We start from the raw sequence: 140,420 nt of genomic DNA, 5'->3' as shown, positions 1-140,420 counted from the left end.
TCTTTTTGTTCCCAGAGTTCCGAGGAGAGCCGGCCACGTGCTCGTTTGCATGCCCCGCCCAGCCATCCTCTGGTCTCTGAGCTGCAGAGGGCTGACGGATCTGCAGACGCCCGCTGTTCTGCCTGGTTCATCTTCTCGGTCTTTCAGACACAGAATTGACAGCACCCACCGCAAGACACCCACCCCCCGCAGCCCCCACACGGCCCCTCTTTGATCTAGTCCATTCGGCATAGCGTCTGGCCCTGAGCAGAGATCCGGACCGCGGGAAGGGGACCTGTGCCCTCCCCGAGTGTGGCCCCGGGGAAGACACGTTCTGATCTGCTCAAGGGGTGGACGGAGCCTTGGGAGATGGGACCTTGCAATTTCATTCAGCTCCTTTGCTAGAACTACCGCTCTGGGAGGTGTTTCCTCCCCGCGCCCCACTTCGTTCCTTCCCTTCCTGGTTCGTCTTGTTTTCACAGGGATTCTCCGGCCTAGGGAGCCCTGACTGACCTGCAGTTTTCCGTAATCGTCCTGGTAATCGTCCTGCCTCTGCCTGGCCCATCAGCCGCGTTCCTTCTAAAAGTAGAATAACCTCTAGGCGGTGGTGGCCCGTGACTTGAATCCCAGCACTTGGTAGGTAGGGGCAGGCAGATCTCTGTGGTTTTAAGGCCAGCCTGGTCTACAAAGCAAGTCCAGGACAGTCAGGGCTGTTACACAGAGAAACCCTTGTCTCAAAACAAATAATACACAAAGTCGAATAAACCGGGCTGTAGTGGAGCATGTCTTTAATCCCACCCCTGTCTCTGGGGAGACAGAGGCAGGTGAATCTCCTGAGTTCCAAGCTAATCTGATCTGAAGGAATCAGCCCCCTTAAGGACCCCCATTAAGGCCAAAGTCTGGGAAAATGTACAAGTCAGCCTACTCAGTCCTCCGTTAAAGACCCCCATTAAGGCCAAAGCATGTAAATTTCTAGAGGGTCCAGCTTGAATGAAGGACAGATCACTGTGTTTGTGTGGCAGGGACAGGAAAAACCTTGAAGAATCCAACTTGACTCAAGGTCTCAGTCTGTGCTCAGCGTCCAGCTGGACTCAAGGACAACCAGCTGTGATTAAAATTTCCACTACCCCTCCCCAACTAAAAAAGTTCCTAAACATCCCCTGTGACTGCTTCAACCAATCTTTTCCATAGGTTAACTTGCCTGTCCATCCATTATCCAAGCACCAAACGCCAAGGCTTCTAACTCCCTGCTTGCAGCTTTTCTGCCCAAATGCCAACCAATCACATACTATAAAACTTATTCTGTTTCTCGGGGTCTGCAGCTTGAAAGAGCTGGACAGATCCCATCGCGATGGCTCAATAAATTCCTATTCCTATGCATTTGCGTCGACAACGGACTCCGTCTCTTAGTGGGGACTCCGGGAATAGACTAGAGATCTTTCTGGAGGTCTCAGTCTTACAGATCAACAGAGTGAGTTCTTTTGTTTGTTTTTGTTTGAGACAGGGTTTCTCTGTGTAGCCTTGGCTGTCCTAGATTCGCTTTGTAGACCAGGCTGGCCTCGAACTCACAGCGATCCACCTGCCTCTGCCTCCGGAGTGCTGGGATTAAAGGCGTGCACCACCTTGCTGGGCCTCAGAGTGAGTTCTTTAACAGCCAAGGCTACACGGAAAAAAACTGTTTCCAAAAGCCAGTAAACAGGGCTGGAGAAATGGCTCAGAGGTTAAGAGCACTGCCAGCTTTTCCAAAGGTCCTGAATTCAATTCCCAACAGCCACATGGTGGCTCACAACCATCTGTAATGAGCTCTGGTACCCTCTTCTGGTGTGCAGGCGTATATACAGTTGAAGCACTGTGTACATAGTAAAATAAGTCTTCAAGAAAGAAAGAAAACTATGCAGTATAAACAGCACTCTGGGGCTGAGGGTGAGGCTCATGCATGTAAGTGCCAGCATCCGGGAGGCAGAGGCAGGCAGGACCTATATAACGAGTTTGAAGCCAGGGTGTACTATATGCTGAATTCTAGGCCTGCCTGGGTGTGTACCACCAAGCTCACCCTTAAGTGAGCATCATGGCACACACTTGTGAACTGCGAGAACTCCACTCCACAAGGCCAGCACTCTCGGCCTGCCTGTGTTCTGCAGTGAAATGTGTGGCTACGGTAAAGGCCAAGGAGCACGAGATAAGGGCAGGTTTTGGGTTTCTCGCTAGAACAGATGCAGCAGCAAGTTTTCTAGTGTTAAATTGAATTAACGTACCCCACACATACTTTCCCTTTGACCTTCATACTCAACATGAGAGTGCCCACCTCCACATACCACACATACAGAGTAATAAAACTTAAAAAACAAAACAAAACAAAACAAAAAAGCCGGGCATGGTGGTGCACACCTTGAATCCCAGCACTTGGAAGGCAGAGGCAGGTGGATCTCTGTGAGTTCAAAGCCAGCCTGGTCTACAAAAGCAAGTCCAGGACTATTATACAGAGAAACCTTGTCTCTTAAAAACAAAACAAAACAACAACAAAACCAAGACAAGAACCTAGGAAAGTTGGCTCACACCTTTAAATCTAAGCAGTGAGGAGGCAAGAGGCAGGAGGATCTCTCGGATGCACAGGGCATCCTGAGCTATATAGGGAGTTCTGGGCTAGGCTGTGATACATTCCGAGCGACTCAAAACAACAGATACAACAAACAAGCAAAACCCAACATGTGTTGGCACGAAAGGTGGCTCTCATACTGGGCTGGGAGAAATACAAGCGAGCCCAGCCACTATGGAAATCAGTATTGAGGTTTTACTCGAATTAACTCCAGCTCTTCCACATTGTCCTGCTATACCGGGCAATTACACAAAGGACTCCCAAGTCAACACATCACAGCGACACCTACACATTTGTGCTTGTTACACGCCACACACAACAGGTAAGTTATGGATCGGTCCTCAGTGTCCAAAACCAGGAATGGATGAAGACAACGCGCTGGACCTACCGTGCAACTATTTTCAATCGTAACCAACAAGTCAGTTGTTTGCAGCAGAATGGATTCGGATAACCACATTAAGTGAATTAAGCCGAGAAAAAAAGAAAGTGAATTAAGCCACTCAGATAAATATTTTCTCTCTCTTCCTAGGCTTCATATAAATACACATATATGCAAGACACGGCAGAAAACCAGTGGGGATAGAGATGAGAAAAGGGAGGGTAGGGAAGTATGAGGTAGAATGTATATTAAACATGCAATGAATACATACATGCACAATACATAAATACGTATTAGGGCAGTGGTTCTCAACCTTCCTAATGCTGTGACCTTTTAATACAGTTCCTCATGTTGTAGCGAACCCCTCAACTGTAAAATTATTTTCGTTGTTACTTTATAATTGTAATTTTGTTAGTTATGAATCATAAAGCAAATATCTGATATGCAGGAGGGTCTAGGCCACCCCTGGGAAAGGGTCATTTGACCCTCTAGGGTCATGAGGTACAGGTTGAAAACCACTGTACCAGGGAGCTCTGGGTATGGAGCTGGTTGTGGAACAACTTTTCCTGTGGAGATGAAATACACAAGTCCTCTCATCCCAGGGAGGGAACCCACAAAAGGCCAAAGTATGGAGATCACCAAAATCCAACTTGGTGACCCATGAGTTTCCTTGGGGTTACTTACGGGAGCAGAAATGTCTCGAAGACAGTTACATGACCAAGGCCACCTCATCCTGGGGAACAGCTCCCAAAGCTGGGAGACTGGAGCACACCATGCGCCTGCAGGCAACTAACTCACCAGGTTGAAGAATGAACTCCACAGAGATCTAAACATCTCTCAGGCAGAGCTAGCTGTTCTAAAACAGAGTCAAGAGTCCTCCTCTGAGAAGCTTGTCGAAAGCTCAGCTTCGCTTTGTCTGAGACGCTCTGCCTTTATTTATTTACTCTAGCAGGGATGTGGTCTCGGGAATCTGGTCACTTTCAGGGACTTCCTGAAGCTCTTTTGAGGTGTTTACCATCCTGTTTAAGGTGCTTCCTGCGAGAGTAATGTTTTAATCTTGCAGGAAACTTATAAAACAGTGGTGTATTTGTGTAATCCCAGCACTGGGGAGGTAGAGGCAGAAAAATTGTGAATTTGGGGGGCAACACAGAAAGCTTTCAGGATTGGGGAGTTTAAGTCTACAAAAGGAAATGGTCTTTAAAGGGGGGGAGTAACTGAATATTCATTTAAGATTTTTATGGGTCTGGGGTGGTTCAGAAATTCACCAGTCTGACCACAAATATAGTTGAACAAAGAAGAGGCTTTTATTCAGATAATGGCACCAGGGCTACACCTGGGATTCAGGATTCCCAAATGTAGCACCGAGCCACAGGAGTCAGGGGTTTATAAAGGCAAAGAACATAAAGTTACATACATCCTGTTTTGAAACAGATGTTTCCCAGGTGTCCTGGTGGGCTTTTGGTTGGTTGGTTGGTTGGTTTTTCCAGACAGAGTTTCTCTGTATATAGCCTAGGCTGTCTTGGACTCCCTTTGTAGAGCAGGCTGACCTCGAACTCATGACATCTCCTCACCTCTGCTTCCCAAGTGCTGGATTAAAGGTGTGCACCACCAAGCCAGCTTTGTTGGTTTTTTTGTTTTGTTTTGTTTTGTTTGAATTTTCGAGACAGGGTTTCTCTGTGTAGCCTTGGCTGTCCTCGACTCACTCTGTAGACCAGAATGCTGGGAGTAAAGGCTTTTGTTGGTTGTTTTTTAAGACAGAGTTTCTCTATGTAGCCCTGGCTGTCCTAAAACTAGCTCTGTAGTTTGAGGCTGGCCTCAACTCAGAGATGCCCCCGGCCTCTCAAGTGCTAGGACTAAAGGTGTGCGCCACCACCATCTGGCACAAAAACAACCCTTAACAGCCGTTAACACTTGGAAGTCCAATTTTTCTTTATGGTTCTCTTTAAGTACAGTAATATAACACTTTTTCTTTTTTTTTTGGTTTTTTGAGACAGGGTTTCTGTGTGTAGTCTTGACTGTCCTGGACTCACTTTGTAGACCAGGCTGGCCTCAAACTCACAGTGATCATCCTGCTTCAGCCTCCCAAGTGCTGGGATTAAAGGCTTCCTTCAGGTTTTCGCTCTACATAACTAGACAAAGCTTCTAACAATTTCTGAGAAAAACACAAGTTATGGACCGCTCACGGGCAGGGCAGCTAATCAGCTTATAGAACAAAATGATTAGCTACTATGTTTCTATTACCTCATGGCCTTGGTAAGGAACACAGCTGGCAGCCGGAGCTGGTGGCACACGCCTTCAATCCCAGCACTCGGGAGGCAGGGACAGATGGGGATCACTGTGAGTTCGAGGCCAGCCTGGTCTACAAAAGCAAGTTTAGTACAGCCAAGGCTACACAGAGAAACCTTGTTTCAAAAAACCAAAAAAAAAGAAGAAGAAGAAGAAGAAGAAGAAGAAGAAGAAGAAGAAGAAGAAGAAGAAGAAGAAGAAGAAGAAGAAGAAGAAGAAGAAGAAGAAGAAGAAGAAGAAGAACACAGCTGGCCCAATCTAATCCAATTGAGCCTGGGTGTTCATTTCCGGGACCACCCTCTAGAGGAGCAGGGTGATACTAGCATGCCAGAGTAAAAGCACTCTTTGTTTTGCATACTGTCTTAGAGTCTTTCTTCAGCAGATTACTGGGATCCTAACAGTTGTCTTTTTGTTTTTGTTTTTGTTTTTTTGAGACAAAGTTTTTCTTGTAGACCAGGCTGACCTCTAACTCACAGTGGTCCGCCTGCCTCTGCCTCCCAAGTGCTGGGATTAAAGGTGTACGCCACCACTCTTGGCAGTAATTGTAAACCTTAAAACATAAAGTTAGCCATCAACATAATAACATTAGTCATCATGAGGCCCCCAAGAGAGCCTGTTTCCAAACAGTGTGCGTGTGTTGGGGTATGGGGGTTTGCTAGGCAGTGCTGGAAAGATGGTGCCATGGTTAAGAACAGTTCCTGCTGAGGTCTGGAGAGATGGCTCAGAGGTTAAGAGCAGTGACTGCTCTTCTTAGACGTCCTGAGTTCAATTCCCAGCAACGACATGGTGGCTCACAACCATCTATAATGAGATCTGGTGCCCTCTTCTGGCCTGCAGTTGTACATGCAGGCAGAGCACTGTATTCATAATAAATAATTAAATAAAAAAAAAGAAAAAAAAGGAACATTTCCTGCTATGTCCTAATGACCAGAGTGGTCAGCCCGCTCACAACTCCTCTAGATCTAGCTAAGGGGATCTGATGCTGTCTTCTAGCCCCTGGACACAGACTAGTACAACATTCTTAGAAAGCAGCGTTGTGGTTTTGTTGTTGTTGTTGTTGTTTTGGGTTTCGGTTTGTCTGCTTGCCACATGCATGCCATAGTGCTTACAGAAGCGTTGGGGTTGGTCTGGTGATACATGTTCTGAAGCTGCCGTGACAAGCACCTTCTCATGTCCACCTGGCCTTGTGTGTAACCTTTGCTCTACCTATTTAAAGTTGACTGGTAAACAAAAATGGCTTACACGCCGGGTGATGGTGGGTCACACCTTTAATCCCAGCACTTGGGAGGCAGAAGCAGGTGGATCTCTTCAAGTTCGAGGCCAGCCTGGTCTACAAAGTGAGTTCCAGGACAGCCAGGGCTACATACACAGAGAAACCCTGTCTCGGAAAAAAAACAAAAACAAAACAAGCAAACAACACCACAACAAAAAACAAACAAACAGCCAGGCGTGGTGGCGCACGCCTTTAATCCCAGCACCCAGGAGGCAGAGGCTGGTGGATCGCTGTGAGTTCGAGGCCAGCCTGGTCTACAAATTTGAGTCTAGGACAGCCAAGGCTACACAGAGAGACCCTGTCTCAAAAAACCAAAAACAAACAAACAAACAAAATGGCCTACACCTAGGCAGGGCAGAAATGAGGTAGGTGAGGCTACTGTTCTCAGGCTTTGGGGAGAGAAGGATCTTGGGAAGGAAGCAGAGCCACAGAGATGAGTTGGTGTGAGAAGTGCATGGCCGGGTCAGCGTGGATGGAGGAAGGCAGCCCAGATGAAGAACGTTAGCAAGTATTTTAGGATTACGGACGGGAAGTAGCCCAGACAGGAATGATTAAACCAGACGGCCTGGGGTGGGGGCTGGGAAGTGATAACCACAGGTTAGAGGGTTAATTCTGTCCAGTTCCAGGTAAAATGAGGCGATTCTAAAATACAACAGGTGTCTGTGTCTTTTATTGATTGACAGCTGGTTAAATAATACAGCCATAATAATTATATTTTTTAATATAAACATTATTTTAGACATATTTTTTTATTTACTTACTACAACACAGAAGTGGTGAGCCTCCTTGTGGGTGCTAAGACTCAAACCCGGGTCCTTTGCAAGAACAAGCGCTCTAACCACTGATCCAACTCTCCAGCCTGTAAGGAGCACCTTGAAGCCATTGGAGCCCCAGCTTAGCAGTCATCCCGCTAAGCTGGCTCCTTCTTCCGAGTTCCAGCTGAAACAACAACCTTTGCTTCTATGACCTGACTCGCTCCCTAGGAGGAGAGCAAGTGTTTCAAATGGCTGTTTATCTCCAGCCTGACCTACGGCAGCGGCAGCGACGGTAGGGCAGAGCGCTGTTCTGACTTCCCTATAGCATTGGAAGCACTTTTGGGAGCTGAGTCAGCTAGTACAGCACATTATGGGGTGGCACAGCCAACGGATCTGATGCAGGGTACAGCTCCCCAGAGGAACTACTATCCTGGATTACTGTCGTGAACTTCTTAGACGGGGCAAACACCCGAGAGAGAATAGTGGATCCAAGATGCTCGAAAAGCTGGGTGGTGGCCGGGCGTGGTGGCGCACGCCTTTAATCCTAGTACTTGGGAGACAGAGGCAGGTGGATCTCTGTGAGTTGGAGGCCAGACTGGTCTACAAAGGGAGTCTAGGACAGCCAAGGCTACACAGAGAAACCCTGTCTCTAAAACTAAACAAAATACCAAATACCAAGGGTCAATTGTCACACCCCCAGGTTTGGAGAGCATCCGGAAACAATCCTATGCCCATCCTGGGAGTACTAACTGGGCCAGTTGCAGAACAGTAGCTACATAATGAAGCTCAGATCCTTGGGGCCCACAGGAAGAAGGTGGATCGAGACAGCACCCCATGAGTGGACAAGTGGACTGTGAACCTTACAGATGCTCCCTCAAGCTGGCCAGGGGGGGCCAAACCACACACTGTTTCCAACAGGACACCTTTGTCAGTCAGCCTTTATGATTCTGGGACACAGTTCCATTCTGGATGGGGGAACTTTTTCCCACAGGGAAAAGTAACAAGGCTCAAGCCAACCTTTAGACCTCTTGCACGGTGCCCTCCTACATAGCCAGGCAAGATCTGGGCCTCACATGGGGGGCAGGGGTTGGTGGTTCAGGGATGGCAGCAGCCCATTGACTGCAAACACAGAGCTTCCCAGGCAAGTCAGGTGACAGGGCCTAGGACAGTCAGAACGGCTAGGGCAGCTCTTGCAGCCTCAGCTCTTCCTCTTCCAAGCTGAAATCGGAGAGACACTCTTCCTCCCTTTGGCTGGGCTGATTCCAAGGAAAGCAGCTGACCTGCAAGATGAAGGAAGGATGGCCCATCAGGGAGGATGCCTGGAGCAGGAATCTCCCACCCATCTTGGGGTCACAGGCCTAGTCATGCTTTCGACAAACTCCAAACAAGGGGACAGAGGCCAGGGCAGGGAGTTCCAGGATAAGGCCCCCGCCCCAAATGGCCTGAGCTTCAAAGCACTTCCAAGTCTGCACTTCCTTAAGAATGTTTGCTGGGGACTGGAGAAATGGCTCAGAGGTTAAGGGCACTGGCTGCTCTTCCAGAGGTCCTGAGTTCAATTCCCAGCAACCACATGGTGGCTCACAACCATCTATAATGAGATCCGGTGCCCTCTTCTGGCCTGCAGGTGTACATGTAGGCAGAGCACTGTCTCTGTAATAATAAATACATAAATCTTTAAAAAAAAAAAAAAAAAAAAAAAAAGAATGCTTGCCGCACAGTGCATCGTCTCGATCTTGCTGGCTGCTTCTGTCTTGGCTATGCCAGCTACGGAAGGCTCGGGCTCTAGTCACCACGTACCTGGACTAAATTCTGCAGTTCCTCTTCGCTTCTGGCAGCTATGGTCTCCTCACTGGGTCTATACTCCACTGCGATCTTGCCACTTTCTAAGAGGAAGAGCATAAATTCAGAGCTGTTCTCATTCTCAAACTTGCCATGGCCAACATTCACACCCAACGAGCACTTCTAGTGTCTGTTTTGTTTGTTCAGTTGGTTTTTGAGACAGGGTTTCTCTTTCTACTCACTTTGTAGATCAGGCCAGCCTCACAGCGATTCGCCTGCCTCTGCCTCTCGAGTGCTGGGATTAAAGGTGTGCGCCCCCATACCCCGTCTTTTGCACTTGTAGTTTCTAAAAGCTAAAGGGGAGCATGTCTCTGGAACATCCCATGCTGTAGGGATGGCTCAGAGGTTAAGAGCACTGTCTGCTCTTCCAGAGGTCCTGAGTTCAATTCCCAGCAACCACATGGTGGTGGCTCACAACCATCTTTAGTGTGATCTGGTGCCTTCTTCTGGTGTGTGGGAGTACATTCCGGCAGAGCACTGTATACATAACAAATATTTTATAAATAAATCTTTTTTAAAAAAGATTTATTTATAAAAAGATTTATTTATTTATTATGTATACAGATCTCATTAGAGATGGTTCTGAGCCAACATGCGGTTGCTGGCAATTGAACTCATGACCTTTGGAAGAGCAGTCAGTGCTCTTTACCTCTGAGCCATCTCTCCAGGCCAATAAATAAATCTTAAGGGGGGAAGAAAGCCAGACGTGGTGGTGGTTTAGGCAGTTAATCCCAGCACACTGGAGGCAGAGGCAGGCAGCTCTCTGTGAGTTGGAGGCTAGCCTGGTCTACAAAGTGAGTCTAGGACAGCCAAGGCTGGCTACACAGAGAAACCCTGTCTTGAAAAAACAAACAAAAAGCACAAGCAAGGTCAAGGTCAGGAATGGTGGTGCACCCAGGAGACACAGGCAGGAGGATCTCCATGGATTAGAGGCCAGCCTGGTCTACACAGGAAGACCCTATCTAAAAAAAAGAAAAGGAGAAAGAAAAAAGAAAGGAAGGAAGAAAAACAAAACCAAGTAATTCAGTTCAAACAACTTTGGTATCTTAGGCCACTGGCCAGCATGATTAAAAAGCTTTCTGCTCACTGAGATTCAAGCACTCAGGATGATCAAGAAAAGGCTCATAAGCTGGGCCTGGTGGGGCACCTCTTTAACTCCAGCACTCAGGGAGGCAGAGGCAGAGGCCTTCAAGGACAGCCAAGGCTACACAGAGAAACCCTGTCTTGAAAAACAAAACAAAAGAAAGGAAGAAAGAAAGAAAGAAAGGGCTCACCTAGCACCACAATAGAGAGCTTCTGGAAGGCGTCCGACAAAGCCCCCTGGATGGCAAGCTTCTGAGCTGTCTTCCTCCTCGTAAGAAATGATGACTGTCCTAGGTCCAACCAAACAGATGGATTTCAAATACCTGAATAGGCGCTGCTGAGAGGCTCAGGGTTTGCTGTAGAAGCTCGGATACAGTGCCCATGTGACAGCTGGGAGTCACCCATGCACCAGCAGCAGTGAGTTGGGCCAGAAGATGTAAGAAATAGATAAATATGGATTTCCTAGGCCCACCCTAGCTCTGAATAGTGACTTGGAGACTTCTTATATATGTTTACAATAGCTTTAGGCACTGTAGCTGGGCAATTAGTCGGTTATTCTAACTGGATAACACTGGTCAACATAGCGGGGTTGTCATCTTCTAGCTGGCCAGAAAGAAAGACAAAGTCCAGGCCCAGGGAGAAACCCTGCCCCAAATGAATAGATTAGAACAAAAGAGGAGAACACCCAGCACCCTCTTCTGGCTTCTGGGCTGGAGCCCGTAGGCCCATGTCCTGTGTATGCACACACGTCTGCATTTACTACACCCAAATACCCCATACACACAAAATGAAAAAAAAAAATAAGTAAATACAGGTGCTGCACCTCACCTAGGCAGCACAGTCGAGCAGGCTCTATTGGCATGGGCAAGGATGAGGCAGAGGCAGGCGGATCTCTGTGAGTTCGAGGCCAGCCTGGTGCACAAACAGAGTCCAGACCAACCAAGGCTACACAGAGAAACTTGTCTCGTAAAGCCAAAAAAGAAAAGAAAATACATTTATGATTCATATTCAGATCAGTATTTAAGCAACTAAAGGAATGCACAGCACAAAGCGCTGGCCGAACAGCCCTGTTGAAGGTACATCCTGGTTGGGTCCATTATTATTTTACAGGCCCAGTGTATTCACGGGATTCAGACAAGGAACAGGCACGAGTCTCATATCACTGGCCAATTAGAAACTGAAAAGCAGAAGTTATGTTCCCTGCTCAGGGCTGGAGTCACAGTGAGCAAGGTAGGGTGATGAAGCAAGGTGGGTGACAGAGCCAGGTGGGTGATGGGAGCTCATGATGGACGTTATCCATGCAGTAGCCTCAGGAGCCGGCCCCCCACCCTACCACCTGCACCCTTGCCTCTGACTTGGACCCCTCATGCTGAGGACCATGGAGTCTAGGGGAAAAAAAAACCCTCAAAATCAATTGGCGTACCTTTTCACATTGGCCTTTTTATCTGCTTAAGCCATTCCATTAGCAGGCAAAGGATTGAGTGTCTGTCTATACAAGAGTTTATGGCAATGTTCAGAAAACAATAAATGACGTGTCCGTATCTGTGTATCTGTTCCTCTGTGTCCACAGGAGAGGCATAGATCCTACTAGGTCTGTAGTCACAGGTGTTTCAGCCACCTGATTGAGTGCCAGGAATAGAATTCAGTATGTGCTCTTATGCATGGAACCGTTTCTTCTGTCCTAGAGCTGGACTTTGCTGAGAAAAGTCAAGATTAAGATAAAGAACTATGGGGCCGGAGAGATGGCTCAGAGGTTAAGAGCACCATCTGTTCTTCCCAAGGTCCTGAGTTCGATTCCCAGCAACCACATGGTGGCTCATAACCACCTGTAATGAGATCTGGTGCCTTCTTATGGTGGGCAGGCACATGTGTGGGCAGAAAACTGTATAAATAATAAATAAACCTTAAAAAAAAGAAAGAAAAGAAGGGCCGGGCGTGGTGGCGCACGCCTTTAATCCCAGCACTTGGGAGGCAGAGGCAGGTGGATCGCTGTGAGTTCGAGGCCAGCCTGGTCTACAAAGCGAGTCCAGGACAGCCAAGGCTACACAGAGAAACCCTGTCTCAAAAAAAAACAAAAAAATAAATAAATAAATAAAAATAAAGAACTCTGATCAATAAGTTCAACATGGAACAAGTCCTTAACCATAAACTAGAGACACATGGTTTCCTGCCCCCCCTGCTCCTCAGGGCAGAAGGGCTGTTCTGTTGTGGACGTAAAGGGTTTGTCAGGCATGTGCTTAAAGTGAAGATCTCTCTTGGAAGGCATAAAAATTCTGCCTACAGCCTGGTGTGGTGGCACACACCTGTAATCCTGGCACTCAAGGAGGCAGAGCAGATGGATCTCTGTGAGTTCGAGGCCAGCCTAGCCTACACATGAGTCTAGGTCAGCCAGGGATACACAGAGAAACCTTGTCTCAAAAAACCAAAAATAGCCGGGCGTGGTGGCACACGCCTTTAATCCCAGCACTTGGGAGGCAGAAGTGGGCGGATCGCTGTGAGTTCGAGGCCAGCCTGGTCTACAGAGTCCAGGACAACCAAGGCTAACACAGAGAGACCCTGTCTCAAACCCCCCCCCAAAAAAACCCCAAAAATATCAGGAGACAGAGGCAGGTGGATTGATGTGAGTTTGAGGCCAGCCTGGTCTACAAAGCAAGTCCAGGATAGCCAAGGCTACACAGAGAAACCCTGCCTCGAAAAACAAAACAAAACAAAACAAAACAAAATAAAATAAAATAAAAATAAAACTCTGCCTAAGACTTCAGTAGTTTAGCAATGAAAGGGCCTGGCTAGTAGCTGACAAAGAGTGGAGAGAAGGAAAGACAGACAGACAGACAGAGACAGACAGTGACATATCCGTTCCTGCCGCCCTCCCTGTGCTGAGCACAGACCTTCCTCCAGCTGGTGCAGAGGCTCCTCAGCGATGGCCACTCCAGGGCTCCTGCACCCATAGGAAGGCAGCACCACCTCTACGGCACAGAAAAACTGGAGGTCACGCTTCTGCACAGGCGCTGAGAGAGCAGCATCCTCAGGTGGTCCAGAGAGCTCCTGCAGCTGGGGTGTGGGGCGGGAGTGGGGCACGCAGGAGCAGGGCGGGAAAGAGGGTTGGATTCAAGTCCTTCTAGGATTTCCTCATCTCTGAGACCCAAACCGGAGGCTTCACCCTGTAGGCAAATTCTCCGCCACTCAGCCCCATCCCCAGCTCACCTAAGATTTCAATGGAGAAACACAAACCCTAAACCCCACATCACAGCTAACAGCTGAGCAGGCTACAGCTTCAGAAGCTAGTGAGATTAGCAGAGGAATGCTGCTGAGGGAAGCCAGTCCTACTCAACATACAGACAGGGGACGAACTACAGATGAGTATCCCTAACTCTCAGGGCTAGACCAGCTCAGACACCTCCCCACTTACCCTCAGCCTCGCTGACCCCCCTGACATGTGCTCCCCACAGCCCCGTCCAATCCTCCCTGAAATCTAGGGTAATAATGTGGAAGGGAGAGTGTGGTTGGTCAAAGGATGCACAGGGTTTACCTTGATGATCCTTTTTGACCATCCATTGAAGCCAAAGTAGTAATTTGCCAGGTCCTGGCATCGGGAGCTGTTTAGAGCAAAGGCCTGATGTCTCAGCGCCCTGTGTCTGGTGCCGAGACGAACCTGCAGTCCACAGAAATAGGAGGGGGTGGGGGGGGGAGGGGGAGGAGACAGAAGGGTTGGTAAAGGACTTGTTGAGCATGCACGGAAATTTAAATCCAATTCCAGGACAGGACAAACAGAACATGGAGACACAAGCCTGTCATCCCAGCAGTCAGGTTGAGGCAGGTAAATCAGAAGTTCAAGGTCATCCTTTTCTGATCATAGCAAGTACAAGGCCAACCTGGGCTACCTAAGGCCCAGAAACTGAAAGAAAGTGCTGGAGTATAGCACACCTAGGTGTTACCTGGGACAAATCTAAGACAAATACTTCTCAAGTGCCTTGACATTTCCTTGATCTTAATGTATAACATAGGCAGAACATATGTGTGCCCAGCAAAGCAAGCTATGTTAATTAACCTAATATGGAGCGTGGTGATGCACGCCTTTAGTCCCAGCACTCTGGAGGCAGAGTCAGGCAGGATCACTGTGAGTTCAAGGCCAGCCTGGTCTACGAAAGTGAGTCCAGGACAACCAAGGCTACACAGAAAAACCCTGCCTTAAAAATTAAAAAACAACAACAAAAAAAAGGGGATCGAATTCTCCGATTCGATTAAGGTTCAGTGGAGGGGAAAAGCAATATGGACAAGAGTAGGCAGAGGAGTCAGCAGCAAATAGGCCGATCAAAAGGGGTCAATCAGGAATTCTTTCAAAAGAATTCCAGGATTCTTTCAAAAGAACAGGTGGTGGGCTTAAGATACGTAGTGAGATGTGAGATGTCATCCTGAGGCTCTGAGGAAGTTAAACGGGCTTGTTGTTAATATGGAATGGAGTCTACAGTGTATTAAAGGGTGCTTTCCCACTTCTGGGACCTGAAGGAAGTTCTAGATAGGGTATTTTATGACGACAACAATAAGGCATCCTTTATGTTACAACTAGCAGTTTGCCAAATGCACACATTTTAGATCCAAATAAAATAGAAAATGCTTATGAATATTTCTTAAATTTAAAGGCAATCTGGGCAGGGTGGCGCACACCTTTAATCCCAGCACTCGGGAGACAGAGACAGTGGATCTCTGAGTTCGAGGCCAGCCTGGTCTACAAAGCTAGTCCAGGACAGCCAAGGCTACACAGAAAAACCCTGTCTCGGAAAAAAAAATTAAAGTACAGGCAACATAATATGACATGGGATTTTCATTAGGACACTTGGGTTTGAGCACAGTTACTATCGTGATGAACCTTGTATCATCTAACCATCCCGAGTTTGAGTCCCTTCTTCTGGGAAAGCCTGGAGCCAGAGGACCAGTGAAAAGGCATCGGGAAGCACTGTGTGAACCAGAGAGCCACACTAACGCGAGCTGAACTCGGCACTTTACCCCGGATCCTGCATTTGCACCCACCTTCACCGGCGATGTCTGAAACAGTGGCTTTCCGTCGCATGCCTTTTGGGCTCTCTGCGCGTCCCTGGATGAGTAAAACTTGATGATGGCGTAGAAACCAGGGCGGGCTACTGCGGCGTTGGGGAAGACTCGGACCGAATACAGAAGGCCAAACTGGGAGAAGACTGTGAACAGAGAATGCTGTGGGAAGCCCACGACGTGAGCGCCGATTCCCCAGTCCCCGCCCTTCTCCACTCCGAGAAGCCCTCCCTGTAGCATCAGGGTCTTCCTCTGAGGAGGGGACAAGTGCGGGTGGCAAAGGGCGCCCCATGGCTCACTGACTGCCGGAGTCCTCTAGACCCGTGTCCCCTCCCTCAGCGCGGGCCTGCGCCTCCCGGTCCCCACCCCAGACCCCCGTTAGGGCCCTCACAACCCCTCACACTTAAGGCTTCAGCTGAAGGACCGGCGCTCAGCTCCCACACCAACAAAACTTTGTCACTCTGGGTGGGAACTACGAAGGAGATCAATTCCGCCATGGTAAAGCCACTGCGCCTGCGCAAACAGTACCGCGAACTTCAAATCCTTCGCACACACGGGGCGGGGCCAGATAAGTGAGGGGCGGAGCCCAACCTCCCAAAACGTCCTTACATTTATCCTTAAACCGTAGTCTTGCTCCAGTTCTCAATCTATAGACTGCTAAGTGAGTTTACGTGATAGGAGCGACTTTTAAAACCGGACAGTACAGTACTGCGTCCAAGCCGGGCGCGGTGGCGCACGCTGTAATCCCAGCGGTGGGGGAAGCAGAGTCAGGCAAATATTCTGTGAGTGCGAGGCCAACCTGGTCTACAAAGCGAGCCAACGCTACACCGAGGAACTCTGCTAATAAATCGTGCGTCCTCGTGATAACTCACAAAACCATCTCTTCCACTCAATTCTTGTTCTGGTTTTGTTTTTGTTTGTTTTTCGACACAAGGTTTCTCTCTAGTCGTGTCTGTCCTAGATTCGCTTTGCACACTAGCCTGGCCTCGATGTCTTCCGAGTGTCATGGTAAGAAATGTTCATTAACAAATTCTTCTTTTAAACCGCGTTGTTCCCCGAGGGGGTGCACCGTTCCTGGAGGTACTGCAATACCAGGTCGATGCGTGGAGTGGACGGAGCAAGCTCCTATTCCAACTCCGACTTCCAAAAATCCATTTAATATATTGTCCTCGGATAGAGGACGTATCAGATATTAAACTGATAAGAACAGATACTACACTTGATCTTAGCCAAAAGGCCGAGAAGCGATAACCCGACGCTCGCACACGCCCGCAACTACGACCAACGCACCCACATTCAAATCACGGTCACAAACTCTCACAGGCCCCCGAACGCGTGTCTGACGCCGACTCTCCTGCCTTAGCCTTTCCACCGCTTTCACGCCAGAGAAAGCCTGTGGGTTCAACCGGGCTGAGAATATGTTTGTTTCTCTTTTTGTTCCCAGAGTTCCATGAAGACCCGGTCACGTACCCATTTGCATGCCCCGCCCAAGCGCGCCGGATGCCCCAGCACCGTCAGCTTTCTCCGCCTCTGTGCTGTTTGGCACAATCTGAGCGCTGAGGGACCTACTGACGTCTCTCCGTGGTTCGGCAAGGTTCTTCGCCAGCTTTCAGACAAAGAATTGACTACACCATCACAAGAGGTCCTTGAGTAAAGGGGCCTTTCGATTTCAAGCTTATATTAGATACATATATCACTGTTGTTGTTGTTGTTGTTGTTGTTGTTGTGAGGCAGGGCCATCTCATTTCGTAGGTAGGGAAAGGACCCAGGTTGGATTCCCAAGCACCTACATGGAGGCTCACAACCCTCTGTAACCTCAGCTCCAGGGGAACCAAGAGGCACACACGTGGCGCACATATATGAACGCAGGAAAAATTCATTCACGTTAAGTCTTTTAAAAATATATTTCTTTAAAAAAAGGCTCAGGAAGTAAAAGCTTCGGAGACACACAGCATTCACAAGACCCCCTTCCCTCAGCCTACATTGTAACAGTAACGAGTAGCAATTACAGGGCAGAGGAGACGCCCCATGCGAGCCCAGATGCATCTGAGTTCCAAGAAAGCAGATGCCATGCCCTGGGCTTTTTTGGAGATGCAGCTGCCTTTGAGTCAGCCATGTTTGTTGTTGTTGTTGTTAGCCATGTTTTGGTGTTTTTTGTTTTTTTGTTTTTTGTTTTTGTTTGTTTGGTTTTGGTTTTTTGAGACAGGGTTTCCCTGTGTAGCCTTGTTGTCCTGGACTCTCTTTGTAGACCACGCAGACCTAGACCTCACAGAGAATGCCTGCCTCCCGAGTACTGGGGTTCATCCGTGTTCTTCTAAGTACCTATGTTGCTCTAAGGACCCGAGTAAACTCACTGGCTCACCAAGCTAGACTCGGGTGGAATCCTCTTGTTAGTGTGTCAGTAGGGCCTTTCCTAGGGTGAAAAAGAGCTTTGTTCACATCTCCCCAGACGAGGTCACACCCTACTCTCAACACCCCGGCCGTCTCTCCAGCCCAGAAAGGAATCAGCGCCCAAGAGGCCTTGTGAGCCAGGGGATTAGATCCAGGGCCCAAACGGGCCAGCCTCCCTGGAGAAGGTGAAAGTAAGGGAAAGATGGGGGTTCAGGGGAGGCTAGCTGACCAAGTACGACCTCATTGGAACCCTCAGACTAGCCCCAGGATGGACAGGTATATGTGGGGGTGACCAGGCTTGGATCCTGTGGGTAGCAGTGTAGTGGGTAAGAGGTGATCAGATTCAGGGTGTGCTGCGATAGCAGAGCCGCCCAAACTTGCCAACATGGGAGCTATGGGTCTAGAGACTGAGAAGCAGAGGGAGGGCACCGCCAAGAGTTCTGGCCAAAGCTCCTCAAGGACACAGGTGCCATATGATGGATTGGAGAGTCTCAGATTTTCAGAGAGGCGTGTGCCCTGTTCTGAGATCAGCTTGTGAGTCAGAAGCTAGAGCCAGGTGTCAGACAGGGATGGCCAAATGACAGCTAAAAGCAGTTGCAGGCACCGTGCTGGGCTGAGAACTGCCTGCAGAAGTGGGGACAATTTTTTTTCCCTATTAGTTGGCAGTAGGGATTGAAGGCAAGGCCTTGCACATTCTAGGCAAGTGCTCTACCCTGAAGATCCTTCAGCCGTTTTCATTTAAGACGGAGGGTTTCTCTTGGCTGTCCTGGACTCGCTTTGTAGACCAGGCTGCCTTCAAACTCAGAACTCACTGAGGTCCGCTTGATTCTGCCTCCCCAAGGGCTGGGATTACAGGCATGCGCCACTGGGCCTGGCTCTTCAGCCCTTTAAAAATATTTAGCGATGATGCCTTGCCTAGTGCCCAGGCCTTGAACTTGGGATCTTCCTGCCTCAACTTCTGAAGTGCCTTGGAATTACACTCCTGAGTCACTGTGCCCTTCTGGGAACCTCTGACAACTTGTTAAGTTGTAGCCAGAGACCGTCAAGGCCCCACCTGCAGAGAAGCCAGTTTGGTTTCAGGATGCCTTAGTGAGGCTCTGTCAGGAGTGGCTTTGGATGTGGGCTTGCGGCAGGTGCTTTGAGGAGTACTGACAGACGCTCTTTAAATAGGGTGCTCATGGGAAGTGGGGTGTTTAAGTCCCTGCAAGTGTCTGATTGGAAGACAGGACTTTCATGTAGAGAGCAAAGTGGCAGCGCTCACAGGCATCACCAACAGGACAACTTGGTGAATGCCAGAATGTAGGGGGCCCTGCGCGGGCATGCTGTCCTTCACAAGATCGCTTAAGGCCGTGCACTCAGAGTTTGTACTGAGGGTGCCTTTCCACTGGTCACGTCTGCTGTTCTTTCCCCTATATCCTGTTGAGATGTATCCAATGTTTTTGCAGAACCCAAACACCTGCTTCCCTCGCTCCTCCCCCCTGCCTTCCGCCCCTCCTTCTGCAACTGTGGATACTGTTGCTCTGCCGCACAGTAGTGGAGACTTGATTGGAATCCCGTCTTGTGTTTATTTCTCGAGTCTCTTGTCCCGTCCATTCCCACTCCCCCTTCCAGGTCCTCCTGGTGACTGACCTGCGGCCCAGGTCACTAGAACAGCAGCATCTGCAAATGCAAGACACGTAAGGAGAGCTTTTCCTGCATTCCCTCTGACAGGATCTCACTGGATCCTGGAGCTTGCTATGTAGCCCAGGCTGGTCTGGAATTCACAGAGAGCCTACTGGCTCTGTCTGTGCTGCAATTAATGGCCTTGTCCCATCACACTCTGCTTTCAGTAAAAATCCTTGTTACCAAATTAAACAACACACACACACACACACACACACACACACACACACACACACACACGGAAAAGGGAGAGTAATGGGCTCACCTGAAAGTATGTGAAACCAAGTTGGTCGCAGTCTACCAGCCTGGCCTACAAAGCAAACTCCAGGACAGCAAGGATTACATAAGACCCTGTTTGAAAAACCAAAGAGGCCAGGCGTGGTGGCGCACGCCTTTAATCCCAGCACTCGGGAGGCAGAGGCAGGCGGATCACTGTGAGTTCGAGGCCAGCCTGGTCTACAAAGCGAGTCCAGGACAGCCAGGGATACACAGAGAAACCCTGTCTCAAAAAACAAAACAAAACAAAAAGAAAAACCAAAGAAATGATCTGAGCTAGCCACAGTGGCGCCCTTCAGCCATACCATCCAAAACATCAAGTTGTCCTTCTAGATGGTGAACAGAAGACTAAAAAGACTGGTTTCTCTCTCTTTTTTTTTTTCTTTTCTTTTCTTTATTTTTTATTTTTTGGTTTTTATTTTGTTTGTTTGTTTGTTTGTTTTGAGACAGGGTTTCTCTGTGTAGCGTTGGCTGCCCTTGAACTCACAGGGATTCATCTGCCTCTGCCTCCCAAGTGCTGGGATTAACAGTGTGCGCCACCACACCTGGCTTTGTTTTTTTAAGACCGGTTTTCTCAGTGTAACAGCTTTGGCTATCCTAGAACTCTCAAAAAGACCATTTTCTTACTCTGTTTTTGTCCAACACAAAAAATATAGAAGACAATTTGGCACAAACCTTTAATCCCAGTCCTCAGGAGGCTGTGACAGGCCTGGGCTACATAGCAAGTTCTAGGCTAGCCAGGTCTACATAGTGAGACCTTGTCTTAAAAAAAACAAAAAACAAAAAACAAAGCGGGTCATGGTGGTGCACACCTTTAATCCCAGCACTCGGGAGGCAGAGGCAGGCGGATCGCTGTGAGTTCGAGGCCAGCCCTGGTCTACAAAGTGAGTCTAGGACAGCCAAGGCTACACAGAGAAACCCTGTCTCAAACCCCCCCCCCCGAAAAAAGGAGTTCAAGTTCACCCTTTGCTACATCAAAAGTTGGAGATTGCCAGGAGACCCTGCTGCAAGATAAAAAGCACTGATGTGTAAGCAGTCTACACTGACATCATGGGGGGGGGGGCGGTTTCCTGAGGGCCAGTGGGAGTTAACATGGCAAGGGTTGGAGGGGATTCTGGAGTAGGAGCCAGAGGGGAGGCTGAGGTTGGCAGTAGGGGTTGGGAGAGGCAGCGGGCACAGGGGAGGCAGGAGGGGAAAAGATGAGAAGGGGGAGTTAATGAGAGTTTTATGTTCTTGAAAAAACCCAATTATATTACGTGAACGTTCTTGTTTTAGTCCTAGGTGTGGGGTATGCCGGCTGCTTCAGTTGTTAACTATGATTGTCTCCTACACTAGCAGGAACGTGATCTTTGCCAGTTGCGGACAATTTAATTCTGAGAGGAGAAGGAGGAGGAAGAGGAGGAGGAGGCGGCAGCTGCTGCTCCTGGTTGCTGTTGTTGCGGTTTGAGAAGTTGGAGATGTCCTGATTTCAAAGATTGGACTTGGTCCCAAGGAACCCGATGACCCTAATCAGCAGGAAGCAGTGTAAAGGACCTACGCCCCCTCTCCCCTTCTGTCTCTCCTCCCTTGGTGCTAGGGAGTTGGAAGGAATTGGGGTGGAGAAGGGTGGTAGCTATAAGAACCCAAATAAAATAGATTAAAATAAAATATATGCCTGCTGGGTGTGGTGGCGCACACCTTTAATCCCGGCACTCGGGAGGCAGAGACAAGAAGATCTCTGTGAGTTCGAGGCCAGCCTGGTCTACAAAGGGAGTCCAGGACAGCCAAGGCTAACACAGAGAGACCCTGTCTTGAAAAAAACAGAACAGAACAAAACAAAAAAATCGAGTCCAGGATAGTCAGGACTGTTACATAGAGAAACCCTGTCTCGAAAAACCTTTAAAAAAAAAAAAAAAGGCCTACATGGGAGTTTAGTTTTGACAGTTTCTCTGAGAAGCTTTCCTCCCCATAAACACTGGCTCAGCGATTTGAAAACATTTCCCAGAATTCAAGCAGCCAGTTCCTCTCTTCTGTCTCCGTCTTTTTATTTTTATTTGAAAGATCTTTTCCTTCCAGGGGAGTGGGGTTGGGGGAGGGGAGGTAAAAAGGAAAATGGGAAGAGAAGTGAGAGGCTCTTCCATCAATCTTCCTCACTGGGCAAAACAGGAAATGAGTTCTTTTTTTGCACTTCCTCTTCTCTCATTTTCCTTTTTATTCTACCAAGATAAACATGACTGTGAAGATGAATGTCCAAGCTGGGTTTAGTGCTACAGATTTGTAACTCAACTACTTGGGATGAGGCCAGTCTGGCAGCTTAGTGAGAATGTAAGACCCCCCAAAGGGTGACCCTCACTCAAGCCTCGGGATAGCACACACCCAAAGACACACAAATGACCGTCTTGCTGCAAACACATGAGGCAGTTTATTGGCGGAGCTCCGGTTTGACACGTATCTCATGCAGGAGACAGAGGGGTCGACCCAGAAGCCCAGGAGCTTAGGGTTTATATGGGTGCGGGCGGGGGGGGGGGGGGGGGAGCGGGAAGTTTTGGTGCGCGACCACACACGATTGGTTGTTTCAAACATTTGAACATCAGCAAATTGCGGAGGCAGATCTGGGGTAAGGTCAGACTTAATCACACGGGAACAGTCCTTGGTTCCTGTTTTTCTCGGAACCCAAGGGTAGATGTTTATCTGAGCTAACGACACATCTGGTTAAACTCAAACCTGGAACATGGTGTGTGGGCCTCAAGGGGGAATTAGGCAAACACCATAAGATCGGATGAGGGGTCTTGGCTCATTACTCACTCGACCATGTCTGGTACCTGCTTCTCTCAGGAATTTGTCCTCGTGTATCCTCCCTATCTTTTACGGCCAGCCGGTCTCTGGAACACTCAATAGGCCTTTGTCTCCTAGCTCTGCATTCTTTGTGACTTATCATCTGGGACCTTGGGCTAGCATACCTGCTGACCTGCACTTTTAATGAGTCAGAGAGCTGAGAGCTCTGCTGTTCTGGTTGTTTTAATGGTAATTAAAATTTTTCTCTTTCAAGAACCTATCCCAAACTAAAACAAACAATCAATCAAACAAATAAATAAATAAAAAAGACTAGGGACACATGCCAGTGGTAGCTTAACTAGCATTCGAAGCCATTAAATCCTATTATCACTTTTTGTTTTGTTTTTGTTTTTTGAGACAGGGTGTCTATATATAGCCTTGGCTATCCTGGAACTCTCTCTGTAGACCAGCCTGGCCTTGTCACAGAGATTCTCTTGCCTCAGCCTCTTTAGTGCTGGGATTGTGGGTGTTTTTTGTTTTTTTTCTTTTTTTAAAAATTTATTATTTATTATGTATACAGTGCTCTGCCTGCTTGTACCCCTGCAGGCCAGAAGAGGGCATCAGATCACACTGAAGATGATTGTGAGCCACTGTGTGGTTGCTGGGAATTGAACTCGGGACCTATTGGAAGAACAGACAATGCTCTTAGCCACTGAGCCATCTCTGCAGACCCCTGTTCTTTTGTTTTTCAAGACAGGGTTTCTCTGTGTAATCTTGGCTGTCCTAGACTCACTTTGTAGACCAGGCTGGTCTCGAACTCACAGCGATCCACCTGCCTCTGCCTCCCAAGTGCTGGGACTAAAGGCATAAGCCACCACTGCCCGGCTGGGGTTGTGGGTGTTAAGAGAAGGGAATGTCACCTTTTTACTGAAAGGAAAAGAGCCAATAAGTCAAGGCACCGCTCCTGTCACACATCAGAGCGGGACAAGCTCTTCCAGCTTTTCACAGCTGAGTGTCCCACTTAGAAGGCGGCCGTTTTCCAAGCACAGCAGCATCCTTTACAGGACAGGCTCGGAGACGCTGAGCGGCTTGCTCAAGTTCCCTCACTTAGTAGGTGACTAAACTTGCATCTGACTCTGAAACTCAAGCGGATTCCACTCTAGACAGCTAGAATTGACAGGCTGCCCAACCCCCACCCCTCCACAGTGAAGCTGTTAGGGGTTTGCATTTCCTTTCATCTGGACTCAATGCAAACAGTTACTGGAAGAACAGTGAGAGAGAGGGGAGATGGAAGTGTGTGTGTGTGTGTGTGTGTGTGTGTGTGTATGTGTGTGTGTGTGTTGGGGTGGGGAGTACTTCCACTCAGCTTGTGAGGAGGGAAAGGGCAGCAGAGTCAGGTGCTACTGCCAGAAGCCTTTTGGCAAGTCTCTTGGGAGACGCTAGAAGAGAAAGCTGCTTAAGTTTTATCGCCAAATTGTCTCTAGGGTCCACTGAGACCCCGGGCTGAGGAGGGACTGTATCTTTTTCCTCCTCAGGACTCTGGAGGACTTACAGGCACTCCCATGAGCCTTGGGAAGCATGACCTCAACCTCCAACACTCTTGGGGGTGGTGGGTCAGTTGCCTGGGCAGTGGCCACATTGTGAGGTGGTCCGGGTCACAGGTGGTGTGGTTGTGGTGGGTGCGGTGGCATCATCCTGGGCTCTTCCTGCCCTCACACCCCACTGAGGATTCTGTCATCACACCATCATGGGTAGTGCCTACCACTGGGAGGCTCGGCGTCGGCAGATGGCTTTGGAACGGAGGAAGGGGCTGATGGAACAGAAGGAACTAGAACAGGTGCACCAGATGGCCTTGGTCCATCAGGGTACTTCATGGGAGGGGGGCAACAGTGAGTGGGGGAAGGGTGACAGACTCCCTAGGAAGTGAACTGCTAGCTGGTGAGTGCTGTTTGCTGGGGTAGGAGGTGAGCTAGCTCCTTCCTCCTGCGGTGGAGATGTGGATTATGCCCAGAGGATGTCTGTTAGAAGAGAGAGGCACACACTTTTTTCTTTTTTCTTTCTTTTTTTTTTTTTTGAGACGAAGTTTCTCTGTGTAGCCTTGGCTGTCTTGGACTCTTGTAAACCAAGCTGACTTCGAACTCACAGAGAGGCAGCCAGGCACGGCGGCGCCCTTCTGCCTGTAATCCCAGCACTCAAGAAACAGAGGCAGGAGGATCTCTGTGAGTTCAAGGCCAGCCTGGGCTACACAGAGGAACACTGTCTCGAAAAACCAAAAAAAAAAAAAAAAAAAAGAAAAAAAGAAAAAAGAAAGAAACTTGAGCTCCCTGCTCTCACTAAGCACATTGCAAGGGTTCAGGAGCGCACAGACTGGGGGCCAACAACAATGTCACACAGCATAGCTTTCAGGCCATGTACACTACTTTCAACTAGTCACTAGGAGGCTGAGGTGGGAGAATCTTTTGAGGCACAGAAGCGTCTGAAGAGTGTGACCCGGAAGCTGTCAGCCTCTCCTCTAGAGTATGGCAGAGAAGGTGGGCATTGCCATAGGCTATCAGCAGATAACACCTGAGCCTTGTAAAGTCTGGAACGGGGAACCACAAAATGGCTTCCTAGTGGAGAGTCTTCAGGGTAGGCCCAGTCTGTTCCTAGTAGATAGGGCCACTTCCTGGATATGAGCTGAGCGTGGGAGCTCAGGCATTCAAACCACACCTTGGCTACTGTGTCAGAGAATGGAAACAGCCTAGGCCCTAGCTCCAGCTTCCTAACTCCAGGGGACAGAGACACTTCTGGCAGCCTGCACTTCTTCTCTCTTGCCATCCCCCTTGCTCCACCCCGCCAGAGTTTGTCTTGCAGATGAGTGACTAGGTGAGGAGAGAGGATGTCACTTGCTGGGGTTTCTTGCTAGGCGGTAAAAAAGCAGGAAGAGAAGAAACAGCATTTTGAGACAACGTCTAAGCCACACCAGGATTCAAAACGGCCACCACCTGCACAGCCACAGGAGCAGGCGCAGCCGCAGGAGCAGGCACAGGCACAGGCACAGGCACAGCCGAAGCTGCCACAGCAGCCACAGCCACCTGGGCCAAAGCCACAAAAAGAACAAGACCCTCCCACACAGAGCACCTTCAAGGGTGGCCCCCAGAAGGCCACCCAAAGGCAAGGACCCCAGACTACACCAGCCGGGACCCAACAAGATGAACAGCAATCCTGCAGAACTCGTGGACCCCCAATCCTTCCGAGTCAAGGTGAGTGTGACACCTGGGAAGGGAGGTGGCGAGGGGAGACCCTTGTTCCCGTTTGGGCCCTGAAGTTCAGATGTTCTGTTGGCCCCTATCCTGTCCAAGCCTTCCCAGAACCCATGGCCTCTAACAGCCTAAGTGGCCTCCTGGATGGCTTTGCTCCAATCTAGGGCAGCAGAGAAGCTTCCGAATAGAGTAACAGGGAAGGCGGCAGCCTCTTTCTAGGGTGTGGCGGGGAAGGTGGGGAAGTAAAGTCTGGGACAGGGAGCCACAGGACAGCTCCCAAGTGGAGCATCTTCAGGTAGGTTCAGTCTGTGCCCTAGACCCAGAAAGGGCCTAGGCCCCCCATCCCCCCACCCCCGGCCACCCTCGCAACTGCTGGATGAGTGATTTGTGCTTTCTCTCATCAGGTGTCCAGACGGCAAGCCAGCCATCTAAATACACCCGACTCACGGTGAGAGGCAAAGGGGCCCTGGCTACATTGTGGCCCAGCTCGTGGAGGCCGAGGAGAAATTCTTAGCAGGGGGCCAGGGAGAGGACTGGCATCATTTCAAAGTCACTTTTGGGCTTTGTTTTGAAATTATTTTTGTGGGGCTGGGGACTGGACCTAGGGTCGTGTGCATGTTAGTCAAGAGCTCTACCCCGAGTCAGTGTTCTCATCTCTTCCACCCTCCTTTATAAATGTTTTTACTTGAGAGAGACACACACAGAGACAGAGACAGAGACAGAGAGCGCTGGGCGGGAAGGCAGGACCCTGTTTCCCAAGCTCTGTACCCCAGGCAAGCCTTGAACTTTGTCATCTTCCACTTCAGGCTGCCAAGTAGCTGAGATTATAGCCTTGAGCCACCAGAGCCAAACTACCAGCTGCTGATTCTTAATCAGAATATAAAGCCGGCAGGAGTGGGGGACATGGGGGACAGGCACCAAGGGCGAGGAGGATACCTGTGCACCTCCTCAGCCACTTCAGACCAAGGAGCAGCTGCTCTGCTTTCCTTCACTTCCATTCCTCAGAGGCTTAACACAATGTTCTGAAAGCAGCATACTCAGAAACAACTAACCTGTTTTGCTTCCTGTCTTTTTTTTTTTTAGTCGACCAATTACATCCAGCAATGGTGATCCAGAGATGGACTCCAAGACCCAACGATACCGATACCACAAACCAAAACCCAAAATGCAAAACCCCCAAAAACAAAACAAAAAATCCAACAAAACCAACCAACCAACCAAAAAACCTGACAGCAACCACACTTTCTTTCCAGTCAGCAACCTTTCTAGAAGGCTAGTTGGGATTAAAATCTGATTCCGGGAAAGCACCAGGAGAGAGACTGGGTCAGTTTAATGAGCACGGGATGATGGAGGGAGGGGGAAAGGACCCACAGTGGAGGTAGAGGATGGATGACAGAAGGTGAACCTGTGCTGTTTGAGGCCCAGCCCAGGGAGAATGTGGTCTTGAGCCATCACCCACTCCAAGCTTGCACCTCCCACAAGTATTATTACCACTGTTCCTCATCCAGCAGCTGACAGACGCCTCAGCTTGTTAAGGACCATTACTAGAACTGAGCTCACGCTTACTGAGATAGGGCTCGAGAAGGGAGGGGCTGCCATGCTTTTAGAACAGCAGTAGAAAAGCGGGGGTGTGGGGGTGTGGAGAGAGCACAGGTAGGGATGTTTGAGCCTTATACAATTCTGGCACTGTACTTGGTATGAGCTGTTAAACGGGTTATCCAGGATGGGGGTGAGAAAATTCAGAAAAAGAGTCAAAAAAGAGAGAATTTAGAAAATTGGGCCATGGTGCCACATGCTTGCAATGCCAGCACTAGAGAGGAGGTGGAGTTAGGTAGATACTCTGAAACTTGTTTTTTGTTTTGTTTTGTTTAAGGATAGTGCCTTTAATTCTAGCCCTGGGAAGGTAGAGACAGGCAGATCTCTGTGAGTTTGAGGCCAGCCTGGCCTACAAAGGGAGTCCAGGACAGCCAGGACTCCAAGAGAAACCCTGTCTTGAAAAAACAAAAAGCCAAAAGTTTAGTACCTAAAGAAGGTTGTGCTCTGATCCCCACGTGCGTGTGCACATGCATGCACACGCAAAATCAAATGGTTTGTGAGATGAGCACTAGCACCCTCACTTTTCTCCTTTTTCTTCAGCGCTGCTAAATACAGTTTATTTTTATTTATTTATTTATTTTTTAAAAGATTTATTTATTTATTATTGCCTGTATGTACACCTGCAGGCCAGAAGAGGGCATCAGATCACATTATAGATGGTTGTGAGCCACCATGTGGTTGCTGGGAATTGAACTCAGGACCTCTGGAGGAGCAATCAGTGCCCTTAACCTCTGAGCCATCTCTCCAGCCCTAAATACAGTTTATTGATAGACATCTTTTACATTTGGTGGTTTATACCCCTGAGTCCTGAGCTTGACCTCCCTGGGTCTCTGTTTTGTTGGTACACCTTATCCCTGGCTACTGAGGAGGCTACTGGCAACAACAGACTTCCTTCCTCTCCTTGTAGCCCCAGGCTAGTCATACAGTTCTGCTACCATTATTTCTTCGCATCCTTCTTACTTCAAATTCAGTTTTCCCCACCATGACACCTGTGTTTGCCCCTCTACCTTGTCGGAAGGGCAAAGACTAGCTTCGGCGAGCATCCTCGCTCCCCTGCAATACAGACACCATCTCTACTTGGAGTCCAGTGGGGACCTGGGAAGTTACCTGGGGTTTGGCTTCGGAGCAGTGACAGGCAAGGAAAGAAGTTCTGGCGAATCTGTCACTCTTCATAGTCAAAGGCCAGGGGACGACAGAGGCCCCCGGGGAACAGAGATGCAGAGTCTCCCCGGGAGCCCCACAGCTTTGGCCTGGTATCAACAGCATCATGCCCTACAGACTTTCCTGACACTGCCACTGGGCCTAGTCTACTGTCTGACCTACCTACCTCTGTCCACTCACATGGGCTCTGGATTGTGGGCCTTGAAACTTTGCTTTAATAAATACCTCTTCAGATGACTCTGCCTTTCATCTAGGCCAGATGGCCATCACCATCACTGTCACGTGACCAAAAGCAGATAGCACAGGAGAACATTTATAGTACTTAAAAAGCCAAGTCAGATCTTCCTCAACACATACCATGGGTAAGATCCATCAGAAGTGAGTCCCGGGTTCTGAGGAGGCAGGGGTCTATGACATTGTCATAGAAGCTCCACGTCCTAAGGGGGTCAGGGAAAGGCGCGGCAAAGCAGGACTTTTCCCTCAGCAAAGTCATTATGGTCCTTCCTTGTTCTCCACGGAGTTGAGCTGCAGAGCAGCTGGTAGGTGCCTGGCGTACAGGGGCAGCTGACAGGTCAGGCTGGGCAAGGGAGCTGCAGGTGGGGCGCTGACATGTTTTCCCTGCAGTCCACGTATTCGAAGCTCTCAAAGGGCAGCTGCTGTGGGTGGCTCAGGTAGGAGCAGGTCAGAGACCCCCTGGAGAGGAAGTAGGGCTTGTTGCAAAGTCTGGGAGGGAGGGGACAAGCTTTGGCTGTTTCTACTTGTGTGAGGCTGGCTCCCTAGGCCCTCCCTCCCACTTCTTTCTGCTCCCTGCTCTGTCAGGGCACTGTGTGTCCATCCCGTGTTCTGGAAGCTCCAGACAGGGCTCATAAGCATGGCAAGGTTGGGACCAGGCACCAGACTTACTATTCTCTGGAGCTAAAAAAAGACTCATGATGCCAGTTACCACAAACTCTTTCTCTACCTCATGAAATGCAACTGAGGTGAGCCTGAACCAGGAGGGGGGGGCGGTCAGGAGTTCCACACCAGACTTTTTTTTTTTTTTTTTTTTTTTTTTTTTTTTTTTTTTTTTGGTTTTTCGAGACAGGGTCTCTCTGTGTTAGCCTTGGCTGTCCTGGACTCACTTTGTAGACCAGGCTGGCCTCGAACTCACAGCGATCCACCCGCCTCTGCCTCCCGAGTGCTGGGATTAAAGGCGTGCGCCACCACGCCCGGCTCTCCACACCAGACTTACTGGATATTCAAAAGAATATGATGGACTCTGACTTTCAGCAACGTACAGATTTTGCTGAGGGAGAGAGAGAGAAAAAAAAAAAAGAACAAGTGAGCTTTGTTTCACAGAGAGCAATGGTCAGGAAACGCAAAGAGATTTACAAGTCACAATTCAACATGGTTTTCTTGCTTCCCCATCAGGGGCTTCCAAGATACCACTCTGTTTTTTTTTTTTTTTTTAAAGATTTTTTATTTATTATGTATACAGTGCTCTGCCTGCATGTGGACCTGCAGGCCAGAAGAGGGCATCAGATCACATCATATATGGTTGTGAGTCACCATGTGGTTGCTGGGAATTGAACTCAGGACCTTTGGAAGAACAGCCAGTGCTCTTAACCTCTGAGCCATCTCTCCAGCCCCAAGATGCCACTCTTTAGTGTTTTGTTTTTGTTTTGTTTTGTTTGTTTTTGTTTTTCGAGACAGGGTTTCTCTGTGTAGCCTTGTCTGTCCTAGGCCCACTTTGTAGACCAGGCTGGCCCTGAACTCACAGCGATCCACCTGCCTCTGCCTCCCACCGCCCTGGTCAGGATGCCACTCCTACTTAACCCTTTATCCTCTAAGATGAGCCTGGCCATCTGGCCACCCATGTTCTTGGCCCATGTACACACACACATCGGCCTCTCCCACGGCAGAAAATTATTATTCCGTGGAGAGTCAGAGTCCAAGTCACATAAAGATTAACAAAATTCCACCCCATTATTCTAATCTAGGTCCAAACAGGAAGAGGCTGTGGACTTTTACCCTTGCATATTGCAGTCCTAGTCACAAGGGGCAGTCCTGAGTATGAAGCAATCAAGAAACCAGGAATCAGAAAAATACATTTCAGGGCCAGGTGGTGGCAGTGCACATGCCTTTAATCCCAGCACTCAGGAGGCAGAGGCAGGTGTATGTGAGTTTGAGGCCAGCCTGATCTTCAGAGTGAGTTCCAGGACAGCCAAGGCTACACAAAGAAACGCTGTCTAGAAGAACCAAAAATAAATAAATAAATAAATAAATAAATAAATAAATAAATAAATAACTTGCTGGGAGGTGGTGGCATGTACCTTTAATCCCAGTACTAAGGAAGCCGAGGCAGGTGGTTCTCTGTGAGTTCCAGGACAGCCAGGGCTCCACAGAGAAACCCTGTCTAGAAAAATAAAAGCAAAACCAAACACAACATTTAGTGCGTGGTTAGGCACACTGGAGTCATGGCGTATGTGTGGGTGTCAAAAGGACAACTTGTGGGAGTAGGGTTCTCTTTCTCTTCCTCCCACACAAGACTGGAAGATCAGACTGAGGTCATGGTGGCAAATGCCTTCAGCTCACCAGCCCCTCAGTGGCTATTAACTAGGAGAGAAGAGAACAAAGGGTACTCACTAAGTGTTTTCATCCAAAATCCTGCTGGCAACTTCATAAGGCATCTGTCAGTCAGAGAGGGGCACGTGATTAGCCGCACCTCAGGCTGTCCTCTCTCCATTACCTCATCCATCCACACACCTGTAAGCAGGGCTGGCCAGGGACAGGGAAGTTACCTGCTCACTGGCCAAAGGGCCGATGTGCAGGTGGAGGCTGCTTTTAACCTGGCCTACCACAGACGTCAGGTGGAGCACCTCGGCCGTGAGCTGTGTGACCGTGACAGGATAGAAGTTGCTGTTGGAGATGTTCAACATGTTCTGGAGATGACGGCAAGGGGAAGACATGGTGAGGGCGGCTCCCCTTCAGAGGGAAGAAGGCAAGCAGCTGCAGAAAGAAGCCTAGCTCTTTGGCCCGAGTCTCATCCTACCCATTTGAACCTCAGGTACAAAGGACTCTGAAGGCTCCTAATGACAAAGGTCACCTTTAACACATGACATTAAGCCTGGGTCCTGTAATGCACCCCCGACTGTCCCAGTTACTGTGGAGACTGAGAGGGATCACTTGAACCCAGGAACTTAAGACCAACTTTGAGTAACAAAATGAGAGCCTATCAATCAATCAAAGTTAGCTGGCTCAGTATCTAGTTTTTCTTACTCTTTTTTGGTTTTCAAGACTGAGTTTCTCTCTACAAAGCGAGTCCAGGACAGCCAAGGCTATACAGAGACACAAACAAACAAACAAACAAACAAAAAGACTGAGTTTCTCTGTGTAGTCCTGACTGTCCTGGAAGTCACTCTGTAGACCAGGCTGGTCTTGAACTCACCTGCCTCTGACTCCCAAGTGCTGGGGTTAAAACGTGTGTGCCACCTCCCTGCCTGGCCAGTTGTGTTTCTTTAGTGATTTACTTATTTTTACATTATGTGCACTGGTGTTTTGCCTGCACTGCATGCAGCTCTGTGTGAGGGTATCAAATCACTTGACCCTGGATTAAAGACAGCTGTGAGCTGTGGGTGCTGGGAATTGAGCCCAGGTGCTCTGGAAGAGCCAGCCAGTGCTCCTAGCCCCTTGGCCAGTTTTATCCTGCTCCATCTTTCTCCATATTTTCTGGACATCCTTATTCTTCCCTATGACTGATCTGGTCCAGATTCTGACCCTTCAGCACGTGGAGTCCCAATCCCACACAATCTACTATGGAGCCCATGGCACTTCTCAGCATCTTCTGCACGCCACAAGGCCCTTGGTCTCTACACCTTACGCTACAGGAGGTGCTTTGGAGAAGAAGGCAGGAGCGGAAATGAGGAGCAGCTTCCACCTACCGTCATGTTGAGGCGTATATGAGTTTCATCAAAGGCCACCGTGGAGGAGTTGAGGCCTATAGGATGCACGACGATGGACCGCGGATACAGGAAAAAGATGGTGAGGGAGAAAGTCAGCAGGCAGATGGTCACCGCCAGGAACACGGAGAGCTTCCTGTGTGAACGCAGGCCCCAGGGATGGAGGAGAGAAGTCTGAACACCAGAGACCTGAGGGGGACTCAGACCCTCCTCTCCAGACAAGTGGCTTTCTCTTGCACACAGTCTGACACCTGCACACTTAGCTCTCTGCGGTTCAGCACAGGGTTGGGAGGCAGGCAACCTGGCTTCCATTCCCAGCTCTCTGTCCCCACTGACCGAAGGCTGAGTGGCACTACTTGACCTCTTCAAAAGCACAGCCTGTCTGTAAAGTGGGGCTACTTATATATATTTCATTATATCTATACCTGTTTCATATATGGGCCAACAGAGGAAAAATAATTAATCGCTGTTCCTGGCACACAGCAAGACCAGTCATGGTGGCTCCTGCCTTTAATCCCAGCACTCAGGGAGGCAGAGGCAGGCAGATCTCTGTGAGTTTGAGGCCAACCTGGTCTACAAAGCAAGTCCAGGCTAGCCATGGCTACAGAGAGAAACCCTGTCTCAAAAACCAAACCAAACAACAAACAACATGGGACAACATGTTCCTTCCTGGAAGGATTTGAACAGTCATGAAATGACCTCAGTGATATCTACTATGAACTATGCTGCCTTTTTTTTTTTTTTTTCCGAGACAGGGTTTCTCTGTGTAGCTTTGGCCATCTTGGACTCACTTTGTAGACCAGGCTGGCCTCGAACTCACAGCGATTCACCTGCCTCTGCCTCCCGAGTGCTGGGATTAAAGGCATGCGCCACCACGCCCGGCTTATGCTGCCTTTTTATGGGCGATGATATTTCAATATATGTTGCCTACATTGTGAGACAAGGGTAATTAGCAAAACTATAACATTTATCTTCCTTTTTTTGTTTTGTTTTGTTTTGTTTTGAGACAGGTTTTTTCTGTGTAGCCTTGACTATCCTGGACTTGGGCTTTTTTTTTTTTTTTTTGGTTTTTTTTTGGTTTTTCGAGACAGGGTTTCTCTGTGTAGCCTTGGCTGTCCTGGACCACTTTGTAGACCAGGATGGCCTCAAACTCACAGCGATCCACCTGCCTCTGCCTCTCGAGTGCTGGGATTATAGGCGTGCGCTACCACGCCCAGCTCATTGTTGTTTTTTTGAGACAGGGTTTCTCTTTGTAGCCTTGGCTGTCTTGGAACTCACTTTGTAGACTAGGCTGACCTTGAACTCAGAGATTTGCCTGCCTCTGCCTCCCCGAGTGCTGGGATTAACCGTGTGCACTACCACAGCCCGGGACACCATCATTCTTAAACAAGTACAATCCTTGGGGGACATGAAGGTAGCATAAGTTTGAGCACAGTGAGACTTGGGCTTTCTGGATGAAAAGCAATGGGGGAAAATCAGGTGATCAAACAGGGGAGATAGGTGAGGCAGCCCTAGGAATATATGAAGCTCACGTGTGTCTGGGCTTCAGCCTTTGGTCTCCGTAAGGGATGAGGGCTACCAGCTGCTTCTCTAGGCCTGCAGAGGGAAAGAGGGCGAGAGAGAATGCTAAGACGTGTCTGTGACAAATATCCCCTGTGCCAGCCTCTCCCCCCACATGCCGCCACTCCATTGAGCAGTGTCAGATGCATGCTGCCTCTGTCTCATAGCAGGACTGTGTGCATGAATAGGGCACCAGAATCTCTCATTACAGGTGGTTGGGAGCCACCATGTGGTAGCTGGGAATTGAACTTAGGAAGTGCAACCAGTGCTCTTAACCTCTTAGCCATCTCTCCAGCCCTGGTAGCTCACTTTCAACTAGAAAAGGAGTGTGACCTCCATTACCAGGTATGAAGAAACATTAAGTTACTAGCAAGTCAGAGGTACCCCACTCCTTTGGAAAGGTAACTTAAAAAAATTTTTATTAATTATATACACAGTATTCTGCCTGCACAGCAGAAGAGGGTACCAGATCTCATTATAGATGGCTGTTGCGCCACCACGATGTTGTCTGGAAATTGAACTCAGGGCCTCTGGAAGAGGAGCCAATGCTCTTAAGCTCAGAGCCATCTCTCCAGCCCTGGAAAGATAACTTTTAACTTCCTGGAGCCTAAGACACTATCGTGAGGGACAAAGGGCTGAGAAACTTTCCTCTAGGAACTGAGGAATAGAACTACGGCAGGATCTGATATTTCTCCTTGGCCGGTCTGAGACTGAGAGAGTATGAACTGGCCTTGTCCACCTACTCCAGGAGATGCAGAGGGTCAGGGCTGGAGCCCTCCCTGGTTTCCAGGATATTCCCAGAGTCTTGGGCTACTCACCTTGGGGGATTTCCCCATTGCCTTGGCAGGTAGGACAAGTCACAAAGCTGGTACCAGCAGCCCTTTCATAAGGCACACTCTTGTGTAGTGGCTTGCTGCTACCAGTGCTCAAGTAGTTGGAAGCCTTGCTGGCACTGGCTGCTTTGTCAGGCAGGATCTGCTTCTTCTCATCCTGCTGAGAGCTGAGCTGGGAGAACGTCTTACCCATAGTTCAGCGAGATTCTTCGCTAATGAGAAATAAAACAAAGTTCAGTGCTATTAGTCTGTTAGCACTGGTGTCAGACATAATTCTGTTTTTAAGTTTTCAAGACTGGCAAGAAGCTTTACCATAACCTATGCAAGCTTTAGTTTAGGGAAGAAAGATTTGGATGGTGCCTTAGATTCCGCCCCCCCTACTCCCACCCCACCCCCCACCCCCCGCCCCAGACAGGGTTTCTCTGTGTAGCCTTGGCTGTCCTGCACTCGCTTTGTAGACCAGGCTGGCCTGGAACTCACAGCAACTCTGCCTGTCTCTGGAATGCTGGGATTAAAGGCGTGCGCCACCACACCCAGCTTTTTTCTTAATTTTTTAATACGTTCAACTCAGGAAAAAAAAAAAAAAAAAGAAACAAAGAAAAGCAGAAGTAATTTCACTTTAAGGGACTTCCATACATGAAAGTAGTTTTTTGTTTTTGTCTTTTCCGAGACAGGTCTGTGTTAGCCTTGGCTGTCCAGGACTTGCTTTGTAGTCCAGGCTGGCCTTGAACTCACAGCAATCTGCCTGCCTCTGCTGGGATTAAAGGCGTGTGTCACTGTGCCCAGAGAATGTAGAATATTTTTTACAAGGTAAGCTTAACTGTCATTTATTTCAAAGAAAGGGAAGCTGGTTAGGACTGGGACTGGGAAGCACAGCAGTCGCAGGGTCCCTTTTGTCCTCCCTAATCAAGTTACTACTCTGTAGGGATCTAAGAGCGCCAGGGCAGAAATGCTTGGGAGTATAGAAGGCCGGTTTCCATTCTAGAGTCTGGCCAAAAAAGCAGGGCTTCTTTGTGGTAGAAAGAAATTCCTCCACACTCCTTGGTAAGAGGTCAGAGCTGTGGCTGAGAATCCTTGTGAAACGGGACTGGGCGGGAGCCTAAATCTCTTCCTGGCTTTCTGAAACATCTGAGTGTTCATTAGGAAAGATCAAGACTAAATCTGAAGGCCAGCGCAGAGTGGGAGGCTAGCACTCGGGAGGCGGTGGCAGGTGGATCCCTGTGAGTTCGAGGCCAGCTGGATCTACAAAAAAAAAAAAAAAAAAAAAAAAAAAAAAAAGAGAGAGAGAGAGTCCAGGACAGCCAAGTGAAACCTCGTCTCTGCTGTAGGTATTGGGAGAAGACTAAATTTGAACTTTCCCCCAAAGCCCCGAGTAGTGGCTGGAATGAAATAGCTCTCAGACCTTCCTGGGCTAAAATAAAGATCCTTACTCACCTGGTTTAGGGCTGGGATTCCAAGCTCTTCTCAACTGCAAGACTGGATTTTCTGGACCGCTCCTCTGGGGAGAAGGGCGGGGAAGGTGGGTAGGTGGGGGAGGGCGATCAGCTCCTTTCAGCGGAAACCTGAGAAGAGTTTATGTGCCGCAAGTAGGGAGCAGGGATTCTTGCCTTCCGGGAGGGTCAAGACGCCGCTGTACTATAGGACCCCCCCCCCCATGGGCCATCATGTGGGAGGGATTTAAAATCCCACCACACTAGCCGTTAGAATTTCGGCACTGTGCGTTAGGCGCTTAGAAAGCCCAAACATCTCTGGACTCTTGCTTTGTGAAGGGTAAGGAGATGGGGTCCTTGGAGCGCCTTACCCGATGGAGATGACGCCCTCAGCATAATCGAAACTGCAGGGAGCTGCGAGCTTGTGAGCTCGAAGTCCAAGCCAGGCTAGGCCCCGCCCCTCGCCCCCCCCCCCCCCCCCCCGCTTTGACCCGCACGCGCCGCTGGAACACCCTTCCGGCTTTCACAGGACAGATGCAAAGACTATGTATGCTATTTCAAGGACCAACTAGCCCAGGCAAGCGTTTCAAAGAACATTTATTCACAAGTAATTGGCTATGCACAACGGAACGAACGACTAGACCGAGATGGTCAAGACAGGTCCAACTCCAAATCCACCTAATTACCCCACACCAAGTGGCTCTACCCCCTACCCCAAGAAAACGTTTTAAATAATAAACAACCTGGTTGGCTTGCAGTTTGAATTATAGTTTATTTAGAAGCATTCATGAGTTAGACTGTAAATAAACAGATTATGAGTAATTAAAATTTCCATTTATTATAAATACCAACTAAGTTAAATAATACTATTTTAACTATCCTTCCCCTTTAAGTGGGGGCCCAGATTCTTTCTCTGAAACTCTTACCATGAATAAGTCTTTAGTGTTTTGTTACCTCTTCAGCACCCCCTGTACCCAAAGCTCCCTTTTATAAACTAGAACGCTGAAAGCAAGCTTCTTCCCATTTAGCCTAACGGTAACCTAACCTTTCGGCAGGTTAGCCCCCAACCACTACTTCCTGTTCTCTAGGGCTGCACATCCCAGAAGGGGATTACAAACCTTCGTGAAGTCCCCAGCATTTCTGTGTCCCCTCCCCGACACTGGAACCTTACTGAGAAGAATCTCTGCACATACCTTATCTCTCTAAGACCTGCTGTGACAGTCAGAGAAAGGGCAACTGTTAAATCTCTCTTCCCTTTACCTAACAGGCAGGTTCCCCCTCTTGGGTTCTCAGAATATCTCACACTACCTAGGATTTTTCCTTAAATAAAACTTTATGCGAAATTACTTCAACAGACACTGCTCAACAGGTGCTGGTGGGCTAACTAGCATGTTCTTCGGTGCTTGCAGGCTCTGCCACGTGAATACACAGCTATACCTCTGGGGTCCTCTGAAAGCAAAGTGTTACTACTTCTTGCAGGGATATGACTTTCTTGATCTGCTGTCCTTTAAGGTCACGTAGCTATGAAGCTTGGGGTTGGTTATAGAAATTAGGAGGATACCTCTTGAAAACATTCAAGGTTAATCTTTAGAAAACAAAAAAACCCAAACTAACATTTAACAGCCCATTAAAACATCCACATGAACCAAAGGTAAATACTCAACTTCAATATAAGCAGAAGGAAAAGCGGCCTACAGAAGTCCAAGTTACACACTTCCACGTGCCGCACGTCAGCTGAAAACTGTTCCTATCAGTCATCCCATTTCTAAAGTAAAAATTTAAGTTCTGGCCTTTGATTTGCTCTGAAAAATACTGTAACAGGTTTTGTTTTGACAATTCAGTGACGCTCGATATAGATTCATCAGACTAAAAAACAAGCAAGGGCTTCCACCCACACCTCAGTGACAAAAGAGATAATCATCTCTGAGCGGCAGGCAGTTATTTAATACAATATCGGTCCTCAATAGCGGTGGGTGTACCAATCGTTGTTGTTGACTTGAAGGAGCTCTGTCACAACCTGCAGGATATTGTAATTGTGTTTTCTCAGCAGCCTTAGGTTCAGTTGCCTGTCGCAGAATCCCATTTCAAAGAGGTGGGCCATCAGGGCTGCTGTCTGATCTTCAGCAGTGATGGGCTGTGCAAAGACAAGAAGCAGACATTTTCTGTATAATTTAACTGCTTATCTTGCAAATCTTTGTATGTTATACTGTCATCCTAGCCTTTCCTTACTTATTCTAAATGTTAGGTAATTAGATGCAAGGGTACAGCTTTCCTGTCTCCCTAACAAGCCAACTGGGTCCATAATGCTTCTGGCTGAAGGGGGTGGGGGTGGGGGTAACAGAGCAGAACATTTCAGAGGACTTTCTGAAAGCAACATCAGGCACAGTGGCTCATACCTGTGATTCCTCTGGGGGCTAGCCTGGGCTAGAGTGAGACCTTGTGTCCAAACTCTAAACAAATAAAACCCACCCATTCTTCAGCCAAGTAAAAGTTGAAGGGCAAGATGAAAAGCCCTGAAGACTCTGTTAACTAATTGTGGTGACGGTGCAAATATGAGCAAGAAAGTTCCTGAAGATGGCATGGGACATGAAACTTTACCAGATATACAAAGAAGATGGATACAGAATTGGGAAATTACATCTTGGGCAGTCCTTTTGATTTTTTAACCCCAAAGCAGAAGTGATCTTATTAAGAGGAAGCTAACACCCATATAAGAAAACCTCCCTCCCCCCCTTTTTTTTTGCTTTTGCTTTTTTCGAAACAGGGTTTCTCTATGTAGCCTTGGCTGTCCTGGACTCACTTTGTAGACCCGCCTGCCTCTGCCTCCCGAGTGCTGGGATTAAAGGCGTGCGCCACCACGCCCAGTTCTTTTTTTTTTCTTTATTTTTTTTTCCTTCCTTTTTCAAGAAAGGGCCTCTCTCTAGTCCTGGTTGTCCTAGAACTCACTATGTAGATGCCTCTGCCTCACATGTGCGGCTTTGCCACTGAGCCTGAGCTCTAGTCCCTTCCTGCGTATTCAAAGTAGCCCAGCCCACAGCCTTGGCAGCGTCAGTTATTTGTACTTTGCATTCTCTCTCTGTTGTTCTTCTAGATAGGGTTTCTCTGTGTAAAGCCCTAGCTGTCCTGACACTCTGTGCACCAGTCTAACTTTGAACTCACAGAGAGCCCAAGTGTCTCCCAAGTGCTGAGATTGAAGGCGTGTGCCACCATGCCGGGCACACCTTTTTACCTTTACCAGTTCAGCAACCTTTCCTGTCAGCAGCAATAACACACTTCGCTGCTAAGCTTGCTGAAGCCAAGTCTCTCTATTTATAAAGACCTCCTTCTGCCTTATGTAGACTAGTGTTTACCTTCTTTCTCCCATGTAGCAACAGGAAAGTAAGGCATACTTGAACTGTCAAATTCCTCACCACTGAGCCACAGCTCTCTGCAGCATTTAGCACTGTCTACTGTCCCCTTACGAACTTCTCCAAGTCCCAGCAGTGGCCCTGTTTTCCTCTAAGTTTTGTTTTAGTAGGAATGCCACTGCCTTGATCCTTAAAAGGCTGCTTCTGCCTTCTCAATTTTTTCCTGGATAATCTCATCCAATCACACAGTGCCTGCTAGAACTGGTATCTTAAGCTTCAGCCTCAGGCCAAACCTCTCCCCTGTGAGGGCAGTGTACACATCCTACTGTACTCTGGATGCCTTTACTTTTAACCTGGATAAGTTGTAAACCCAATACTAAGCAAAACCAACAAGATTTACTCCTACCCAAATGGTAAGCTGTGTCCCTCCCTTCACCCCCAGGCATTAGTTACATGTTGTTATATGTGTGTGTGTATGTGTGTGTGCATGCTGTGCAGTGCTCATGTGGACATCAGAGGACAACTCATGAGTCAGTACTCTTCTTCTGTGATGAAGGTCCCAGGGATTAGAACAGAAGTGGTCAAGGCTTGGCAGCAAGCACCTTTCCTCACTGAGCCATCTCACTGGCCCTACTTTCTTCTTGTAACACATAGTACTGGGTACCTAAGTTAAAGCCAGATTTATCCTCCAGCTCTCTTTAATCCATCACTGACAAGCCCCAACATTCCTCCCTCCCCCCTTTTTCAAGATTTATTTATTTTTTTATACAATGTTCTCCCTGCATGTGAGGGAGGCCAGCAGGCCATAAGAGGGCACCAGATCTTAATATAGATGGTTGTGAACCACCATGTGGTTGCTGGGAATTGAACTCAGAGCCTTTGGAAGAGCAGCCAGTGCTTTTAACTTCTGAGCTATCTCTTTTATATTAATGGAGTTGTGGTGCCACATACCTTTAGTTCCAGCACTCAAGAGCCAGGTGGATTTCTATGAGTTCAAGGCCAGCTTGGTGTACACAGTGACAGCCAGGGCTCTTTAGAAACTGTTCCAAAGTCGGGTGAGGTGGCGCACGCCTTTAATCCTAGCACTTGGGAGGCAGAGGCAGGCGGATTGCTGTGAGTTCGAGGCCAGCCTGGTCTACAAAGTGAGTCCAGGATGGCCAAGGTTACACAGAGAAACCCTGTCTCGAAAAACAAAAACAACAAAAACACCCCAAAACAGAAACTGTTCCAAAGACAAAACAAACAAACCCAAAACCACACAACAACAACAAAAAAACCTTTCTATGCCTTAAAATAAAACCCCAGCACTTACAGTTGGCCTTTTCACTTCTAACTCCTCTCTTCAGATCAGATTCATTGTCCAGTCATGTTCAACTCTTACTAGCTAGCTACTCTATTCCATTTTTCTTTTCTTGGTTCTTTGAGATAAGATTTCTCTCCAAGGAGAGACTGGATACCCTATGAGCATATACAGGGGGAGGAGGTCCCCATCAGACACAGACATAGGGGAGGGGAGTAGGGGGGAAGTGGGAGGAAGGGAGGAATGGGAGGATACATGGGATGGGCTAACAACTGAGATGTAATATGAATAAATTAATTAAAAAAAAAATCTCTGTGGAGCCCTGGCTATCTTGGAACTCACTCGAACTGAGATCTGCCTGCCTCTGCCTTCTGAGTGCTGGGATTAAAGGCGTGCACCACCACTGCCTGGCTCTATTCCATTTTTCAAAGGAGAGGACAAAACCCTGCAACTTGCTTACTAAGCAAGAGATCTGCCATCGCTAAACTATATCTGTAACCTTTTAAAAATTTCATATTTCTTAATTTTTTTAATTTAAATTAAAATTTAGAATTTAAAATTTTAAAATTAAAATAGAAATTTAAAAATTTCTCAAAGTTTAAGAAAAGTTTTAAGGGGGCTAGAGAAATGGCTCAGAGGTTAAGAGCAGTTGCTGTTCTTCCAGAGGTCCTGAGTTCAATTCCCAGGAACCACACGGTGGCTCACAACCATCTGTAATATGATTTTTTTAAAAAAAGATTTGTTTATTTATTTATTTATTTACTGCATATGAGTGCTTTATCTGCAGAAGAGGGCATCAGATCACATTATAGATGGTTGTGAGCCACCATGTGGGTGCTGGGAATTGAACTCAGGACCTCTGGAAGAGCAGGTGGCGCTCTTAACCACTGAGCCATCTCTCCAGCCCCTGTAATATGATTTAATGCCCTCTTCTGGTGTACATGAAGACAGTGTACTCATATAGATAAAATAAATAAATCTTAAAAAAAAGAAAGAAAGAAAAAAGAAAAGTTTTCAGTATGAGCCCATGAACTTGCAATCTTTCTGCCTCCTGAGTGGGTGGGACTACAGGTGAGAGCTACCAGCATTAAAATACTCTTTCCTGGGGCCCACTTGCTTTGTTCTGTAGGCCTCAGTTCAGACAGTAACATCCAGGAAGCCTGGCTCCACCTCCTGGGTGGGGACACTCCATCTGTTGGACTGCACTGGCACTGTGTCTTGCCCAGTACTGGAATGTGCATGCTTTGCCATGTGTGTCTTATGTACCTTGTAGTACCTGAACTTTGAACAGGAACTGTGCATGTGGTAGGTCTTTCCACAAGTCTTAGGTTCTTTTCCTTTTCTCCCCAGAGTAACTTGATTAAAAAGATAGGAAATGGCAGGGCTATGTGTTCATCAAAGACAATGTCTACATATAGTCCATGCCATATAAATTGCCAATCCAGACAGAAAGACATTGCCATTTGCACTGGTGACTTAGGGGCTGAAGTTAAGGAAAAGAAACCACGCACTGACCTGTGCAGTGACTGGTGGCCCAGAAAATAGGGCCTTGTACGCAGAGGCAGCAACAGACAAAGCCCCCTTCACCAGTCCTCCAGCAATGCTGCTCCCACTGTGGTGCCTACAGAGGAAAACCAAATTATCTCCCCAAGTAAAGTCATGACCTTACAAGATAATGTGGGTGCTAATCTTCAAAGAAAAGTGAGGTATCCTTAAGAAGAAAAAAATCAGATGTCAAAAGAGACTGAACTGTTTTCATAGCCACAGATCCTGGTTTGATGTAGGGCTCTGGCTCAGCTGGCACAAGACATGAGTACTGCAGAAAACACACGCCCTAGTTCCCATGCCAACTTTCCATCCCAGCTCAAAGTCAGTGTGGCCACGGGCACACTGGGATGTCAGCAATCTGTCTGCGAATCTCAGAGAAAATCTGTCAAAGGAAATGTGATTTTTTTTCTGGATACTGATCTGAGATGACAGGGACCAGAGAGGCAGCTGTATCTAAGAAAAAATGGCCAAGATCCACCTTGGACTTGACCTTCCTGTGTTCTTGGGCACTACAGGTGAGGTGAACTTTACTGTAGTTTTTTCTTGTCTGGAATGTGAAAACACTTAGGCATAAGCTTTAGCTCTCTGTCCAGCGGTGCTCAAAAGCTTCAGGAGTAAGAACAAGGGGAAATGAGGGCGCTCCTTCCTGGGCTCTGTGAGGCTCAGCTAAGCAGAAGCAATGCTGGGGTGGCCACCTGCTTCTCAAGAAGAGACTTCACAAGGTCATTACCTTGAGTGGTCACAGCTCCTCTGTCTGCTGTTTATGAGTCCTGATGAGCCTCTGGGCTCTAAAAGCAAAAGAGCCCGGTGGTTAGCTACAGCATCCACAAGCCTAGTGCCTCCCAACTCAGCAAAGCTATCATCGAGGCAGTCGGCAAGTTAATCAGGGTGTCTGTCTCATGTCCTTTTCCTCCTCCTTCTAAGTTTCAGAAAGTTCTGTGGATGGTTTAAGTAATTGAGAAAGACAAACTGTCTAGAAACGCTATACAAGAGGACATCATTGAGTTTAAAAAAAAAAAAGGTCTATAATCTTATTACACTGGTGCATTAGTTCTGACTTAGTTTTAGGCTTGGCAATTTTAGGAAGTGAAGCGACTGTGAGGACCCACTTACTACTTCACAGTGCTACTGTCTGATTACTCAAATAAGGGGGCGGGCCACAGGCATCACAAACTGGTGAGGAAAGGCAGAACTGGAGCTGGAACCTACGCTGGCCCTTTCCACCACAGCGCAACACCTATGTCCTAAGGTCTCCATTTATACTTAAGGGAGTAGACACACAGCATGAGGGAGGAGCACAGAAAAACAGAAAGTCCCTAAACAAGGTCAGGAATCACAAGGGCAGAGAGCCTGCTGATAGCTGGTTTCCACTGGAAAGGGGCAAAGGAAGGGAGATGAAGACCAAGCTCATCATTACCTCCTCTGATCTGATCAGGGGCAGAAGCAACGTCTTGGATGGTAACTGGCGAATCCACTTCTGGGGACGCAAACTGAACACAAGGGGAGCTCCTTTAGAAAGAAACAATATTGGAAGTAAGTTGAAAAGCAGCACAGCAGTGGTAGGAAAACAGTCAACAGCGCAGCAGTGCCGGACTCTCTGCAGGCTTTGCAATTCTGATCCCTGTCAGTGTGAATTGGGCAACGTGGTCGGAGGGACTGCATTCTACTCTGATTTCCTCTCTAGGCACAATCCAGCTAGAAAGACTGGCTTCACTCAGGACACTTCTCTCTCATCAACTGGTGCTACTAGAGGGATATGTCTAGCTTCCTGAGTGGTTAATTATATTCAGGGCTCCCACATTTTTTTTTTTTGTTTTTTTGAGACAGGGTCTCTCTGTGTAGCCTTGGCTGTCCTGGACTCAGCTTTGTAGACCAGGCTGGCCTCGAACTCACAGTGATCCACCCACCTCTGCCTACCGAATGCTGGGATTATAGGCATGTGCTACCATGCCTGGCTCACATCTTCTATATAGAGGGAGACCAATGGCCCCGATCCATAGGGATTTAATGTCTGAATTGTACTTTGCTTCTGTTAGAACATGGAAGATGGGGGCTTTTCTCTTGAACTCAGGTCCTCATGCTTGCCAAGCAAATGCTCTAACTTTGAGCTAAATGACAAATCTTCATGTAAGGTTTTGTTGTATTCATTCAAACCAAGAACCAAAACATGAAGGAAGATCCAAAGATGTTTGTGTTTAAAGATTTCTCCCTCCCTCCCTCCCTTCTCTCTCCCTCCCTCTCTCTCTTTTGGTTTCTAGAGACAGGGTTTCTCTGTGTAGCCTTGGCTGTCCTGGACTCACTTTGTAGACCAGGTTGGCTTTGAACTCACAGCAATCTACCTGCTTCTGCCTCCTGAGTGCTGGGATTACAGGTGTGCGCCACCACGCCTGGCAAGATTTTTTTCTTAATTATAAATAATATGTAAGGCTATGCTTAGGGAAGTTAGGTCAACTAAAACAAATATTTGTTTAAATCCCAAATTCACAGAGGCTCAGAAATATGAATATGAACTTTATCCATCTCAGTTTAGACTACAGGAAGAGAAAGGTTTGGGGAGCAAGCTGGTCATTTCACATCTCAAGCATGGCTAAGGGGTGAGGAGTACCTGGACACTGCTGGTGGAAGTCCTACCACCTCGGGGACTAAGGGCACTGTGTCCAGAGTCTGTGAGGTCGTGAGGATGTCACTGACGCTCTGCTCCTGGGGCTGGTTCTCCCCTCCTGGGAGTCTCTCTCCAGCCTCGGTTGGTTCCTGGCCAGCCTCAACCCCAGGCTCGCCTTCAGCCCCTCGCTCCAGGCCTGGCTGTGAGAGTGCAGAGCTGTACATGGAGTCCCCCAGGGGGCGACTGGTGTCAAAGCACTCAGGAAGGATGATGATGTAATCTTCAGAGGAAGCCGAAGACTGACTTTGAACTTCGTCCTGGAATTCCTCTTCTTCTTCCCCAACAACTTCTTCCTCAGCAACGTGGACAATGTCTTCCCTCTCATCTCCAAGTGGTCCTTCTTCAGGCAAGGCAAACTTCACTAAGAATGACGAGAGTAACTACTGTGAGAGAAGAGGTTTAGCAGCAAATCTCAGTGCTGCTCACACTCAGCAAAGCCTTGGGGATCACAAGCTAACACAAAAGCCACAGTAGAAAGACCCAGAGGAGCAGGCTGCTGCTGGAGCCTTGACTGCACTCTATTTTTCAAGACCATGCAAAACAAGTAGGGTGGAAGTCGGCAGAAACAAGTGTGTGGCCAGAAACAGCCAGGATTCCAGTGAGCACTGTGAACTGTATAGGCCTCTCTTGTCTTAGTCATGACAGGTAAGAGACGGAGATAAAGCTGCACCAGAGCTGGTAAGCTAAGCACCAGGGCGGTAAGAAAGACAGTCACGTGGTAAGCCCTTCAGCTTGCATGCTCCCTTCTCTTTGCTTGAGAAAAGTGAGTTACATGGGTGGGTAGAGAGGTGCCCCGAGATCCTATCAAAGGAACAATTTGGTTTAGCCTTCCACATCTTTCTATTTGTCTATACATATAAAAAGTATTCTTATGTGTGTTCATTTTAAGCAAAAATAGGACAATTTCATTTTTTTTCATGTGTGTGTGATGCATACTGATTACAACTTTCTCTTGTGTGCATGCGTCAGAGGACATGAAGTGTCTTTCCCTACAGTTTACCATGTTGAGATAGGGGCTCTCACTGAGCCTGAAGCTTGGCATTCTGGTTACACTGGCTGGCAGAGAGCTCCAGGATCTGCCTGTCTCAATTCCCTGATGTTGGGGTTACAGGGAGACAGGACTGTGCTGGGTTTTAGGTAGGTACTGAGGATTCAAACTCAGGTACCCTTGCTTGCATAGCAAGGACTCTTATCCACTGAGCCATCTCCTTAAGCCCACAAATTTGGTATTATTATTCACCAGAAATTAAATTTTTTGTATAGTTTTTGAGACATATGGTACTGGCTCTATCAATTTGATACTAGCAGTCTGTTCTGAATGTCTTGTATGTGTGTGTGCTTGTGCTTGTGCGCGTGCGCGTGCGTGCGTGCGTGCATGCATGCAGGTTGATGAGACTGTGTATGATGGCTAGAGATGAAGTCAACACTGGGTGTAGCTCCCTAGAAGCCATTTCCTTGATCTGGTTTTGAGATGTCTCGCTACACAGCAGACCTCAAACTTAGAAGATGTTCCTACATCTGCACCCTGAGTACTGGGATTAAGGCCTTTTTTGGTTTTGTTTTGTTTTTTCTGAGACAGGGTTTCTCTGTGTAGACTTAGCTGTCCTAGACTCACTTTGTAGACCAGGCTGACCTCGAACTCACATTGATCCGCCTGCCTCTGCCTCTTGAGTGCTGGGATTAAAAGCCTTTATAAAATGTCTGTCCTTCTACCTTATTTGTGAGACAGGGTCTCACCTACACTTGAGCTTCCACAAATGTTGTGGATGGAGCTGAGCTCCCCAAGCTTGTAAGACATGCACTCTATTGCTAGCCACTCTTCGACACCCATGAAGGTGTTTTTATGGTAGCATGTAACACTGGGAAGCAGTCTGGCCCTCTTGCATTGTCCTGCACTTTTCAGATTGCTGCCCTTGGGAGAAAGCAGATGACTCAGTTGCCAATGGGAACTTCTGCTGAGGAGCTCTGTCAACTTACAGGAAGAATCTTTTCTGCAGAATCCAGGCAGCACAACTGGATGCTGTTCCTCTGTGGAATGTAGTTGTAATTCCCCTGAGAAAGTGCAGAAACAAGTTAGGGTGGCCTCTCTGCTCCTGGTGCTCTGATAAGAATGTCAACATAGTCAAAAGCCAATGCAGCCAGGGTGGTGGTGGTGGTGGTGGTGGTGGTGGCGCACGCCTTTAATCCCAGCACTTGGGAGGCGGAGGCTGGTGGATCACTGTGAGTTTGAGGCCAGCCTGGTCAACAAAGTGAGTCCAGGACAGCTAAGGCTACACAGAGGAACCCAGTCTTGAAAAACCAAAAAAGAAAAAAAGCCAATGCTATCAGTTTCCAACCAAGACCAACCTCCTTCCCTTCTCAGCAAGGAAGAGCATTAATTATTATTCAGGTGCCACCTTGATAGCTGGTGGGAATATAGGGACACTCACTCTGTGGGGACCTCTGCCTGCAAGGTGGGTTGTGGTCTGGAGCAGCATCCAAGGTAAGGGATCGGATTACAGTCTCACACACAAACTGGGTCCCACTCAGATCTTCCTCTGTCTCTTCCACTGAAGCAGTAGCCTCCGCCTTACTCTTTGCTGATGTGGTGGAATCTGAAAGACACACAAAGCTTGTCTGTACTTAAGGCTAAAGAGTGAGAACTTTTACCAGTCACTGCAACTAAACCTGGGTGAGGGGATAGCTGCTCTTGCTGTCACCAGGGAAGACTTAAGAGAGCGATAAATGCTCTGGGACATCAATGTGCATGCTGAGGTAAAGTTAATAAGGATCGGGTGTATGAAGAGAGGTATGGACGGAAAGGGAAGGTACAAGTGCTTTATAGATATTTAACCCCTTACCAGGAGGTGCTTTAAATCCCGCCCCTTCACTCTCTTCCTGTATCTGCCCCAAGCCTGGCTTCTCTATTAAAGGACTGTCATGTGGCAGAGGAGACATGCAGGGAGTCATATCTGGAGAATGAAGACAGGAAAACCATCAACTGAGAAAAAGATGATGTCATAAACAGTCAAGTGTCCAGAAGCAGCAGTTTGTAGGTTTCTTGCTTCCTATGGGATTAAAATAAACCCAAATACACTCTGCCATCTGTCATATAAAGAAGTTCTCCAGGTCACCAAGAGTGCACCTAGCTCTGACTCACCAATGCTGGGTCGCAGTAGGTAAATGGCCTTGAACATTAGAGCCAAGATACAAAACCACAAGTAAAGAAACAAAGGGAGGGAAATGAAGAAGGGGCCCTCTGTGATAAGGAAGCCCGCACACACTCGCACTGCGCCACTGACAGACAACAGAGAAAGGAGATGGACCGTGGATGCAGCTTCACCAACAGGCGTGGGAGGCATCCTCACCCTGTAGAGCTGCAGACTGTAATACCAGCACCTACACAAGATGAGCCAAGTGACATTCTTACCCACAGGGGTGTTGTGGGGCACTCTCTCCAACTCTTGGACAATGTTTATATCCAGCAGCTCAAAAGATAGCAGGTCCTAGAAAAAAAGATGGCCAAATAACGGTGTCTGCAGTGCAGGTGGGAGCTGTGTTCTGCCATGACAGGACCTACAGGTCTCCCATACATTGCCTGGATACAATTCTGTTCAAATTCATGGCCCTCCTCAATCAAAATGGGAACTCGATGTTCTCAAAGTCAACAGGCAGGAGGGAGAGGAAAGAGTGGGTAGGCAAATGAAGCGGAAAGTTATGGGGAAGCACAGGCCTGAGCTTCCGGCTCAGGAGGAGCAGTTCAGGCTTGCTCCATGTGTGATCTCACTCCCACATCCATGCTGGCTGGAGCAAGCTTGCCCAGCTCTAACTTCTGGGAAGCACCTTCTCAAATATGAGGTCAGAAGTCTCTCCTCCGTGCTCACCCCCTTCCTGCCCCCTGTCCCTCAGGGCTGCTCACCTGGGCAGTCAGAAGGTCCACCGATGGAATGTACAGTTCCCTCTCACTGGCCACATTTTGTGTCTTTATTGGGGTGCTGGTCCCTGTCCTTTCTGTCTGCTTTGTCACTGTGCCCAGTGGAATCTCTTCTTCAGCTAGAAGAAAAGCTTCCTGTAAAGACAAATAATGACACAGTTTAGGACCTCAACTGAGCTCAAGCACCAGGTTGACAATGTTGCTCCTAAAATAAAAACACAGCAGAACCTCCTCATTAAAATTTTTGATTTTTAGTTTGAGACCAGCCTGGTCTACAAAGCAAGTCCAGGACTGCTAGGGCTACACAGAGAAACCCTGTCTCAAAAAACAAAAACAACAAAATAAAATTGATTTTATTTTAGACTTCTAGAAAAGCTGTAGAAATAATAAAGAGTTCACATACTGTTCCTTTATCTAGTGTTTCCTACAACTTAGTACTTTAAGTACAATTAGCCCAAACCAGGAAATTAACACTGGCTGGCTCTAAATTAAAACAGCAGCATCTGTTCCACTAAAAAAAAAAAAAAAAAAAAAAGCAACAACTGATGAACTGCAGCAAGACCAAGCAGGTGAAGATGTCAGCAGCACTCAGGGCACATACAGGGATATTCTAGGAGATGAGTGTGAAGGAGGAAAGCTACGGCACTGCCTTCCCTGGTGCAGCAAGCACCGGCCCAGAAACACAAGCCCTCAGGGACTGCCTGCACCAACACCCTAAGAACATCAAACACCTCCAGGACTAGGCCCAACACCAGCATCAAAATGTATTGGTGGGACAAGTATCCCCAAATTTCATGCATTAAGAGCTGGGAGGTGGTGGCACACCCCTGTAATCCCAGCACTCGGGAGGCGGGGCAGGCAGGTCTCTGTGATTTCGAGGCCAGCCTGGTCTAGAGGTATGGAATACTCGGCAATGACCGTTTCTAAGGTGGAGCCTTACACGAGATCCTTAGGTCACTGTTGGACTTTGGTCCCTTCTTTTTCTCGTCTTCCCGGCCCTGCATGCTGCTTTTGTTTTCTGCTATGCTTTATGTTCTTGTCAGGACAGCCTACTACCCCAACTACGTGGGTCTGCCTAGCCATGGATGGACTGGACCCTCTAAAACTGTGAGCCAAAACATTCTCTCTTCGTAAGTCAACTATTAAGTATTTTGTTACAGTGATGGAAAACTCACATGCATAGGAAGCTTTCAGAAGCTGGGAAGAATAAACAAGCTAGGAGTGAGTTCTTCTAAAACCCAGGTCCTCAGGGTGGGTCCATTTGTGTCAGTCCCGAGCAAGAGTTAGCCTCAAACTTGCAATGCTCCTGCTTCAGCCTCCCAAGTGCACAGAATACAGGCATGTGTCTCAAAGCTCAACTTGCCTAAGGGCTGAGGAAATAGTTTGGTATACTGGGCCAAAATCTCTAAGTGCTCACCTCTTGCTCACGGGTGAGATCATCAGCTTTGCTTGAGCTGATCACAGCCCTGTCAACGTTGTCAGGGCTCTCAGAGGAGGGTAAAGGATCCACTACGATACTGCACCAGACCCGAGGCCCAAACTGCTGGCCTTTGTGAGAAAGCCGCCAATGCGAAGTGTACGTCCCCTCCAAGGTTGGAGCGACGAACTCCACAGACACAACCCCCACATGGCCAGCCTTCAAGCAGGGAACTAAGACATCCTTCTTCTCTGTAGACGCCAAAGTCAAGTTTCCCCACATGAACTTGAGCTGAAAAGGACAGGAGGAAGCTGGTCAGCTGCGTGCTCTGCTCCTCACACCCCCGTCTCTACCATGTGGAGGGGAAATACCTTTGTGTCTGTACTCCACTTCACGTTCCCAGTGTTTTTCATCCTCCAGTGTTTGATAAACTTGGTTCCGGGCTGAAGGTGAGTCCCATCGGGCAAATTCTCGTCCACAAACGCTGCGCTGAGCATCGGCATAACTGGGGCACAGGGCTGCAAAGGAAGCCTAGACAGAGACCCAGATGCTTAGTCACTTGCTGCTGGGTGTGGTGGCTGCTGAACTGCCACACTCGACCTGAGAGGCTGACTGTGCTTTTTAAGGGTGCACCAACACATCTGCCTCAAAAACTAACACTAATTAGGCTAAGTCTGTGAGAAGGCTTAGCAAATAAAGGTGCTTGCTATGCAAGCCTAGTGGGCTGAGTTCAATCCCCAGAATGCATAACGGTTGAAGAGGACTCACTTGGCAGAGTTGTTCTCTGACCTCAACACGCATATCATGGTCCACATGCCCAGACACAAACATCATGCGCACACATACACACGCACTAATATAATAATAAAAACTAATAAAGACTAATAAGTGTGTGTATATGGTGTGTAGGTATGTGAAGGATAGTGCTAGGAATCAATCTCTAGTCCGTAAAACAAAGACATGATGCCTAAAAGGGTATTTGAAAGTGTTCATATGCTCATCATGGTGGGGCACACCTTTAATCCCAGCACTCAGGAGGCAGAAGCAGGTGGACCTCTGTGAGTCCCAGGCCAGCCTGGTCTACAAAGTGAGTCCAGGACAGCCAAGGCTACACAGAGAAACCCTGTCTCAAAAAAAGAAAACAAAGTGTCCATACATACAAGTGGAGACTTGTTTTCAACCCTGTCAGACTGCCTCCAGAAAAGAGAAGTCTGAATTATCCTGCTTCTGAGCCTCACTAGTGTCTAGCTTTCCGAATGAAACATCAAAGCAAGTGTCAAAAATAACTCCTGAGCCAGCTCAGAGTAGACAGTGGGAAGCCTGAAGTGGGTGGGTGCTAGGAGACACAACAGGTAGGACAAACACTGGCTACAGTTCCAGGTCAGAGAGCTGGGCTGGAAGCCACACCCTGGCCCTGTCCTGGACCTACATCAGGGTGTTGGGCTGCAGGAAGCTCTCAGGTCGGCCCAAAGGGGACTTGGGACTCTGGAGACCATGGATCGAATTCCACAAATGAATCTTCCTGTGGAGTTTAAGCTGCTTTTTAAGCTCCTTGACCTCTGCTTTCCGCTGTTTCTTCTCAGCACGCAACCTTTGCTTTTCTGCTTTCACAAAGTTCTTATCCACCTGTTTTTGGAGCCTGTGGGATAATGAATGAACATCTTAAAACATGAAAAGCCTTGAGGCTATTTGGAGTCAAGCACAATACGTCAGAGTTGCCATCTAGTTTCGTTTCTTTCCCTTTTTTTTTTTTGGAGATAGGGTTTCTCTGTGTCGCCTTAGCTGTCCTGGACTCGCTTTGTAGACCAGGATGGCCTCGAACTCAGAGATCCACCTGCCTCTGCCTCCCGAGTGCTGGGATTAAAGGCGTGCGCCACCCTCCCCCCCATACCATCTAATTTCTTAATTTGTTCCAGACTCATCATTTCCACAGTATAGTCTCAGACTTTTGCTTCATTATTACACATCAAGTGAAAAGGAAATAAAATAAAATAAAAAAAATAAAAAAGTAATAAAAATAAGGGGTCTATTACTAATTTTGTGATACTATATAGTAGCATTGCATTTTTCTTTTGTCTTGAGACTGTCTCACTATGTAGTTCAGCCTGGCCTAGTCCCCCCCCCCCCCCCCCCCACGAGACAGGGTTTCTCTGTGTAGGCCTGGCTGTCCTGGAACTCACTCTATAGACCAGGCTGGCCTTGAACTCACAGCAATCATCCTGCCTCTGCCTCCCAAGTGCTGAGATTAAAGGCCTGCGCCACCACACCCAGCACCAGCAAAGACTGGCTAGACTTTAAAAAAAGAATTATTTTCTTTTAATTCATGAGTATGAGTGTTTGCCTACTTTTGTATGTGACCCACATGTGTGCCTGGTGCTCAAAGAGGCCAGAAGAGTCAGATTCCTTGGAACTGGAGTTACAGGTTGCTGTGAGCTGTCATGCTGGTGCTGGGAACTGAACCCAGGTCCTTGGCCAAGGCAGCAAGTGCTCCTAAACGGGAGCCATCTCTGCAGTCTACACCAGTTATTTGTAACATCAACACTTTTGTCAGCAGAATCAAGAAGCTAGTCGATGAGCACCCCAAGTGTACGACTCTACCTGACTTGTTCCAGAGCAGCAGGCAGACGAGGAGTGGAACACCTTGAGTGGGAAAATGGCTCGGAGGAAATCACAACAGGTCTCCGCAACTTTAGCAGGATGTGGTTAGTGTCGTGGGCATACGGCCCAGCTTCACAATCTTCACAAATGTTGTAGGATGGGCACAGGCTGTGTGAAAAGAACAACAGAGTAAACATGTCACCGTAGGAAGTCCCTGAAGCAGAGAGGAACCAGGTTAGATTTTCTATTTGCTCCGTTACCAGCTAGGTGATGACCTACAATCGCCACTTGGCTATGCCAAGGCTTATGCTCTTCCTCATTTAAATGCAAATGAGAAGAGTTAACTCCCAATCATACCTATGTCCATGACACTGGTTACAGGAAGAAATAAGATACAAGATCATTTAAACAAGGGGGATCTGCCCCTGGTGACCTAATTTTGACTGAGGGAACTTGACTCTGTAAATCCAACGTGTATCTACCTAGCTCCCGCTAAACCCACAAAACACAGAATCGAGGAGGAGCAGCTTGTGCTTCCGAATCAAGGCCACACCACCTACTGCTCGGAGACAGAAGACACCCAGCTTCCCCTCACCTACCCAGAGTGCTGGGCGGAACTGCTTACCTACACTGGTAACGCACACCGACGATCCTCTTTCGGCAGTGGCTGCAAGCAATATGCCAGCTGAACTGGTTCTCTGGCAAAAACAGTGTTTCCTCTGAAACAGGCATTGAGACTTCAGAGGGCAAGGAAGCCAAGGGTGGCTTGTTCTGGAGGACAAGCTTCTCCTGCAGCCTCTGCTCAAGCTTCTCAACCGTTTCCTTAACCACTTGTTCTCTGAACTACAAGGCAGAGCAGAAGGTGGGGTGACTCAGTTCCAGCAGTGGGAAACGTGAGAAGAACAGGAATCTGGAACCCCCTGTCTCTGGATGGCTAAGGCTTCTGGAGGCACGGACAGAATGTCCTAGGTCTCTTCCTTTCAGGGCTGAGCTGATTCTTCCTTGGGACGGCTGTTTCTGCTTTGTCCTTCTCAAGCACAGAGATCAGACCCTCTCCCTCCCGTGCTTAGACCCGTGCTTCAGGCAAAGGTTAGAATTAGAACTCCCTTCACTCCTGCTCTATGTCTGATAGGAAATCAGCTGCCACTTTCCAGACAAAACCCAGGTCAGAGAGACCACTCACCATCTCCAGGTAGCTTGTAAACCAGTCTGGGGGCTTATCTTGAGGCTGGTCCGTGTCACAAGGAGCAGGTGAACATGGCTGTGAGAAAATACAATTCAAGACCTTGGAAGTTACTTGCCTTTTCAAAAGCAATCTTTCCAAAATATATTCTTCAGGTTTCTTTTATCAAATGTGACAAGCATTTGACATGCAAGTGATTTTTAAAAAAGTTACAGTGGTGGCAGAACACAAAAGAAAAATGAAATGTGTGCTCTAGCGTCTTCCCTTTCTCTAGAAGCAAGCCAGGGTGGCCACTTTCAAAAACTCAGATCCAGCCGGGCGGTGGTGGCGCACGCCTTTAATCCCAGCACTTGGGAGGCGGAGGCAGGCGGATCACTGTGAGTTCGAAGCCAGCCTGGTCTACAAAGTGAGTCTAGGCCAGCCAAGGCTACAGAGAGAGACCCTGTCTCGAAAAACCAAAAAACAAAAAAAACCAAAACAAAACAAAACAAAAAAAAAAACAAAACAAAACTCAGATCCAGATGGTCAACACAACACCCAAATCTTTGTGTGTTTAGGTTGCCATGTGCAGGTGTGCAGGCTGGAGGAGAGCCTTGGGTGTTACTCCTCAGGCACTTTCTTTTTTTTTTTTCTTTCGGTTTTTCGAGACAGGGTTTCTCTGTGTAGCCTTGGCTGTCCTGGACTCACTTTGTAGACCAGGCTGGCCTCGAACTCACAGCAATCCGCTTGCCTCTGCCTCCTGAGTGCTGGGATTAAAGGCATGCGCCACCACGCCCGGCCTCAGGCACTTTCTTTTTGAGGCCGAGTCACTCACTGGCCTGGAAACAGTCAACGAGGCTAGGCTGGCGGGCCTGTTGGCCTCAAGGATCCTCCTGTTTTCGCCTCTTTAGTCCTGAGCTTACACATATGTACCACACGTGGTTCTTTCTTTTTTCAAGACAGGGCTTCTCTGTGTAGCCCTGGCTGCCCTGGAACTCACTCTGTAGACCAGGCTGGCTCAAACTCCCAAGTGTTGGGGTTGAAGGCGTGCACCTCCACTGCCTGGCTCCACACCTGGCTCTTTTGTGTGAGAACAGGCATATGTGTGGAGATCAGAAGACAGCACTGGGTGTTGGATCTTGCTTTCCACCTTGTGTGAGACAAAGACCGTTTTTGTTGTTCACTATTGCACACGCCAAGCTAGCTGGCTGGTGGGCTTTCAGGGCTCCTCCTCACGCTGCTGTGCTTCTTGCTACAGTAGCACTGGGATCAGACACATCAGGATTATAGACACAATATGCCTGTGAATTTGGGGGATTTGAACAAAATACACATTTTGCTTTTCTTTTGTGTTTTGTTTGCTTGTTTGAGACAGGGTTTCTCTGTGTAGCCTTGATTGTCCTAGGCTCACTTTGTAGACCAGGCTGGCCTCGAACTCACAGTGATCCGCCTGCCTCTGCCTCCCGAGTGCTGGGATTAAAGGTGTGCGCCACCATGCCCGGCCTTTTTGTGTTTTTTCACACTGTAACTTTACCCAGTATGCCATCTTTCCAGCCCTTTTTGGTTTAAACATGGGTTCTGGGGATCAAACTCAGGTTCTTGTGTTTTGATAAGCTGGAAGGTGGTGGACAGATGGCCCGTCCTTTTCCTACCTGTGCTGCAGGCTCCTCTGTGGTCTTCATGTCTGATCCCAAGACTCTCACCAGCGAAGAATAATGTGCAAGCGGCTTCTTCCCTGTCCTAGTAGCTGCTGGTTTTTCTGCTACAGTTTGGGGGAATGCTTCATCTACAACGTGGCCCCCTTCGTGGACTTGCATCTGTAGCTGGTTTCCTTGCTTAATGTTAGCCATCTGAAAGCATGTTACAAGAGCATGTTACAAAATAAAAATACACCGACTCTCCTTCTCCCAATGAGATGTCAAAGCACAGGAAGTGTAGTGAACTACACTATGAGTTTGTTTGCATTTCTTCATGAACATGTCAAGCAGCCCCAACGGAACCTAAACGTTTGAGATTCTGACATGATGGCACAAGCGGAAAATCAGCACCTGGCACTCTATGATCAGCAGTAATCAAAGTACTGTAAACTGAGAGTACTATAGAAAATTACCTTTGGGGATATAAAGTAGATGTGAAACAAATACACTTCAAATTTATCATTGGCATCCATTCCTAAGGTATCTCATTATGAATGTACAAACCCCAAAATCAAAATTAAGACTATAGAGCCACGTCTGGTTCCAAGTGTTTTACATAAAGACAGCCAACCTCCATGCTAGTGCCTAGCCTGCTGTTTGTCAAGCACGTTAGCTAGGAATGGCTTTATTAAAATCCAGGCGATTGCTAGGTGAGAGTCTTCCACTAACTGGGTTCTCCTTTAATTGTCTTGTTTGTCTGGGTTGCTCGGGCTGGCCTCCAGCTCGAGATCATCCCTTCCCCTCCGAGGAACTACAATTACAGGTGCGCACCACCACGCCTGGCCTAACTGGTTGTTCTATAAGGTGTTAATTCTAATCTCAACTTCTAAAAAACAAAAACCAATTCCAGACTACGCTACTCACAGAGACTTAAAGCTATGCCCCACAGCTAAACGTTACTTCCCCTAACCCAGTACTTCAGAAAGCAAGCTGAAGTGCTTGTGTTTTTGTGAAGAATATTCTCCTAACTAAGTATTATGGAAACTCCTTCAAGATGCTGTTGGGTTTCCATGAGGGCACATAAATGTTTAAGAAAATTAGGGACTGAATGGCTTGGAGTCTAACCTCCTCTGTCTCACAACTGCTCTCCCTTTACCCATTTTTATACAACAGACCCGAGATTCCATTTAAAAACAACACTCCACCTGCATTTATGTTACGTGATGGATGTGCTAGGTAAGTTGATTATCCTATTAGGATGGGACATAAGCATTTGCCCAGCATGCATGAGGTCCTGTGTTAGAGCAGCATTGAAAACAAAAAAAAAATCACCTAAAAATTTCTGCACACAATATTTTGGTTAAAACTGGGTTTTGCTCTATTGCCAAATAGTCTCAAAGAAGCTCAAATCGCCCTACTGCCATCTTCTTTTGTCAGTCGTGCTACAGAGCCAAGGCTGGTCTCCAGCGTGCTGGGACTACAGAAGTGTATGCAGGGCTTCTTTTTAAATGAGATGTTAGCGCCAAGACTCACAAGGAGATGACACAACTTCAACTGTAGCAGGAACTGACTGGTGCTGAGTCTTTGCCCTGCTTACCAGAGGCTCCCTAACTAAATGGATGTCATCCTATTCATTCTTAGTACTTTCCAGTGGAGTTTAGGTTTCAATAAGTATTTTAAAAAGTACTAGAAAATAAAATAAAGCAAACATTACCTTAAGTGCTTCTTCGTATTCTCCTAAAGGAACAAACAAAACAAAACAGTGATTTATTTATTTTTACCAATTCTAAAGGTTCTACTATCGCCTATCCTATAGTTTTTTTGGTTTTTTTGCCAGGTGGGGTGGAGGGTGGGAGAGCCTAGCTCTGTATCTCAGGCTGCCTTCAAACTCACAGTCTTTTGTGTTGGGATTGCAGAAGGGCAATACCATGCTTGGCTAATCCTACAGCTCCAGTATACACCATGAAGGATACAGTTAATGTGTGTCTTGAGAGATGGTGGCCTATCTATAGACGTGAAGGATGGCTAAAAGAGGGACTCTGATGCAAGGAGCTTGCAAACCACGATGGGGTGGGACCCTGCAGTGATGTAGCTGTTTAGGGGTCTCTCTCCTACTTGCAGGGGTCACTCCTGCAAAGAACTCTGCTCTGCAAGAAAGCCTAACAAATTCACGGGTCCCACCAAGTTGGACTTTGATGGATTTTACTTTGATCTGTTGCTGTGCCCACCTGGTGTGGCCGGACATGGGCTTGCATCTCCCCAGGAAGTTAACACAGCAATTATCCACCGCAAAGAGAAGCTATTAGCAAGCACCTTTCCTCTGAAGTCACCTGTGCTGCTCTAGCCTTCTAGAAAAAATATCAACCTAGCTCCATTAACTATGCTTTGTGAAGCTTTGTGAAGCACAAGATCCAGTGGAATTCCTGGATTGTGCTAAGACTAACATTTTACTTCATTCAAGTAAGATTGTAGGGACTACAATATGGACCACAACCAACTATCTGATAAATATGGGGACATGACTTGCTTATGCATTGATATTCACGTATATGCTGTGTCAGAACAAATCCAACACCAGCAGAATGAGTTGTATGTGACTAAATAGATGCGTTTTATTTTCAGAGGATTGGTATCTGAAAGTTGGATAAGACCTACTCTTATGATCCATGCAAAGGTACTATCTTCTATTTAAAAAAAAAACAACAACAAAAAACACTGGTATACAATAAAAATTCCTGATGAGGCTGGGGATGTAGTGAGCTGGTAGAGTGCTTGCCTAGCATGCACCGAGCCCTAAGTCTGATTCCCGGCACTGCATGCCGTAGGGGCGGAGGCAGGAGACTCATATGTTCAAGGCCATCCTAGGCTGCACACCGAGTTTGAAGCCAGCCAGAGATACCTCCTGACACCCTGCTTCAAAAAGAAAGAAAAGTCTCCTACAAAACTAATGTCCACAGATGACCGGGCACGCTGTCAATGTATAGCACGCCAAATTTTACTTTAAAATGTATGCTAGAGCAAAACATGGTTTAAATGGGAACAGCTCAACGAGCAGATGAACTTGTTTTGAAAAAGGGTTTCACTGTGTAGCCGAGACTGCCCTTAAACCTGGGATCCTCCTGCCTTGGTCCCCTCAGTACTGGACTTGCAGACAGACACTACTATGTCAGGCAAATATTAAGTAAAGTTAACTAGATATTTCTCAGGAACTTACCTTGACTATTGATGGATATCTATGAAAAGAAAAAAAGCAACAGTGAATTCCAAGGCTTATCACCTGAGCATTCATCTTAACTAGGACTGGTTTCAGGCAAAATCCCAAGTAAGATGTTCAGCATTCCCACTGTTGTTTAGCTAATGTGCGGGGTTAGGAGCCTGGGATCTGCAGACCCCAGCTCATTCCTTTTGTGCCTGTGGGTTCCTACCTCTCAGAGCCTCTGCTTCCTCATGTAAACTAAGGATGACGATGTTCCCCATACGCAACACTGCTAGTGTGTGCTTACACTGTGACCACTTAGTAAAGAGCATCGGGATAAACTAAACCACAGCCTTGCTACTATTTTAGGCTCTCTCTCTGATAGTTTTCATGTTGCTTTCCCATTTCTCAACTTCAGCTCAGATGCCAATAATCACTTTTGTTTTTTGTTTTTGTTTAAAGATTTATTTATTATGAATACAGTGCTCTGCCTGCTGGTACACATGCAGGCCAGAAGAGGGCATCAGATCACACTATAGATGGTTGGGAGCCACCATGTGGTTGCTGGGAATTAAACTCAGGACCTCTGGAGGAGCAGTGTGTGCCCTTAACCTCTGAGCCATCTCTCCAGCCCCCTTTGTTTGTTTTTTAAAATAGTTATCTATCTATCTATCTATCTATCTATCTATCTATCTATCTATCTATCTATCTATCTATCTTTTAACTGGACTTAAGGATAGTTGTGAACTATCATATGGTTGCTGGGAATTGAACCCAGGTCCTCTGGAAGAACAGCCGGTGTTGTTAACCTTTGAGTCATCTCTCCAGCCATTTGTTTTGAGACAGGGTTTCTCTGTGTAGCCCTGGCTGTCCTGGAACTCACATGGTAGATCAGGCTGGACTTGAACTCAAGAGAGCCACCTGCCTCTGCTTCCCAACCAATAGTCTTCATGAAGTATGCAATTACCAAATATATTTAAACTATTAGGCCGATGAGATAACACTACTATAAACCTTTTTCTTTCTCTTGGGTTTTTTTTTTTTTTAAATACCTTTTATGGCTGAGATAGTCTTTTGCTCTAAAGGCCAGGATGGCTTAAACTTCCTAGGATTGTCATGCATTGTTTCCCAAGACTGGAAAGACAGGTCTAAGTAGTCTTGGCTGTCCTGGACTCACTTTGTAGACCAGGCTATCCTCAAACTCACATCAATCCGCCTGCCTCTGGGTGCTGGGATCAAAGGTATGTGCCACCACACCCAGCTTATTCTGAACTTTTTAAGCTCTGTATCACTCTGGAAAAGACCCCTACTCTAAACACCCAGTAAAGGGGGTCCACAGATACTTTACCTCCTCATTTTCCTCATCCAGGTATTTTATTTGGATAGTATTCAGATCAAATGAAACTTTTACCTGCAAATGAGACAAATCGATCAGTGTTTCACTATATAAAGTTAAACATTGTAACTCTCTTTTTCCTGACTTTGAATTTTACCTGTATTAGCAGTAAAGGTGGAGATTCAGTCTTCTGCCTAAGCCACCCACAGTGTAGTTAACTTGTGGACCTTCCCAAGACCACAGCTCCTGCAGCCTGTAGCTATCAGTCCATGCATCTCCACCTTACATACTGAGGCAAAATCCCCTGAACCCGGAGCTCACCAATTTGGCTAGTCTAGTTAACCAGCTTGTTTCCAGGGTGCCCTATATGGGTTTCTTAAGCAACTGACTACAAACAGGCACAACATGCACCTTATATTTGTAAGGGTATTGGGGATCCAAAAGCTGATGCTCACATCTGCATGGAAGGCCTTAGGTGCTTACACCTGCCTGGAAGGCCTTAGGCAAGAAGTGCCTCTCCCTTTTTATGGTGAATACCAACCGAGCCCTTTACCAAAGTACATTCCCAGTAAAACCTCTTTTTTTCCTTCCGAGACAGGGTTTTTCTGTGTAGCTTTGGCTGTCCTGGACTCGCTTTTGTAGACCAGGCTGGCCTCGAACTCACAGTGATCCACAGGCCTCTGCCTCCTAAGTGCTGGGACTAAAGGCGTGTGCCACCATGCCTGGCTACCAGCAAAACATCTTAACATAGTTTTAAAAACTATAAACTCAAAGAAAACAGACAAGAGAAAACATCTGTAAGTGGTAATAGGTAAGGGGGTAAAATCTGTAACACATGTAGAAGATCTTACAGATGGTTATGAGCTACCATGTGGTTGCTGGGAATTGAACTCAGGACCTCTGGAAGAGAAGACAGTGCTCTTAACCTCTGAGCCATCTCTTCAGCCCCCGCCGTGTACTGTTATAACTATCCTTGAAACATTTGGCAGTTATCTATTGAAATGTTTTTCATTTTATTTTATGCATATGGGTGTTTTGCCTTCCTGAATCCTGGTGCCTACGGAGGACAGAAAAGGGTAGCTGCTGTTCTGGAGCTACAGTTACAGACAGTTGTGAGCTGCCACCTGGATGCTAGAAATCTAACTGGGCCCCCTGGAGGAGCAGCAAGTTCTCTTAACCACTGGGCCATCCCTCCAGCCACCACCTACAAACATTTAACATCAGGGCTAATGAAATGGCTTACGTTGTAAAGGACTTGCTGCACACAAGCATACTAGCTTCCCTCCCCCCCCCCTTTCTTTCTTGGCTTTTCAAAATAGGGTTTTTCTTTGTAGCCCTGGCTGTCCTAGAACTCACTCTGTAGACCAGGCTGGCCTTGAACTCATAGAGACCTATGTGCCCTTGCCTCGGCCTCCTGAGTGCTGGCATTAAAAGCATGAGGCACCACTGTCCGGCTTAACCTGAGTTTGATCCCTAGAACTCTCATAAAGGTTGAAGGAAGTAACCATCCCTCCCTCCCTGTCTCTCTCCATACACACACACACACACACACACACACTAACAATAATAATAATTTTTTAAAATTTAAAACCACCTCTCATCTTTGGATAGAGTCTACCCTATAGAACAATACTTAAGTTAGCCATACTGAGAGATGTGGGTCCTCTCTACTTCATGATGGGAAGAGAAAGAAAACCCGGTGGAAAAGCCAGTAAGTCATGGTTATGTCCATAGTGTTCAGCAATACGAGCAGCACTGTGGACTCACAGCCTAAAAAGACTTGGCTTTGCTCTGTGCCTACTGATTAAGAACTACGGCAACACTATACTGTTGGGTAAGAAAAGCAGGCTGTAGGAGTGTGTGGCCCTAGCGGATACCTGCATGAACAACACGGGAACTGTAGCTACGTTCTCAGGGCTGTTATCTCTGTTACTCAAAGGAAGGGTGAAGAGCAGATACAGGTAGGAGTTTGTGGACAGACATTTTCTCCTTACACCTTAAGATTGTTTCATGTTTTATAATAGGCATGTATAATATTTTTATATCTTAACATTTCACAATATTAAAAAAAGGCAAGCTGTCAACTCACTCAGCCACTAGGGAAAGAAAGATAACGGAGTTCAGATCACTTGACAAGACCCCACTGCTTTCCCAACAGCCTTCTTCCTAGGACAGCCTAGAGAGAAATTGCTGGAAGGCAGGACTAGACTGCAACATAATGGAAGGCCCCTCTAAAAGTTCCTTTCTAAGCCACCCACACAGATAATCAGGCAATGACACATTTGTAACCAAACGGTTATGTTAAACACAGGTGCCCAAGTTGTAAAACATTGACCAGGGCAAACCCACAAAACCGGAAGGGTACAAAGGGCAAGCCGAGATGAGAAAAACCATTAGCAAATCAAGGAGCATAAGCACCATTGGGAGGTTTGCTTTTTGCCAACTCTGAGGCCAACCTTTGACCCAGCAATAAAGTGACTAGCAGGTCTTGCAAAACACAAGTCATGTCCTCATCAGTTACAAACAGCAGCGGTGCATCAGCTCTGCAGTCAGACCACATCCCCCTACAGTCAGCTGCGGGGGTGGACAAGCTCATTTATCCCTCAGAATGTTTCTAAACCCTATCTCACTCAAAAAATAATTTTTACCTGATACAGGAGAGAGGGAGGGAGAGGGAGAGGGGAAAAGAGAGCGCGCAAGCGGGTCCCTGAAACTGCCCCAGACTTTTGCTTTCTCTCAAAAAATATGGAATTTTAAAAATATTTAAAGGAACATAGTTGTTTCTTCCTTTATCCTGGTACATATCCTATATAAATACTTAACCCCTGTAAAAAAACAATTTTCCAAAAGGTCCAGAAATGGTAATAACAAACTTAACAGTTATGAAATAAACTGCTAAAAATAGCCACATTTTGGAAGGACATCTGTGCAAACCACCGAGACACAGAACAAAATGATACTCACCATAGCTTCGACATCAGCCCAAGTTGTATTTCCTGGATCCGAGACCAGAAAGCTTTGGGTTTCATTTCTAAAAGTCACGTTTAGAGTGACCTGTGGTTCCATGCTGTGGGCTGAGGCTGCGAGGATGGGCGGATGAGAGAAAGAGGGAGCAGTTCAAAACCCACACGCACACATTGGCTCTAACACATTGGCTCTGGGAGGTCACAGTGAGTAAGAGAAGCAATACCCCCACTGCTACGTGATTTACTAGTGTGTTTTATACCAATTCTCACTGTTACATAAGAACTTTTCTTTCTCAGAAATAAAGACACTGACGCTCAAGGTATGCCATAAAGATCTGTACTTATGGCATAGTTAAACTTACGTAGAACTTCCACAGTAGAAATAAAAGCCAAGTTAGGCACACACCTGTAGTCCCAGTTACTCAGGAAGTTGAAGCAGGTTGGTAGTTAGAGTCCAAGAGTTCTTGGTCGGCCTAGGAAACAATCAGATTCTGTGTTTAGGTAGGGTGCAGGGAGGGGAGACAAAATTCTGCTCAAAATCTTGTCCGTATCCACAAAAACTCCTCCAACATGTTTTAAGTCTCTAAGGTGTTTTATTTCAGTGCTGGGATAGTTAAATACCTGTAGCATGAGCCAGCAAGGTGGATTAACACAGACAAGGAGTCTGCCTCTAATTCCAGGACTTGGGGAGCAGAGGCAGAGGAATTTCCAGTTTTAGGCAATGAGTACAGAATAGCCTGAGTATGGCCAGGTGAGGTGGTGCATGCCTGTAATCCCAGCACTTGGGAGGCAGATTGATGTGAGTTAGAGGCCAGCCTGGTCTATAAAGTGAGTCCAGGACAGCCAAGGCTATACAGAGAAACCTTGTCTTGAAAAATCAAAAAACAACAACAAAAAACAAAAGCCTGGGCTACGGACTGAGCACTTGTCTCCTGAAAACAGGCAGGCAAACAAAACCACTAAAAAAAAAAAAAACCCAAACCAACCAAACCACCAAAAGCTCCCACAATTACTTCCGGGAAAAATCTAAAACTAAACAAAAGAAAGTAACATACTGTTGTCCTTATGGACCTATCAGCTAGCTTCCACAATTACCAACTGGGAACTAATTGTTATCCAATAATCATTTCTTTTTAGTGTTAAATATGTATGTGTATGTTGCTGCAGATGAACACAGGCATCTGGGTGCTAGTGTGATACTCTACCACTGAGCTACAACCTTGTTCCATGACAACATCCCTTCACCCAGAAGGATTTATGAGAAAAATTTAAAACCCACTGCTAAAAAAAAAAAAAGTTAAAAATAAAACAAAACCCACTGCTATTATACCTAGGAAGTTGGCAATTCCTTAATTAAACACCTACTACACCTACTATTAAATCTGATTTTAATGAACAACTTTGCTTACTGATAAACTATGACTTTAGGGGGGAAGTTACAGGGGGGAACAACGCTACAAGTAAATTCACTGGCAAAACCAGAGTCACTTCTTACAGACTCATCACATTTTCAATCTGCATCCAGAGCGAGCCAGATCCTGCTCCGCATTACAAGATTAAGCCCTAGCTTTTTCCAGTGCCACAGGAAGGGAGGGAATGGGACGGGAAGGCTTGGGTTCCCAGACACAGCTCCACCACAAGAGCAGCTGTGTAACTGTAAGACTGTCCCCGAGCTTCACCTGCTTAATCTGTAAACAAGACTATTTTGCTGACCTTAACAGTATTATCAAAGAAATCTAATAAAACCACAGTCTAGGGAACTGGGAGTTAAGGCAGAACCCGCCCAGGTATGTGCAAAGCACCACGAAGTGTATAAGTTCCTTGAAATAGTGTTCAAATATGAAAACTATTATAAGAAACAATTCTTTAGTTTCTTCTTTTTTGTTGTTGTTTTTTTCCCCCCCTAGACAGGGTTTCTTTGTGTAACAGAGTCCTGGCTGTCCTGGCCTCACAGAGCTCCACCAGCCTCTGCTTCCTCCGGTGCTGGGATTAAAGGTGTGTGCCGCCACGCCATGCCTGGCTCTTTAGTTCCTTAAGACAGCTTCTTATTATTTGGGAAGACAGAGTCTCACTCTGAAGCCCACGCTGGCCTGGAAACTGCAGCGTACACCAGGTTCTTTTTTTTTTTTTGGTTTTTCGAGACAGGGTTTCTCTGTGTAGCCTTGGCTGTCCTGAACTCACTTTGTAGACCAGGCTGGCCTCGAACTCACAGCGATCCACCTGCCTCTGCCTCCCGAGTGCTGGGATTAAAGGCGCGCGCCACCACGCCCGGCTTTTGTACACCAGGTTCTTAACTCACAGAGATTTGCCAGCTTATGTTGCCTCCATAGCACTGTACAAGGGACACAACTATCCTGCACCCCCCCACCCCCCCCAGTTTCTCTTTGTAGCCTTGGCTGTCCTAGACTTGCTTTATACCAGGCTGGCCTTGAACTCAATAGCAATCCTCCTGCTTCTTGAGTTCTGGGATTAAAGGCATGAGGCACCACGACCAACCACAGCTGTCCTTTTAAGAACCTTCATTTTGTTTGTTTTTGTTTCTCTGTGTAGCCTTGGCTGTCCTGGAACTCACTCTGTAGACCAGGCTGGCCTCGGAACTCAGAGATCCACTTGCATCTGGCCCCCGATTGCCAGAATTAAAGGCATGCGCCACCACTTCCTGGCTGAACCATGTATTCTTAACCAAAGATCATTTTATATACTTAATTGTCCAATTTTTTTCCCCATTACTTGTCTTCACCTAGAGTTAAGCTCACCAATTCTGCTGACAGACAGCATTCATTTACCTAAAATGCAACTGTTCCTTAGGATCTTTGAAATTTAGGCCAAAACCCATTAATTCCCCAGGATGTTGGACTTTAAAGGAAAAAAAAAAAAGAAAAAAGATCAGGAAAACGAAGTGACTGAGCTTGCCTAATGTAAAAACTCTTCTAAAATATACTCTCATTTTTCCAACTTCAAGAAATACACTTCTACATTAGTCTGTCTGGAAGGAAACTAATCTTCCCCGTTCTCAAATTACACAAATGGGAATTAAGTTTCCATACTCTGGAGTTCATCCAGCTGTGCTGCGAAGGGGGGGGTGGGGGTGGAAACAGGAAGTAGTGGAGTCCAGTTTAGCTGGCCACTCTACAGGTCTTCATAAAGGGCCTACCTCGCTTCCGTGTGAAAATTCGTTCTGCCAGAGCACTAATCTTGAACTGCTGAAAAGACCAAAGGTTTACAGCCAGCAGTCAGGTAGCTGGGCCTAAAACCTGCACGGTTCCTAAGTGGCACTCACGCCTTACTAACAGACATTAGTGTGGCAAAAAGTCAACTTTTCTCCAGGTGAATTTCTTCAACCTCGACAGATAATCTGAAATAAAGCCAACCTGGGAATCTGAACTTTTAATGTTTCTATCAGAGGCGGGGTGGGTACAAGCTTTAATAGGGGAGATCTGAAAGCTGGGTGTTTTGACATAAAGGAAAAAAAACCCCAAAAAACTATGCCTCTCTAACGCGGAAGGTCCAAGATCTTCTCAAAAAAGAGGAAAGGGTTAGAATGAGGAAGACATGTGTCCTTTCTTCTCGCAGACTTAATCCAGCAATCGTTTCCTGGAACTCCATGTACCCGGGACGGTGAGTGTCACCAGCGCTGGAGGCACTCTTTTTGTACTTGGGGGAGCGGGGGGACAGAGGACTCGACCTTCTCTTAGCAGAAACCGACCTTTCTAATCCCCTCCCTCCCCCCCGCTCAGGCAGTACCCATCCCCGACAGTCGATGACACCCCCAGCGACGCCTCTTTCATCTGGACTCTGAAAAGACCCCAGCTGCCCGTGAACACGGAAAAAGTCCCTCCTCTCTGCAAGATTCTTGCCTTGAACTTCCCCTGAGCCCTCTAAGAACGGCGTGACCCAACGCCTCGGGAACAGCAGTGGCTTCCTTACCAGCTTTCCGCCCACGGGGGGCGCTTGCCCGCGGTCAGTGCAAGGACCGTTCGCTGCCAGCTCGGCTGCTATCCCTGCGGGGAGAATCTAACATGGCGGACAGAGACCGGGCCTTAGTCCTGTGTTTCTCTGAGTTTTCCACAAGACGATTGGCTCTTTCTATTTGTCCCTCAATATCACCACTCCACCGATTGGTCGATGCTGCGTTGGCAGGGGCGGGACAGGAGCTATCTGACCCGCACAACAATAACAAACACCCAGGCCGAGGGGCGGAACTAGTGCGCAAAAGTCAGCCGAGTGGATTGCCTTTTCCCAAGCTCATTGGCCGCCCTCTGCTTTTTCCCTCGGGTCACTGATTTTTGAGAGGACAAGTTACCCGAGAATCGCGGGGCTGGATGGGAATTGTAGTCTTTCTGGAACTTGCAGCTTCTTTTAGTCTGTTCTCTGTGCGCAAGGCATGAAAACAGAGCGCAGCGATGCATAGCAGCTTGCTTGCATAGCCGCGAGGTATCCGCTGTACTGACTGGGTTACCGTGCTAATAATGCCTGCTTCCGGTGTCGGGAGCTCCTTTCCCTTAAGACTACAGTTTCCAAGGGACTCTGGGGAGGTCTTTCCTTCCGCAATGCATGCTGGAATTGGTAGTTCTTTTTTTTTTTTTAACACAAGCCTCTATTTACCTAGGCTGGAGACTTCCATGGCAGGAAGGCTGAGGGAGGGGTTGAGGCCTCGTCTTGCAACTGCTTTGGGCACTACCTTGCGCTCATATTCTGGCCTCAGGTGGGCGATTCCGACCCTTTGTACAGAATTACTGTGACGTAATAAGCACGCGTAGGCGTGAAGAGGCGGCTGCCTAATAGAAGACCCAAAAATCCTCCTCTTCCGTCTATTTTTAGTGACGACACACAAGGACTGATTAGGTGGCCAATCCTGAGCCCGGAAAGAGTCTCCGTCTTTTCCCCCGCCACCACCTCCCCGTTCTCTCTCTTTCTCCTCCCCTCCCTTCCGCTGACGTGTCTGGATCTCGTGTTCCTAGAGGCTAGCACTAGGCGCCAAGCGGCCGGTTTCCCTGGCGACTGAGAGCGCGGGAATTTCAGATAAGTCGTGTTTGAGGCTGCGCAGCGGCCGCCGGTGCAGCTGGTGGACCCTGTGCGGCCTTAGGGGCTTCTCCGATATTTGGTCCTTGAGATTCGGAAGCACGGACCTTTTTCTCCGAGTAAAGGTAAGACATCCCTGAGGCACAGGGAGAATTACCTAGCTTTACTCCTACGAAAGGCGGGAAGCTGCAGTGCAGACGGGTGTTTACGGGGTAGGGCAATGTCTGGGGCGGAACCAGAGGGGCCAAGGCGCTGGTGAAACTGAAAGGACCCCTAGGACGGGTGCAGCCTGTGCACTCCCAGTGTAGCTGGGAGGAAGATGGGAGTCCTGGCTGGAATAATGCCTTGGAGGCAGTGTAAGGATGCGGGCTAAAGGCTAAGTGAGAGCAAAGGCAGGCCGAAGTGTGGCGGGAAAGAGGGAGTGAGCGGAGTTTGCCGATGAAAAACTCTTGGAGAAGTAGATTTATGTATTTCACGAAAAGTGCTAGAAGGGAGACCGGGCGAGGTGGCGCACGCCTCGGGAGGCAGGGGCAAGCGGATCTCTGTGAGTTCGAGGCTAGCTTGGCCTACAAAGCTAGTTCCAGGACAACCAGGACTACACAGAAACCTTGTCTCGAAAAACAACAACAACAAAAAAAACAAAGCAAAACCAAAAAGTGCTAGGAGGAAAGTGCATAAAGGAATGGCAATAGTAATAAATGCTGTTGGCTGGGCAGATGTGCTTAAAAAGTTATTTATTATGTATATAGTGTTCTGTTTGCATATATCCCTGCCTGCCAGAAGAGGGCATCGGATCTCATTATAGATGGTTGTGAGCCACCATGTGGTTGATGGGAATTGAACTCAGGACCTCTGGAAGAGCAATCAGTGCTCTTAATCACTGAGCCATCTTATCTCTCTAGTCCTGGTTGTTTAGTTTTTAAAACTGAGTCTCACTATGTAGCTCTGGCTGGCCTTGAACTTATCCACCTGCTCCTGCCTCCTGGGAGAAGGGCTTAAAAGTCTCCGCTACTATGCCCAGCTAGTTTTAGAGTTTTTGAGGCAGCGTCTTCTGTAAATCAGATTGGCTGTGAATTCCTTATGTAGCTCAAGGTGACCTTGAACTCTTTATCTTCCAGCATATACTTCCAGAACCCAGAAAGTGCAGGTTACACCACCGCACCTGACCCGATTTTGGTCTCTCTAACTAGCCTAGGAAGACTGCTGAACTCTTGAGGCCAAACTATCCTCCTCCTCCTCCTATTCCTCCTCTTCCTCCTCCTCCTCTTCCTCCTCTTTATCCTCCTCTTCCTCCTCCGTGACTTCTCCAGCCCCTGTGACTATAGGTATGCCACCACTGCACCCTGCTTGCTTTTCATTTTTTTTTTTTTCAAGACAGGGTTTCTCAGTGTAGCCTTACATGTCTTGGACTCACATTGTAGACCAGACTGGCCTCAAAGTCACAGAAATCTGTCTGCCTCTGCCTCCCTGAGTGCTGGGATTACAGGCGTGTGCCACTGTTACTGGCTTTGGTTTTGGTTTTAAGAAAGAAAAAGTAAAAAGCAGATGCTGGAGAAAGTTCATAGGTACCACTTCTGTCCAGCCACTCTACCATAGTTTTCTTTTTCTTGGAAGAAAGGAAAAGACCAAAAGAAGTCTATAGAGGTTACATATCAAAGATTAGAGAATTTAGATCGCTGGCTACAAAGATAAACTGCTAGAGTTTTATTTTATTTTATTTTATTTTATTTTATTTGAGACAGGGTTTCTCTGTGTAGCCTTGGCTGTCCTGAAACTCACTCTGTAGACCAGGCTGGCCTCGGACTCACAGATCTGCCTGACTGTGCCTGGGATTAAAGGTATGCTTCAACACTGCCTGGTGAATTGTTTTAAACATTCAGGGTTTTTTATTATTTTTTTTAAATTATGTGTTTTTCTGTGCTGAGGTTTTGACCTTGATCTAGCATTCCAGGCACCTGACACAGGTACTTGTTGGGGGATGGGCCGATGTATTTTGATGCTAATTACTGACATGGGTACTTTTAATCACCAAACCATCTTTCTAGACTCTGAGAATTTTTTTTTTTTAATGAAGATAGTTTTCTTTAGCTCTATGGTTGGTATAATTATGTTTTTGTTGTTTTGTTTTTTGAGACAGTGTTTTTTTCTGTGTAGCCTTGACTGTCCTGGACTCACTTTGTAGACCAGGCTGACCTTGAACTCAAAGAGAGCCACCTGCCTCTGCCTCCCAAGTGCTGGGATTAAAGGTGTGCGCCTCCACTGCCCCGTTTGTTAGTTATAATTCTAAAGCACTTCAACCTTAAATTCCTCTTATTTAGAAATGATAAGCCAGGTGTGGTAGTTTAAGCCGGTAACCCCAGCACGCAGGAGGCCAAGGCAGGATGATTGCTACAGGTTGGAGGGTCATCTGAGATGCATGGTGATTTCCAGGCCTGTGTGGGCTGTAGAGTGAGAACCCCTTCAGACAGAAAAAAAGGAGGGGGGTAGATGAGGGTGACTTAACCATCAGTAATTTCAGTGCTGAAGGAGTGGAGGCAGGAGGATCAGGGGTTTAAGACTAGCCTTGAGTGCATACAGGTACAAAGCCAGTGTGCAGTATATGAAATCTTACTTCAAAAAAGAAAAGACTGACAAATAAGCTACTGTATTAAAAAACCTTTTAAAGTAGTTTAATTTTGGGCTGGAGAGATGGCTCAGAGGTTAAGAGCACTGTCTGCTCTTCCAAAGGTCCTGAGTTCCATCTCCAGCAACCAAATGATGACTCACAACCATCTATAGTGAGATCTGGTGCCCTCTTCTGGTGTGCAGGTGCCAGGCAGAACACTATACTTAATAAATAAATCTTTTTAAAAAACAGTACCTTAGAGGCAGAGGCAGGTGGGTCTCTGTGAGTTCGAGGACAGCCTGGTCTACAAAGCTAGTCTAGGACAGCCAAGGCTACACAGAGAAACCCTGTCTCAAAAAACAAACAAACAAACAAACAAACAAAGTGCCTTAATTTCCATGTGTTTTTAAATTTGTGTTAAGGTTCACTGGAACTGGAAGAAATGGATTTATCTTCTGTTCAAATTCAAGAAGTACAAAGTGTCCTTCACGCTATGCAGAAAATCTTAGAATGTCCAATATGGTAAGTCAATGGAAGAGATTATTAATTTGATATTCTTTGTGTGATTATCTTTCATACAAATGAGTAGAAGTGACTGATCCTATAATTCCCACGGACTCCCCCCCCACTTTTTTCCCAGCCAAAGACTTTTTAAAAAAATATTTATTTATTTATTATTTATGCATATTCTGCTTGCGTGTGTGCCTGCCCACCAGAAGAGGGCACCAGATCTCATTGTAGATGGTTATGAGCTGCCAGGAACTCAGGACCTTGGAAGAGCAGTCAGTGCTCTTAATCTCTGAGCCGTCTCTCCAGCACCCCCAACCAAAGACACTTGATTTGTTCTTCCTTGGGGTAGGATTCTGGTTGGATTAAGTACTACTTTGGCTTTTTCTCTGGCTGTAGGACCATCCTGATCTCTTGGAATGACCCTTGTAAATAATGTCAAAATAACAAATGCTTGGTGTTTGTGAGACCCTTTATCTCTGGGTCAAAGTTTGTATGAAACTAGCCCTGTAAATTTAAATGAGAATGCCACTTTTAGCAAGTCTATTGTGGAATGATCTTTTATTTTTATTTCTTATTTTCCTGTTAAATGATCTATTCAGGCTAACTGCTACATTCCTGCTTCTTTGGGGGTTGGGGGAGGGACAGGCCACACTATATAGACCAAATCAGCCTCAAATTCATTATAACTCACTATCTCGACCATGCTGGCCTTGAACTCAACTCTCTTTCCTCAGCCTCTTGAGTGCTAGGATTATGGGCCTACATCACCACAGCAGGCTAGATGACCAGGGCTTATCTGTAATTCTGTCTCCACTCAAGATATGAAACATTTTCTACCACCCTAGAGAATTCCCTCGTGTACTCAGGGAGTTTTTAATTTTCAGACCTTCTAGGACTTTTGGAAATAAGTTTTTTAGTGTATAATTTTGTAATTTTTGGAATTTTATGCACTAGGACTCAGAAAATAACTCAGTAGAGTGGCTTACCTAGCAGCACACAGGAAGCCCTGGGTCAGTTCCCATCGCTTTATAAATTGGGCCCAGGGGCAGACATCTGTAATCCCAGCCAAAGGTACAGACAGGAGGGTTAGGAGTCCTAATCCCAGGGTGTGAGGCCAGCCTGGGACACGTAGGACCCAGTTTCTTTTTGCTTGGAAGCAGAGCAACTTGACAAGCATGCTTTAAGCTCAGTTTTCAGTATCACAAGTAAAAGAGTTAAATAATCTGAGAAAAGGTCCCTAAGCAAGGGCTGGAGAGATGGCTGCTGGTAAAGAGTTCATACTGTGCTTCCAGAAGCCTCAGGTTCAACTTGTGCCCTCAAGATGACCCAGGTCAGTTCCCAGCACTCAATGGCAGAGCACAACTGTAGCTGCAGGATCTGACACCCTCACACACGTCCAGGCAAAACACCAGTGCATATAAGATAAAAATAAATTATTAAAAAGAAAGAATTGGGGGCTAGAGAGATGGTTCAGAGGTTAAGAGCACTGGTTGCTCTTCCAGAGGTCCTGAGTTCAATTCCCAGCAACCACATGGTGGCTCACAACCATCTATAATGAGATCTAATGCCCTCTTCTGGTGTACATGCAGGGAAAACACTGTATATATGATAAATACATTAAAAAACAAAAACAAAAAAGAATTGTTACTTCCCTTCTCATTCTTGTGGTGGTTATTTTAGACCTGCAGCCAGTTCTTTTAACTGTTCTTAAAGTGTGCTACCTTTGGGGCTGGAGAGATGGCTCAGTGGTTAAGAGCACTGCCTGCTCTTCCAAAGGACCCAGGTTCGATTCCCAGCACCCACATGGCAGCTCACAACTGTCTATAACTCCAAGATCTGACACCCCCACACCAACATACACAAATTAAAATTAAGTAAATATTAAAAAAAAAACAAAACAAAACGTGCTACCCTTCTGCCCTGGAGCCAGGAGGCTTTGCACTCCGTCTGACTATAACCTTTTGATCCATGTAATTACCTGCCTTGAAAAATCTTGAACCTTGAAGCTTGATTTATGAGGCTCAGCAGTTAGGTGTACTTGCTTGCTGCTCACGTGGGGAACAGGAGGTCAGTTCCTGGCCTTCTAACTGGGTAGTTCCCAACAGGTGTAACTCCAGCTCCAGGGATCCAATGGTCTCTGCGGGCACCTGCACATATGTGTGTGCTTACACAAAGACAAATAAAAAGAAAAATGATACTTGTGTTTTGTTTTTATTTTATTTTTCTTTTGGGTTTTTCAAGACAGGGTTTATTTGTGTAGCCCTGGCTAGCCCAGAACTCACTCTGTAGATCAGATTCACTTGCCTCTGCTTCCAGGGTGCTGGGATTAAAGACATACACCTCCATTGCCTGACTAAATCAACTTCTTTCTTTTTTTACCTTCCTTGAAGTACTTTGTTTTGTTTTGTTTTGGAGACAGGTTTTCTCTGTGTAGCCTTGGCTGTCCTAGACTCACTTTGTAGACCAGGGTGGCCTCAAACTCACAGAGATCCACCTGCCTCTGCCTCCCGAGTGCTAGGATTAAAGACGTGCACCACCACTGAACGGCTTAACTTATTTTTATTGTGTGCACATTGGTGTTTTGCCTGCATGTATGTCTGTGTGAGGGGGTCGGATCCCCTAGAGCTGGAGTTACAGTTGTGAGCTGCCGTGTGGGTGGCTGGGATTTGAACCTGGGTCCTCTGGAAGCGCAGCCTGTGCTTGTAACCTCTGAGCCATTTCTCCAGCCCCTAAATCAACTTTTTTGTTTGTTTGTTTTTTGTTTTTTGTTTTGTTTTGTTTTTCTAGACAGGGTCTCTCTATGTTAGCCTTGGCTGTCCTAGACTCACTTTGTAGACCAGGCTGGCCTCGAACTCACAGAGATCCACCTGCCTCTGCCTCCCGAGTGCTGGGATTAAAGGCATGCGCCACCATGCCTGGCTTCAACTTCTTAAAGACATGAATCCTTTTAATTTTTTTCCTCATATCGTATTGTTGTAGTATTCTTTGTCTCTCCCTAGACAATATGAACTAATTGAGGACAGAAGTTTAATAGTTAGTGTCTAGGGAATAGTAGATATTTAGGATTCTAGTAAGTTTGGTTTTTTTTCCTTTTCTTTATTTTATTTTATTTTATTATTTTTTTTGTTTGTTTGTTTTTTTCAAGAGTCTTACTGTGTAGCCCTGGCTGACCTGGAACTCACTATGTATACCAAGCAAGCCTTGAACTCACAGATATCCTCCTGTCTCTGGGATTCAAGTCATGTACCACCACACCCTGCATAAGTTAGCTATATATTTATTTTGGTTCTCAGGATTCAGTTGGGGACTCTTGTTTGCTATGTATATGCTCTATCCCTGAACTGTACCCAGCCTACTTTTAAAAAAAGATCTATTTATTTATTATTATGTATATGAGTGCTCTATCTGCATGTACACCTATCCACCAGAAGAGGGCGTCAGATCACATAGATGGTTGTGAGGCACCCTGTGGTTGCTGGGAATTGAACTCAGGACCTCTGGAAGAGCAGACTAGGAATTGAACTCAGGACCTCTGGAAGAACAGATAATGCTCTTAACCACTGAGCCAACTCTCTAGCACCCACCCTGCCCCACCTCCATTTTTTTTTTTTAATGGGGTCTCACTATGTAGCCCTGGCTGTTTTGGAACTCACTATGTAGACCAGACTGACCTCAAACTCACAGACATCCGTCTGCCTCTACTAGAATTAATGGCGTGTTCCACTGTGCCCAGCTTTTAAGTATTTATTTTAAATACATTATTATAAGGGCACAGTATTCAGAAATAGAGGGCTGAAAGTATAGGGACCTCAGTTTGGATCCCCTGCACCCACCTAAATGCCAGGTCGGTATACAACATATCTAGAATGTAAGTGCTTACGAGGCAGACACAGGATGCTCTGAACAAGCTGGCTAGCTGGACTAGCTCTAGGTTCAAGCGGAAGGCCCTCCTCAATGAGTAAGGTGGAAAGCATGGAAGACAGCCAGCATCAGTCTGGAGCCTCTGCGTGTATGCACGCACATCAACGTGCTGAGTTTGTTTTTAGTTAATTGATTAGTTGTACCTTTTTTTTGTTTTTTCTGAGGCACTATTTCTCTGTGTAACAGCTCTGGCTGTTCCGGACCCCCTTTGTAGGCCAGGCTGGCCTCAAATTCATGGCGATCCGCCTGCCTCTGTCTACCCAGTGCTGGGATTAAAGGCGTGTCACCACACCTGGCTCTTTTTTTTTTTTTTTTTGCCTTTGTGCTTCCTGGGATTGTTATTTATGTTTGGAGTCAAGTTAATAAGATTTAGGAAGATGTGTGTACTTTCAGAGACAAGATTTGAAAAGTGCAAGCCTCTCTTACCCACAACATTGCAGCTAAAAAACAAGACCTAATGAGATTTACAACCAAAACCATGAAATATTGGAGCCACAGAGGCAGAAATAACACTGCGAAACAAAGATTGCTTTTGAAAAGCTTAAACTTACTGAGGATAATTATAAGCAGTGATCAAAGAGTCTTCAATAATGTGGCATTTGAGTCCATTTATTTTATATTCCCCCTGGGACTCAGTCATAAAAACGTAATGTTCTTTCTCATTCTGGCAAATTAAACCATCAGTTAAAAATTCAGATACATATATAAACTAAAGATGCAAGAAAGAAAGTTACTGTTAAATTTCCTTTTCAGTTAGTGTTCTCAGCTTGTTTGTGTTTATTCTCCTTGAGATGGAGTCTCAAAGGTCTCCATCCTCTGTCTCAGCCTTCAGACGCTAGAATCATAGGTATGCACCTGCGAGCTTTAGGCAATCTTTATTTGTTTGCTTTGAGGCGTGCTCTTACTCTGTAGCCGGAACTCATTGCATAGACCAGGCTGTCCTCCAGCTCGGAGATCCACCTGCCTCTGTCTCCCAGTGCTGGAATTCAAGGCATACGCCATCACGCCAGCATTGCTTTTAATAATTTTTAATTTTTAAACTAGACTTTAATGACAGTCATTCTTAAAGCTTGAGGCCATTTGTGTGGAATGTTCTAGCATGGGCTGGACCACTGCTTTGTTTGTTGTTTTGTTTGCAGTGTTTGGGATTGAACCGAGGCAGCCTGCATTGCCCCTACAGCCCTAAGCGTGATGATTTTTTAGTTCTGTGAGCCCTCCTTTGTGTGTTAATGGCAGTTGAATCCAAGACCTGAGATATGCTTGGCACACGCTACTGCAGAGTTTCACTCCCAGCCCATCTTAATGATAACTGAGTGTGACAAGGAACTTATTTGGCACCTTTAATCCCAGCTCTTGAGAGGCAGAGGCAAGGGGCTTTCTGAATTTGAGGCCAGCCTGGTCTGTGTAGCAAATTTCTGGGCACCCAGGGCTATTCAGAGACCCTGTCTCAAAAACTTAAAAAAACAAAACAACAGAAAAAAAATAAAAGAAATTGCTCCTTGGGGTGCTGTAGGATAGATGCTCAGTTCTTAGTCCCCCTTCACGGAGACTCCTCCCATCCCTAAATTATGTGGCAGCTTCATTTTTCTTCTCAAGGTGGGAGTTTGAAGGTGGGGTCTCCAAGTTCTGTGTTCATGTGCTCGTCCCCCCTCAGCCTCCCAAGCTGCTGGAAGCACAGATGCGCACTGCTGCCCCTGGCTCAGCTGGCAGCTCCTCGCTGTTATCTGCAGCTCTTTTTCCCTGCTTGTGTATGTGTTTGGTTTTCTTAGGACTTGGTTTCTCCGTGCAGCCCCGGCTGTCCTGGAACTTGCTCTGTAGACCAGGCTGGCCTCGAACTCACAAATCTACTTGCCTCTTCCTCTTGAGTGCTGGGATTAAAGACATGTGCCACCACTGTTCAGGTCTTTTAACCTTTTAAAATATGACTATGTAACATTTTCCACATGCTAAAATGTATACCTAGTAGTTTGTTGACTTTTTTTCTCTTCCCCAAATCTAAACCTAGCTTCATTCCTCAGTGATTCATGCTATTAAAGCTCAAACTACAAATACACAGTGGGCTGAAAATACTATGTGGCATGAAAAGTGTTTAAAACATTTGAATTTTATAGTAAACATTTACTCTTATCAGAAGCTAGAAGAGACACATTTTAATTTTTTTTCCATTTTCATTCCTATTCATCTCCAAGCTCTTCCTACAACAGTCACTACCTTTTTACATATGGGAGTTTTCATCTGTTCGGAGTTGGTGTTTACAGTGTGTTTATATAGCTTGGATCATAATTACCATACTGAAATATAATTATTTCGGAACTGAGTCAGTGGTGAGAATGGGAGCCATCTGGTATCATGACTCAATCCAATTTCTCTTCTACTAAGAACTGTCTTTGGTGTCTAGCCTGTCTCAGAAGTCGTGCTCTAGTAACAAATCAGTCTCCTTTGCTGACATTGTCTCGCAGTTGCCCGAGAAGACTGCCAGAGTGGAGACTGGGGCTGGGGGAGAAAGCTTGGCCTGAGGTTCTTGTGTTCTTACAGAGCTGGTGGTAGGACACCATAGTCAGCTGTATCCATTGCTTTCTGCAGCATCAGGAGCCCCAGGACCACAGGGTTACATCACAGAATTACCGAAAGGCAGGCTCTTCCGTCCTAGCCTTCCCTCTGGTCTTTGTCTACATTTAACCCAAGGACTGTGTTTCTCTCACCCTAGCAAGTTACCTCTTCTCTAATGGCCTTTAGCACTAGAACTCAGTGTCTGTATCTCACAAAGAAGAACTTGCCTGTGTCCTCTGCTGCGTCCTCCATCACTCCACCCCAGCACAGTGGCCTCACACTAACACTAGACACTGTCCTGCTCAGTGTAGCTGCCCTGCTCCCTCTCCAATTACTGCATAGCTTGTTTTCGGACATGACTCAGCTGTCATCCCCTGTCACTTCCTCATTCAGGCAGGCATTTTGTTGCCACCAGTTTCTTTTGTCCTGTTTAGGGTTTCTTTTTTCTTTTCTGTGTAGCCTTGGCTGTCCTGAACTTGCTTTGTAGACCAGGCTGGCCTCGAACTCACAGCGATCCACCTGCCTCTGCCTCCCAAGTGCTGGGATTAAAGGCGTGTGCAACACTTTTCTTTTATCATAACCGGATGATAGTACATGCAGTTCATTTTCCTACTTTATTTGTGCAGATGCTTGAACTTTTTCATTCACAGTTTTAATAAGGCAATTCCAATCCTACACCAAACACATGCTGTGAGGTGAGCTGGTAAGATGGTTCAGCAGGCAGCAGCCATGCCTGACAACCCGAGTTTGATCCTTAGAACTCAAAAAACATGTGCACCATGGCAAATGCACACACTCTTGTTGCCCAACACACACACGGAGTAAATAAATACATTTTAAAGTAGTCTGAAGCAATCAAAAAAAATACGGTAGGCCTCCCATCTCCATGTACACGCCAAGATCCCTAGAGGGTATCTGAAACTTAGCTCGATGTTGGGGTTTGTTTGTTTTTGTTTCCCTCCCTCTCTCTCTGCATACATACCTTTGATGAACTTTTACCTTTTCATTTAAAGGAAACTATGGCCTTGCTGTGGTCTATCTAAATTATCCTCCTGGTATGGTGTCATATGCCTAGACTCCCAGGACTTCAGGACTGAGTCTAGAGGGATCATGAGTTCAAAGCCAGCCTGAGCTACATAGTGAGACTGTTTTTTTGGCAGGAGTGATTGTGGGTGAGGGACATGCATTATTATTTGTAGGCTTTGGGGTCATATTAAATAAAATTAAGGTTATTTGAACACAAGCACTTTCTTGTCCTGGCATCCGATGTGATGGCATAGCTTCTACCGACCTGTCAGCAGTTATTTAATACAGACTGGACTAAAACACTGGGCTAAAGCAGAGCTAGGGCCATAGTTTGGTGGAAGAGCGCTTGCCTAACATTTGTAAGGCTGAGTTCAATACTCACTAACACACACAGCACACACACGACGGTGGTTAGGTTAGCACAGCACAGCAAAGGGAGGATTCACTTCTGAGAGGGATGGGTGATACTGCACTAAGTGCACACTTAAAAACTTAGGGGTGAGCCAGTCGGTGGTGGCGCACACCTTTAATCCCAGTACTCGGGAGGCAGAGGCAGGGGGATGGCTGTGAGTTTGAGGCTGGCCTGGTCTACAGAGTGAGTCCAGGACAGCCAAGGCAACACACAGAGAAACCATGTCTCAAAAAACAAAAACAAAAAGCAAAAATTAATTTAGGGATGGTCCAGTGGGATGACTCACTGGGCAAAGGCACTTAGAGCACAAGCCTTAGTTTGATCCCTGTAACCCACATAAAGGTGGGAAGAGATAACTGCACAGAGTTGCCTCTGACCTCTACACATGTGCACATGCACATTAAAACACAAGCAGATAACAACTTAAAACTGGTCAGAGAGATGGCTTAGTGGTTAAAACTGCTTGCTCCTCTTCCAGAGGACACAGGTTCAGTCCCCAGCCCCACACTAGGTGTCTCCCATGAGCCTGGAAGTCTCGTTCCAGGGAACCTGGCGCCCTCTTCTGGCTCCCATGGGCCCTGCATGAACGTGATGCACATCCATACCCGCAGGTGCACATACTCACAAAAGTTAGTATTTTAGAAAGCTTGTAACTAAAGGGAAATCTTTTCTGTATACAAAACCTTAAAAATAAAAAATAGAAAGACTTCTGTCTTTAGGCGGGAAAGGATTGTTTCTCGCCCCTCCTCCAGACAGGGTCTCTCTGTGTAGCCTTGGCTGTCCTAGACTCGCTTTGTAGACCAGACTGGCCTGGAACTCACAGTGATCCACCTGCCTCTACCTTCCTGAGTGCTGGGATTAAAGACGTGTGCCACTGTGACTGGCTAACCTTCCTAATGCTTTGACTTTATAATACAGTTCCTCATATTGTACTGACCCCCAACTATACACTTACTTTTGTTGCTACTTGATTACTGTAGTTTTGCTACTGTTATGAGTCACAGTGTAAATATCTGTTATTCTGTGTTTCCTGGTGGTCTAAGGTGATGCCTGTGAAAGTCACAAAGGGTTCATGACCCACAGGTTGAGAACCACTCTTCTAAATCTATCCCCAGGCTCAGTTAATAGCAACTTAAAGCTTAACCTCTTTACTAAAAAAACCTGCTTATAAAAAGAAACAAAAACCTATTTTTTTTTCTCCCTCTCTTTTTTCTTGTGCTCTTCTAGTTTGGAATTGATCAAAGAACCCATTTCTACGAAGTGTGACCACATATTTTGCAAGTAAGTGAATGGTTTTGTAGATCCATTGTTGACTTTTGTGTGTGTTCGTTTACACAGCACCAAATGACAACAAAAATAGTCGTTCTTCCTCGGGGAGTGCTTACGGATTCTTCATATGTATTGGCTATAGCTGTAGTTCTTAGTAAATTTTTGCCTGTTGAGCAGCCGATCTGTTTGGTTTTGGTGTCCGAGGGTGAAGGAATGTAGACTGGAAGCAATTGTGAACTGTGAACTCTGTGTCAGTGTCCTGGCTTCTCATGTCCTGCTCTTCCTGCTTAGGAGGCGCAGGGTTCACCTGCTTGGAGATGCCGGTGAGGCTAGGGAAACTGTCTATTCGTATCACTGAGTCAAGTCACATGTAGCCCTCCATATCTAGAGGTGATGTATTGGCTGAGTGAATCAACTGTGGGTTGGAAATAGTCAGGAAATAAGTTGTGTCCACATTGAACATACTCAGACCGTTTCTCCTTTTCATCGTCCCCTAAACAATATAAAGTCATAGCCAAGTATCATTTAATTTATAAAAACTTAGCTACTTATATGTGTGTGTCTGTGCTGATGTGAACGTATGCATGTATGTATGGGTGCCCGAGGGGTTAGAGGGGGGTTTGGGTTTCCTGGAGCTGAAGTACAGACAGTTGTGAGCTGCCAGATGTGGGTACTGGGCACCAAACCTGGAAGAGCCCTACCGCAAGTACTTTTAACCACTGAGCTATGCTTCCAGCCCTGGATCGTTTATATTTTATTATATTAGATATTTTAAGTAAACTATATATCTCTTAAGCAGGCGTGCTTACACAGGCCTTTAACACTAGCACTTGGAAGGTAAGGGCCAGCCTGGTCTACAAGCCCAGGAGAGCCTGGGTTACACAGAGAAAGAAGCCTGACGCGAAGAGCAGACACAGAGAACCCCATATATCCTCTGTCGTAAGGAACTTGAGCACTCGAAGACTTGCGAGGCTGTGAGACCTTCCTCCCCCGTTCTGAGGGGGGAGTATTGAGAATCTTCTCCCTTTTTGTTACTTAAAATGTTTCTCATTATTACAGTTCTAGCAATCAGAAATTCAAAATGAGCCTTAAGGGGCTAAATTGCAACTGTTGACAGCGTTGCTTGCATCTGGAGGCACTTTCCAGATTTCCAGAATAGTCTGAATTCCTTGGCTGCTGGCTGTGTGGTGTCACCTTCTTGGTCCCTTTATCTTCCCATTTGTGTCAGGATCTCTTCCTAAAGAAACCTGTCTTCCTCCCTAGGGGCGTTTTGTTCTTTTTCCTTTTTGTTTTGTTTTGTTTTTTTCAAGACAGAGTTTCTCTGTGTAGCCTTGGCTGTCCTGGACTCACTTTGTAGACCAAGCTGGCCTTGAACTCACAGAGATCCGCCTGCCTCTGCCTCTCGAGTGCTGGGATTAATGGCATGCGCCACCACGCCCGGCTCTTTTTTTCTTTTCTTGTTTTATTTTCTTTTGTGTTTTGAGACATCTCAACTGTGTGTCCCTGAGTAACCTTGAAGTCGCTTTGTAGGCCAGACTGGCTTTGAACTTACTGTTATCCTCCTGCTTCTGCCTCTTAATACTGAGAGTGCAGTTGTGGGCGGTGACATCTAGCTTTTGAAGTCAAAATATTTAAGTCAGACCCGAGGGCTTACATTTGTCTGAGTTACTATTGCTGTGATAAAACACCGTAACCGAGACAAATTAGAGAAGGAGCCATTTAGTGGGGCTTACAGCTCCAGAGGGATAGGAAGGAGTCCATCACCTCATCACGCAGGGACGTGGCAGCAGGCAGGCATGGTGCTGAAACATGAGCGCTCAATCCTGACCCATGAACAGGAAGCAGAGAGAGCGCACTGAGGACGAAAAGAGCATCTCTCTCTCTCTCTCCCTCTCTCTCCCTCCCTCCCTCCCTCCCTCTCTCTCCCTCTCTCTCCCTCTCTCTCCCTTTCTCTCCCCCTCTCTCGACAGCCTGGAACTAACAGTGATCCTCCTGCCTCTGAGGAGTTCTCTCTTTATACGTGTGTGTGTCTGTTATACACACACACACACACAAAAGAATTTATTAGACTGGTTTACAGGCTGTGGTCCAGCTAGTCCAGCAATGGCTATTTATCAATGCAAGGTCCAAGAGTCCAGTGGGTTTTTAGTCGATGAGGCTGGATGTCTCGCCTGGTTTTCAGTTTACACAGGAATCCCAAAGAAGTAGGCTCTAATTAATAGCAGTGAAAGAATGGACTTGCTATCGAGAGCAAGCTTCTTTCTTTGTTCTTTAAATAGTCGCCAGCAGAAAGTGTAGACCAAATTGGAAGTGGATCTTCCCACTTCAAATGATTTAAAAAAAAAAAAAAACCCAGCCAGGCAGTGGTGGTGCACCCGGGAGGCAGAGGCAGAGGCAGGAAGGTGGATCTCTTGAGTTTGAGGCCAGTCTGGTCAACAGAGCTAGTTTCAGGGTAGCCAGGGCTACACAGAGAAACTCTGTCTTTAGGGAGAGGGGCTCTTCCCCTCCCCACACCCCACACCCTGCAAAAAGAAAGAAACAAGGAAGGAAGGAAAGAAAGAAAGAGAAAGAAAACCCCCTTTATAGGCGTGCCCAGCCATTTGGGGTTTAGTTAATTACAGATGAAGTCAAATTGACAGCCAAGAACAGGTACCACCCCGGGGCTACAGAGTGAGTTGCACGTCAGCATGGATTATAGAGTTAGGCCCTTTCTCAAAAAGAAAGTGGGAAAGAGAAATAATTTTTTTTCTTTTAATTTTTTGTTTGTTTCAAGATAGGGTTTCTCTGTGTGGCCATGGCTACCCTGGACTTGTAGACCAGGCTAGCCTTAAACTCACAGTAATCCAACCTGCCTCTGCCTCCCGTGCGCCACCACGCCCCGCAACAACAGCAGCCTGCAAGAGCTTGCTAGTCCGTTAGCCCTATCCTGAATCTCCCGAGTAAAGCGCTTAAAAATAAGGCATTTTTAAAAAGGGACGTATATGTTAAAATACTTGGCCGTATGCTCATTTGTCTCCTGGCTCACTATTACCAATGACTGTTCAACCCCTTTCATCCTTCTTGGCTTTCTTCATAATAGTAGATCCTTTAAAACAGCCAGGGCTGCATTTTGCTTTTGCACGCCTTGCATCTGGAGCAGTACCAGGTAAGTACTGAGTACGAGTGACATGCATGAGTCCCTTCCCTCAGCTACTCCACTGCATCTCTGCTGCTTCTCTACGATCCCTTGGAGTTCCTTTTTCTGTGTGATGTAAGGGAATGCGACACTCATTTGAGACAGGACCTCTGACTGCACCTGGAGCTGGCTAGCGCAGTAAGTTCCAGGCGCAGTCAGAGGTCCTGTCTCAAAAAATAAGGTGGAGAATGATTGGGTTAAGAGCCTTGCCTATCACTGGGCGTGGTGGCACACACCCTTTAATCCCAGCACTTGGGAGGCAGAGGAAGGTGGATCACTGTGAGTTCAAGGTCAGCCTGGTCTGCAAAGTGAGTCTAGGACAGCCCAGGCTATACAGAGAAACCCTGTGTGTGTGGGGGGGGGAGAAAGTGTGGGCCACCACAACCAACTTCTGATCCATATTATTTTAATTACTGTAGCTTTGTAGTAAGGTACAGGATTTTTGTTAACTTAGTCCTAGAGTGCAAACCTGGGGTTTGTGTATGCTGGGCAAGCACTTTATCACTGAGATATATATTCCTGGCCCTAGGTGCTGAGCTTTTAAACTAGTATAACCATTTTATATTAACTACTTAAGCATTTATATCTGATTATGCAGATGAAATAACTATGACTATATCGTTAAATATGCTGCATTAATTTTTTAATAGTTTATTTGATCATAACAGTAAGGCATATGCAGGTAAATTCAGTTTTCATAGGTCATTTCTATGTGCTTTGATTTTCTGCTTATGCATCATCAAAAAATAATTACTGAAAAATCACTGGTTGTAATTTACCTGCCATTACTCTTTAAATGAGTCTTAAGAGCAGTTGTGAAATTGTCTTCATGGCTGGTGACTTTTGAGTGTTCTTTCTACAAAAGAAAGTAACTTAGATTGTTTGGGTGTTGTTGTTGTGTTTAGTGGTTTGTTTTGTTTTGTTTTGTTTTGTTTTTTTGAGTCTGGGTTTCTCTGTTACATACTTAAATTGTTTTTTTATTTCTAATTTATAGATTTTGTATGCTGAAACTTCTTAATCAGAAGAAAGGTCCTTCAAAATGTCCTTTGTGTAATAATGAGATAACCAAAAGGTAAATAACTTGTGTAATCATGGGAGGTTGGAAGCAACAAGGGCAGGAAAATGTATTAATTAATATGTGGGTGTAGCTGGACTTTTGCATCTTTGTGGGATTTTTCTTCTACCCTTTCAACCCCCTAATACTAGATAAGAGAGAAAAAAGGATAGAGAGGAAAGGAAAGAGATCCCTGAAGTCAGGGGTCAGAGTGGTGGCCCATGCCTTTAATCTCAGCACTTGGGAGGCAGAGGCAGAGGTGGATCTCTGAGTTCGAGCCCAGCTAGTCTACAAAGCGAGCCCAGGACAGCCAAGGCTACACAGAGAAACCCTGTCTCAAAAAACAAAACAAAACAAAACAAAAAAACAAAAAAAGTCAGAAGCCAGAAAAGGGTGACTTACTTCCCCCAATTAGGGGCATCAAGTTCCTTGGAACAAGTTTGATCTTCATTGTCAGGATATCTAATTTCTTCTTGTTGTTTCTTCTGTGTATATAACTACTTCCAAACAACAGACAACAACCTCACCTCTTAGGGCCCTAGCATATATACTCTCTGAAAAGTCCCCAGAATTTCAAGTGTCATACAATTGCAGAAACTATCTGCAGCTGGCAAAACCGCGACCCCTCTAGAGCATGAGGCAAATCATAATCAGCTGCTGTGGAGCAGCCCAATATCCCCACACCTGGGATTAACATAAAATTATATTCTTAAAATATTTATGGGGGATTTTGTTGTTTTGTCTGTTTATTTGTTGTTTTTCAATATAGGGTTTCTCTGTGTAACAGCCTTGGCTGTCCTGGACTCAATTTGTAGTTTGTAGGCCAGGCTGGCCTTGAACTCAGAGAGATCCACCTACCTCTGCCTCCTGACTGCTGGAATTAAAGATGTGCACGACTGTGCCTGATATTTCTGGGTTTTGTTTTTGTTTTTCAAGACTGGGTTTCTCTGTAGCTGTGGCTGTCCTGGATTGGCTTTGTAGCCCGCCCAGGCTGGCTTTGAACTCACAAAGCTCCGCGTGCCTCTGCCTTGTTGGAGTGCTGCGTGTACTGCCACACCCAGCTTATTTCTGTGTGTGGGGTTCTTTTGTTGTTGTTTTGGTTTGGTTTTTTGTTTTTGTTTTTAACAAAACCAAAATTCTCTCTACATGTCAGTAGTATACCTATAAAACAATTCATCACTAGGAGAATGTACAAAACTGTGTTGTGGGCTGGAGGTGTGATCAGTGGGTAGACTGCTTGCCTAACAGACACACCTGACAGTTCCACATAAGTCAGGCATCGTGCCTGAGAGGGCTGAGCAGGCAAAGTCACTGTCAAGACTGAAGCCCTGAGAACTCACCCTTTGCAGCTTGTTTTCTAGTCTTCAGACATGAGCTGTGGCACACACGAACTATTTCTCTAGTTAGTTAATTGATTCATTTTTGTTTTTGTTTTTTCTTTAGAGTTGGCTCAGGGGTTAAGAGTATTTGTAGCGGATGACCGTCTATAACTCAGGTCCCAGGGGATCTTCTGACCTGTGGGCACCAGGCATGCATGTATTGCACACACATGTAGGCAGGCAAGACAGTCTAGACACAAAATAAGTATACTCACAAAGTTTATTCCCAAATCAGTGGTTCTGTGATATAATGTGATGTCACTGGTAGGGCTGTGTTTGTTTTTACTGTGCTGAGGATCAAATTACCAGTTCTTTGAGTTTGTGCTTTCTGCTATGTCTATAATAGGAAAGCTCAACTATGTGTTTATTTTCATGTGCTTAAAATTAATAATCACTTATGTGCCTCTCAAAAAAATTAATTTCAGGAGCCTACAAGGAAGCACAAGGTTTAGTCAGCTTGTTGAAGAACTATCGAAAATCACTGATGCTTTTGAGCTTGACACAGGAATACAGTGTAAGTGTTGCTCAGTGCCAGAGGTGACGCTCGAGGGGCTGGGGAGTTTTTGAAGCTATTTTATGTGAATAGGTGATAAGACCATTTGGTCTGTGCCTGGAATAATGTTTTATTTATTGTATTTAATTTATTGGGTTGGGGAAGCATGAGCCAAGGCAGAGGTGTGTGTGTAATTGTGTGGAGCCCAGAGGTCAACTTCAAGATTTGTCCCTCAGGAACCACCCGAATTATTGTTATTATTGTTGTTGTTATTGTTGTTGTTGTTGTTGTTGTTATTATTATTATTATTATTATTATTATTATTATTATTATTATTATTTCCAAGACAGGGTTTCTCTGCGTAGTCTTGGCTGTCCTAGACTCACTTTGTATACCAGGCTGGCCTCAAACTCACAGCAATCTGCCTGCCTCTGTCTCCCAAGGGTGTGGGCCACCACATTATTTTTTGAGTCAAGGTTTCTCACTGGTACATGATGCTTGCTGGTTAGGGTAAGCTGACTAGCGGGGAGCCCCAGCGAGTCCTTGTATCTGCCTTCCCCATATCCAGCTTTTTATGTGAGTGCTGGGAATCAAGCTAAAGTCCTCGTGCCAGTGCTGCAAATGCTACTGCGCTCTCTGCTCATGCTCTTTAATCTCTCTTCATGTTTTTAAAAATAAAAATTAGAAAACTTTATTTAATATGTATGGGAGTTTTGTCTGCACATAAGTGCTGGCTAGTTTTATGTCAGCTTGGCACAAGCGAGAGTCATCTGAGAGGAGAGAACCTTAACTGAGAGGATGCCTTCCTAAGATTGGGCTACAGGCAAGCCTGTGCGTAATTTTCTTAATTAGTGATTGATGGGGGGCGCTCAGCCCATTGTGGGGGCCTGGGTTGGTAATTTTGGGGTTCTCTACGAAAGCAGGCCATAAAGAGTAAGCTAGTCAACAGCACTGTCCATGGCCTCCACAGCAGCTGCTGCTCTTGCTCCCTGCTCTGCTTGAGTTCCTGCCCTCACAGCTTTTGATGGTGACTTGTCATACTGAAGTGGTGAAAGCCAAATAAACCCTTTCCTCCCCAGGTTGCTTTGGTCATGGTGTTTCTTCACAGCAATAGAAACCCTAAGACAGTCTATGTCAGCGTAGCATGTATGTGTTGTTGCCTGCAGACTCCAGAAGGAGTTGGATCCCTAGTGTTGTGAGCCATCGTGTGGATGTTGGGATCAAACCTGAGTCCTGGAAGAGCAGCCATGTAACTACTGAGCCATCCCTTCAGCCCTCTCCAGTGTGTGTGTGTGTGTGTGTGTAGGAGTGTGACTCAGGCATGCCATAGCATGATTTGGAAGTCAGGGCAGCTTGTGGGAGTTGTTTCTTTCCTTTTTCCCTCCATGTGGATCTCAGGGACTAAGCTATTTTCAAGGTTGGTGCTAATGGCTTTCCTCATTACTACCAGTAGTATGCGTTCTCCTATGATGTGTGAGTGCAGACATGCGTGTGCTAGGGCACACATTTGGAGAGGACAACATTAGGGTTTTGTTGTTGTTTGTTTGTTTGTTTTGTTTTGTTTGTTTTTGTTTTTCTCCCTACCTTTACGTGGTGTTAAGCCTGAAAATTGCATGTAGAAAAGACCAAATCCACTGAAAATAAAGCTTGCTGAATTAGGTTAGTCAGGTGCTCAGAAAGGCAGAGCCCACAAGGCTAATATACTTCTGGCCTTCTCTCAACTGGGGAGGGGGGGAGGCAAGCATATATCTTGACAAACTTCTGGGCTAATATCTCCAGCCTGTGATCAAGCGTATCCTGTGCAGTTGTGGCAGGCAGTCTTACATGCCCCCAGCATCCAGGAGATTATCTGTCCTTGGGCCAGTGGGGCGTACAAGTTAACTTTTAACTTTAGCCCTTATACCTTGGTTAGGGTCAAACTCAGGTCATAAGCCTTCATAGCAAGCACTTGTGCCTGCTGAGCCATCTTGCCAGGCTGTATTTTAAAACCACTCCTATCAGTCTTGAGTTTTATTCTCCCCCCCCCCCCCCCCCAGTTTTATTCTTTAATCCTAAAATGTGGTGGGGGTTTTTTGTTGGCTTTTTTGTTCTGTTTTTCCAGCTTTTCTAGACAAGGTTTCTTTGTGTAGCCTTGGCTATCCTGGACTCACTTTGTAGACTAGGCTGGCCTCGAACTCACAGAAATCCACCTGCCTTGGCCTCCCAAGTACTGGAATTACAGGCATATGCCAGCACGCCTGGCTAAAACGTATGTCTTAGTGTCTCTGAAATTGGGAGCATTTTTTTCATTTGTATGAAGTTACTTAATGCCATTTCTTTTCTTAGTAATAAAAACAATGGTGCACTTAACATTGTTGATCCTTAAATTCAGAGAAATATGGTACATTTATTAATGAACACATTTATTAGTTTTAAGGGAGGGGATAAAAATAACTTGGATCATTTCTGAGGTAATCAGGGCTGGAGAGATGGCTCACCAGTTAAGAATGCGTGACTGCTCTCCTGAGGGCCCAGGTTCAGCTCTTATCAACACAGCAGGTGGCTCACAGTTCCAGGGCATCCAATGCCTTCTGACTTGTACAGGCACCTGCACACACATGCTGCACATGAATCATGCATACATATGCACATACACATAATTTTAAAAATAAATTAAAAATTAAATGTAAATTAGGCATGGTTGTATATACCTTATATCCCAGCACTCAGGAGGCAGGTAGATCTCTGTGAGTTCAAAGCTATCAAGTCCGATGCTAAGAAGGGCTACCCAGAACCTGCCTCAAAAAACAAACACTTGAGGGCTAGAGAGATGGCTCAGAGATTAAGAGCACTGCCTGCTATTCCAGAGGTCCTGAGTTCAATTCCTAGCAACCACATGGTGCCTCACAACCATCTATAATGTGATCTGATGCCCTCTTCTGGCCTGCAGATGTACATGAAGGCAGAGCACTGTATACAAAATAATAAATAAAATCTTTTTTAAAAAACAATTAAATGTGTCTATAATGCATTGATTTGTTTGACAGGGTTTCTCTGTATAGCCCTGGCTGTCCTCAGACTTGATCTGTAGACCAGGCTGGCCTTGAACTCAGAGATCCTTCTGCTTCTGCCTCTTCTACAGGTGCCATCACACTACCTTCAGGCTTTTTTATTTTTTTTAATCCTTATACAGCAGAGAGCAAGCACAGTATTATTCTTGGGTATTTAATGAAGATGAATACATTTTCTTCTAACTAAAACTTTCCCTTTATGTTTTACAGTTGCAAACAGTTACAGTTTTTCAAAAAAGAAAAAGAATTTTCCTGAACATGTGAATGAGGAGGATTCTATCATCCAGAGCATGGGCTACCGTAACCGGGTCAAAAGACTCGGACAAATTGATTCTGGAAATGCCACCTTGGTAATGGCGTCTTCCATTTTTTTCTGCCATCTCTTTATTGAGCAACTCTTTATTATAAGCTAGTGAATGTGTGAATTTATATAAAAATTTAGTAAACGGAGAATGGTGGTAAATGAAGTGGCTAGACAGTGTTCTAATATGCAAGAGTTAAAATCAAAGAAGCGGGGTTGGCGAGATGGCTCAGAGGTTAAGAGGACCCTCTGTTCTTCCAAAGGTCCTGAGTTCAATTCCCAGCGACCACATGGTGGCTCACAACCATCTATAATGAGATTTTGTGCCCTCTTCTGGTATGCAGGCACACATGCAGGTAGATTAAATAAATAAATCTTTTAAAACAACAATAGCAACAAAAAACCTCCGAAAAAGGGTCAAGGTACCTGGTGAGATCAGGTCTCTTTGCCTGGTTACAACTTTATCAGCTCTGATGCTTGTCTGAAAGGGCACAGTATCACTGATGTTTTGTAAGCGTTTGATAATTACTTCAGCTCACCCAGCTTAAGAATCAAGTAAGCCGGGCGGTGGTGGTGGTGGTGCTCGCCTTTAATCCCAGCACTTGGGAGGCAGAGGCAGGCGCATCATTGTGAATTCAAGGCCAGCCTGGTCTACAAAGTGAGTCCAGGATAGTCAAGGCTACACAGAGAAACCTTGTCTCAAAAAAACAAAAAAAAAGAAAGAAAGAAAAAAGAATCAATGAAAATGTAATGGCTCGCTCTTTTATGTGGATGGATAATGGAGATCACAATTTACCTTTCCAAGTCTTCTTAGAATGTTGGGGTTTTCATGTCATCAATCCCTTAGAAAATACATTTATTGAATATTTTAGATTCTTTTTTTATCTTTAATTATGTGGGTGAGGTCAGTTGGAGTCTAAAAGAGGGTATCAGATCCCCTGCACCTGGAGTTACAGGTAGTTGTGAGCTCTTCAGCGTGGGTCCTCTGCAGGAGCAGGCCGTGTGCTCTTAACCTCCCAGACATCTTAGTGCCTGTTTTATGGCCTTAAACCAGCACATAATGCCTTAGAGAGAGAGCACCAGCGTTTTCATCCAGGGTTGTTTTCATGGTTCTTTCCCTTTACCCTTGCTACTTTGTTCTTCCTTCATAGCCTTTCCCTCAGACTATTATCATTTTATTATTTTTTTTGCAAATAAGGTTTATATTGCCAACCTTATCATGACCATAAGTAGTTTTTTGAAAAATAAATTAAAAAAAAAATTAAAGATAATAAACCTTAGGCATTCTTTCTGTTTAACAGAAGGACAGTCTCAGTGCCCAGCTGTCTCAGCTTGGAATTATGAGATCAGTGAAGAAAAACAGGCAGACACAGCCTCGAAATAAATCTGTCTACATTGAATTAGGTAAGGGTCTCAGATTTTATTAAGGTCGAAACAATACTTGCTAGATTGTTTCACTTAGAGTTCTATCAAAAAACTCTTGGTTGTGATTTATATGTGTTGTATGACGTTTTGGTAAATGAAAGTAAAATAATTTTATGAACCCTATCCTGAATTATAAATTATGTAAAAGTTATACTTCACACCTTGAAGAATCTTCCTTTATAAAAGGAACAAAAGAAAGGATGTCTGTTTATGAGAGTAAGTAAATTTTGGAGAACTAAAGTTACAGTAAAAAAAAGAACATGGTTGGTTGCCAGAGCACTTAGAGGGATCCAAGTAAGTTCTGCAGGCTCCGCACTCATCTCCAGCTGGGAGGGGGGAGGGGGGAGAGAGTCAGCTCAAACAGGTGTCTCTGTCTTTTCATAGTGTGCGGCTGTGTTTTTCATTCCAGCATTTGAGAGACGGAACCAGGAAGATCATGGCTTTGAGGCCAACATGGGATACATAGAGAATCCCATCACACACGCACGCGTGCACACACACAATAATAACAATAAAAATAATAAACTGGGAAGAATAGTTCTGTTTTTTAGTTCCCAGTACCACCACGTGTCTCCATAACATGAATTCTATTTCTTTGAAATTAAGTTTTTTGTCTTTGAGTCATAATAAATCCATCAACAACAAATGTTGTTTTGTAAAGATATTCTAGGGGTACGTGAGATGGCCTAGTTGACAACATCAGTTGCCACCAAGCCTGAGGACCTGAATTAATCTTTGGAATCTCCATGGTGAAAGAGAAAACCAACACTGCCAAGTTGTCCTCTGACACATACACATGATACAAATAAATATGTGTTAATAAAATAGTGCAAATGGTGTCAATTAGTATTTAGGAGCACTTAGCTGTAATTTAGGTGCTGTTGGCTTTTTTGTTTGTTTGTTTTGTTTTTGTTTTTGTTTTTGTTTTGTACCTCATCTAAGATGTCAGTCCTGAGGAGGTTACTGTTTTACAGATGAGAAATTTAAGTCCCAGGGAGGTTAAGAATTTGGATGGAGGAAGTTGGCTTTGGAGCCTGTGTATTGCCACATGTGTCTGTACACACCTCATAGTGGGCACTACTTATATGATATAGTCGCTTAGTTTTATATCTATTATAGATATTTCTGAATGAACCACTGTATGTTTTATAAGAAGCATTTTTATTTTGACCCTTTTAATTAAAAAACCTTGACTGATTTTTGAATTTTATACTTTTGTTTTTTAAGGATCTGATTCTTCTGAAGAAACAGTGAATAAGCCAGATGACTGCAGGTGAGTCTAAAAGACCCTTTGTCAATGCAGCTGATATTTTCATATATATCTAATTAATAGTAAAAACCCTAGATTCAGATTATAGTATTAGAAGAAACTTTAAAAATCATTTAGTTTCATCTACTTTATTTTCTGTGAAGTCTTTTTTCTTTGTTGTACAGTTTTTTTTAATGTCAAAGGAGTTTTAGGTAACAGTGGAAATCAGCACACTCTTGTTTTCCACAGGATGCTTATTCTCTGAGTCTCATATGTATGTGGTAGTAATACAATCTGATGAAACACTATAGACCATTTCTCTGTCTATTCTTCATTTTGGGGCGGGGTCTGTCTATGTAGCCCTAGTTGTCCTGGACCTCACTATGTAGACCTCAAACTCACAGATGCATCTGCTGCCTCCCCAGTGATCAAAGGCCTGGGCTACCATGCCTGGCCCAAAGATCTTAATTGTGTTTATAATCACCCAGTTTCCTTCCTTAAGGTCTGTGATACCTGGTCATCATCACTAAGTTTTTGTTTACAAATTACTTTTACCTAAACTTAAAAATGGATGGGAGGGCTGGAGGTATGGTTCAGTGGTAAAGATTAAAGATTTTATTTTTTTAATTTAGGGAAGCCAGGTGTGTTAGTGCATGCCTTTAATGCCAGTACATGGAAAGAAGAGGCAGGTGGATCTCTACATAGTAAGTTCTAGAACAGCCAGGATAGAATACATAGACTCTGTCTCAAAAAAAAAAAAAATCTGTGCATGGGTATTTTTCCTGATTGTATATTTGTGCCTAGTGCCTGAAGAGGCCAGAAGAGGGCAGCAAATCCCCTGGAACTGAAGTTACAGATGGCTGTGAGCCACCATGTGGGTGCACGGGATGGAACCGGTGCTCTCAACACTGAACCATCTCTCCATTACCTCAAGGTGTTGCACCGTCCACTGGAGTATGATCAGTCTCAACCTACAAGGGGCCCCACGCCCTTGAAGGAAATTGACCATCCCTCAGTATCTATCAGCTGTCTATAGCTCCCTAGTTAGGGGTGTGGCTCCTGAACCCTACTTCTCACCATGCTAGGATGTTGATAGGCTTGATCTTGTACAAACAACCAAAACATCTGTGAGTCCGTGAGTGTAGTGCTCTGTCGTGTCCGGAAGATGCTCTGGTCTTTCCAACCTCTGGTTCTTAGAATCATTCTACCTCTTCTTCCTCAATGGTCCCTGAGCATGTGCGTGCGTGCGTGCGTGCGATTTGCATATCCAAAAAGCAGTGTTCTGCACTACTCTGATCTTTGTGACCGTACTTAAAGAAAAGCAGCTTTCAGAAGGTGCGTGAGTCTGCTCAGTTCTCTAGACCCTGTCTAAAGGGGCCAAAATACTTGCTCTCGCACATTTTACAGGCCTGTGAGCATACAACTAGAGTGTCTCATTAGGGGTTTGTCTTTTCTCCCTTTAGTGTGAGAGAGCAGGACTTGTTAGAAATCATCCCTCGAGGAGCTGGAGATGAGGCCAGTCTGCACTCTGTAAAAAAGGGTAAGTCAGGGCTTCCCGACATAATGTCATTAAAGGGAGTGCATAGATGCAGTTCTGTAACTAGATTTTCTGAAGACCATTTTGCAAATTTTTTATGATTTCTAATTCATATTTATAATTCACACATCTTTTAAAGAATTAATTTTTTTTCTCAGCTGTCATTGTGAGACAGTGCGTAGCACTAGACTGGTGTGGTTATAGTAATATGTGTAAACTGCGTGCTGCCGTTTAAAGACAGCTCTATATAACCCAGAGTAATCTAATATCTTAGGTTAAGCCACCCACACTGGGTCTGTAGTCACACACAGCCAGCCCTTGCTGTTCTTTCCTCTTAGTTGAAATATTTCACTTTTCCCACATGTTTTTATTTAGACCAATTTTGAGGCAAGCCTATTACAGCTCAGACTTGCCTTGAACTCAGCACTTTTCCTGCTTTAAGCGTTTTCTGAGTACTGGAGTACTGCACCCAGTTGTCAGCTAGCTTGAAGATAGAGCACATGAGTTTGCAGACAAAACAGAAAACTGGAGGTCTGTTGATGAAATAACCTGTTTTAATTCAGTGTTCAGAGACTAGAGAAATAGGAGGTGTAGTCAAATGATTGTGTTTGGGAAAATATGAGACTCTACATATCAGGGTTACATGAAGGAGCCTGAGCTAGGTCTTCAGTATACTTGGTAGTTTACGATGTTAGCTCCTCTAAAGAAGTCAGTGGAAGCCAGGCAAAGGCACGCTTTTAATGAGAGCACTCGGGAGACAGAGGCAGGCAGATCTCTATGGGTTCAAGGCCAACCTGGTCTACAGGGAGAGAGTTGCAGGACAACCAGAGCTACACAGAGAAACCCTGTCTCAAACAAAACCAGTGAGTTGGAACTAGAGACATGACTAAGCACTTAAGAGAACTTGCAGAAGACCTGGGTTTGATTCCCAGCACCCACATGGTAATCACAACTGCCCATAACTCCAGTTACAGGGGATCTGAAACCCTCTTCTGTCTTCTGTGAGCAGCAAGTGCCCCTGTGATGCAAGCAAACATTTATACACTTAAAATTTTTTTAGAATATCTAAAAATTAAAAAAAAAAAAGGTTAGTGGGTTGATTTTTTTTTTTTTTTTTTTTTTTTAACACTCCCAAGCTGTATTAGGTACATATTTTCTCATGGTAATTCCTTTTTTTTTTTTTTTTTTTGGTTTTTCGAGACAGGGTTTCTCCGTGTAGCCTTGGCTGTCCTGGACTCACTTTGAGGACCAGGCTGGCCTCGAACTCACATCGATCCGCCCGCCTCTGCCTCCCGAGTGCTGGGATTAAAGGCATGTGCCACCACGCCCGGCTGGTAATTCCATTTTTAAGTACCTTGTTATTTTATATATTTCAGCTGCTTGTGAGTTTTCTGAGGACATAACAGACATTGAGCAGCATCAGTGCAATAATAAAGATTTGAACCCCATTGAGAATGATGCAACTGAACGGCATCCAGAAAAATGTCAGGGTGTTTCTGTTTCAAACTTGCCTGTGGAGCCATGTGGCACAGATATTCATGCCAGCTCATTACGGCATGAAAACAGCACTTTATTACTCACTGAAGACAGAACGAATGTAGAAAAGGCTGAATTCTGTAATAAAAGCAAACAGTCTGGCTTAGCAAGCAGCCAGCAGAACAGATGGGCAGAAAGTAAAGAAACGTATACTGACAGGCAGATTCCCACCACTGAGAAAAGGGTAGATCCAAACGCCGAGCCCCTCTGTGGGAGAAAACAATGTAATCATCAGAGAAGTCTGTGGCCTGAGGATTCTGGAGCTACCCAAGATGTTCCTTGGATCACACTAAATAGCAGCATTCAGAAAGTTAATGAGTGGTTTTCCAGAGCTGGTGAAATGCTCACTTCTGACAGTGCGTCTGACAGGAGGCAGGCATCAAATGCTGGAGCATCTGGTGAGTTAGCGGTTTCAGATGAAGTGGACGGATGCTTTGGTTCTTCTAAGACAACAGACTTAGTGGCCTCTGATCCCCGTCATGCTTTAATGTGTAAAAGTGAAAGAGACGTCTCCAAACCAGTGGAGAATAATATCAAAGAAAAAATATTTGGGAAAACATATCAGAGAAAGGGAAGCCTCCGTCACTCAAACCATGTGGCTGAAACAATAGGCATATTCACCATAGAACCACAGAAAACACAAGAGCAGCCCTTCACAAATAAATTAAAGCGTAAAAGGGGAAGTACATGCCTTTATCCTGAAGATTTTATCAAGAAAGCAGATTTAACGGTTGTTCAAAAGACTCCTGAAACTATAAACCAAGGAACTGACCAAATGGAGCCAAGTGTCGAAGCGATGGATATTACCAGTAATGGTCGGGGAAATGAAACCAAAGGTCGTGATCTTCAGAAAGAGAAAACCGCTAATCCAATAGAACCATTGGGGAAAGAGTCTGCTTCCACAGCCAAAGCCAGGTCTATAAGCAACAGCATAAGTAATTTGGAGGTAGAGTTAAATGTCCACACCTCAAAAGCACCTGTGACAAATAGGCTGAGGAGGAAGGCCTCTACCAGGTGTGTGCTTGCACTTGAACCAGTCAGTGGGAACCCAAGCCCGCCTACTCGTACTGAGCTTCAAATTGATAGCTGTAGTAGCGGTGAAGAAACAAAGAGAACCAATCCCAACCCAATGCCAGTCAGGCACATTAGAAAGCCTCAGCTCACCCAAGACACAGAACCCACAGCCGATGCCAAGAATAACGAGCTACATGAGCAAATAAGGAAGCGAAGTGCCAGTGATGCTCTCCCAGAAGAGAAGTTAGCCAACATAGCTGGTTCACGTTCTAGTAAACCTCAAGGACCTGTCAATCCCAGCCCTCAGAGAAAAGAAGTAGAGAAACTTGACACATGCGAAATGCCTGATAACGCCAAGGAACTCAAGGATCTAGTGCTGAGTGGAGAACAGGCTTTGCCCACTGAAAGATCTGAGGAGAGCACCAGTGTCTCATTGGTACCTGACACTGATTATGACACTCAGAACAGTGTCTCAGTGCTGGAAGTAAACACTGTCAGTCATGCAAAAACAGGGTCAATTCAGTGTATGACTCAGTTTGTAGCAAGTGAAAACCCCAAGGAACTTGTCGTTGGTTCTAAGGATGCCGGAAGTGGCATAGAGTGCTTCAAGCATCCATCAAGACATGAACTTAACCATGTTCCAGAGACAATTGAAGTAGAAGAGAGTGAACTTGATACTCAGTATTTGCAGAATACATTTCAAGCATCAAAGCGTCAGTCATTTGCTTTATTTTCAAAACCAAGAAGTCCCCCAAAGGAGTGTGCTCACTCTGTGCCCTTAAGGGAACTGAGTCCAAAGGTGACTTCTGAAGGTGAAGAGAATCAAGGACACGGACAGTCTGAAATCAGTCGCGTCCCGGCAGTTACTGCCACAGTGGGCTCGCCTGTGCGTCGTCAGGATGGTCAGCCAGGTGCTGGAATGTGGAGGCTGTGTCCATCTCCTCAGTACAGAAGCAATGAAAATGGACCCAGCACCACAGGCAAACCTGGAATTCCACAACACTCAGATCATAAACAGTCAGTTTCGCCCATGTGGTCATCTATAAAAACTGACCATAGGAAAACTCCGTCTGAGGAGCAGTTTGAGAAGCATACATTGTCAACTGAAAAGGCAGTGGGAAAGGAGACCCTTGTTCAACCTTCACTACATACAGTTAGCCAGAATAATAAAGGAAATGCTTGTCAAGAAGCCAGCTCGGGCAGTATTAATAAAGTATGTCCCAGTGGTGAAAACTTCCAAGGACAGCTAGGTAGAAGCAGAGGGCCTGAGCCGAACACTACACTTCCACCAGATCTTTTGCAGCCTGAAGTTTGTAAACAGGGTGTTCCTGTAAGTGCTTACACGTATCTTGAAACGAAAAAGCAGGAGGACAAGGCTGTTGGTGCAGACTTTTCTCCGTTTCTGTTCTCAGGTCATCTTGAACAACCCTTGAGAGGTGGTGATATTTTTCAGGGTTGTTCTGAGACACCTGATGACCTGTTGGATGATGTTGAAATACAGGAAAATATTAGCTTCAGTGAAGGGGACGTAATGGAGAAGTCTGCTGTTTTTAATGGAAGTGTCCAGAGAAGAGAATTCAGCAGGAGCCCCAGCCCTTTAAGCCGTGTATCGCTCGCTCAGGGTATCCGTAGAGGGTCTAAGAAGCTAGAATCTTCAGAAGAGAGCGAATCTAGTGAGGACGAAGATCTTCCCTGCTTCCAGCACTTACTTAGCAGACTCAGCGATTCGCCGCCGCAACCTAACAGAAATAGCAGTGTCGGGCGAGAGCCTCCATCAGAGAGAGCAGAGGGGGCCCACGCGCCGTGGAAGAGCAGCATCAGTGACTGCAACAACGAGGTGGTCCCGGTCGAGGCATCTCAGGACCATCACTTTAGTGAGGATGCAAAGTACTCTGGCAGCCTGTTTTCTTCACAGCACAGTGCTGTCCAAGGCCCAGCTGCAAACGCAAACTCCCAGGATCCCTTGTTTAATCCTCCTTCCAAACAAGCGAATCACCAGTCTGAGAACGAGGAGGTTTTTCTAAGTGACCAGGAATTGATCTCAGGTGATGAGGAAATGGGACCTTGCCTAGAAGATGATAATGATCAAGAGGATAGTATAATCCCGGATTCAGGTAGTTTGCTTTATTTATCTGCACCAGTCTACAGAAGTGGGCTAAATATTTACATCTTTTGGGGAGCACATGGGTTTCAAAGTACAATAACATTAACTGCTACTTAAACTTAAAAGATATTCCTCCTTTTAAAAAAAAAAGATGTTCCTCCTAAGATTCTTTTCCTTAAAAGTCAAAAGTCCTTCCTGGGGCTGGAGAGATGGTTGTGGTTAGGAGTAGGCACTCTCAGCGAGGCTGGCGAGATGGCTTAGCAGTAAAGAGCACTGGCTGCTCTTCCAGAGGACCCAGGTTCAATTGCCGGCACTGACGTGGCAGCTCACAATTTTGTCACTTCAGTTCTAGGAGATCCAACACTCTGATACAGACATAAATGCAGGCAAAACACCAATGTACATTTTTTAAAAAACATTATGTATTCTCTTGCAATAAACCTGAGTTTGGTTCTGGACACTCATGTTAGGTGACTCATAACCACCATAACTCCAGCCCCGGCCTGGCCTCTACTGCTCTGGCTATCACAGATGTCTGCTGCGTTCATACATAGTCACCCCCACAGACGTGCACATAGTGCAAAATGATAAAAATAAATATTTTAATGCCTTTATGTAGCTAGAATGTCTTATAGAATGAACTTAAGTGGCCTAATTGTTAGTAGGCTTGCTTCTAGGTTTTATCACTGAATTTTTCTGATTTGTTTGGGGTGTGTTTGGTTTTTGGTTTTTTTTTTTTAAGATTTATTTAGCCAAGCAGTAGTGGTGCACTGTAATCCCAGCACTTGGGAGGCAGAGGCAGGCGGATTGCTGTGAGTTCGAGGCCAGCCTGGTCTACAAAAACGAGTCCAGGACAATCAAGGCTACACAGAGAAACCCTGTCCTGAAAAAAACAAAAACAAACAAACAAAAAATTATTTATTATGTATGCAGTGCTCTGCCTACTTGTACACCTGCAGGCCAGAAGAGGGCACCAGATCTCATTACAGATGGTTGTGAACCACCATGTGGTTGCTGAGAATTGAACTTAGGACCTCTAGAAGAGCAGTCAGTGCTCCTAACTGCTGAGCCATCTCCCCAGCCCGTTTATCTGTTTGTTTTTAAGACAGGGTCTCTCTCTGTAGCCCTGGCTAGCCTGGAACGGAGATCTGCCTCCCAAGATCTGGGATTAAATGCATTCATCACCACACCCAGACTGCTGTAGGAGTTCTGAAAGGAAATCCAGTGTCTCAAATTCAGTTGTTTATGTGACATGACAGTGAAGCAAGTGCTGTGAAAGGGAGGAACAGATACTGCGGGTCACATAGCTCATGATGTGCTTTCACATCTGGGTCTCTGATTTTATCATTTAAGCAGAAGCAGCCTCTGGATACGAGAGTGAAACAAACCTTTCTGAAGACTGCTCACAGAGTGACATTTTAACCACTCAGGTAAAAAGCGTGTGCAAGTTTGTAATGTGCTATATATGGTGGTATGAAGCCTAAATTTTGTTTGTTTGTTTTTTGAGACAGGGTTTCTCTATGTCGCTGTCCTGGGCTTAACTTTGGACCAGGCTAACCTCGAACTCCCGGTGATACTCCTGCCTCAGCCTCCTGAGTGCTGGGATTACAGGCGTGGGCCACCACGCCCAGCGAAGCCTGCATTCTTAGGCCTACTAATTTAGTCACTGGATTAATGGTCTAACAGTTGCCCAAGATGCCTTGTTTCCTCAAGTGAGGTGGCTTGGTTTTTTTGTTTTGTTTTGTTTTAAAGCACCTTGGTGGAACTCATTAGTTATAGCTAGATGTATTCCCACCATCTAGGTCATTGTAGAACACTGGACGCTAACTTTAGAATAAGCCAGATCTGAGATAACTACTTGCCCCATAGCAAGAGTATATGAAAGTACTATTGTATCAAAAGGGTTATATTTATTCTCAGAACCAAATCGAAGCCTACAGGACTGTCTTTGCATTAGAGGCCATCTTACTTTTCAGTATGTTATGGAGATTTATTTTTATTTCTGTTTTTTTAATAATCTAGTTGCTTGTTAGTAACTATAATTATCTTTCTCTTAGAGAAGACCATACTTATTCATTCCTGAACCTAGAAATGGAGGCTGATGACTGGCTGCTTTGAATGGAATAGCAGTTTTGTTACCTCTACAGCATTCGGCTGTTTGTGTGCTTATGTACCCACGGCAGGACAGTCTCTTGGGAAAAGCATTATCTTTCTCACAGAACCTGGCTCTGTCACCTAACTTTCATTTTGGAAAAGTAGCTCCAGAATATTCCAAACTTGCTTTCCAACCTTAGGTTCGTCTAGGTCTTCCCTTCCTGTGTTCATCGCTCACTAATGAGCAGCTTCTGAGCGTTCCCTCTGTACTCCTCTACAGGGTCATTGTCGAATTCGCAGCAGGTCTGGCAGGGGTGTTGGCTAGAGCTCTCTGTGCCTGACTTCATGGTCTTACTTGATTGGCTCATCTTCCTCTCTGAATTAAAATAAGCATATTTTTTTTGTTTAAAAAACCAAACATTCAAGCTGGGCGTGGTGGCGCATGCCTTTAATCCCAGCACTCGGGAGGCAGAGGCAGGTGGATCGACCTGAGTTCGAGGCCAGCCTGGTCTACAAAGGGAGTCCAGGACAGCTAAGGCTACACAGAGAAACCCTGTCTCAAAAAACCAAAACAAAAAAAAACCCAAACATTCATTTGAAGCTGGGTGTTTTGGTGCATGCCTGTGATCCCAACACTCCAGAGGCAGAGGCACAGGCAGGTGGGTCTCCTTGAGTCTGAGGCCAGCCTGGTCTACAAAGCAAATCCAGGACAGCCAAGGCTACACAGAGAAATCCTGTCTCAAAAAACCACCAGAAAAAAAAAAAGCTTATTTATTTATTTGTATGGGTGGATGTGATACTGCGACTAATGTGTAGACGTCAGATGACACCTAGTGGGAGTTGACTCTGGGAATCAAATTAGGTCTTTGTGTGTGGTGGCAAGCGCTTGTGTGCTCTGAGTCAGCTCACTGGTACAGTGGAGTTTACATTGGGCAGGGGGTTGCTTGTTTGTTAAGACAGTGTCTCACTTGGTTATATCTAAGGCTGGCTTTGAACTTGAGATCTTCCTATCTGTGCTTAATCCTGAATGCTGGAGTTATGGGAGTTCACCAGCCTGTCTGGCTTCTTTCTAGTTACTGTGTAGTTTTCTTGTTTGTTTTGTTTTGTTTTTCCAGACAGGGTTTCTCTATATTAACAGCCCTGGCTGTCCTGGACTCGATTTGTAGATAGTCTTATCTGGAACTCACAGAGATCGTCTGCCTCAGCCTCCCTAGTGCTGGGATTACAGGCATGCATGCACCATTGTGCCTGGCTACTGTGTAACTTTCTTTTTTCTTTTTCTCTTTAATTCAGTTGCCCCTTTCCTGCCTATTAAGGGTTTTAGGCTAAGAGACACCATTGCCATTAGACATAGCACCCTAGTAGACATCCTGCTTGCTACATATTTACCCATCTCTGATGATTTTTGGTGTGTGATACATAGTGTAATGCTGGGTTTTGTTTCTGTTTTGTTATGTTTTTTTGTTTTTTGAAACAGGGTTTCTCTGTGTAGCCTAGATTCCCTTTGTAGACCAGGCTGGCCTCAAACTCACAGAGATCCTCCTGCCTTTATCTCCCAAGTGCTGGTCTTAAAGGCGTGAGCCACCACACCCAGCGTGTTAAGCTGTTTTTTAGAAGGATTAAGCCAGTCTGTGCTTCTAGCTTCCGTGGTTTTTGGAGTTTCCACTTTGCATTTCCTTTGCCAGCACTAGGTAGTGTCCAGTTTTTAGTCTTCTGACTCCTGTCGTTGCTGTGTGGATGACAAACAGAAAGGGCTTGGCTCCTACTCACTATTAAACACTAGGCCTGAAGCCTTTGGGAGTTGGGAGGAAACCATTGAGAACACTGCCCGTTCTGTGCCTTAGTTATCACTCAAATTCTCTAGTTTTGCAAGATTGTCATGGCCATCAAATTGATTAAAAGACTTAGGTCTTCTTCCTATGTTCCTTCCTCTAATGCTTTCTGGATTTAGATTTGGGCTCTGTCAGTATGCCTAATTCTGTCCTTGGCTGTTTGTCTTTTAAGTTACAGCTTTTTATTCCATCTGTCTTAGCCATACTGTATTATATTTGGCATTCAATAATTGATGTTTCTTGTATCTCTGATCTTATTCCTAGAAATGTGTTCATTCTTTGTTCAGGATTCTTTTTTTTTTTTTTTTTGGTTTTTTTTTTTTTTGGTTTTTCGAGACAGGGTTTCTCTGTGTAGCCTTGGCCATCCTGGACTCACTCTATAGACCAGGCTGGCCTCGAACTCACAGCAATCCGCCTGTCTCTGCCCGAGTGCTGGGATTAAAGGCGTGCGCCACCACACCCGGCCTCAGGATTCATTTTTTAAAAGTGTTTTTATATCAAGTCTCTACTCAATACAGGTAACTTTGATCTGGACTAGCACAGACTAGCAAGATGATTGAAACAGGACCTTTCCCCTCTGTTTATATAGAATTGAGGAGTGGTGGTTGATTCAGGATGCCATATTTGATATTGTTAATATATCTCTGTGATGCGTGTGTGTGTATGTGTGTGTGTGTGTGTGTGTGTGTGTGTGTGTGTGTGTGTGTGTGTGTGTGTGTTCCATGGCAGGCAGGTGACGATGCAAGATTGTCTGTTCCTACTATATATGTCCCAGCTGTTGATGGCAAATACCTTTTCCCACTGAACAAGCTTACCAGCCCTCCTACCTCTTCCTCATGTTTGTAACCCAAAGATTTCATTCATTTAGTCATTCATTCATTTCTGTATTAAATGTTTGCTGAGAAGCTGGGTAGTGGTGACATGCACCTTTAATCCCAGCACTTAGAAGGCAGAGGCAGGTGAGTCTCTGTGAGTTCCAAGACAGCCAGGGCTGTTACACAGAGAACCTCTGTCTCAGAAAACTCAAAAAAAAAAAAAAAAGTTTGCTGAGAACTTAACTCTCTGACAGGCAGTAGGGTCAGGCTTGGTGTTGCATCCACCCAAACTGGTGGCATTCCCAGCATGAGGGAAGCTTAGGTGGGAGAATCTCCAGTTTGAAACCAGTCTGGGATACATAGACCTGTCTTAAAAAATAAACAAGGAGGGCTGAGTGGTGGTCGCACACGCCTATAGTCCCAGCACTTGCGAGGCAAAAGCAGGCAGATTGCTGTGAATTTGAGGCCAGCCTGGTCTACAAAGTAAGTCCAGGACAGCCAAGGCTACACAGAGAAACCCTGTCTCAAAACAAAACAAAAAGAAAGAAAGAAACAAGGGAAGACTTTTCCCACGAAGGAAATTGTATGTTCCCCTGAGTATACCGATGCATTGGCAGCCTGAGCCAAGTAATGAAGCATACTGTTGCCCTGATGGACAGCTATTGGCAGGGACACCCCAAGAAGACTTTTGAGCTCTGCTTTGAAAGATAAGAGTTTATCAGATGAGAAAAAGAAAGCAGGCAAAGATACAGATGCATTGCAGGCCTGGGGATCAGTGTCTCTAGAAAACCAAGCTTATGGGAAATGCTGGGGATAAATAACAAGATCAAGGTGTGTGCGGACTTTTGAACGATATCTCTAGGAATTTGGGCTTTGTCTTAAGCGCAGTAATGACTATGTTCTTTAGTCTCTGAAAATACTGACTTACTACCCAAGCCATATTGTGCTTAAGGCCCATTTGGGAAAGGGAGTCTTGATAAACATGTCTCTTAGAGAACTTTGGCCATATTGCAGCTATAGTAAAGGGTGAGAGTAGCATTGTGGGACAGAACTGAAGAAGAGAGCGCACCAAAGAGATGCGTCAGAGTTAGAATCAAGCACACCTGGTAACCTGTCTGGCTTTGTCCTCCTTGATGCGTTTGAGCAATTACCTGTAGTGGAATTTGTCTAAGGTGTACATTCCTTCCTATTGGGAAACACAAGAGAAAGTCCCCACACCAGTACTCCAGTTACTTTTTTTTTTCTTTCTGATTTTCTGGTGTGTTTAATGGCCACTTGGAGGTGAAGTAGAGTAGTTTTGAGTGCGGACTAAAATTCAGCTTTTAAAGCATTGGTCTGATACCTGTGTAGGGCCTTGGATAGAGTTTGATCAGTGATGTCAGTACTCATGGGTACCACGTGGTGGCATTGGTGTCGCTGCAGAAGTTGGCAGCAATACAATCTCAGTTGCAAGAGAACCTTTGTAAGGCTGGAAATAATTTTTTTTCCATAAAATTCTCCTGAGAACTATGAATTTAGTGTAGATGTAGAAAGGAAATGGCTTATTTTTAGTGATGAGCAAAGTAATTTTCAAGTGTCAGAAGAAAGCAACAGAATTTTGTTCCCCTCCCCCAGCTGAAAAACAAGCATCAACATCCTTGCTAAAAGCGGTGAAGAGACATATATTTTAGAAGATTCTCTCTATACCTACAGTCTTTGCTTGTCAAATACCTTAGACTGGCTAGAGTTGTTTGCTTCTAACAAGGTCTCACTGTGTAGCCCTGGCTAGCCTGAAACTCACCACATAGACCAGGCTGCCTCAACTCAACTGCTGGAGATTAATGGTATATACTACTATGCCTAGCTTAAGTTACTTGTTTTTGGGTTTGGTTTGGTTTGGTTTGGTTTTTTGAGACAGGGTTTCTCTGTGTGGCCTTGGCTGTCCTGGACTTACTTGGTAGACCAGGCTGGCCTCGAACTCACAGCAATCTACCTGCCTCTGCCTCCCGAGTGCTGCGATCATAGGTATGTGCCACCACTGTGCGGCCTTGTTTTTGTTTTTTTAAGAAAGGGTTTCTCTATGTAGCCCTGACTGTTCTGGAACTCACTTTGTAGACCAGGCTGGCCTCGAACTCACAGCAATCCGCCTGCCTCTGCCTCCCAAGTACTGAGGTTAAAGGCAGGCACTAACACTGCCCAGCTAGATTACTTCTGGAAGTGGAAAAGTATACAGTAGGAGCTCACTGTCTTGAACTGAAAACAGTAACTGTTACAGGCTTTCTAGAGTGTCCTAGGAAATTATTCAACACTTCATCCATTTAATAACTAAATGTGTTTGGAACTGAGCACAATGCCGTGCATCTCCACTCTCAACTTCAAATCTTTTTAAAATATTAATTAATTAATTAATTAAATTAGGAACTGGAGAGATGGCTCAGTGGTAAACAGTACTTGCTGCTCTTACAGAGGGGACCTGGGTTCGGTTTCCAGCGCCCACATGATGGCTCACAACTCCTGTTCGAGTGGATCCGATGCTCTCTTGTAACCTCTGAGAGCATCAGACATACACATGTAGACAAAACATCCAAAACCTAATTTTTGTTTTTAAATCACACCTTTTTTTTTTCAGACTAATTAAATGTCTTCTTTCACAGTTACAAATCTTTGAAGCATAGTTATTTAAGATGTTAACAATTCTTGCAAATTTTAAGCCTAAAATACTGCTATTGTGTCTGTCATCGTCCATCTCCCTCTCCTCAACCCCTTCATTTTTTAAAAGAAAATAATGAGCTACAATGAGGCAAGCCTGTTTGGGAGAGTTGGAGGGCCGGCTTTCTTCCAGTATCATTTTGAAATAATGTCAAGGTCATTAACCACATGAACATGGTTGGGTTAAAAGGTATTCAACCAGAACTCATAATTCCAGACTAGGTGATTTCAGTTCCCATGATAAAATTAATTGGTGTGACATATTTTTATTTTATGACAAAGTGCATGACTCTTTTGGTGTTCTTTTTTGGTTTTACAGCAGAGGGCGACCATGAAGGATAACCTGATAAAGCTCCAGCAGGAAATGGCTCACCTGGAGGCTGTGCTAGAGCAGCATGGGAACCAGCCTTCTAGCCACTCCCCTTCCCTTTTAGCTGACCCTCGTGACCCAGAAGACCTGCCAAATCCAGAACAAAACATATCAGAAACAGGTCTGTAAAAGTTTCTTGTATTCGTGGGGGCATGCCTGTAATCCCAGCACTCTGGAAGCAGAGGCCCCCAATCACTGTGAGGCCAGCCTGGTCTACAAAGCAAGTCTAGGACAGCCAAGGCTACACTGAAAAGACAAACAAACAAACAAAACTATCTTTTATTCCCCCATCTAATTGTCATCTCAGAAGCTTACTGCCTCCATCTGCTTACCTAGGCCTAGAATGTTTTCAGCCTCTGAGACTTACTGCCGAATAAGATGAACACCCTTTCTGGCTCTTTCTGAACTCTTTAGTTTTTGGTTTTTTGAGACAGGGTTTCTCTGTGTAGCCCTGGCTGTCCTGGACTCACTTTGTAGACCAGGCTGGCCTCAAACTCACAGAGATCCGCCTGCCTCTGCCTCCCAAGAGCTGGGATTAAAGGTGTGTTCCACCACACCTGGCTCTTTCTGAACTTGCTGGATGGTTCAGCTCACCTATTCTGCCTCAAACTCCTCCAAGCTGACTGATTGAATCTGGCTTCTCTCAGCTTCTGACTGAGTTGCTCTGCTTGGCCTCAAACTAACTGTAGCAATCTGTTCTACTCTGGATCTTTCACATTGTCCGGCTCATTCTGTCTTCTCCTGTGTCTAGCTTGTTCTCTTTAACCTGTCTCTGGTAAAAACTGCCTCCTCTCCTCTCTCTGTTCTACTCTCTCTTAAGTCATCTTCCTTTCCTCTCTATTCTCGTGAGAGTTGGGCGTATCCTGTTCCGTCAAATCTTTTTTCTGATTCATCACTTTCAAACATGACTGCTTCCTTCTTCCAACTAACTTTACCTTCATTGTTTGGCATTAAAGGTGTGAGCTGAGGGCCTGTCTGTATTACAGCCAGAGCAGCCATGTTGCTAGATTAAAATCCCTCTACACGTGTCTGTAATACTAAACAAATGCCAGTAACATAAGCAAAATTCTTCCCTTAATCCTCCATTTCCTTCAAAAAGTGAGGACTAAGTTCCAGCATTGTGTGGTCTTTGTCAGCTCATGTTTACTGTGGTGTTCCCTGAGTAATTTGGGAACCTTTTTCCTAGCCCATGCTCACAAGTGCCATACCATTCCAAGGCACTTACGGTAAAAATTACTCACTCACGTCCTTCTAGGTGTTTGCAGGATGCTATGGAGACCCCATAGCAAATAGAAATAGTACTTGCTCTTGCTTGTTGGGGAGATTGGTGATAGGAGGTAATCCCATAATTTCAGAAAGATGACTCCTTATAGTGATATATCACAACGTGAAGACCTATTTTGTGTGTTTTCTGATCTGTAGGAAGAGACTTTTTATTTCAGGAGCTGCTCCTTATGTTTCCATTGGAAAGCAGAGTTTGATGGTCATGTTTGCATGCACTTGGGGTGTGGAGGCAGAAGGATCAGGACTAGAGAGTCCTCGTGTCTGGCAGGCCACCCACAGGAGGTGTGGTCCTTAGGCACAGGCTAAGGTGGGAAGCCCCTCCTGGAGTTTCTTCACTCTGGTCTTAGCAGTCCTGCCTGATTCAGTGCTCAAGTTTCTCCTTCAGCACTTCCTCCACAGTAGGCTGGGGCCCTGAAGCCTTCCTTTGACTCTTACGGACTCCAGTCTGTTCATTATTCAACACAGTGACCTTGGTATCCACATGGGCCTTGTAATGTTTTTATATTCAGAAAGAAACAGTAGCTCTTACTTGGGAAGCTGGGAGCTCTGTTGCTATGGCACTGCTTCAGAATGTGTCCCCTTAAATACTTTCCTTGTTACTGTATCTTCATTTAGTTCATCACCAGATAATGAAGCCCAGAGTCCCATCCCCAATACAGTTATGTTTGCAGTACTGTCACTGTCATTGTTTGAAAATAGATGGGACTTTCAGTGCTAATGCACAAGATACGAATTGTCTGGCTTCGAGGCCTAAACTTACTGCCTCATAGTTGGCATACATGTTAGTTTGTTTTGTTTTATTTTTTCCCCAACTGAGTATCTGTAGATAAAATGTTTCTTTGTGAAAAGAATAAAAAATGTTTCTTTGTGGCTCGTTTCTAAAATACTTAGTTGTCAATACCAACTCCAGATTTGAGCCTTTCTTTCCTTAGGCTGGTGCATTAAGAAAAACTCAGTTAGTTTCCTTTTAAAGATATTTTTAGGAAGAACCTGGTAGCACAGACTTTTAATCACAGCACTCAGGCAGATGCAGGAGGACCTCTGAATTTAAGGCCTGCCTGGTCTACATCGTGAGCTCTAGGACAGGACTACATAGAGTGGCCCTGTCTCAAAAAACAAGCAAAAAGATATTTCTAGTGTAGACTTAAGCACTAAGGTAAGAAGGATGGGGCTGGAGAGATGGCTCAGAGGTTAAGGGCACCGACTGCTCTTCCAGGGGTCATGAGTTCAATTCCCAGCAACTACGTGGTAGCTCACAACCATCTATAATGTGATCTGATGCCCTCTTCTGGCCTACAGGTGTACATGCAGGCAGAGCACTGTATACATAATAATAAATATATAACTCTTTTAAAAAAACAAAAAGGCTTGCAGAGGTAGGCAAATGGCTGTGAGTTTGAGGATAGCCTGGTCTACAAAGCGAGTCCAGGACAGACAGGTCTACACAGAGAAACCCTGTCTTGAGAAAAAGAAACAAACAAAGAAAGAAAAATTGCAGAAAAGGTACATTGATGGTATAGAGGATTCTCAGAGCTCCTTGCACATTTTACCTTCTCCCTGATGTTATCTTAGCATTATATCATTCTTTGATATCTCATTATATCATTTGTTTGGTGAATGTTTTGTGTGTGTATGTGTACACTTGCACACATGCGGTGTCCTCCTACTTTACAGCTTACTTCTCTGAGATAGCATCTTCTCCCAAATCTGGAGTTTGCGTTCTGTTTGTCTAGACTGGCAGCCAGGGAGCCCCAGCAATCCTCTGTCTTCAAGCTTCCCACCAGCATTGGGGTTACAGGTGCACACGAGACCACACCTAGCTTATAACATAGGTGCCACAATCCAAATTCAGGCCTTTATGGTTACACAGCAAGCACTCTTAACTACTAAGCCAGCCCACCCTTTCCTCTTTTTTGAGACAGGTCTCATATCCCAGGCTAATCTCAAACCCACTGTATAACTGAGCATCATCTTGATGCTGATCCTTTTGCCACCACTGGCCACGTATTAAAACTATGTTTTGGTGTGCACTACCAGTCTTGTTCTATGTAGTGCTAGGGCTCAGGCCCAGGGGTTTGTGAATGCTAGGCACACACTCTGCCAGGTTGCGTTCCTAGGCAGTCATCGCTCTTTTCTCAAAGCTTAAAAAAAAAATGAACGCTGGTGCATTACTTTGTCTAGTGACTATTTAAGTTTATGCCATCTTTTTGTGGTTGTTATGTATATCGCATGTAGTCTGTGCACCTGTGCTCACGGAGGACAGAAGAGGGTATCTTCCCTTGGAACTGGAGTTATGAGCAATTGTAAGCCGTCATGTGGGTGCTGGGAATTGGACCTGGGGCTTCTGGAAGAAGCTATTTCTGGACCATTTCTCCAGACCCTAAATTTATATACTTTCTAAGATTTAGTAGCAGGGCTGTGGTGGCGCACGCCTTTAATCCCAGCACTTGGAAGGCAGGTCTCTGTGAGTTGAGTTCAAGGCCAGCCTGGTCTACAAGGTGATTCCAGGACAGCTAGGGCTACACACAGAGAAACCTTATCTCGAAAAAACAAATTTTAAAATTTTCTAAATTTCGTGTGCATTGGAGTTTTGTCTGCATAAATCTCTGTGTGAGAATGTTGGATCTTCTGGAATCAGAGCTACAGACTGTTATGAGCTGCCGTGTGGGTGCTGGGAATTGAACCTGCATCCTTTGGAAGAGTGTCAAGTGAGCCATCTCTCCAGCCCCCTCCATGGCTGTTGCAATTTACTCATTGAGCCAGTCTCTCAGTCAACCAAAGACTTTGCTGTTTGGCAAATCTCCCTAGCCAGCTTGGTCTGTGTAACCCTGACTGACCTAGAACTAACTCTGGAGAGCCCTGCCTCTGCATGCTTGACCAACAGTCTTTTTAGTGGATAGATGATGTGTTGGACTGTTTCGTCTCTATGTACATATATGAGTGCCTGATGTCCACAGAAGTCAGAGTCCACAGAAGGCATTGAGTCCCCTGAAACTAAAGTTCCACCTTGTGGATTCTGGGAACCAAATCCAAGTTCTCTGCAAGAGCAACATGTACTTTGTTGTTTGTTTGTTTGTTTTTTCTAGATAGGGTTTCTCTGTGTAGCCTTGACTGTCCTGGATTCACTTCATAGGCCAAGCTGGCCTCAATCTCCTTCAGGTCAGCCTGCCTCTGCCTCCACAAGTCCTGGGATTTTAGGCGTGCGCCACTGTTCCTGTTGCAACAAGTACTCTTAACCCCTGAATTGTTCTCCATTTTTGAACTGTTTTTGATGTTTAAATATTCTACTGTTGTCTTTTTTGGGACAGGTTCTTCCTAGGCTCTACTAGGACTCCCTATGGAGACCAGACTGACCTTGAACTCACTGACCTTGCCTCTCCCGAGTGCTGGTGTTAAACACTGCCATGGGGCTTTGTTTGGTTGGGTTTTGGGTTTTTTGTTTTGTTTGTTTTTGTTTTTTGTTTGTTTGTTTCTCTGTGTAGTCATGCTTGTCCTAGACTCTTGTAGACCAGGCTGGCCTCGAACTCACGAGAGATCCGCCTGCCTCTGCATTCCTGAGTGATGTAGCCTTGGCTAATCTGGAAATCATAGAGATTCCCCTCTGTCTACCAAGTATCACACCTAGATCTCAGTGTCTTTTAATGGATAGAAGATATTTAATTTTCAGTTCATTGTATTTTATGATTAAATATTTTTTCTCCTGTGCATAAAAGCACATGACAGAGGCTTACCTTGGGTTCATATGATTTTCCCTTTGCTGTGCCTGTCTTTGTTAGTTCTTCATATTACCCAAGAATCCTTATCAACCAATACCGTGTGTGTGTGTGTGTGTGTGTGTGTGTGTGTGTGTGTAAGTAATTAAAAGTGTGAGGCAAAGGCAAATGTCGGCTCAGCTGACTCTCCTCCTATGGCCTACACACACACACAGTCAGTGCTCTGGTGGGGTCCTGTGTAGTCTTTTGATATGTTTTGTGTTTCTAATACTTTTGCTTTCCTGTTGGCAGAATAGGTTTGGCACAGTTCAGTTTGCTTCAGAGATAAAAGTACATTATATATTCTTGTTTTCTTATCACCCAGGACCAAAAAAAAGAAGCAAAGATAGTTTTCTTATTTTGTTTGTTTTTGGGCAGGGTTTCTCTATGTAGTCCTAGCTGTCCTGGAACTCACTCTGTCGACAAGGCTGGCCTCAAACTCAGAAATTCCCCTGCCTCTGCCTTCTGAGTGCTGGGATTAAAGGTCTGAACCGCAACCGCCCGGCGGCTAAAGTTCTTTCTTTTAGTCTTACTTTTTGGTAATAATCTAGTTCTTCCTAGTGCTAGGCTTTGTTGAACTGCTTGTATCAGTAAAATTCTATCTAATATATTAGTTTCGATATGAGTTTGAGGGCGTGGCATAGTTCTGTTTGTAGAGTGCCTGACTGACATGTGTCAAGCGAAACATTTGATATTCTGGTACATAAAATCAGGTGTGATGGCACACAGCTGGGACCCTGCATTTTAGAGGTGAAGGCAGGAAGATCAGAAGTTCAGTGTCATCTTTCCAGCTCTGCCCCTGCCGTTGGTGCTGGCACACGCTGCTAAAATATGCTGAAAAGATGGAGGCGGGAGGATCACAAGAACCCTGTCACACATAAAAAGAAAAGAGAACCAGTTTGATTGTCATAGATTGCTGCTTTTTTAAAAATCAACATCTTCACCTGAATTAAGGCCATCAGAACAAATCAGTAAAATAGATTTTTCTCCTTCCGTTTAAAGCAATTTTAACTTCAAAGAACATTAATGAGACTCCTGTAAGCCAGAATCCAAAGAGAGCTTCTGTTGACGAGTTCCAACCACAGCCTCCTGACGGTTCCACCAATAGAAAGAAAGAGTCAGGAGTGGGAAGGTAAGAGCCGTCAGTCTGTGGCGTCCAAGTGACATCTCTGCGTACACTGAACTCCTTTGTGAACTTTCCTTCCATCAAGAGTGGTGACGCACGCCTGTCATCCCAGCACACAGGAAGCAGAAGCAGGCGGATCGCTGTGAGTTCAAGGCCAGCCTGGTCTACACAGTGAGTCCAGGACAGCAAGGGCTTGATATAAAGAGAAACTCTGTCTCAGAATCAAAACAAAGGATCCCTGAGCTGGGGCCATGACTCCTTCGGTCATGTGATTCCTATGCAGACATGAGGACCTGAGTTCAGATCCCTAAAGCCCACCTGTAACCCTATCCTAGGGTTCCTGGGGCAGGGGTGGAGATAGGCAAATCCTGGGTGCAGTGAGCTCTAGATCCAGTGAGAGATGGGTACATAGGCACAGAGATAGACTACTTCTGATGGGTAGACATTCTCTAGCCTCCACACTCACCCATCCAAGCAAGCATACATGCGTGTCACACACACACACACACACACACACACACACACAATGCCTGGAGCAGTAACACAAACCTGTAATGGCCACTCTGGGACACAAAGATAGGAAGGAAGCTCTTTAGTGCTGTTGGCCAACCAGCTTATCCAAATTGGTTAGCCGGGAAGAGACTCTGTCTCAAAAATAAAGTAGAGAACAATCAAGTTGGATACTCAGTGTCAATTTCTGGTTTCTACCTGTTCCCTGTGCAGACAATGTTTCCAGACGATGTTTCTTCCCTTCTTCCTGGATTTATTTTTGTTTTCTCTTTTTCTTGTTTTGTTTGGGGGTTGTTTTGAGACAGAGTCGCCTTTGGTGGTCTGGAACTCACACACACTCTCTCTTTTTTGTTTGTTTGTTTGTTTTGGGGTTTTGTTTTGTTTTGTTTTTTCAAGATAGGGTTTTTGTATGTTATTTTAGCCATCCTGGACTCGCTAGACACTTAGTAACCCTAGGTCGCTCTCCTTTGTTTATTTGGATGTACAAGGCCTAAGCTGCAACCTGAGAAATGGTACTTGGATCTTTGTCTTTTAAAGGTCAGGATATGGAGCTGGAGAGATGGCTCAGTGGTTAAGAGCACAGACTGCTCTTCCAAAGGACCTGGGTTCAATCCCAGCACCCATGTGGCAGCTCACAACTGTCTATAACTGCAAGATCTGACACCCTAACACAGGCATACACGCATGCAAAACATCAATGCACATACAATAAAAATAAATAAATTATTTAAAAAAAATTAAAGGTCAGAATGTAATATAACTGGACTGAAACCGAAGCAAGTCTGGGAACTGGTGACGGGCATCCTGGGAGGCCTTCCCTTAATTGAAATTTCTGCTTTCCTAGAAGAAGTCTGTCTGTTAATTTACTCTGGGAAGTATTCAGAATATTGTTCCAGGATATAGATTTAAGTCACTATTGCTAAAAACTACATAAGAAAAATAAGACTGACAAGTTAGGCTTCTAAATTCCAGAATTATGGGCAGGTACCACCATAGCCTACTTTTATTTTCAGAAATACTTAAACCTATCAGGACTCTGGGAAACAAAAGAATTCTTGTTTTCTGAATCCCTTTGGGAATGGTGACAGGTTGTCGGTAATCTAACAATGCCATTTTTCCTGGCCTTGGACTTAACTGAGGACCTGTTTTTAAGGCTCGGATACTGGCATTATGATTGTCTGCTTCCTTGGGCACTAAAGTGATGTCTAGTGGTAAGTATCTCATCGGTGTACTAAGTCATAAACACTTAAAACATTGGAGGAACTACTCATTGGGCACATATGTTATTAATGTTTAATGTTTGACTCTTTTAGAGGGTGGGATGGTGGGAATCAAGTACAGGCCTCCCGGCGTGCTAGACAAACTGCTTTACCACTGAGATGTGCACCTGCCCTTAATAATTAGCTTTTGTCGTTGTTGTTTTAAATTCTATTTATTTATGTATGTTTTTTGGTGTAGTTTTTGTTTTGTTTTGTTATTTTGGTTTTTTTGTTCTGTTTTGTTTTTGTTTTTTTGGTTTGATTTTTGTTTTGGTTGGTTGGTTGCTTTTTGGTTTTTCGAGACAGGGCTTCTCTGTGTAGCCTTTGCTGTCCTGGACTCGCTTTGTAGGCCAGACTGGCCTCGAACTCAGAGCGATCCACCTGCCTCTGCCTCCTGAGTGCTGGGATTAAAGTGCGCCACCACTGCCTGGTTACTTGTGCATGTATTTCATGATGGGAGTCTCAGGCAGTCCAGGCTGGCTTTGAACTTATGTAGCCAACAATGACCTTGAACTCCTGCTCTTCAGCTTCTACCTCAGGAGGTAGACTTTGAATCGTGTGCCACTACTCCTGGATTTATGTGTGTGAGCACTTCGCTCAAATGTATGTCCATGTCATGAGCACGCTGGAGCTGGAGTTATAGATAGTTGTGAACCACCAAGTGTGTGCTGACACTGTAACCCAGGTCCTCTGCCAGAAGAAAAGGTGTTGTTAACTGCTGAGCTATCTCTGCTGCCCAGCATCTTGTTTTTAGAATGACTTTGGACATTGAAAGGGCAAGAAATAAAGCTGATACTATAAATTCTTCCAAAATTAGGTAGAAATAAAGTATGAAGATGTCAGCATTCCTCAGTTTCCTATCTTCATAAAAGGCCTCACATGCTTTTGAACTCAAGTGGAATAGTGTATAGAATCTGAATTACCAACAGTGAATATCTGGCAAAAGAAAAAATTGCTGACATGCTTCTAAACAACCCCGAGATATACGGCCTCAGCCCAGCCCTGAGCGGGAGATGTTGTCTGTCAGCAGTGGGTGTTGGCAGGCAGCATGAATCCAGGCTGCCAGGCTGTGGCGAAGGCTCTTTTTTTGCTGGTCATTCCTTATCTCTCTGACACTGAGATGTTTCGCTCCTGCTTTGGCTGCCCAGGAGTTATGATTAGGCCTTTCCAATTTGGTAGTGATGATTTTCTTCTCTCATCCATCTTTCCAGGCCTTCCCCTTTTAAATCTCCATTGGCAGGCAGTAGGTGCACTGCGCTCAGCCACTCTTGGGGTCTTCAGAACAGAAACTGCCCGTCTGGAGAGGAGCTCCCTCAGGCTGCTGAATCAGAGAAGTCCTGTGAACCACAGAACTTAACAGGGCCATCTTCCGGTAATGTAATGCTTCATCTTTGTAATGGAGAAACACTGTTTCACTCTGTATCCTGTATAAAGCTGTTCTGGCTAGTCAGCTTTCAAATGGACTGGCTTATCCTGGGTGTTTGCTATGTGTACCTAAGTGCATTTCCGAAAAATAACTTGAATTGCAATCTGAGTTTACTTGAAGATCATTACAGTTGTGAGTCTGATAGTTTTGAAGATGATAAAGTCCGGTCATTAAAATGTTTCCTTTCACCTGTTAGAATCTTTTTTTTTTTTTAAAGATGTATTTATTTATTGTGTATACAGTGTTCTGCCTGCATGTATACCTGCAGGCCAGAAGAAGGCACCAGATCTCATTATAGATGGTTGTGAACTCTAGTCTATTCCCAGAGTCCCCACTAAGAGACAGAGTCCGTTGTCAATGCAAACGCATAAGAATTTATTGAGCCGACGCGACAGGGTCTGTCCAGCTCTTTCAAGCTGCAGACCCCCCAGAAACAGAGGCATGGGCCTTTTATAGGTTTTAGACAAAGAAATGAGTATGTGATTGGTTGGCATTTGGGTAGAAAAGCTATAAGCACTGAGTTACAAGCCTTGGCATTACGTGGTTGGGTAATGGGTGGAGGGACAAGTTGACCTATGGAGAAGATTGGTTGAAGCAGTCACGGGGTTGTTAGGAACTTTCTTAGTTGGGAGAGGTAAGTACATTTCTGGGGAAATGGGCATTTTAAACGCAAGCTGTAACACAAACTTGCTGTCCTTGAGTTAAACTGGACTCTTAGCACAGGTGGACTGTCCTTGGGACAAACTGGACTCTTTAAGCAGATAAGATTTACAGACTTTGGCCTTAATGGGGATCCTTAAAGGAGGACTGGGTAGGCCAGCTTTTACATTTCCCCAGACTTTGGCCTTAATGGGGGTCCTTAAGGAGGCTGGTTCCTTCATTTCTTTTTTTTTTTAAAGATTTATTTGTTGAGCTGGGTGTGGTGGCACACACCTTTAATTCCAGCACTCAGGAGGCAGAGGCAGGCAGATCAATGTGAAACTCTATCATAAAAATAAACACTATTTGACTGTGTTCTTGCCTAAATTAACTCTTTTATGTTGTATGTGTGGGTATTTGGCCCACACATATGTCTCTGTACTACATGCATACCTGCTGCCTGTTGAGACCAGAAGAGGGTGATAGGTATCTTGGAACTGGAGTTACAGGCTGTTGTGAGCTGCCATGTAGGTGCTGGGAATAAAACCCAGGTCCTCTGCAGAAGTAGCCAGTGCTCATACCCACTGAGCTATTTTAAAGATGTGTCTGCTGTTTATAACATGCTTAGCGCCTGTTGATTAAGTGATTTGTAATTTTGCCGGGCATGGTGATGCACGCCTTTAATCCCAGCACTCGGGAGGCAGAGGCTGGTGGGTTGCTGTGAGTTTGAGGCTAGCCTGGTCTACAAAGAGAGTCCAGGACAGCCAAGGCTACACAGAGAAACCCTGTCTTGGAAAACAAACAAACAAAAGTGATTTGTAATTTTAAACTCTTTTTTCCTTCCTTATGAAAGTCCTGTGTATTGACTGCCCCCAAATTGGAAATTATAATAAATACTAAATAAGAGTATTTAAAATTAGCTCTAGGGCTGGAGAGATGGCTCAGAGGTTAAGAGCACTGACCAATTTTCCAAAGGTCCTGAGTTCAATTCCCAGCAACCACATGGTGGCTCACAACCACCTATAGTGAGATCTGGTTGCCCTCTTCTGGCACCATGCAGGTACATGCAGGCAAAACATATACATAATAAAAAATAAATCTTTTAAAAAGGGGAGAAAGAAGAAAATCACCTCTATTCCTGTCTAGTTTGTTTTGTTTTTTTTGGTTTTCCAAGACAGGGTTTCTCTGTGTAGCCTTCTCTGTCCTGGACTCGTTTTGTAGACCAGGTTGGCCTCAAAGTCACATCAATCCACCTGCCTCTGCCTCCTAAATGCTGAGATTAAAGGTGTGAACCACCATGCCCGGCTCTGTTTTTGTTTTTTTCGAGACAGACTTTTTTCTGTGTATCCTGCCTGTCCTGGAACTCACTCTGTATACCAGGCTGGCCTCCAACTCTGAGATTTATCTGCCTCTGCTTCCCAAGTGCACCCCTACCCCCGGCCTGTCCAGTTATTAATAATAAAATAGTCCTGTTTCAGCAGGTCATGGTGGCATATGCCTATTAGTTTCAATACCTCATTATCAGAGTCAAGAGGATCTCTCCAAGTTTGAGTCCAAAATCTGGTCTACATAGTGAGCTCCAGGCCAGCCAGGGCTATATATGAGGCTCTCTACCGAAATCATCATCATCATCATCATCATCATCCCTCTACTGAAATAATAACGACTGATTTTTTAGTTACTTTGCTCAGTTTTATGTTTAGACTATAGTGACTGAATTTAATGTAGTGGTACGTGTCTGTAGACTCGGGTATTTGAGTAGCGGATGCAGGAGGATTGCTTCGCCTGGAGTTCAAGGCCAGTTTCATTGGTGGTAGTGTACAAGACCCTGTTTCAACTAAGCAATTAACATCAACTAGCTTTAAACTTGCCATGTAGCCCAGGTAAGCCTTGAACTTGTGATCCTCCCGCTTCAGCCTCAAGTAGCTGGGTTTATAGGCTCATGCCACCAGGCCTGACTACAGTAAGCATTTCTGGACTGGCAAGATGGCTTATCAGCTAAGAGCACTTGCCAGCAAGTCTGGTGACTCGTGAGTTCAATCTCTGGGATTCTCAGGGTGGAATGGAGAGGACCAACCCCTGTAAATTACCTTCTGACCTCTATGTCACATGCCCACACAGCAAGTAAATAAATAAATGTAATTGGTGGGCCACAGAGGTGTCTGAGCAAGTTGCCCTCCAGACTCCATATGCAAAATAAGTAAATGCTAAAAGGAAATCCTAATTGATGAAGACGACTGTCACTGAAATAGCTGTATTATAATTTACTCAATCTCACTGGACATGAAAGTCATTTCTAAAGCTATATTGTCGTAAGCAGAGTTGCAGCACACATCCTGTCACTAAACCTGTTTAAAAGAGTATTTATTTGTTTTTATCTTACATGTATGGCTGTTTTGCATGCATGTCTGTCTGTATACCACATGCATGACTTGTCCTGATAGAGGTCAGAAGCAGGTGTTGAATGTTAAGGAGCTTGAGTTAGAGGCAGTTTTGAGCTACCGTGTGGATACTAGGTCTTCTGGAGGAGTAGCCACCTCTTCAGGCTCATAGGTTGAGGTGGTTTTTTTAATTTTGTTTTGTTTTTGTTTGTTTGTTTGTTTGTTTTTTCAAGACAGGGTTTCTCTATGTCACCCTGGCTGTCCTAGACTCACTTTGTAGACCAGGCTGGCCTTGAACTCACAACGATCTGCTGGATTAAAGATGTGTGCCACCACGACCGGCTTAAATGCCATATTCTTTAGAGAAGTTGAAGCACCATGCTTTCACCAACAGTGCCCTCAAAACATAACTCAATGGCTGCAGAGATCGGAACCTTGAATTCAACATTTCTTGCCACTAAGTCAAACTCCTCTTCCTTACAGAAGAAACTCCAATCCTAGAGTCTGGAATCAGCCTCTTCTCTAACAGAGACCCTGAATCTGAGTCCCCTAAAGAGCCAGCGCGTGTTTGCAGCATGCCAACTCCACCCTCTGCACTGGAAACATCCTGGTGTCAAGCTGCTGGGTCTGTCAAGGGTCCAGCTGCTACTCGTGCTGTCGCATCATCAAGAGAAGGAGCCCGTGCAGAGGTATCCATGGTGGTGTCCGGCCTGACCCACAAAGAAGTAGTGAGTGTGCTCATCTCTATGGCTGGGACTTAGGCTGCTTAGCATTGGTATAAATGCCTGCAACGAAGAACCTGTAGGAAGGAATTTATTTGAGGAAATATTTATTGGCTACTAGGCACCTTTATCTTGGCTGGTGATAACTTGCTCTGTCCTTTCTGCCCTGTAGCACCCCCTCCCCTTGCTTATTAGGATTTGGTACCTTCTCAGTCCTCTGTGCCAGAGATGAGGATGGTTTCATACTCACTAGTAACATTAAGCCTGCTGAAACCATGTTTCTCTTCAAGCTGCTTATACATTTCAAGCATTCTGGGAAATTTATTTCTCTTATAGTTTACTGTTATAGTAATATACAATAACATGTCAGACCATCAGTTAGATTTACTAGTAGATACCATTGTTATTGCATACGGAGAGTAGCCAAATCATTCTGAAGGGTCTTGCTTTTTAGAGCCTTCGTAGGCTAGGCACCATCCCCATCCCACTATTGAAAAGGCAAGCTTTGCCCTGATAGAGACAGTGTATAAGTACGAGATAATAACTGTTGATATTGTCCGCTCGCAATCCCATGCTCAGGCAGCAGTTTGCAATGGAAAGTCTTACCTGCGTTTGTTTAGATCGCTCCTGGTGGACTCGCTTACACATGTAGAATTCCCATTCACTGAAACTTTTTATTCCCAATTCCTTTGTTTTGTGAGTTCAGCTTTTAGAGAGCGCTAAAGTGATCTGATCGTTTCTGCCTTGGGCGATTCTGAGCTGCAGATTAAACTACAAGTGGCTTGGGTATATGCTTTCTTTAAACAAGCAAAGAGGAAGACTTTGGGCTCTATTCAGACTTGCTGAAGTGTGTTAAATTTATGATGAAAGCCGCTGACTGTATTACACATGATTAATTCTGAAGCCCGTATTAAGATGATCTTTTCAGCAGTTGCTCCTCTAACTGAACACTGTTGTAAGGCTGGGATTTCAGCAATTAACCAGTTCAGAATTGCTAATGACTCTGGCAGAGGGCATCAGCAAAAGTTGGAGGCGAGTGCCATTAGCTTCTCTAGCCTGCTGTTTTCCCGTGCTCAGTGGCAGTATGGAGTGAGGCCGCATGGAAGGTGGCTCTCTTCCATTGCTGTACTAAGGACACATAAATATTTGCATGGGTGGTGAGAGCTAGTAAATGATGCTCTTTGGTAAACAAGCTTGTTTATCAAACAATAGCTAACAATTATGTCAACTGTGCCTGTAATGGATCTATCTGGTTAATTTCTTTTACTGCCTATTGATTTTTATTTGCTTGATAGATAATAGGTAAGGGACCCTAGATTTCCTTTGGGAAGAATGAGTTTCTTCCAATATTTTATTTTTTGCACTGACTCTACAAATATCTTCTTGGGTGCTTTGTAACTTATCAGATAAGTCTTGGTTGATAGATAGATAGATAGATAGATAGATAGATAGATAGATAGATAGATAGAGGTATATGTCTATGGCAGAACTTTCTATATAAAGCTAGCTACCAGCTGGGTGGTGGTGGCACACTCAGGAGGCAGAGGCAGGTGGATCGCTGTGAGTTCGAGGCCAGCCTGGTCTACAAAGTGAGTCTAGGACAGCCAAGGCTACACAGAGAAACCCTGTCTCGGGAAACAAAAACAAAATAAAGCTAGTCAGCACTCAGGTTATGAGAGGTAGACTAATAGAGCTATTACAGCATAGCGGGCCATCATTCTGTAAAGAAACTCAGACAGCAAGCTGTATGACCTTTGCTTGTCACTCCATGGCTTCTAGTACTACACAACTGCATTAAATGTTTTTCTCGGGCTTATACATGGTTTGGGGCTTGTTTGTTTGTTTGAGACAGGATCTTACTATGTAGCCCTGGCTAGACTAGAACTAAGTATTCAGACCAGGCTGGCCTTTAACTTATAGAGATCTGGCCCCCTCTACCTCCCCACGGGCTAGGAGTAAATGTGTATGCTACTCTGCCTGGCTGATTTATACACAGTTTTTATTAAATTGTCAAATTTGAGACTTCCAGCTATGTTATATGTTTAAAATCCTGAGTGGAGTGATCACGGTCACTCAACAGTGTTTGCCGTATAAGCCTGATAACCTGAGTTCAATCCCCAAAACACACATGAAAATGAAAAGAGAACCAACTTCGAAGTTGTCCTTTGACCGCCATGTGCACACTGAAGTAAATGCACAAATGCTCTCACACATTCAATATTTGAAAATTTTTTTTAGAGATGTGCCTTTTCTGAGAATGGAGACTCCAAATTAGAATAATTAATACTCTACGTCTTATACCAGAGATAACGGTACAACTCAATGTTTGATTTTTGTTTCAGATGATTGTGCAGAAGTTTGCTGAAAAGTACTGCTTCATTTTAACTGATCAAATTACTGAGAAGACTACGCATGTAATTATTAAAACAGGTATACTACAAAACTTTACAGACTATGTTGCATTTACCTCATAAGCCTAATGAGGAGCCATATGACTCAAGTTAGGCATCTCTAATCCAAAAGTTCAAAATCTACAACTGTTTGAATATGGATATAACTTTGCACGTGGAAAATGCCACTCTTTGTGTGACAGTTCCCACTCAAGATGTAGGCATGTGTAAATTTGCCTTCAGGGCTTGCGGGTGGAGCTTGCACTACTTCTCATGGGTCATGACCCCGTTGGGGAGGCTGAACAGTCCTTTCACAGAGGTCACCTAAGGCTATAGGAAAAACACAGATATTTATGCTTACATTAGGATTCATTACAGTTATGAAGTAGCCATGCCAATAACTTTATGGTTGGGGTCACCACATGAGGAGCTGTATTAAAGGGCCACAGCATCAGGAAAGTTGAGGCCGATGGCTCTAGGTACTGGCACTAGCCCTCAGGTTATATATATGAAACATGAATAGATTGGCTGCGGTGACTCACCTATGATCTCAACATTCTGGAGGTTGAGGCGGGAATGTCAGAAGTTTAAGGCCAGCCTAGGCTATGAAACAAGACTTTGTCTTAAAAAACAAAAAAACAAAAACAAAAAACAAATGAAGCACCATATATGCAAATTTTTGGAAATACTTTTGGACCAAGCATTTTGGTATACTAAGCCTATCTTTAAATACACCACTATGAATGAAGCCTCCCAATAGTCACTCATTACTTTATAAAGATGGCCACTTCCTTTTTAAGTTGGGTTAAATTTGGGAGTGGCGCTGAGCAGAGGCAGACAGATCGAACCTGGTCTACAAAGCAAGTCCAGGACAGCTAAGGCTACACAGAGAAACCCTGTCTCAAAAAACCAAAAAAGAAAGCCAGGCGGTGGTGTTGCACTCCTTTAATCCCAGCACTCGGGAGGCAGAGGCAGGTGGATCACTGAGTTCAAGGCCAGCTTGGTCTACAAAGTGAGACCAGGACAGTCAAGGCTACACAGAGAAACCCTGTCTCAAAAAACAAAAAAAAATTGGGAGTGGCAAAGCAAAGTGCTGGAGTACTTCCTGTGTACCTGCTTGGGTACAGAACAGAGACCAAATCACAAAGAGTAAGTAAGGCAAAGAAGAGAACAGGGTAGAAGTAAGTCTTCCCGGGACCCTGGAGACAAGCTAGCTGCATATGGTTTCCTGGCTTTAGTGTGGCTAGGCGTGTTTCAGGAAAGGAGGGTGGGAAGCTTATTTAAAACAGCCTGCACTAGTACAAGCCTGATACGTGTCACTCGGGAAGTATGGATCTAGCCTTTGATAAGTCTTCCACTGGAGTGACTTTATGTTGAGCAAAGTGCTTTTTCACAGTGGCAACTAACAAGCTTAAAGGGGTACCAGGGAAGGGTGGAGAAATGGCGCTGGCTGATCTTCTAGAGGTCTGAAGTTCAATTCCCAAACACCCACAAGGCAGCTCACAATCTGATGCCCTCTTCTGGTCTGCAGGCATACATGCAGACAAAGCACCTGTATACACAAAACAATAAATTTTGCGGGGCGGATGTCATGAAGTAGATGGGGAAAAGAAACTCAAAATAATGTAATTTGAGGGCTAGAGCAATGGCTCAGTGCCAAGAGTGCTTGCTCTTGCAGAGGACCCAGGTTTGATCCCTAGCACCCACATGGCACCTCACAACTATCCAGAACTCTAGTTCCAGGGGGTCCAGTGTGACTCAGGGTACCAGGCATGCATGTGATATACAGACATACATGTAAGCATGGCACTCATAAAATAAATCTAAAAAAATAATTAGTAAAAGTGATGTTTGGCAAAGGATAAAGAAATGAGAAGACTGAAGGGGCCAAGATATCCATCACTGAGCGTCTGAGGAATTATTGTCAAAAAACAGTCCACAGGGCTGGAGAGATAGCTCAGCGGGTTAAGAGCATTGTCTACTTTTCCAGAGGTTCTGAGTTCAATTCCCAGCAACCACATGGTGCCTCACAACCATCTACAATGAGATCTAGTGCCCTCTTCTGGTGTGCAGGCAGAACATGGTATACGCAATAAAATAAAAATCTTAAAAAAACAAAACAAAACACAGTGCACAGGGATGTAGGAGATGCAAATTATGGCTGCACCTTGCTAACAATATTGATTCTCTGCTGTGATTTTTCCTTTTCTCTGTGTGGCCTTGGCTGTCCTAGACTCGCTTTGTAGACCAGGCTGGCCTCAAACTCACAGCAATCCACCTGCCTCTGCCTGGCAAGTGTTGGTATTAAAGGTGTGCACCACCATGCCAGGCTTTCTGATGTGCTCTTAACCTCATTCTCAGATATTTCTGTCTACAGGACTCTAGGCCTCACCAAAGGGTCCAAGGCTCTTTGACTCTTTATTGTAAGACCACTAAAATCTAGGTTTCTTGTACATAAAAAGTGTGCCAGAGGACAGTGTTGATTGGACTCAGGTGCTAGAACAAGGTATGGCAAGCTAAGTGCTCTTTAAGAGAGGAATGCCACCAGGTTTAATATATTCTAAGCAATGGATTTGAATTAAAGTTGATAAAGGGTGAAAAGAAAGCTTCAAAATACAAATTAAACCCAAAGTAGCTCTTTAAATTCAAAGGCAAGACAACATTTGTTGCTTGTGAACTAAAGTCAGCTTTTATAGCATTTAAACAAAAAGCTTCAGAAATAATGAGGGATTCTGTGAGGCGGAATGGGCACTTCTGCTGCCGTGGATGGCCTGCTGTGCTTGGGATGCGGTTGAATACATTTGTCCTGTTTAAACGGTTTTTCCTCGGTTTGCTTAGTTCTTCAAAGGGGCCTTTGAAACACCAGGCAATAAACAGATTCTCCAGCTACTGCTTACTAAGAGAGCCACACAGAAAAGAGAAGAGCTGTGACAAGACTGTTTTTCCTGTCCCTCTCAGGAGTACAAGGGGCTGAGGGTCCCCCAGGTGGAAATTGCAAGGGAGAGAACTTCTGTTACATTGGCATTTCTGATTTAGGATTTTTTTTTTTTTTCAAATTTAGGACTTCAGCGCTGTTTTCTTCTCTCACATATTGCTGTCAGGTACAACAGATCTCCGTCCACATTAATCACTGCTACTGGCGTGGCTAATTAACACAGGACTCTTTAGTGGGCCTTGGCACCTCAAAGCTGAGGCCCACAGTTCCTGTGGTCTTTACATGGCACCTGCCTGTCCCAGCCTCCGAACCCCACAGCTGCTGGTCATCATCCCTGGAGGCTCACCATTCCAGACTGGTGTTGAGAGCGAGATCTGGGGCTCCAACTTCTCCAGGGCAGCACCTCCCGCTTCTGTTTTTCTCACCCTTTGGATGTTTTTCATTCTGCAGATGCTGAGTTTGTCTGTGAGCGGACGCTGAAATATTTTCTAGGAATTGCAGGAGGAAAGTGGATAGTTAGCTATTCGTGTGAGTACAAGGCCTGTGCTGGGGTGGGGGGAGGGGCTGTCATCTGCTGCTCCCTTCAGCAGCCTCAGAGCTGCATTTTACACCCAACATGTTAACACCTGAGGTTCCTGCTGCTGCTGTCTGAGCTGCCAAGGGGTTTTCAGTGGTAACACAAAACTTGCTTTGTTCAGCTACACCAGCGATCCTGAGATTTCTTTTATAACTAATAGGACCTGATCTTCTCTTAGCAGTGTTAGCGTTGAATGGGGATTTACTTAATAGTAGGCAGGAATCCATGAACAGCAGCGCTTTTTATAATGTTTAAATTAAGCATCAGCTGTCTCTAGAAGGAAATCTGCCACAAGCCTTATTAAAAGAGTCCACTCACGCAAACCGCTGCGCTCCCCACCTCCTCAGTGGGAACCTAACTGTTCTGCTCTAGGTGACTGACCTTTTCTGTATTCTCTTCAGGGGTGATCCGGTCTATCCAAGAGAGAAAACTTCTGAATGTGGTGGGTACTTGACACAAACTAGTCGGAGACACTTGCTAGGTGTTGGTGTTGCAGGCAGAGGAGTGGGGCCTGATCCCGCGTCCTTCCTTCAGGACACACGCCTTTTCCTCAGCAAGGAGGGGCTTGATGCAGAGCAGGCCCGGCTCTCTTACTCATTCTAAGTTTCCAAGAATGTCTTTTCTTTAGAGAAAGAGAAAGGAATTTACAGAATAAAGAGCCATAAGACATGGAGACTCTAAATAACAAGAGTCTGGCATTTTGGTGGTGGTGGTGGTGGTTGTTGTTGTTGTTGTTGTTGTTATTGTTTTGAGGCAGGGTTCCTCTGTGTAATAGCCCTGGCTGTCCTGGAACTCGAACTCAGCGATCCTCCTGCCTTTGCCTCCCAAGTACTGGGATTAAAAGTGTGCACCACTACTGCCCAGCTCAAGAGCCTGTCCTTTTTTGTTTGTTTGTTTTTTGTTTTTCCAGACAGGGTTTCTCTATGTATCCTTGACTGTCCTGGACAGTGATCCACCTACCTCTGTTTCCCGAGTGCTGAGATTACAGGTGTGCGCCACCATGCCCAGGTTTTTTGGTTGTTTTTTTTTTTTTTAATCAGAACCCCCCCCCCCCCCAATTTGTGCTTGCCTCTGAGGCTCTGGGTTTGCTTGCTAGCACCTCCTAAATGTGTGTTGCGCAAGCTTGTGATCCTGGGCACTGAGACAGTGTGGAGGCGCAGGATTAGAAATCTCTTCATCGTTCAGTTACATAGAGTTCAAAGCCAGCATAAGCTACATGAGACTCGTCTCAGAAAAAAGCTAATAGCTGACATGTCTATTTATAAGTTACCTTCCTTCCAAGAAGTCCTGTTTGTTTGGTTTTTTGTTTGGTTTTTTGTTTTTTATGATGCTAAGAACAGTGAGAGGTAAATAAGGTAAGCATGTAGGAGGAAGAGTAAGTTTAGAACAGCCAAGGGCTGGAGATGACAATAGAACACACAAAACAAAATTAGTGAAATCTGTTTAAAACTATCAGACACTACCCAATATATTCACCATTATGACGCTTTTGTTGATTTAGATTTCATTTTGAGACCATTTACTGGGAGTCTACTAAGTGTCAGTTACTAGGAATGCCACAGTAAACAAAAATGGCAAGGCCCCTATTCTGGAATGTTGTGTGCCCTAGTCAGGGGAGATGCACTATAAACAAATGAGTTTACTATCCCAATAAATGCTGTGGTGATGGACAACCCACTAGCCACTGGCTGGAGTCAAGGGTTCCCTGCTTCAGTTACGGAGGCCAGGCAAAGTCTTTGTGAAAAGACGGAGCTGGAACCTAAATAACAAGAAAGAATTGTCTCTGGGGAAAGTAGAGAACAATTCTTGTAGGTAGGAACAGAAAGCATAAAGATCTGGATGTGGGAGTGGGTTTGGCTTGTTAAAGAAGAATAAGACATTGAGGTTGAAGGGAACTGGTGAGTTATGAGGGGGGCGTAGATGAGAAGGGAGAGACAAGGACCAGGCAGGTAAGATTTGGTTGAGCCACAGTAGGGATTTGAGTTTTATTCTTAGGGTGACTGGAAGAGTGGAGATAGCCCGTTTGGGGGTTTGTTCAATTTCTTGCTTTGTGTCGGGGAAGGTGTGTGCCTTGGCACGTGTGTGGAGGTCAGAGGACAGTTTGCGGTTCTCCCCCTACCATGTGGAGGCTGGGGATCAAACTCAGATTTCTTTTTGTCTTTTCTTTTTTTGTTGTTGTTTTTTGGCTTTCGTTTTTTGGTTGATTGTTTGTTTTTCAAAACAGGATTTCTCTGTAGCCTTGGCTGTCCTGGACTGGCTTTGTAGACCAGGCTGGCCTCAAACTCACCTGCCTCTGCCACCCGAGTGCTAGGAATAAAGGCGTGTGCCACCGTGCCTGGCTTTTTCTTTTTTTCTTAAACTCAGATTTCTTAAATTGTGTGTGTGTGTGTGTGTGTGTGTGTGTGAGAGAGAGAGAGAGAGAGAGAGAGAGAGAGAGAGAGAGAGAGAGGCTGCTTTGTAGCATCTCATGCCTTTATATGGCATCTGGGGGAAAGGCTTGGATTGTCAGGCTTCATGGCAAGCACCTTTACCTACTGAGCCATCTCACCGGTCCCATTTTATCATTTTGACTTCATTAACTATACATCTCGACAGAACTCTGAGAAGCCCTAATTTCTTCAGATAACAGTATACAATTGATTTAAATGAGCATGAATCCTCCAGTTACCCTCATAACAGCATACTGTTAGCAGCTTAATCTAAATGCTAAGTGGATGTTTTGAGAAGATACAAATGTTAGAAATTAAAAGACATTTTTTAAAAATCCAAGCCCCAGTGAGATGAAAGCCAATTGGTAATTTCAACAAAAATTTTCTTTGGGGCTGTTGGGGTAACTTAGGTAAAGGCACTGGCTGCCGATCCTGACAGCCCAAACCAAGACCTCAGGACCCACATGGTAGGTGGAGAGAGCCATCCAGCCATAGCAAGTTGTCCTTCCATGTCTGGCCTGCATGTATGTCTGTGCAAGGGTGTCTGATCCTCTGGACCTGGAGTTACACACCGTTGTGAGCCGCCATGTGAGTGCCGGGAATTGAACCCAGGTCCTCACAGAGCAGCCAGTGGCTAAGAGCACTTGCTATTCTTCCAATGTCTTATTGCAGCAGCCTCAGGGATTCTCACAGCTATCTGTAGCTCCAATTCCAGGCCTTCTGACCCCTGAGTACCAGGCATGCATATACATGCGTGTAGGCAAAACACTCATCTATAAAATTAAAAGTAAGAATGAGGTTTGTTTGTTTGTTTTATTTTATTTTAAAGACAGTGTTGCACTATGTAGCTCTGGCTGTCCTGAAACTCACTATGTAGACCCGGCTGGTCTCTCTGCCATCCAAGCACTGGGATAAAAGGTGTATACTACTATGTCCAGCTGAGATGTGAATTTTTAATCCAGCTGTTAATTATTTCAAGTTCCAACATCTCCCTCTGAACTCTGGCATCAACTGCTCTGGCCCGTGGACTTCCTCATCCTCTGGCATAGAGCTATGAAGCATCAGTGTGGTGTGGCCACAGCCTCTCCAGCCATCTCACTGCAACCTTGCCAGGCACATTCTTTCTCTGACCTCAATGCTCTACTCTGCAGTAGGATGGCCCTGCACACCTGGCATGTCAGTTGCCGGAACAAGCAGGCAGCAGTTTTTGTGGATTTTTATACCTGGTTGCAGTGCCCATGGAGGCCTGTGTCAGAGCCCCTTTGGAACTGGAGTAACAGGTGGTTGTGAGCAGCCAGGCGTGAGAATTAGAAAGCAAACTCTGCAAGATGTTAACTGCTCAATGCTTAGCTCTCCCTCCCTGCTGACCATAGACTTTTGTTTGGTTTCAGCACGAGTTTGAAGTCAGAGGAGATGTTGTGACTGGAAGAAACCACCAAGGTCCAAAGCGATCCAGAGAATCCCAGGAAAAGGTAAGCTCCCTCTTACGTGTGATGAAAGCCCCAGCCGAGCGCTCTACAACTCTGCAGCCAGGCGCTATGATAAGGTTGGGCTTCATCAGCGCACTGGCTGGACAACAGAGACAGGTTTTTTCCCTTCTCACCCAACAAGGCCAGCAAGTATTGCTTCTGCCCCATAAGTAAGAGAACATAGAGCTGAGAGTAGCAGTTGTAATTCTGAGTTCCCGTCCAGTGGTGACAGGGCGTGTATTTCAAAGATGTGCGTCTAGACCTTTCGTGCTTGCTTCACTATGCAACATAGTAAGTGCTGTGAGCCAGGTGCACATGGTGCAACCTGTGGACACAGAAGGAAGTGATTCATAATCAGCAGCTTCACCACGCTGTGATGTGTGTAATATTGTTACCTATATTGTAGATGTGAGAATATACCTCATCTCTTACATGTGAAAAAATTGAGGTTCGGGTAGCTTAAGTCCGCCGGGTCACTGGGCTAGTGAGTGATGGAAGAAGTTGAAGCCAGACGCTCGCTGCAGTCTATACTCCTAAGTGTCAAGGCTTTCAAGTCATGGGTGACTTGACAGCAGTCAGCCGACTGTCCCAGCAACTTTGCAAGTAAGCCCAACACTCAGTGGCTTCCCACCATCCATCCCCCTTGCAGGAGGAAGTCTTTGCAAGATCTCCTACCTGCCTGGCAGGCCTGAGCCACCTGCTTTCTCGGGTTACTGGATAAATGCTTGTGTTCCCGGGCGGCAGTTCTTCTTTTACAAGCGTGCACCAGCAGGTGTTTCCGAACATTCCCATACGGAGCGCCTTCTGTTCCTTTATAGAAACTTGAGAGGAAACTGGTAAAGGTGGTCTTTCTCACACAACTGCTTTGGACAGGATCACAAATCATGCCTGGAGTTCTGAGCCCTTGGGATCAGCCCCTCCTCTCTCTGGGAGCCTAGCAAATAACCAGATGCCGAGATAGCTGCTCACCTACTTCTGCTCAAGAAGTTCTCTATGAGCCAGCCAGTTGGGTTTTTTGGGAGGGGAGAGTTTGGTTTTTCAAGACAAGTTTTCTCTGTGTAACAGCCCTGGCTGTCCTAGAACTCTTTGTAGACCAGGCTGGCCTCGAACTCACAGATCCGCCTCTCTCTCCTGGGATTAAAGGTGTGCGCCAACTTGGCCATTTGTTCTTATCCACCTAGGAGCCTTGCAGGGTTAGCACCTTGTCCCTTCCTCAAAACCCATTAGGATTTCTTTTACATTCAGAATATTAGTGATGGAAGCTGGTAGGGCCAAGTAGTGACATTCAGAAGATACTGAAATATCAACTGCACTGTTTCCACAAAAAAAAAAAAATGTGTTTGTGGGAGTGAAGCTTCAGGTTCCTTATCTCATCACTAGCATTCTCATCAGTAAGTGTCAGCCTGGATATGAAAGTTCCTAATGTTTTATACTTCTCAAGGCAGCATTCAGCTCCAACTGGCTGCCTGGAGGGAGCTTGTAGCATTTATGAGCATCTAGGCCCTGTCAGCACATCGGGGATCCATTATATTCATACAGATAGGGAGAGCAGAGGTGGGGGCTGTCATTTCCAACAATGACTGATCTGCCCGAAGCCCTCATTCTCTGCCTGCAGAGTGGGGTGGAGCCATTTCCAGTAGAGCCATCTGTGTTTTCAGACCTTTGATTTTTTTTCTGTCTCAGCCTCTACATCTAGGTTTAAGTCAAGTGCCTGTAATCCCAGCGCTCTGGGAGAAATGGTGTACCTGCCAGGCATGGTGGCCCGCCCCTTTAATCCCAGCATTTAGGAGGCAGAGGCAGGTGGATCTCTGTGAGTTCAAGGCCAGCCTGTTATACAAAGCAAGTCCAGGACAGCAAGGCTACACAGAGAAACCCTGTCTGGGATGGGGCGGGGGCGGAAGGAAGCAATGATGTACCAATCTGAGTAAACATCTGACTTCAGCCAGTAGCTTTGAGTTCCTGCCATTAGACATAAAGACAGACCGGGTGCGTTGTTTGTTTGTGTTTAGCTTGATTTCCTCATCTCTGACAAGGCGTAAAATCACTTCGCAAGGGTCACCAAGCATGAGCCTGGACCCTTGAGTGACTACAGGGGGCCAGAGAGCTGAGTCAAAGGTTAAGAGCACTTGCTGCTCTTTCAGACGACCCTCACTCCTAGTGTCCACACTGGGTAGCTCATAACTGTCAATAACATCAGCACCAGGGAATCCGACACCTGGCCTCCACCAGCCCTTGGACATATATGGCATGTACATACAAATAATTTTTTTAAAGACTGACTAAAATTTAGATCAATTATCTATACAATTCAGCAAAATCTGAAATCAGGTTAGGATATTGAGCTGATTATCTTTGGAAAGGAGCCAAAGAAATTCTCCAGTGGTAAAGAAAGGTTCTTCCATTTAAAGGGGTGGGGTCTAATTCTTATAAAAACTGTGTTCTGGGCATGGTGGTGCATTCCTGTTATCAGCAGCATTTGTGAGGTGGAAATGGGAGGATCCAGAAATTCAAGGCCAGCCTACTTTAGAAGCTTAGGGCCACCTCGCCTATGTAAGCTCTTGTTTCACAAAAAGGAGAAACTCTGGAGATGTAGCTCATCGATGAGTGCTTGCTGCTCATTCAGAAGACCTAGCTTTGATTCCCAGCAACTCAGAACTGCCAGGCGCCCCAGCTGCAGAGGAGCTGATGCCTCTTCTGGCCTCCTTAGACACACACTTATAACTGTTTCTCTCCATCCCATCATTCACTCTCTTCTCTTTGCAGCTCTTCACAGGCCTAAATGTCTATTGTTGTGAGCCCTTCACCAACATGCCCAAAGGTAAGAGCCTGGGAGGGCTGCAGGCCTTTCTTACATAGCAGTAGTATAGATAGGGTCGGCCTAAATGGAAGTTCCTCAGATGTTCCAGAGGTGTTTTGTTGCTCTACCATTCTCCCAACGGATGAGCACTTAAAAGTCCTGTGACAAAAGGAAGGCATGAGACCAGCGAAGGAGCTAGGATTTAAGGTGCCCTTCTGTGCTTGTGTAGACAGAGCTGTTACTGCTCATTTGGCCTAAGGAAGGTTGGGGAGAAAAACTAGTAAGAACAACCTGCTATGGCAGCACATGCCTTTGTTGCTGTAGTTGTCTGTTTGGTTTTTGTTTGAAAAGATCTCCTAAGTAGACCAGGCTGGCCTCAAACTCAGAATCCACCGCCTCTTTGCTACCATGCCCTGCCTGAGAACTATTGGTTTTTTATTTTTATTTTTCTGCATGTATGTACGTGTACCACTTGTGTACTAGGAACCCACAGAGGTCAGAAGGAGTCAGATATCCTAGAACTGGTGTTACATATGGATGTGAGCCACCATGTGGGTGCTCAGAACAGAACCCAGGACCTCTCAGAGACCTGTCAGTGCTCTTAACCACTGAGCCATCTCTCCAGTCTTCAGCACTTTGAGTTTGAGGCCAGCCAGGGCTACATGGTGAAAAATGCATCTGAAAACCAATCAAACCAAAAGCTGGGCGTGGCGGCACACTAGTTTAATCCAGCATTCAGGAGGCAGAGGCAGGCGGATCGCTGTGAGTTTGAGGCCAGCCTGGTCTACAAAAGGAGTCCCTGTCAATGCAAGACGGCTATGGGTTCTGCTCTTGCATGTCAGAGGCCCTCGTCCGTGTATAGACATGCTTAGTTCTTTTCACAATGAAGGTTCCCCAGCTTTTTATCTGCTTCTCTCCAACTCCAGGGACTGGAGTCCCGTGACTTAGGAGAGCGAGGCCTAGGGGGAGCAGTGGTTCTCAGCCTTCCTGATGTTGCAACCCTTTAATACTCATGCTGTGGGACAGCAAGCCATAAAATCATTTCATTGCTTCTCACTAGCTGTAACTTTAGTGCCGTGTTGTTAGGAGTCATAATATAAACACCCAGTGTGCGGGATATCTGATATATGCCCCACAGGTTGGGGGCTCTATCTTAGCATCTGGCCATAAGCAGGTGAGTGGGAGCAGGGAGCCTGACAGCGTGACTTTGCTTCCTTCTGTACTGGTTATTGATCGGATCTTTAGAAATGTCCTAGTGCCACTCAATTTCTCTGGTTTTAGACTTTAATATCGTGGAAGCCAGGGATCTAGTTGGGAAGGGGTTAGGTTAGCAGCCTCATGCGGGCAGGCAGGAGCGCCTCTACCGTTCCTAGGAACGAGCACATGCCCCTTCCTTCCAGCACAGTGTGAGCACGCTTTGAGCACATCCAAAAGCCTAGGGTACTCAGTGCTGCTGCTTCTTAGGCCCAACCTCTTCTGAGATTCACTCTCTAAACATGAGGATTCTAAGAGCTCAGTGTGTGACCTCTCCTAATGACATACTGGGACTCTGGCCAGGGTGGCAATGTATTTTTACCCCCCTACCAAATAAAGGATCTTCCCGTTTTTTTCACATTTAGAATAATTACCATCAAGAATGGTGCTCTCTCCATGGCCGTGCTTATCAGTCAGCAACAACAAACTAGGATGCAGGAGCAAAGAAAGAGGTGTTTCTCACGTAGTCTCTAGCAATTTAGCCAATTATTGGAAATCTGATCCTCTGAGTGCGTTCCCTTATCTACCACGTGGCCTCATGGAGACTAAGAACCAAGCAGGCAGCAGAACCTGGAGGCCAGGCCGACTTAGACACCATACTAATTTAGGATCTATCCTTTAAAACAGCCTGCTCACTGAGGTTTGCTCTGGGAAAGACTGTAGAGGGCACGGGGCGAAGACGTGGGTCGCTATGGTGACTTTACCCCTGTGCTCTGTAGATGAGCTGGAGAGGATGCTGCAGTTGTGTGGGGCTTCTGTGGTGAAGGAGCTTCCATCAGTCGCCAGCAGCCCAGTGAGTATTTGGGGCCTTTTGTGGGGGTGGTTTGGTTTTTGTTTTTTCCAGACAGGGTTTCTTTGTGTAGCCTTGGCTGTCCTGAACTCACTTTGTAGACCGAGCTGGCCTTGAACTCACAGCGATCAACCTGCCTCTGCCTCCCTGAGTGCTGGGCTTACGTGCATGCACCTGGCTTTTTTTTTTTTTAATGTCTATGGATGTTTTGTCTGCATGTACATCTGCACAGCAGAGAACGGCATCAGATGGTTCTGAGCTGCCGTGTGGGTGCTGGGATTGGACTTGGGAGGGGCAATGAGTGCTCCTAACCACTGAGCCATCTGCAGCCCCAGGAGCCTGGAGCCTTCTTAAGGGGAGGGAAATGCTCTCCTTCCATTAAGCAAGTCCGTAAAGTAGCACCAGGGCTGTGTCAGAAGACCCTTCTGTGAGGGGAGGGTGAGGACTTGGGCACTGTAAGCATCAATGCACTGAGGGAAGCCTTTTCTGGACCTTTCTCCTATGTGAAAGTGGTGACGTGACTTTGCCAAAAGCACTGCTTTAACACACTAAATGCTTTTTCCTTCCTGGAGATGCAGGGTGCTCATCCAATTGTGATCGTACAGCCAAGTGCCTGGACAGAAGACAGTGGCTGCCCTGGTAAAGTATCTCCATGCGCTGGGCACTTAAGCCATCTGGGTCCTGTTGGGTGGGTTTGATTTACTACTAGTTAGTTACATGGTGCTTGCTTGACTAATACAATTCTCAGTGGCTTTTTTTTTTTCTTTCTTTCTTTTTTGGGTTTTCAAGACAGGGTTTCTCTGTGTATCCTTGGCTGTCCTAGACACTCTTTCTAGACCAGGCTGGCCTTGAACTCACAGCGATCTGCCTGCCTCTGCCTCCCAGATGCTGGGATTAAAGGTATGCACCACCACGCCCTGCTTTTTGTGGATTTTTCTTTTGTTTTGGGAGTGGTTTATTTTGGCTTTTCAAGACAGGGTTTCACAGTGCATCCTTGGCTGTCCTGGAATTCATTCTGTAGACCAGACTGGGCTCAAACTCAAGAGATCTGTCTCTGCCTCCAGAGTGCTGGGATCAAAGGTGTGCATCACCACCGCCCAGCTTTCAGCCTATTTTTAATGTTTGCATGAACGAACAACTAAAATGCCTATTAGACAATCTGTGTGTGTACTTTTTAGTACATATGTGTAGCGGTTGATGGATAACTGGAAAAAGCTGACCCTTCATCGCCGTGTGGATCCTAGACTCACTGAGATCCGTCAGACTCTACACCAAGTGCCTTTCCTCACAGAGCCAGCTTTCTTATGTTTTGTTCTGTATTATAAAAATAACATGCGGGTCCAGCTGGGGCAGTACACACTTTTGCAGGCTGAGGCTGGCTAGTACCAGTAATCACTCCTGGCTTCTGAAAGGCTCTGTGTCCTCCTAATGTGATGCTTGCCAGCACCAGTTTGGCTCCTACCCGATTAGCCCTCAGAACTTTGAGTGGGTTGGTTAGGGTCTGGTCTGGACAACTGACCTGACACTGACCTCTGCCTGTGTTCTGTCTGTAGAGATCGGGCAGCTGTGTGCCGCACACCTGGTGATGTGGGACTGGGTGTTGGACAGCATATCCGTCTACCGTTGTCGGAATCTGGATGCCTACCTGGTGCAGAATGTCGCCCGTGGCCATGACTGTAGCGAGTCACAAGACCCCAAGGATTAGTGTAACAAAAGGTCTTTCCATGCCCAGAGAGCATCTCTCCCTCTACTGCCTTATTTACATAGGTCTGGAGGAAAGCAGCTCCTACCTCTGTGAGGGCCCCTTAAAGGGTTTCTAATTAAGTCTCCCTTTGAAATCTATCTTGAGCAAAAAAAGTGTTTCATCCGAGAAGAACTAAGACTATTTAAATCCCACCAATTGAGCAAGATGCTGACTCATTATTTGTTCTTGGAGAGACAGTCAGTGGCTTGGCTAGTCTGAGCTGGGCATTCTGGTACTAATCACAGCTCTTGGTGGCAAAGGACAGGAGTGTCATGAGTTCAAGGCCAGCCTGGGTTATATAAGACCCTGACTCAAGCAAATAGCTGGTGGTCCTAATTTGTTTCTTATAAAATCTCATGTTCATAAAGGCCACGAGTCAAACCCTTCAAGGAGATTGCTTGAGGTCTGTGATTTAACTTAAAATCAGTGTTCCGGGCCAGAGGGATGGCTCAGCTGTTAAAAGGCTAGGCTCAGAACCAAAGTCAGTGTTCCTCAAGTCTCCAAGTTCAAGACCCAGCACCAAACAACACCCAACTCCCTTCCCTGACCAAACCCAGAGTCGAGCTTGCACAGGTCTGGGATGTTAGAGGACACTGAGGAAGTTCAGAGGCGCATAATGTATTCCATGTAAATGTGAAGTTTTTCAAGGAGGTGTCCGGGAGAGCCTTCTAATTCTCCATAACTGATGAGCAAATGTTTGCTGTAGTTGCTCTAAGTAACCCATTCCTCTTAAAATATAAGATCTCTGATATGAATATTTCATGTCTATAAATGATGGATTCCACCAGGAAAGGGGCTCTTGCTTTCTTTGAAGTAATTTTTCCCTTTCGCTTCCTATTGCTGAACCATACTACTTCATAAATAATTTTGCTTGCTAAAGGATGAGAACATATTTTTCACGAACTCATTATCTTGGACTGTTTATAGCTGTTGGAGTAGGTCGTCCCTGCTCCCCACCCACCCCCAGTGCACAAGGGCAGTGGAGACCTGATTGTACAAAGTATGTAAATATTGTGCTGTTAATACTGCAAATAAACTGAGTAACAAACACTAAGAATGGCTGTTTGGGGGCCTAGCAAGATGGCTCAATGGGTAAGGTGCCTGCCACCACAGCTGACAGCCGGAGTTCAGCCCCTGGGACCAACACGGTGTAAAGAGAACTACTCCAAGTTGTCTTCTGACGTCCACACATGTGCCATGGCCTGTGTATGCTCGTACATGTTAGGCAGCGGTGGCACACACCTTTAACCCGCTGGGTTTAGTTCCCAGCACACATGCAAGCATGTAGGCAAGCACTCATGGAATAAACTAAACAGTTCTTAGAAACCCACCTGCAACCAGGTATGGTGGCGCATGCCTTTAGTCCCAGCACTTGCTAGGCAGATGTACTCAGATCTCTGAGTTCAAGGCTTGCCTGTTTTACAAAGCAAGTTCTAGGACAGCCTGGGTTATGCAAAGAAATCCTGTCTCCCTGTCCTTTTCTGTTTGTTTGTTTGGGGTTTTGGTTGGTTGGTTGGTTTTGTTTGGTTTTTCGAGACAGGGTCTCTCTGTGTAGCCTTGGCCGTCCTGGACTCACTTTGTAGACCAGGCTGGCCTCAAACTTACAGCGATCCGCCTACCTCTGCCTCCCAAGTGCTGGGATTAAAGGCGTGCACCACCATGCCCGGCTCTCCTGTAACTCTTTGTAGACCAGGCTGGCCTCCAACTCAAAGAGATCCGCCTGCTTCTACCTCCCAGGTGCTGGGATTAAAAGCATGTGCCATCTTGCCTGGCTTCCCTGTCTTAAGAAAAAAAGAAAGAGACTCACCTGCAGACTTGCCAAAAAAGCTTTCTCACTGTACCTCAGCTTCCTCATCTACAAAATGAAGCTAAGCCCTGGCAACACTGAGACAGCATAAAGAACCTTTTTTTTTTTCCTATTGCTTTCATAACAAAATGTCACAAATTTAGCGGCTTACAATAACATCTATAATTTCACAGTTGGAACCGGAAGGCAATGGTGTGACTGGCATATTCAAGACCCAGGGAGCCCATGTGGTTACTTTCTTTCAGGTGTCATGGAATCAAGAGCAAGGTGGCAGTGAGCCTCTTGTCTGCCGTAGGGCTAAGCCTGCTTTAAATTCCTTCAAGTTAGCCAGGCATTGGTGGCCCAGACCTTTAATCCCAACATCCAAGAGGCAGGTGGACCTCTGAGTTCCAGGCCAGCCTGGTCTATAGAACAAGTTCCAGGACAGTCAGGGCTACACATAGAAACCCTGTCTTGGGGAGAAAAATTAACTCAAGTTAAGCCAGGCTGGGTGGCATACAGCTTTAATACCAGCACCGAGGCCAAGGTAGGAAGATCTCTGTATAAAGCAAGCCTGGTCTGCACTGGGAGCTTGAGGTCAGCCAAAGCTACATAGCAAGTCCCTGTCTGAAATAAGTAAATAAACAGATAACTTCATGTTGACTGAGTTGTTCCTTGTGTTTGGGACCGAGATCTCTGTCGTGCCTGGTTGCTGGCCAGTGGTCATTCTGCTAAGGCTGACCGTGTTCTGCCTCTATGGTCTTCATCTTCAAAGTTGTTTCTCTGCTTCCGGCTGCTCTGTATCCCTAACCCTTACCAGACTTTTGTAGGGAGTCATGCAATTATGTTGCGCCCACTGGACAATCTATGATATTCTCCGTGGTGTTGTTTGGGAGGGGGCAGTTAGAGACAGGGTTTCTCTGTGTGGCCCTGGCTGTTCTGGAATGTTCTGTAGACCAGGCTGGACTCGAACTCAGAGATCCGCCTGCCTCTGCCTCCCGAGTGCTGGGATTAAAGGCGTGCGCCACCAAAAGCCTGCTGTATTCTCCTGTTTTGAGGCCCATCATGTTGGTTGCAAATCCCTTCACTGTGCTATCTGGATTAGCGTTGGGTTGAATAGAGACAACTGTGGAGGGCAGGGAGGGTCTTGTGTAGCCCAGGCTAGCCTGGAACTTACTGCATTGACAGGCTTGCCCCTGCCTCCTGAGTGCTAGGATTACAGCAGCATGCTGCCAAGACCCACCCGTACCTTGTTCCTTAATCCTTATACTATTCAGAGAATAAAATCTCCTTCAGGACAAAAGATGAGCTTATCACACTTCAGTAATACTGGGACACAGTGGATAGAAAAATGTAACAAACAGCAGTTACTCTATCTCAGTCTTCATCACAGCCTAGGAAATGAAGTGAGCATTTCATCACTTTAGTTGAAAGATGAAAACAAGTTTCATATAAGGTTTCCCATAGCTGTCAAATGACTGTGAGGAAACCTGGGCCTGCCTTCCAGCCCATCCTTCGTCCACCTGTATCAGTTGTGACCCCAGGAAAGAAAGTTTAGGTTTTAGATTTTTTTTTTTAAGCTTCTTTTATTGGCCGACCAGGCAAGAGGCTCACATGTGGGGCGTGGCTATTATTCCTGCAGCTTCTGGTTGTTTGGTCTTTTTGTTGTTTGCAAAACAGGGTTTCTCGCCGGGCGTGGTGGGGCACGCCTTTAATCCCAGCACTTGAGAGGCAGAGGCAGGCGGATCGCTGTGAGTTCGAGGCCAACCTGGTCTACAAAGTGAGTCCAGGGCAGCCAAGGCTATCCTTGACTCTCTTAATAGATCAGGCTGGCCTCTAACTCACAACGATCCACCTGCCTCTGCCTCCCAAGTGCTGGGATAAAAGATGTGTGCCGCCAAGCTGGGCTCTGATTGTTTTTTTCAATTGCTACAAAATACTGGTTCAAGCCAGACATGGTGGCACGTGTCTTTAATCCCCAGCACCCAGGAGGCAGAGGCAGGTGCATCTCTGTTAGTTCAAGGTCAGCCTGGTCTACAAAGGGAGTATAGGACAGCCAAGACTGTTACCCAGAGAAACCCTATCAGGGAGAGAGTTCTATCTTATGGAGTAAATCTTGTTCCTTGACCTCTGACTAAGTGATACCTTCCCGCTTGCCCACCCTGCCCTCTCTAGGCAGAGCAGCACTTGGAAACTGGCTCCTATATTGCCTGTTTATCTCATTCTGCAAAGAAGCTGGGAAGGGAAGGGGATTACCAGGCAGGCCTAGGGAGGGGCTTAGAGACAAGCTCTGGCTGCTTATCTCCTTCCGAAAAAATGCAACCAGAATCCACAAAGTATCCGCACAAAAACATGCCAGAGGAAAAGAAAGGAATCAGTGTTGGACGGTTGGAGCGGAAGGAGTTGAAATGCCCAGAATGTATCCTGTGAAGGCTGCTGGGAGCAGATAAGAACTGCCTCCCAAACAGGCTGCACAGGAAAGGCCAGCATGAGGGGGACTGCAGATGTGCCCAAGGAACCTGAACGGAAGGGGGCCTGCTGCCCAACAAATGTAGGGC

The 140,420-nt window shown here is 45.8% G+C and overlaps 5 protein-coding genes across 24 annotated transcripts; 2 read left to right on the top strand and 3 right to left on the bottom strand.

Moving 5' to 3' along the window:
* Positions 1-7,153: 7,153 nt before the first annotated feature.
* Positions 7,154-15,778, bottom strand: RDM1 (RAD52 motif containing 1). 3 transcript variants are annotated; one of them, XM_084751639.1, is made up of 7 exons: positions 15,638-15,776; positions 15,219-15,398; positions 13,720-13,842; positions 13,079-13,241; positions 10,382-10,480; positions 9,066-9,151; positions 7,154-8,548 (listed from the first exon to the last, which is right to left on the bottom strand). In XM_084751639.1, the coding sequence occupies exons 1-7, from the start codon at positions 15,731-15,733 to the stop codon at positions 8,447-8,449; spliced, it is 849 nt and encodes a 282-aa protein (XP_084607765.1). In that variant the 5' UTR covers positions 15,734-15,776; the 3' UTR covers positions 7,154-8,446. The 3 variants fall into 3 exon arrangements, 1 of the variants encoding a protein (XP_084607765.1); XR_014773402.1 differs by having other exon boundaries at positions 8,499-8,548; positions 13,079-13,156; positions 15,638-15,777; XR_014773401.1 differs by lacking the exon at positions 13,079-13,241 and having other exon boundaries at positions 8,499-8,548; positions 15,638-15,778.
* A 6,178-nt stretch (positions 15,779-21,956) lies between these two features.
* On the top strand, positions 21,957-27,547 carry CCDC200 (coiled-coil domain containing 200). The gene is made up of 4 exons (XM_084750222.1): positions 21,957-24,156; positions 25,225-25,561; positions 25,966-26,009; positions 26,645-27,547. The coding sequence occupies exons 1-4, from the start codon at positions 24,067-24,069 to the stop codon at positions 26,669-26,671; spliced, it is 498 nt and encodes a 165-aa protein (XP_084606348.1). The 5' UTR covers positions 21,957-24,066; the 3' UTR covers positions 26,672-27,547.
* A 353-nt stretch (positions 27,548-27,900) lies between these two features.
* Positions 27,901-36,543, bottom strand: TMEM106A (transmembrane protein 106A). Of its 5 annotated transcripts, none has more exons than XM_084750218.1 (9): positions 36,451-36,543; positions 36,084-36,211; positions 34,635-34,861; positions 33,789-33,852; positions 32,239-32,392; positions 31,099-31,239; positions 30,944-30,987; positions 29,550-29,603; positions 27,901-29,011 (listed from the first exon to the last, which is right to left on the bottom strand). In XM_084750218.1, the coding sequence occupies exons 3-9, from the start codon at positions 34,840-34,842 to the stop codon at positions 28,891-28,893; spliced, it is 786 nt and encodes a 261-aa protein (XP_084606344.1). In that variant the 5' UTR covers positions 34,843-34,861; positions 36,084-36,211; positions 36,451-36,543; the 3' UTR covers positions 27,901-28,890. The 5 variants fall into 5 exon arrangements, with proteins under 5 accessions (XP_084606344.1, XP_084606345.1, XP_084606347.1 ...); XM_084750219.1 differs by having other exon boundaries at positions 36,084-36,147; positions 36,451-36,537; XM_084750221.1 differs by having other exon boundaries at positions 34,635-34,856; positions 36,084-36,147; positions 36,451-36,537.
* Positions 36,544-36,831: 288 nt separating this feature from the next.
* NBR1 (NBR1 autophagy cargo receptor) lies at positions 36,832-67,161 on the bottom strand. 7 transcript variants are annotated; one of them, XM_084751362.1, is made up of 23 exons: positions 67,089-67,161; positions 63,568-63,634; positions 63,160-63,275; positions 60,208-60,270; positions 58,878-58,896; positions 57,378-57,400; positions 55,679-55,876; positions 54,048-54,125; positions 53,490-53,707; positions 52,865-53,032; positions 51,696-51,905; positions 50,638-50,797; positions 50,267-50,557; positions 48,835-48,984; positions 48,346-48,421; positions 47,777-47,887; positions 47,366-47,530; positions 46,914-46,988; positions 44,880-45,297; positions 43,692-43,783; positions 43,005-43,062; positions 42,242-42,347; positions 36,832-38,213 (listed from the first exon to the last, which is right to left on the bottom strand). In XM_084751362.1, exons 3-23 carry the CDS (start codon positions 63,259-63,261, stop codon positions 38,040-38,042), a joined length of 2,955 nt encoding a protein of 984 aa, XP_084607488.1. In that variant the 5' UTR covers positions 63,262-63,275; positions 63,568-63,634; positions 67,089-67,161; the 3' UTR covers positions 36,832-38,039. The 7 variants fall into 7 exon arrangements, with proteins under 7 accessions (XP_084607488.1, XP_084607490.1, XP_084607491.1 ...); XM_084751364.1 differs by lacking the exon at positions 46,914-46,988; XM_084751365.1 differs by lacking the exon at positions 47,777-47,887.
* An 894-nt stretch (positions 67,162-68,055) lies between these two features.
* Positions 68,056-137,133, top strand: BRCA1 (BRCA1 DNA repair associated). 8 transcript variants are annotated; one of them, XM_084751351.1, is made up of 24 exons: positions 68,056-68,308; positions 69,926-70,021; positions 71,211-71,310; positions 80,435-80,488; positions 84,646-84,723; positions 86,510-86,598; positions 89,838-89,977; positions 91,230-91,332; positions 92,581-92,626; positions 94,066-94,142; positions 95,516-98,803; positions 100,147-100,223; positions 106,542-106,713; positions 112,631-112,760; positions 115,735-115,895; positions 119,453-119,697; positions 122,034-122,121; positions 125,467-125,544; positions 125,995-126,035; positions 129,414-129,494; positions 132,255-132,309; positions 134,262-134,336; positions 134,903-134,971; positions 135,886-137,133. In XM_084751351.1, exons 3-24 carry the CDS (start codon positions 71,231-71,233, stop codon positions 136,035-136,037), a joined length of 5,379 nt encoding a protein of 1,792 aa, XP_084607477.1. In that variant the 5' UTR covers positions 68,056-68,308; positions 69,926-70,021; positions 71,211-71,230; the 3' UTR covers positions 136,038-137,133. The 8 variants fall into 8 exon arrangements, with proteins under 8 accessions (XP_084607477.1, XP_084607479.1, XP_084607481.1 ...); XM_084751353.1 differs by lacking the exon at positions 69,926-70,021 and having other exon boundaries at positions 100,150-100,223; XM_084751355.1 differs by lacking the exon at positions 69,926-70,021 and having other exon boundaries at positions 119,453-119,658.
* The last annotated feature ends 3,287 nt before the right edge of the window (positions 137,134-140,420 follow it).

This window comes from Acomys minous (genome assembly GCF_964271855.1).
Source record: "Acomys minous genome assembly, chromosome: 12".
NCBI lineage: Eukaryota > Metazoa > Chordata > Mammalia > Rodentia > Muridae > Acomys > Acomys minous.
The sequence above is the reverse complement of the archived record's forward strand: the minus strand, read 5'-3'. Positions and strand labels throughout refer to the sequence as shown.

Coding starts and splice junctions, on each gene's coding strand:
- RDM1 (XM_084751639.1), bottom strand. CDS start 15,733: ATGGCGGAATTGATCTCCTTCGTAGTTCCCACCCAGAGTGACAAAGTT. Junction 13,843..15,218: donor TTCAGACATCGCCGGTGAAG/GTGGGTGCAAAT, acceptor TGTGGACTGCAG/GTTCGTCTCGGCACCAGACA. Junction 8,549..9,065: donor AACTGCAGAATTTAGTCCAG/GTACGTGGTGAC, acceptor TTCATCTTGCAG/GTCAGCTGCTTTCCTTGGAA.
- CCDC200 (XM_084750222.1), top strand. CDS start 24,067: ATGGGTAGTGCCTACCACTGGGAGGCTCGGCGTCGGCAGATGGCTTTG. Junction 24,157..25,224: donor AACAGAAGGAACTAGAACAG/GTGCACCAGATG, acceptor GTTTCTTGCTAG/GCGGTAAAAAAGCAGGAAGA. Junction 25,562..25,965: donor CCCAATCCTTCCGAGTCAAG/GTGAGTGTGACA, acceptor TTCTCTCATCAG/GTGTCCAGACGGCAAGCCAG.
- TMEM106A (XM_084750218.1), bottom strand. CDS start 34,842: ATGGGTAAGACGTTCTCCCAGCTCAGCTCTCAGCAGGATGAGAAGAAG. Junction 32,393..33,788: donor AGGCTGAAGCCCAGACACAC/GTGAGCTTCATA, acceptor GCGTTCACACAG/GAAGCTCTCCGTGTTCCTGG. Junction 31,240..32,238: donor ATATACGCCTCAACATGACG/GTAGGTGGAAGC, acceptor CGTCATCTCCAG/AACATGTTGAACATCTCCAA.
- NBR1 (XM_084751362.1), bottom strand. CDS start 63,261: ATGGAACCACAGGTCACTCTAAACGTGACTTTTAGAAATGAAACCCAA. Junction 53,708..54,047: donor TTACAAGCTACCTGGAGATG/GTGAGTGGTCTC, acceptor TCTGCCTTGTAG/TTCAGAGAACAAGTGGTTAA. Junction 43,784..44,879: donor CTTCCACCAGCAGTGTCCAG/GTACTCCTCACC, acceptor TTCTTTCTAAAG/GAGCTCCCCTTGTGTTCAGT.
- BRCA1 (XM_084751351.1), top strand. CDS start 71,231: ATGGATTTATCTTCTGTTCAAATTCAAGAAGTACAAAGTGTCCTTCAC. Junction 122,122..125,466: donor GCATGTAATTATTAAAACAG/GTATACTACAAA, acceptor TTCATTCTGCAG/ATGCTGAGTTTGTCTGTGAG. Junction 134,337..134,902: donor ATCAGTCGCCAGCAGCCCAG/TGAGTATTTGGG, acceptor TTTCCTTCCTGG/AGATGCAGGGTGCTCATCCA.